Source organism: Oncorhynchus masou, chromosome 16 (genome assembly GCF_036934945.1).
Source record: "Oncorhynchus masou masou isolate Uvic2021 chromosome 16, UVic_Omas_1.1, whole genome shotgun sequence".
Classification (NCBI taxonomy): Eukaryota; Metazoa; Chordata; class Actinopteri; order Salmoniformes; family Salmonidae; genus Oncorhynchus; species Oncorhynchus masou.
The window spans coordinates 3,083,665-3,227,843 of record NC_088227.1 but is presented as its reverse complement, the minus strand read 5'-3'; the positions used below and the strand labels follow the sequence as shown (position 1 = coordinate 3,227,843).

Genomic DNA, 144,179 nt, shown 5'->3' with positions numbered 1-144,179 from the left:
TGCAGTCAACATGCCAACTGCACACTCGCTGAAAACTTTACACATCTGTGGCATTGGGTTGTGTGACAAAACTGCCCATTTTAGAGTGGTCTTTTATTGTACCCAGCACAAGGTGCACCTGTGTAATGATCATGCTTAATCTGCTTCTTGTTGTGCCACACCTGTCAGGTGGATTGATTATCTTGGTAAAGGTGAAATGCTCACTAAAAGGGATATAAACAAATTTGTGAAAAAACGTTTGAGAGAAATACACTTTTTGTGCATATTGAACATTTCCAGGATGTTTTATTTCAGCTCATGAATTATGGACCCACACTTTTGTTATATATATATATATATATATATATATATATATATATAATATTTTTTACTTTCTTTGTCCTTTGCTGACTGACAAATTGGAGTAGGGTGAAGTTACCCCTAGACGCTGCTCTTGGATCAGTTTAGCATTTCCCCCAGAATGATTAGGATTGGAGGAGGGAGAGCTGATCCTAGATCTTTACCTATAGGGAAAACTTCACCGTGGAGTGTGACATGACAACATCATCCCTTCAGATGGGCAGAGACATGTAGTAAGCACAGTGATGTCACAGGAGGCAGCCAGATGAATGCCTGTAAGTAATGACCACCTTGCTATCTACAGTACGGAGCCCCGGAGCCAAACATATTCATAATAAATAAAAAAAACACAGGCCCACAATGGCACCGAGGAGCAGAGACCAATTAATTGATAAACATCAGGATGTGACGTCCCATCAGATAATGTGGATGTGCTTCTAAAGAGTGCGCTGAAGTGTGAATTAAGGCCTTTGAATTTATTAAAGGCAGAGTTAGCAAAATTCCATTAACCTAACTGAACCCTCTCCACTGATGTTCTTGACGAGGAAAGCAATATAGTCTGTTTTAAATTGCGCCAAGCCCCCCGAGATTATAACAAAGTCTGTATTCTTCTTCCTTGAAAAGTCGAAAACCAATTTCGATTGGTCCTGACAAGCTGTTCCACAAGCAAGGATAGCTTCGAACCCATAGGCCTTCATTAGATGTCATAGTTGTTTTTAGACACTGATTGAGTAGGGTATATTCACTGATTTATAATCATGCAGATATTTTAGAAAATCATACATTGTTATGGACAATTGTACTGTAAACAGGACTGAGTGCTAGAATGACTGCATGCTCGACTCATTCCCTCTCCCACTATGGCATTGATACTAGTCTCTTTCTACGGGGCACCTCAACAAGACTCAGTGGTGACCCGTCATTCAGGGCAGGTGGGGCAGATCCTGTTTTGACATCAAATCACGTTATAGCTACAGTACCTTTGATTGGACTGATCATGTCAACATCATACTTTCAAAATCTTAGCTCGCAAGCTAGCAGTTATCTTCATGATTCAAGTCGACCATGTACTGGCAAATCCTTTCATCCTTTCCTTGTCATATGAAGAGAAATAATGAAGAGAAATTATAGATAAAATGTATCGGTGCTCATCGGCCATTGGACATAAACATTACACAACAAGTTGAAATCGCTAATTCAACAATGAGTGGTTTGGAAGGAATCAGTGGCTGACTACAAGCATTGCAAAGCAATCACTAGCCTGCTATTCAGTGGAGTGGATGTGGGGTCTTTATTCCAAGAGTAAAAGGATAAAAATTCAATATTGGCCATGCTGTCAATCCAGCCTGATTTATGCCGCACTAAAAACCAACTGAAAACTCAGAACTGGGAAATCTCAGACTTCAGTGGGAACTTGGAAAACTCAACTGGGAACTCTGGGAAAAAAACGAACTCCGACTAAGAACATATGCTTTCAACGGTCATCCAACTCAGAATTGCTAGTCGGGAACTCGCGCCTCTTTCTAGAGCTCTGACCTGAAGATCTAGAGCTCTGACCTGAAGATCATGATTCAACCTTGTTTTTTCCCGAGTTTCCAGTTGTCATAAATCCAGAGAATGCCTTCCTGTTTAATTAAGTTAGCACATCACAAGCCAAGGCGAGTACAAAAATGTCTTGTATGCTGCTGCATAAATTATGTAATATGCCATGGAGATATGTATATGTGGCTAAGAAAGTAATACTAAGTGTATGTTGTGTCGAAAGCTGTTAGTAGCCCATGTGTCTCACAGTAATAATTTGGTCCCTTCCCCTCATAATTTAGCCTACTGTTCTAACTTGGTGGTGCACATGTAGCCTATAGCCTGTTTTGGAGCAATGAAATCATCGAATATTGCAAGTGATTTTGTTGTCTGCTTATATGCCTCCTTTATTTATCCTATGGTTCATACTTGGTGTACAGGGTATCAGCAATCAAGGTATGACCCAGATGCAGACTGTCGAAGTAACACTGCTTATTGTAACAACAGGGGCAGGCAAAGACAGGTCAAGGCAGGCAGGGGTCGAAAATCCAGGGTAAGGCAAAGGTACAGGATGGCAGGCAGGCTCAGGGTCAGGTAGAGAGGTCAGGCGGGCGGGTACAAGGTCAAGGACAAGCAAAGGTCAAAACCCGGGAGGACTAGCAAAGAGAGGCTCGGAAACGACAGGAAAAACGCTGCTAAGCTTGAACGAACAAGACGAACTGGCAACAAACAGACTGAGAGCCCAGGTACAAATACATAAGGGATAATAGGACGATGGGCGACACCTGGAGGGAGGTGGAGACAAGCACAAGGAAAGTTGAAACAGATCAGGGTGTGACACGGCGAATACTGTAAGAACGGCCCATGTTCTGAATTCTGTTGCTGTATTTAAAAAAAAGTGCTGAACATATACTTATATTGACTACGTGCATCCTAGCTCGCTCATTAATGGCTTAATTTAAATTACAGATTGCCTCTTATCTGCTTGTCGTCCCCTTATGCCATAGTTACAGATTACTGTCATTTCACTGGATTAATACTACAGTAAAAACAACTAGTTATATTTTCCGGCTACTCGGTTGACAATAGAATATTGTAATTTTACAATGGAATTATTACAGTAACTACAGTAAGCTACATTTGTTACATTGAGACAGTTAACATGAATGGAAAGAAAGAAAAGGTCTGCAATCAAAAAGAGAATTGAAGATGCAAAACTATTTTGCTATTTTTTATTCACATGCCGTATTTAGATTTCTATATGTATTTCTCCACTGAATCTTCTGTTCTGTGAAAATAAACATAAACCCAAACTTAACCAAACACATTTATGTACCATAATGTAAAAAATTATTTTTTTCATATGGATCTCTGAAGTAAACCTTTAGCAGACTGTAAACAATGATGCCAGTAGGGCATACACGTCCATTCAAAACAGATTGAGACAGTGCTAACCTGAAAAAGAAATAGAATACCCATTATAAACATGTAACAAAGGTGTATTAACTCGATCTGTAATTTCTGAGAATGTATGTGAGTGTATGTGCATCGAAGTACTAATGCAGATTTTTGACACACTTCAAAACATTCTGTGAACAAATTGTGTAAGAGGCCTGGGTAGGTGCAATTCATGTATGTCTGGCCTATCAGAGAGCAAGGTGGAGCTACAACCATAATTCCTAAAACACAATTAAATCAAAATCCTACATGATATATCAACACACTCTACCCAGGTTACACTGCTGCACAAATCCAGCATACTTCTGAGTACACAGTACTAAAACCCACATTCAGCAATTGAGTGAATAGGAGGCCCAGCGTGTTGCCTACAGCTCTATAAGGCGTTTACACAGGCAAACTAATTCTGATTTTTTTGGCCAATAATTCACGGAAGAGCGAATCTGATCTGACTTCCACCAAGTAGTGGAAATATATTTTGAATTGGGCTGCTTGTGTAAACTAGATGTAAATGAGTTAGGCCTCCTCCAGATACCACAGATTGAAGTTGTAGTAGGTTGCGAAGAATGCAGCCATCCCATTCACAAAATTGGTATGTGGCCCCATCACTACCTGACTTCCTTTATATTCCCATGTAAGGACTGTAACAACTGACAGAGGGGTGCTGGGTAAGGCAACCGGTCTCTGGATATCGGCAGCTGTGGCAGAAGGCTGGAAAATAATACAATAAAATATATTACAACTGAATGGTATATGTGTTGTGTGTGTGTTTGGTTTTACTATCAGAATGACAAACATGATGCACATGGTTATTGTCCTCGTTTTCTGGAAAGGCAGACAAGACTTCTTCAACCCCTGGTTTGGTTTTGTTGACTTGGGGAAGTTGGTTATGAAATCAAAGTGGGTGTACAGGACCCTCTGTGAGAACATAAATGGCCACCCTTCCTTGACATCTGATATAGGGGTTGGGGGGCTCCCATTTATTTATCTGTCATTTTACCAGGTAAGTTGACTGAGAACACGTTCTCATTTGCAGCAACGAGCTGGGGAATAGTTACAGGGGAGAGGAGGGGGATTAAATAGCCAATTGTATACTGGTGATTATTGGGTGACCGTGATGGTTTGAGGAACAGATTGGGAATTTAGCCAGGAGACCAGGGTTAACACCCCTACTCTTACGATAAGTGCCATGGGATCTTTAATGACCTCAGAGAGTCAGGACACCCATTTAACGTCCCATCCGAAAGACGGCTCCCTACACAGGGCAGTGTCCCCAATCACTGCCCAGGGGCATTGGGATATTTCTTTTAGACCAGAGGAAAGAGTGCCTCCTACTGGTCCTCCAACACCACTTCCAGCAGCATTTGGTCTCCCATCTAGGAACTGACCATGACCAACACTCCTTAGCTTCAGAAGCAAGCCAGCAGTGGAATGCAGGATGGTATGCTGCTGCAATTCAGGTTGCGCCACTGTAGTATTCGCAACAAAGCATCCTTCACTCATGCTGCCAAACATAAACTCGTAAAACTGACCATCCTACCGATCCTCGACATCGGCGATGTCATTTACAAATAGCCTCCAACACTCTACTCAACATATTGGATGCAGTCTATCACAGTGTCATACGTTTTATCACCAAAGCCCCACACACTACTGACCACTGCGACCTGTACACTCTCGTTGGCTGGCCCTCTCTTCATACTCGTTGCCAAACCCACTGGCTCCAGGTCATCTACAATTTGTTGCTAGGTAAAGCCCAGCCTTATCTCAGCTCACTGGTCACCATAGCAGCACCCACTCGTAGCACACGCTCGAGCAGGCATATCTCACTGGTCACCCCCAAAGCCAATTCCTCCTTTGGCCGCATTCCCTTCCAGTTCTCTGCTGCCAATGACTGGAACAAATTGCAAAAATCACTGAAGCTGGAGACTCATACTGTATCTCCCTCACTAGCTATAAGCACCAGCTGTCAGAGCTGCTCACATATCACTGCACCTGTACAAAGCCCATCTGTAAATAGCCCATCAAAATACCTCATCCCCAAACTGTATTAATTTATTTATCTTGCTTCTTGCTTTCACATTTATCACTGCAGTGTTTAATAGTTGTATTGTAATTACTTCATCACCATGGCCTATTTATTGCCTTACCTCCCTTATTTTACCTAATTTGCACACACTGTATATAGACTTTTTCTACTTTATTGTTGACTGTATGTTTGTTTATTCCATGTGTAACTCTTTGTTGTTGTGTTGGTGTATGTGTCGTACTGCTTTGCTATATCTTGGCCAGGTCGAAGTTGTAAATGAGAACTTGTTCTCAACTAGCCTACTTGGTTGACCAAATGGTGCGGAGGAGATGGCCGCCGTTTTACGGTCTCCTAACCAATCGTGCTATTATGTGTTTCTTTTCGCGATATTTGTAAATTATTTTGTCCATAATATTTCTGCAACTGTATCTTATGGAAGAAAAGAGCATCTGGATATCAGGAATGCAATCACTCACCTCGGATTAGACTAAGATTTCTTCAACAAAGGGGAGCACAGCCGCGAGCTGCCCAGTGACACGAGCCTGCCAGATGAGCTAAATCACTGCTATGCTCACTTCGAGGAAACCAACACTGAGGCATGCATGAGAGCATCTGCTGTTCCGGACGACTGTGTGTTTACTTTCTCCGTAGCTGACGTCAGTAAGACCTTTAAACTTACAAAAGGCTGCGGGGCCAGATGGATTACCAGGACGTGTGCTCTGTGTATGTGCTGACCAACTGGCAGGTGTCTTCACTGACATTTTCAAAATGTCCCTGATTGAGTCTGTAAAACCAACATGCTTCAAGCAGACCACCATAGTCCCTGTGCCCAAGAACACAAAGGCAACATGCCTAAATGACTACAGACCCATAGCACTCACGTCCGTAGCCATGAATTGCTTTGAAAGGCTGGTAATGGCTCACATCAACACCATTATCCCAGAAACCCTAGACACACTCCAATTTGCATACTGCCCAAACAGATCCACAGATGATGCAATCTCTATTGCACTCCACACTGCCCTTTCCTACCTGGACAAAAGGAACACCTATGTGAGAATGCTGTTCATTGACTACAGCTCAGCGTTCAACACCATAGTACCCTCAAAGCTCATCACTAAGCTAAGGAACCTGGGACTAAACACCTCCCTCTGCAACTCGATCCTGGACTTCCTGACAGGCCGCCCCCAGGTGGTGAGGGTAGGTAGCAACACATCTGCCACGCTGATCCTCAACACTGGAGATCCCAGGGGTGCGTTCTCAGTCCCCTCCTGTACTCCCTGCTCACCCACGACTGCATGGCCAGGCACGACTCCAACACCATCATTAAGTTTGCTGACGACACAACAGTGGTAGGCCTGATCAACGACAACAATGAGACAGCCTACAGGGAGGAGGTCAGAGACCTGGCTGGGGGGTGCCAGAATAACAACCTATCCCTCAACATAACCAAGACTAAGGAGATGATTGTGGACTACAGGAAAAGGAACACTGAGCACGTCCCCATTCTCATCGACAGGGAGCAGGTTGAGAGCTTCCAGTTCCTTGGTGTTCACATCAACAACAAACTAGAATGGTCCAAACACACCAAGACATTCGTGAAGAGGACACGACAAAGCCTATTCCCCCCCAGGAGACTGAAAAGATATGGCATGGGTCCTGAGATCCTCAAAAGGTTCTACAGCTGCAACATCGAGAGCATCCTGACCAGTTGCATCACTGCCTGGTACAGCAATTGCTCAGCCTCTCACCGCAAGGCACTTCAGAGGGTAGTGTGTACGGCCCAATACATCACTGGGGCAAAGCTGCTGGCCATCCAGGACCTCTACACCAGGCAGTGTCAGAGGAAGGCCCTAAAAATTGTCAAAGACCCCAGCCACCCCAGTCACAGACTGTTCTCTCTACTACTGCATGACAAGCAGTACCGGAGTGCCAAGTCGAGGACAAAAAGGTTTCTCAACAGTTTTTACCCCCAAGCCATAAGACTCCTGAACAGGTAACCAAATTGTTACCTGGACTATTTGCATTGTGTGCCCCCCAAACCCCTCTTTTAAGCTGCTGCTACTCTTGCACCATCTGTGTCTTCAGGTTATCCAAGTTCTCCTCTGTTTCCCCTGGGGTCTACTGGGGAGTGGGGATACAGGTAACATCCGTAAGTTGCTCGGAGTGCTAGGAGTGCTCAGGGTTGAGAGGGGTGAGGAAGCGCCAGGTTCTGAGTCTGATTTAAGTAGTCCATGTTCTGAAAGAACAAAACACAAAGTACAAAATAAACGCAAGGGTCCTGTGTGGCTCAGTCGGTAGAGCATGGCGCTTGCAACGCCAAGCGTCGTGGGTTCGATTCCCGCTGGGGCCACCCATATGTAAAAGTAGTGGCCCCAGCCGACTTGTAAGTCGCTTTGGACAAAAGCGTCTGCTAAATGGGATATATTATTATTATTATTATTATATTATATTTTTCTGAAAATGTAGGATCATTAGCAGTCATCATTAGTCCAACATACTGTATCTTATATGTATGTACAAAGCTCCCTATATGTACACTCCCCTCCATATGTATTAGGACGATGAAGCTTTTCTTATTTTGGGGGGGTTCTATACTCCAAATTTTTTTATTTGAGAAGACATTTTTCATATGAGGCAATAGGACAGAATGTCACCTTTTATTTGAGATTATTTTCATATATATGTCTGTTTTTACCATTTCGAAATGAAGGCACTCCATGTCAGGCAGATACACCCGTGATACAAGTCAGTATTCAACGTCCATCATTGTCTGAGGACATAGGGAGACGTGAAAACCGGCCACCCGTAAGCATCTGCCACTGGTTCCAAAGGTTGCGTGATTCAATCCATGTTGCATGTTTTTCATATTTTTGTCCCTGCTCATCTGCGTGAACGTGCCTTAGGCATGCTGCAAGGAGGAATGAGGACTGCAGATGTGGCCAGGGCAATAAATTGCCATGTCCATACTGTGAGATGCCTAAGACAGCGCTACAGGGAGGCAGGACAGACTGATGATCGTCCTCACAGTGGCAGACCGCCTGTAACAACACCTGAACAGGATCGGTACATTCGAACATCACACCTGCGGGACAGATACAGGATGCCAACAACTGCCCGAGTTACACCAGGAATGCACAATCCCTCCACCTGTCCACAATAGGCTGAGAGAGGCTGGACTGAGGGCTTGTAGGTTTGTGACAATGTCGCCTATGGGCACAAACCCACCGTTGCTACCAGACCTGACTGGCAAAAAGTGTTCTTCACTGACGAGTCGCAGTTCTGTCTCACCAGGGAAGATGGTCAGATTCGCGTTTATTGTCGAAGGAATGAGTGTCACACCAAGGCCTGTACTCTGGAGCGGGATCGTTTGGAGGTGGAGGGTTCGTCATGGTCTGGGGCGATGTGTCACATCATCATCGGACTGAGCTTGCTGTCGTTGCAGGCAATCTCAACGCTGTGCATTACAGGGAAGACATCCTCCTCCCTCATATGGTATCCTTCCTGAAGGCTCATCCTGACATGACCCTCCGGTATGACAATGCCACAAGCCTTACAGCTCGTTCTGTGCATGATTTCCTTCAAGACAGGAATGTCAGTGAGCAAGTCTGGGACATGTTGGATTGGAGGGTGACGTCTAGGGCCATTCCCCCCAGAAATGTCATGGAACTTGCAGGAGCCTTGGTGGAAGAGTGGGGAAGAATCTCACAACAATAACTGGTAAATCTGGTGCAGTCCATGAGGAGGAGATGCACTGCAGTACATAATGCAGCTTGTGGCCACACCAGATACTGACTGTTACTTTGATTTTGACCCCCCCCTTTGTTTCGGGGACACATTTTTCCATTTCTGTTAGTCACATGTCTGTGGAACTTGTTGGGTTAATGTCTCAGTTGTTGAATCTTGTTATGTTCATACAAATATTTACACATGTTAAGTTTAATGAAAATAAACGCAGTTGACAGTGAGAGGACGTTTCTTTTTTTGTCGAGTTTACATTTTTTAGCAGTCTTTTGCTTTTGTGCTGTGCTTAAAACTCCACTGTTGCATGCATTAAAGCAGGGTTTTCCAACTGGCCCATATTTTGCCCCCTAGTGGTTTCATTTGACCCTCCCAAATTTTCTTTGCAAACAATACAAAAGAAAACAAAATGTTTGTTGAATTTTCATTGTTGGACATAAAAGACTAAAAACACCAGGAAATCACCTCCGGTGATCTTAATTCAGAAAATATGTTCCCAAGTATTCCCACACATAATAGAGAGGCATGATACTATACAAACAATAATAATTAATAATAATTGATTGGATATACATAGGACTTTTCTACCAACTGAGGTACTCAAAGCACTTTACATAGTAGGGGGAAATTCACCTGATACACCATCAATGTGTTGCACCCAGTGACCCACGGCGACCATGTTTGTGCCAGAACTCTCACCACACATCAGTTATCAGTTGGAGAGGTGACGACTCATATACTGTATGCCGATTAGGAATGAGGGGGATGATTAGGTGGCCATGAAGGAATGTGGCCAGGTTGGGAATTTAGCCATGACACCGGGGTGAACACCCCTACTGTTATAATAAGCGCCATGGGATTTTGAATGACCAAAGAGAGTCAGGACACCCGTTTCAAAGTCCCATCCGAAAGACGGCACCCTATACAGGACGTTTCCAAATGTAATCAAGGTTTGAAATTATATTGTTATAGTTAAATATTATATCTGCTTAGGCTTCTTGCGGTCAATTTGCAGTCTAAAATTATTTTTTTGTTATGTTTTGACCCCCCAACTATAAAAGCTGTCCCGCGGCTGAATCTACGTAGATGATGATCTCTGCCTTAAGGAACCTATTTCTTTCTTTCATCTATAATGCCTCTGGGATTCAATTGATGCGTATCACTTCTTAAATAAATGTGTCAGGCCAATATCATGGACATTTTGAAACTCCAAGATAGTTCGAATAGTTTAGTCTACAGATAGTTTAGTCTACAAATAGAGCATCATCTAAAGCAAAAAGCCCTTCAGGCACAGGCATGCTGGTCTGATTCCAAGGTTCAGCGGCAACATGTTGGTCTAGCACCAGTGGTGTAAAGTACTTAAGTAAACTACTTCTGTAGTTTTTGGGGATGTATGTACTTTATTACTTAGATTTTTGACTACTTTTACTCCACTACATTTCTACAGAAAATAATAAATTATTTTTACTCCTTGCATTTTCCCTGACTGTAACTATCGTCTTCCTCCTCGTCTAAGGAGGAGTAGGAAATGCAGACCAATGCGCAGCGTGGTACGTGTTCATGATGTTTATTTGCCTGAACACTGAAATACAAAATAACGTGAATAAACGAAACAAACGAAACAGTCCCGTGTGGAACAAACATTGACACGGAAAAATAATCACCCACAAAACAGGTGGGAAAAGGATACCAAAGTATGATTCTCAATCAGAGACAACGAACAACAACTGCCTCTGATTGAGAACCATACCAAACACATAAACCAAACACATAACCACAATATAGAAAAAGGAACATAGACTACCCACCCCAACTTATGCCCTGACCATACTAAAACAAAGACATAACAAAAGAACTAAGGGCAGAACGTGACAGTACCTCCCCCCAAAGGTGCGGACTCCGGCCGCAAAAGCTGAACCTATAGGGGAGGGTCTGGGTGGGCATCTGTCCGCGGTGGCGGCTCTGGCGCGGGACGTGGACCCAACTCCACCATAGTCTTTGCCCGCTTCTTTACCCGCCTCCGTGGTGCCTTTAGAGCGGCGACCCTCGCCGCCGACCTCGGACTGCGGGCCCCGAATGGACGGGAGATTCCGGCAGCAACGGACAGGCGGGAGTCTCCGGCAGTGCAGGATTGAAGGGCAATTCCGGCAGCTCCGGAGTGGCGGGCGGCTCGGGCAGCTCCTGACTGACGGGGCGGATCCGGCAGCTCCTGACTGACAGGCGGCTCCGGCAGCTCAGGACAGGCGGGCGGCTCCGGCAGCTCAGGACAGACGGGCGGCTCTGGCAGCTCAGGACAGGCGGTAGGCTCCGGCAGCTCAGGACAGACGGGCGGCTCTGGCAGCTCAGGACAGGCGGGTGGCTCCGGCAGCTCAGGACAGGTGGTAGGCTCCGGCAGCTCAGGACAGACGGGCGGCTCTGGCAGCTCAGGACAGGCGGTAGGCTCCGGCAGCTCAGGACAGACGGGCGGCTCCGGCAGCTCAGGACAGACGGGTGGCTTCGGCAGCTCAGGACGAACGACACCTGCCTCTGATTGAGAACCATACCAGGCCAAACACATAACTACAACATATAAGAAGGAACATAGACTACCCACCCCAACTCACGCTCTGACCATACTAAAACAAAGACATAACAAAAGAACTAAGGTCAGAACGTGACACTGACAACCATAAGTACTTGTTACATTTTGAATGCTTAGAGGGAGAGGAAAATGGTCAAAATCACACACTAATCAAGAGAACATCACTGGTCATCCCTACTGCCTCTGATCTGGCAGACTCGCTAAATACAAATGCTTAATTTGTAAATAATGTCTGGGTGCTGGAGTGTACCCCTCGCTATCCATAAATTAAAAAACAAAGAACAATGTGCTGTTTGGTTTGCTTAATATAAGGAATTTGAAATTATTTACACTTTACTTTTGATACTTAATTAAGTATATTTAAAATCAAATACTTTTAGATTTTTACTCAAGTAGTATTTTACTGATTGACTTTTACTTGTGTAGTTTGCTATTTAGACATTTTTACTTCGACTCAAGTATGACAAAGCGAGTATTGCTTCCAATACTGGAGTTCTTTACAGTGGTGATTTTAGCATGTAGATCTTGGAGGGGCAAAAAAAGCCACTACGCAACACTAAACAATACATTAATTGCACTTTAACAGTGACAAACGGTGCACACAAACTGTTAGGGCCTACAGCAGAGTTCCAACAGCAGTCCCAACACCTTACCACTGCTACTGTTCATTCAGCCTCATTTACTGCTTTAAAAAAAACTACTGATATGGGAGACTTGCTTGAACAAATGTGGTTTCTACTGACAATTGAGATGTACAAATTATGGCATAAGGGGACGACAAGCAGATAAGAGGCAAGCGATGATGGACGTAGCCAATATAACTATTTGGTTAGCGACAGAATTCAGAACATGGGCCGTTCTTACAGTGTACTCCCTGTACTAGTCAGAACCGTAGGATAAATAAATGGGACATAGAGTGTCTTGAAAAAGTATTCATCCCCCTTGACGTTTTTTCTATTTTGTTGCATTACAACCTGGAATATACTGTAAATGGATTCCATGGAATGGACCTACACAAAATAGTCAAAATTGGTGAAGTGAAATAAAATAAGAATACTTGAAATAAAAAAATAATTAGTTAATAATTAGTGATTAGTTAAATAAAGGTTACCTGTGTGCAATTTGTGTCACTTGATCGCAGTATATATACACCTTTTCTGAAAGACCCCAGAGTCTGCAACACAACTAAGCAAGCGGCACCATGAAGACCAAGGAGCTCTCAAAACAGGTCAGGGACAAAGTTGTGAAGAAGTACAGATCAGGGTTGGGTTAAATACAGGGAAATTCTTGAGGGAAACCTGTTTTAGTCTTCCAGAGATTTGAGACTGGGACTGAGGTTCACCTTCCAGCAGGACAATGACCCTAAGCATACTGCTAAAGCAACACTTGAGTGGTTTAAGAGAAAACATTTAAATGTCTTGGAATGGCCTTGTCAAAGCCCAGACCTCAATCTAATTGAGGATCTGTGGCATGACTTAAAGATTGCTGTACACAAGCAGAACCCATCCAACTTGAACAAGCTGGAGCAGTTTTTCCTTGGAGAATGGGCAAAAATCCCAGTGGCTAGATTTACCATTCTTATTGAGGCATACCCCAAAAGACTTGTAGCTGTAATTGCTGCAAAAGGTGGATCTACAAAGTATTGACTTTGGAGGGGTGAATAGTTATGCGCGCTCAAGTTTTCTGGTTTTCTGTTTCACAATAAAAACAGATTTTGCATTTTCAAAGTGGTAGGCATGTTGTGTAAGTCAATTGATACAATTAATTCCAGGTTGTAGGCAACAAAATAGGAAAAATGCCAAGGGGGTGAGTACTTTAGCAAGCTTCTGTATACTGTAAACAGACAATGAATCTCTTACAATATTCAATGACTACATTTCTCTAAAACAGGTTAAGGCTATTTGTGCACCACCAAGTTAGATCAGTAGGCAAAATTAAATTAAGAGGTGAGAATACACCAAATTATTAGGGTGAGGCACATTGAACGCTGTTTGGGTCTTGGCGTGTCAAAAAGATACATGTCATATAACACTATTTGACGCTTTAAGTAAGCTTCTAATTTGACACCACAACTACTAACGTTATGTGTTTACAATACCGCGTTGGTGAAAATAGACTAAATTATTAGGGTGAAGCACATGAGCAACTAACAGTTTACTACACAACATACACTTAAAATTAATTTCTAATCTACAGTATACATTTCTCCTTTGCATATTACATCATTTATGCAGCAGCCTATAAAACATTTTTGGACTCACCTTGTGAAGTTGGCGCAGCAGTCCTTTGTAGGCAACTTTTGTAATCAAACATTGTAATCAAAGTCTGGCATTCTCTAGATTTATGGTGGGAACTGGAAGAAAAAACACATCCACTCCATTGAATACCAGTCAACGTTACTGTTTGCTTTGCAATGCTTGCAGTTAGCCACTGATTCCTTCCAAACGACTCATTGTTGAATTTGTGATTTCCAACTTGTTGTGTAACCTTAGAATTGGGGATAACGTACTGTCCTATGAGTGACAGAAAACAGAGTTAATCATAAAAGAAAATTTAGCAAATCAGGCACAACGCTCTGTATTTTCTGCTGGCTAGCCCCACCACCACTGAAAGCACTGAGCTAGGCTGAAACACCTGCATTTTGGAGATACCTTACTCAAGAAAGCAAAAAGAGATCATGTTGTATGTGACTTTAATAACTCAATTACATTTTTTTTACCTTGTTTGCAAACTGATATGTGACACGTTTGAATGCCAAAATAACAAGCAAAAAAATTAATAAATATATATATATATATTTTACCTTAAAGTGTGGTGCTCAATATAGGTGGGGCAGAAATTGTCCTCAAGCCAAATACTTTTATCTTCATTATTATGCTATTTGTTATGTCATTTTTACACAAAGTTTATAGTAAATAGCAGTTAAATAGCAGCTAAATACTGTATATACTGTAGCTATACAATAAATAACATACTATAATGCATAATTAAACAATTCAGGGTAAGCTAGTGTTTTGAGGGTGGACTGACTATTATTTGGCATTAATAGACTGAATTTACGCCCAACTTTCTGTCCAAGCTGGGAGAGAGATCGAGGACGGCTTATATCATGCAGGTTCAGGCAGGCTGTACATATATTTTTTTTAAATATATTAGTTGCTAATTTGTATGCTAATGCGACGCTTTAGGCTATTTGAGTATCTGAACAATATTGAATGTAAAGGTCTTGTTTTGTCCACTATAGGCTTTATTAGGTAAGAAAGCTAATTACAAGGCCCTTTTTAAAGAGTGATTTGAGTGTTTCTCTTTCCTATACACTCTCTATTTCTCTCACCCTAACCCCCTCTTACTCTCTCCCCTTTCTCTCTCACCCTCTATCGCTCTTCCCCCTCCTCCCCTCTCTCGTGTTGCGTGGGGAGAGATTCCTTGGGCTTTGATTAATCTCTGCTGTCAGGGGAAGGTTCCTGTGTGTGGGTCCCAACAGGCAGGTTGCCCACTCCACATCTGGAACCTCTCCCTCTGCGGTCTCCTGCACACACACACACACACACACACACACACATACACACACACACACACACACTTCTCCAGTCCTACTGTCACTACCCTCTGCAATAAACACACCTTCCCTCCATTATTGGTTCCTATTTGTTTTTCATTGTTTCTTGGAAATGAGTTGCAGAGTTTGAAAATTCAGGTAAAGATGTCTGTTTTAACTTTGACCTCTTTTTCCCTTGTAGTTATAGAAATAACTAAAAGGGTTAACAGATTTAAACTGTGAGAGAATACCAACAGTGGAATCACTCTGGTATCTCTAAAATTAATGACGTAGAGCAGTGGTTCCCAAACTTTTTATAGTTCCATACACCTTCAAACATTTAACCTCCAGCTGCGTACCCCCTCTAGCACCAGGGTCAGCACACTCTCAAATGTTGTTTTATGCCATCATTGTAAGCCTGCCACACACACACTATATGATACATTTATTAAACATAAGAATGAGTGTGAGTTTTTGTCACAACCCAGCTCGTGGGAAGTGACAAAGAGCTCTTATAGGATCAGGGCACAAATAACAATATAATAATAGTAATCAATAATTTTGCTCTTTATTTAGCCATCTTACATATACAACCTTTATTGTTCATCAAGGGCATGCTTGAAGGATTCACATAACTTTGCAATGTTGGGTTGTATTGGAGAGACTCTCAGTCTTAAATCATTTTCCACACACAGTCTGTGCCTGTATTTAGTTTTCATGCTAGTGAGGGGCGCGAATCCACTCTCACATAGGTACGTGGTTGCAAAGAGCATCAGAGTCTTAACAGCAAGATATGCCAAGGACAAGAAACTTTGAGCACAGCCCTATCCATAAATCTGGCAGTGGCTTCTGATTATATTACATTTTCACAGAACCACTTTTTGCAATTTCGATGAGGCTCTCTTGTTCAGATATCAGTAAGTGGACTGGAGGCAGAGGAGTAGCTACATTAAATTTGCTTGAAACAGCAGAAATGCATAGCAGTACAGCACTCTGAGTATGTACACCGTGATAAACCCTCATGTAAAAGCAACACTTACCGCTTCATCAGCAATTGCGGTATAGACAATAGAGTCCCAAGTAACTTTGACATTGTAATGATTCATATTATAATGTAATGATTATGGCACAGCATGGTTTATTTGACTTTACCCCACTATATGTATAATAACATTGCTCTTTCTGACCTATCAATATCTTACTGTTATTGGTTAGTTTTGAGACCAAAATGCATCCCAAATGGAACCCTATTCTCTGTTCAAAAGTAGTGCACTTTAAGGTAATAGGGCGCCATTTGGGACTCATTCCAACTCAATGGACTATTCAGTTCATGTTCTTAATGTAAATCTCCCTCTTTGGTCTTCCCTGTACATATACATCCCAAATGTGGTTCTGGTTATAAAGAGAAACAGGGAGACAGAAAACGGGAGAGCACCCATGTAAATGTTCCTTTAAATCAACATGTTTGAGCACACTTTCGCTGAGATTTTGACATACAGAACTATAAACAGTGTAAAATAAATACCTGAAAATGATAAAGGAGCACTTTGGGCTTTATCAGTCCCATATGATATTGTGTGTGTGTACGCGAGTGCGAGTGCGAGTGCAAGACAGAATGTACATGCTGCAGGGCTAAGGAAAGTTGCTTTCTCCAGCTAAAGTATGGCATCCTTTTCAGGGCTCTTATGTGTAAATATCCATTAAACCCACAGCCAAACAGGCAGCCAGACAGCTTCACACACTGCCAGACATTCCAGCATGGACTTTTCCCCCTAGGTCCTCCATCACTACCAGTAATACTGGCTTGTTATAATAAGAAGTTGAAATACTCCAATCTCCATATTAAGATGTTGTGCTTACCTGTTTTTTTTTGTCCAAATGAGAAAAGCACAATTATTTTGATGTGAGTGTTTCTTTGGACAGGTGGTATGCTATCACATTTTGACCTTACAAGGAAAACACAAGGAAGAAGACACAGATAGAACAATAGTGTTATCATCAACAGTGCTTGAGTACGGTGTATATTTTAGGACATCCTCAGCCTCAAGCCTCACACTTTCAAACCTTGAGTCAATCGTAATAATAATTCAAATGACCACAGTAAAAAGTATCCATAAAGTTTTGCTAGTCGACATCGGCACAACAAACAAAACATAAAGTTGAATACTACCTGACAACATCGAATCCAGGTCAACACTTTTCCCTCAACAGACACTACTTTCTCCTATCACAGCCTTGTATCACAGAATACATTCGTTGTCTGACTGACACACCGTAGAGCAGTGAGGGTGGAATTAGCGTTCGGGAGCACCAACGGTTTCTAGTCACAGACCCCTGCACACGACCCACGAATTGTTGTTCCCTCTCACTTGAGGAGTAGGGGTGACAGGGGTTTCCAGGGGAGAACGACTGCCCCCTCTCATTGAAGCCACTGAAGATCAAGGCCGACCGCAGTACTGCAGGCATTGTTTGCAGAAATTAGGATCCCCATTATAGCGAATGAAAAAATGTCAGTCTCTGTGGTCAATCTTTGCATACTTTTTAATCAAAGACAATATTAGTACTAATAATTGCTTCGAACACACCAGATGTATGTCCAACAACCAATTTATTTGAAAATCGCATCCAGATGAAAAGTTAGAAAAGGATAGCACACAGATGAAAAAAAGGGAGAAAGGACTTATCTAGAAAGTCTGATTTTCTAGGAGACTTCTAAAACACATGGAATAGAGACCGCAGCAGTTCAACAACCAGGACAAAAGAAAGATGAGTGTTATAAGGATAATTCATTTGCCAATTGCAGCCTGCAATACCCCGTTCAACCTTCACAACTTGACTTACACAATGAGTGGAGGCAGCACTGAACTACTCCGCAAGTTCACTTCCTGGAGCAGCTCAAATGACGCATGTTATGTTTCCATGAGATCTTAACCAACCTAAATTTGTCTTCAATGTGCTATTGACTCTTCACATAGGAATGAATGCTGTCACGTGATCATTGGCTTTGTTACAGTTTTGACTTTATAGCAATGATCAACAACAAACTTGACAGAGCTTGAAGATTTTTTTTAAAGAATAGCATTGTACAATCCAGGTGTGCAAATCTCTTAGAGACTTAGAGACCAAAAAGACTCACAGCTCTAATCACTGCCAAACGTGTTTCTACATTGACATTAATTTAGTTTAATCCCACTTTGTAACAACAAAATGTGAAAAAAGTCAAGGGGTCTAAATACTTTCTGAAGGTCCTGAAGCCACCTGGAAGTAATGCTGCCTGGTCCCCAGTGCAGGGTTATAAGGAGACCTGTGGACAGCGGTGATCTTGTTAGTGTAGCCTGTAATTATGAGCAACACTTGACACACTGAACAGGGGAACTTGAACATCCACCTCTTCCTGTAACTGTAATACAACTCTGCATCGAGAAGGGTTTTTTGCTTTTATTTCTGTCCATGGTCGATCGAGTTTATTTTTGTGGAGATGTGTCGTTAGTGTGTAATGGGGTGAGAAGGGAAAATCATATATTTTTTTAAGGGATTTATGAGCAGTTGTGAATGTGTTTGGCACAGTATTGCAAAATAGAAACTTTACTATCCTTTAAGATTAAGGTTATGTTTATCCTGCTGTGTTTTAACAATGCCTTGCAATGTTTTACTGCAATGGATGACATTTTTGATTTGTATTTAGTATTCTATTCATTTGTGTGTGTGTGTGCATGCGCGCAGGTATATGTGCCTGTGTGTGTATACAGCATGTGTGTCTGTGTTTTTGAGCGTGTGTCTGCCCGTCTCTGTTTCTGTCTGTGTCTGTGTGTATGTTTTATATATGCAGCTCAGGTCACCACACGCTCTGAGGCGGCAGTGATAATAATCAGGAGGAGCTAATGGTGAACGCACACAAGTGAGTCCTCTCACCCCCAGTGCCTAATGATTTCCATGACTTATTCCAAGTCGAACTCATCCACACACACAGCCTGGGCTATAATACCTAGTGGGGTCTCTGGCTGGACTTCCTCAGGCTGTGCATGTGCTTGACCGCTCACCCCACTAGTTGGCAGCATGAGTGAAGGATGCTTTGTTGCGAAATAGGAAGCCAATTCTAGATTTAATTTGGAATTAGAGATGCTTAATATGAGTCTGGAAGGAGAGTTTACAGTCTAACCAGACACCTAGCTATCTGTAATTGTCCACATATTCTAAGTCAGAACTGTCCAGAGTAGTGATGCTAGGAGGAAGGGCAGGTGTGAGTAGCGATCGGTTGAAGAGCACGTATTTAGTTTTACTTGCATTTGGGAGCCGTTGGAGGCCACGGAACGAGAGTTGTTTGGCATTGAAGCTCGTCTGGAAGTTAGTTAATAATTAACACAGTCTCCAAAGAAGGGCCAGAAGTATACAGAATGGTGTTGTCTGCGTAGAGGTGGATCAGAGAATCACCAGCCGCAAGAGCGACATCATTAATGTATACAGAGAAGAGAGTCGGCCCGAGAATTTAATCTTGTGGCACACCCATAGAGACTGCCAGAGGTCCAGACAACAGGCCCTCTGATTTGACATACTGAACTCTATCGGAAAAGTAGTTGGTGAACTAGGTGAGGCAGTCATTTGAGAATCCAAAGCTGTTTAGTCTACCGATAAGAATGTGGTGATTGACGGAGTCGAAAGCTTTGGCCAGGTCGATGAATAGTTTTGCATTTTGTCGACGGCGGTTATGATATCATTTAGGACCTTGAGGGTGGCTGAGGTGCACCCGTGATCAGCTTGGAAACCAGATTGCATAGGGAGAAGGTACAGTGAGATTCAAAATGGTCAGTGTTTTGTTTGTTAGCTTGGCTTTCGAAGACCTTAGAAAGGCAGGGTAGGATAGATATAGGTCTGCAACAGTTTGGGTCTAGAGTGTCTCCCCCTTTGAAGAGGGGGATGACTGCAGCAGCTTTTCAATCTTTGGGAATCTCAGACGAGACAAAAGAGATGTTGAGCAGGCTAGTAATAGGGGTTGCAACAGTTGCGGTGGATAATATTAGAAAGAGAGGGTCCAGATTGTCTAGCCTAGCTGATTTGCAGGGGTTCAAATCAGATTTGGGACTGTACCTGGTTCTATGATAATTTGTGTGAGATAGAGGGTATCTAGTTTAGATTGTTGGTCGGCCGGGGTGTTAAGCATATACCAGTTTAGGTCACCCAACAGTACAAACTCTGAAGATAAATGGAGTGCAATTCATTCACATATGGTGTCCAGGGTGCAGATGGGGGATGAAGGGCATCTGTAACAAGCGGCAACAGTGAGAGACTTGTATCTGGAATGGTGGATTTTTCAAAGTAGAAGCTCAAACTGTTTAAGCACAGACCTGGGTAGCATGACAGAACTCTGCAGGCTGTCTCTGCAGCAGATTGCAACTCCACCCCCTTCGGCAGTTCTATCTTGGCAGAAATTTGTATAGGTGGGAATGGAAATCCTGGGATTCCTAATCCAGGATTCAGACATCAGGGTTGGCGGAGTGTGCTAAAGCAGTGGGAAAAAAACTTAGGGTGGAGGATTCTGATGTTAACATGCATGAAACCAAGGATTTTGCGGTTACAGATGTCAACAAATGATACCGCCTGTGGAATAGGAGTGGAACTGGGGTCTACAGTTGCCTGGGTTAAAACCTTTTTGGGATAGGGGGCCACATTTTCACTTTTGGATGAATAGCGTGCCCAGAGCGAACTGCCTCTGTCACAGATGCTAATATATGCATATTATTATTAGTATTGGATAGATAACACTCTGAAGTTTCTAAAGCTGTTTGAATGATGTCTGTGAGTGTAACAGAACTCATATGGCAGGCGAAAACCTGAGAAAAATCCAACCAGGAAGTGGGACATCTGAGGTTTGTAGCTTTTCAAAGCTTGGCCTACCGAATACACATTGAGATATGGATAAAGTTGTACTTCCTACGGCTTCCAATAGATGTCAACCGTCTTTAGAAACTTGAATGAGGATTCTACTATAAAGGAGGGGCTCAGGAGACCTCTTTGAGTCAGTGGTCTGGCAGAGTGCCTTGGTCTCATGACGGGTGGTCCCGACAGAGTTAGCTCTCGCTCCAGTGCTTTTCTGAAGACAAAGGAATTCTCCGGTTGGAACATTATTGATGTTTCATGTTAAAAACATCCTAAAGATTGATTGCATACATAGTTTGACATTTTTCTAAAGGACTGTAATGGAACCTTTCACGTTTTGGACGAACTGCCTGCACCTCATGAAGATGGATTACTGGGCTGAACACGCTAACAACAAGTGGCTATTTGGATATAAATGATGGACTTTATTGAACTTTATGGAACAAATCGGTAATTTATTGTCGAACTGGGATTCCTGGGAGTGCCTTCTGATGAAGATCATCAAAGGTTAGGGAATATTTATGGAGTTGTTTCAAACTTCTGTTGACTCCAAAATGGCGGATATTCCTCTGGCTGTCAAAAAGAAAGGAGGACCAAGGCACTCTTCATATAATTAATTAAATAGCCTTTATTAGTATGGCATGTTCAATAGAAACAACGTTTTCTGGCTGTTTTGGGTTCTGAGCGCCGTTCTCAGATTATGCTTTTCCCGTAAAAGTTTTTTGAAACTGACACAGCGGTTGCATAAAGGAGAAGTCTATCTTTAATTCTGTGAATAACACTTGTATATTTTATCAATGTTTATTATGAGTATTTCTGCAAAATCACTGCATGTTTTGGAACCAAAACATTACTGGACGTAAGGGGCTAATGTAAACTGAGATTTTTGGATATAAATTTGCAAATTATCGAACAAAACATACATGTATTGTGTAGATGATGTCATATGAGTGTCATCTGATGAAGATCATCAAAGGTTAGTGATTAATTGCATCTATATTTCTGCTTTTTGTGACTCCTATATTTGGCTGGAAAAATGGCTGTGTGTTTTTCTGACTTGACTATGACCTAACATAATCATATGTTGTGCTTTCTCTGTAAAGCATTTTTGAAATCGGACACGATGGGAAGATTAACAAGATGTTTATCTTTGATTTGCTGTATTGGACTTGTTAATTATGGCTGCAGTCCCAATACCGGGATCAATTTGACAACTACCAGTGAAAATAGAGGGCGCCATATTCAAACCACAGAAATCTCATAATTACAATTCCTAAAACATACATGTATCTTATATAATTTTAAAGGTAATCTTGTTGTTAATCCCACCAAAGTGTCCGATTTCAAATATGCGTGTGATGACGATGAGAGAGGTTTCGTCTCTGGAGGCATCAATTAACATATGTGATATACATATATATGATATACATATACAAAACGTGAGTTTTGTAATGCTTCTGCTTGGCTGGTTACTGTTTGTAATAATTTGTCACCTGGGCTTTGTTCTGGGCTAGGTATGTTCTGGATTAGGTATGCTTTCGCCGAAAGCATTTTATAAATCTGACACCGTGGTTGGATTAACAAGAATTTAATCTTTTAACCTATTTAAAATATGTTTTTTTTCTGAATTTGTATAATTAACATTTCTGTATTTGAATTTGGCGCTCTGCAATCTCACTGGATGTTGGCCAGATGTACGCTAGCGTCCCACATACCCTAGAGAGGATAAACATTTATTTTTTAACTAACTAAATAATAACACAGTATACCATACACACTCACATGAAATAAAAGTCACTAGTTGACTGACTTGATTTGACAGCTGGAAAGGGGGCTGGGGAAAGATTAAGAGTGGGAGAGACAAAGAGAGTCAACTTATCGTACATACATTTGGAAACTACGCTCACGGAAATACGAATACTTAGCTCCCTAAACACTGCTCATTCGGATTAGAAATGAAAAATATATTTACGCGTAGATGAGTTTCTCTTTCACCTCTCTGTTGAAACCAATCGATACGTCTATTGGTAGTGGCTCGATGTAAGGCTCTGGTTGTCCACCAGAGGTCACAATGTCCTTCTTAGTTGTAGAACTTCTCTGGTCTTGGAGTTAATCTAGATACTTCAGATGCACCAGTGATAGTCTAAGATGGGGTTTCTTCCTTCCAACCTCATGTCTTGAGTCAAAGTTCCAGGACCACTTGTGTAATTATTTAGTTAGTTAATCACTGGTGCATCTGAAATATCAGAGTGCTTAAAAGCGAGTCCTTTTACGCACTCTGGCCGAAGGAGGCCTTCCATCATGCTGGCATGAACTCTGAGCTCACTGGGGCGTGGCTACTGACTGGGCACAAGTTTAGATTTAAAAAACGATAATTGAGAAGGCTAAAATCACATTTCTATGTGAATCTAATACATAGGACACAAACGCTTTCAGAGCTACTGTTACCTTGATATACCATCCCTAATGACATCACAAAATAATAAACAATGTGACAGGATTATTCTTTAGACCCCCCCAGACCATTCGTAACATTTGGACGTCTAAAATTAACGTTCCAATGCTCAATCTTTTGATGTTAGAGTTTTTAGGCGGGCCACACTCTCTGTAGACAAAGCATTCCTTTGGTGGATACTGAAAGGCAGAGAGGGAAAGTTCCCTCCTGCTTAAATTTACAACCCAGTGTTAAGGTGTCAAGACCGGCACAGCCCACCTACCCCTCTTCTGTGGGAGATTTGTCTAGCTGATGGGGCTTTTGATCCACTGTCAGGAGAGTCATGACAGTGCACATGTTTTCTAAACCACACTCCAACATTTACTGCAGGGTGCCGTGCGTGACAGCATCATCCTGGAAAGACACCCGACCAGCTGTTGTGAGGAAGTAGTCCTTGGGGTTGTTGCACATATCTATAGCAACTCTAGTTGCTCTGTCTATTGACATGTTTATTGCATTTTAAGAAGCCGGTGTCCTCTTGCACCACCTGTTTCCAAAACGCAGGTCCTCAGTGGGTGCGGAGTAGTCAACAAATGTGGGGTGGGTGTACAATGTTGATGACTGTTGATGACTGTTGTAAGTGTCTGTGGTGCATAGGTAGTTGTCGAGGGCTACGCAGGCCTTCACAATGGTCTCAGCTGTCTCTGGGGCAATCTCAAGGGCTCGTCCCAGGATCCTCCATTGCACAGCAATGATGCCAAAGCAGTTAGTTCTCTGAAATTCTTCTGGCTCTTGAGTGACATTAGTTGTAAATCTTCTTGGCATCAAAGGCCAGAAGAAGCTTTGAAAATTAACATTTCATTAGTATTGAACAGGAACATGAAGGCTATCAAATGTGTACTGTAATAAAATGTGTAGTCTATATTTTATCCTCCTACTGGGATGCCAGAGCACTTTTTTGTGAAACATATCATTACAACTTCTATTCACATTGGTATAGTTGTCACATACGATTACAAGTCACAGTTTACAGTATCTTATGGTCGCATCATGTTGACCTTCAGAGGGAACTTGCTTCACAAGAAAATTCCCTCATCTCCGACCCTCCCAAATGCGCCCATGTCGACCATGGTCATCAAGTCATTAAATCTGCCAGCTGACATCCAAAATGATTTACAATGTATTTCATCAATGCTTTGATTAGGTTGGACAAGATACATGTATTCTCCATCATCCCATCTTGTAGTGTTAAGTAGACAAACATGCCATTTTCTCCCTCATTTGTTTTTATTTTTCACAAGTCGTAAGAGGAGTTCAAGCGCTTCCAATTTGGAGACAGACATGTTTGCTTTGGCTTCTGTAGCTAGTTAAATCCTTAAAGTAGTGTTAAAGACACAGAACACCAGAATGTAGCTAGCTAGCTAGTATTTGCAAACAGGCAAGTACAAACCGGATCCAGATGTTCAAGAGTGTCGGCCCCTCTTGTTTGGTAAGCTACTCTAGCACCCCAAGCCCCCTAGTGGATATATACACTCCACAAGGTGGACTTCCTCTCTGGGTGAAACAGAAGGAAAAGTATCCGCTGACCCAAAAACTCCACTACGAACGTCCATAAATCTATGCATACAAACAGTGCAGCGGCCTTAACCCTAATTGTAACCTTAACACTAAACCTAAAATAGCCTTTTCCCTTGTGGGAACCAACGACATGTACCCACAAATACACACAATTTACTTACAGTTAGAGTTAGGCTGAAGGGGTCCCGAGTGGCACAGCGGTCTAAGGCACTGCATCCTCAGTGCTAGAGGCATCACTACAGACCCTGGTTTGATTCCAGGCTGTATCACAAACATCTGTCTTTTTGTGTCCCATAGGGCGGTACCCAATTGGCCCAGCGTCGTCCGTATTAACACTTGGCCGGGGTAGGCTGTCATTGTAATTAATCATTTGTTTTTAACTTTTTTTTTAACTTTTTAACTCACTTGCCTAGTTAAATAAAGGTTAAATAAATGGGCAGTCCTGTAAGAGAGGGGGTGTGCGTGCATATCTGTGCCTGTGTGAGGCCCCGACTTGATCCACTCCTTATCTTTGTACTGCATCTGATCATGTGACTGTCTGGCCGAGAGCTCACTGAACTGACCTTTAGCAGCTCTCTACTATATGGTCTGGTCTCTACTATATGTCATAAACGAGGGGAATTTTCCTTTTAAATTTAATGACAGCTTATCACCAGGGGATCAGTTAAGATCAGATGCAGATGGTGGTGCTGGAGGTGGCAGGCAGGGGTATGACTGGATGGTATTGTAAGACACTTGAGATAACACCAATGTCAGGCTTAATGTGGGAGAGAGGTTAAGGGGAGAGAAAGAGAGAGGCCCTCCACATTGTTTGGTTCTTATGGTTAGTGGACTTGTGGTCGGCTGATGACAGTAGCCTGGCTTTCGCAACTACTGCAGAAATATGGAAAAAGATCTGGCCCGCTCAGAGGGGGGTCTCGGCTCCCTAGATTGCACCGTTTGCCTGGCTCTGCTAATTATGTGTGTCGTTCCTAGTTGCGGTGACCAAGGCTGGGGACCAGAAACTGTCAGGATCTTACCTAGGACGCCAGCTTTCCCTTGCCCACCAGCACTCTCCCTGGCTCGCCCCCAACCGGACCACACGGCTTGCCTGACCGCTGTTTTGACAAGTGCTTCAGACATTGCCCGAATGTCACCGAGAACCCCACCGGCCTGCCAAAAACGCTAACTAAACATAACAATAATTAAGAAGAGAATGGGGAGAAAGGAGAGGCTGAAACGCTAGCAGAAGCAGAGTTGGAGAAAGCAGTGGTGGTGGTCATTGTGGGGAGGCTTAGACGCAGGCCTGATTGACTGAGGGGAAAGTGAGACCAAGGGAGGGACAGGGCCAGATTGGAATTTCAGGGGGATGCCATGGAGCTGTGCTGGGAATGGTGAGAATGGTGGGACATTTAATGGTTTCATTGCCTGAGTCTCCAAGACATTCTGTATAATGAATAAAATTCTCTCTCTCGTTACCCACAGGTTTATTATTCCTTAAAGATAGATATTTTTTAAGTTACAACTAATGCAAATTCCTAAGCCTTGTTGAGGAACACATTTACAATTGCTCAATCAGACCCACAACTGATATATAGATTTTTTTTAAATAATCCATTGTGAAGCCAATTCTGCTAATTTAGTGCTATGCATACAAAATCAGCGCTTTGCTTCTGAAGTCCTCCAGCTGGATACATAACACAGGAGATGTCTTGGGTCATCTTTTAATTTACAACAGCCTTAATTTTCTTGGAGCTTGCTGAATTTCAAATCTGAGGAGGGAGTTATCACATTTAGATTTAGTTTGTTTTCTTATATCTAAAACATGTGGGGAGAGGAAGAGTCAACAAGGGTGTCTGGGGCCGCGTTGGAACGGTAAACATGTGCAGCCACCAGATAATGACAAGCTGATTGTGCACTTTCGCACATGAGGAATACACTACGGAGCACGACCACATATCCAAATGTCGACTGTAACATTGTGGCAATAACAAGGAAGCCAAGGTTGGCTTAAAGTATATAGATTAATTTACTGCTAACCTTCAAAGCATTGCATGGGCTTTCTTTCCGATTTGGTCTTGCCATACATACCTACACGTACGCTATGGTCACAAGATGCAGGCCTCCTTACTATCCCTAGAATTTCTAAGCAAACAGATGGAGGCTTTCTCCATTTTTATGGAATTGTCTGCCTACCCTTGTGAGAGACGCAGACTCAGTCTCAACCTTTAAGTCTTTATTGAAGACTCATTTCTTCAGTAGGTCCTATGATTGAGTGTAGTCTGGCCCAGGAGTGTGAAGGTGAATGCAAAGGCACTGGAGCAACGAACCACCCTTGCTGTTTCTGCCTGGATGGTTCTCCTCTCTCCACTGGGATTCTCTGCCTCTAACCCTATTACAGGGGCTGAGGCACTGGCTTACTCGTGCTCTTCCATGCCGTCCCTAGGAGGGGTGCGTCACTTGAGTGGGTTGAGTCACTTACGTGATCTTCCTGTCCGGGTTGGCGGCCCCCTTTGGGTTGTGCCGTGGCGGAAATCTTTGTGGGCTATACTCGGCCTTGTCTCAGGATGGTAAGTTGGTGGTTGAAGATATCCCTCTAGTGGTGTGGGGGCTGTGCTTTGGCAAAGTGGGTGGGGTTATATCCTGCCTGTTTGACCCTGTCAGGGGGTATCGTAGGATGGGGCCACAGTGTCTTCTGACCCCTCCTGTCTCAGCCTCCAGTATTTATGCTGCAGTAGTTTATGTATCGGGGGCTAGGGTCAGTCTGTTATATCTGGAGTGTTTCTCCTGTCTTATCCGGTGTCCTGTGTGAATTGAATTATGCTCCCTCTAATTCTCTATCTCTCTTTCTCTCTCTTTCTTTCTTTCTTTCTTTTTTTCTTTCTCTCTCGGTGGACCTGAGCCCTAGGACCATGCCTCAGGACTACCTGGCCTGATGACTTCTTGCTATCCCCAGTCCACCTGGCTCTGCTGCTGCTCCAGTTTCAACTGTTCTGCCTGCGGCTATGGAACCTGTTCACCGGACATGCTACCTGTCCCAGACCTGCTGTTTTAAACTCTCTAGAGACAGCAGGAGCGGTATAGATACTCTGAATGATCAGCTATGAAAAGCCAACTGACATTTACTCCTGAGGTGCTGACCTGTTGCACCCTTGACAACCACTGTGAGTATTATTATTTGACCCTGCGGGTCATCTATGAACATTTGAACATCTTTGCCTTGTTCTGTTATAATCTCCACACGGCACAGCAAGAAGAGGACTGGCCATCTCTCATAGCCTGGTTCCTCTCTAGGTTTATTCCTAGGTTCTGGCCTTTCTAGGGAGTTTTTCCTAGCCACCATGCTTCTACACCTGCATTGCTTGCTGTTTGGGGTTTTAGGCTGGGTTTCTTTACAGCACTTTGTGACATCAGCTAATGTAGGAAGGGCTTTATAAATACATTTGATTGATTGATTGTTTGATTGATTGATTTGGGCTCCCAAGTAGTGCAGCAGTCTAAGGCACTGCCTCTCAGTGCAAGAGGTGTTACTGTGGTCCCTGGTTCAAATCCAGGCTGTATCACATCCGGCTTTGATTGGGAGTCACATAGGGCCGCGCACAATTGGCTCAGCATTGCCAGGGTCTTAACTGACTTGTTAAGTAAATAAAACAATTACTGTTATTTATTGTGTTACTTTTTTTTTTTTACTTAACTCTATATTCTTAAAACTGCATTGTTGGTTAAGGGTTTGTACGTAAGCATTTCACGATACGATTACACGTGTTGTATTTGTCGCATGTAACAAATCAAATTTGATTTGATTCAAGTAATTTAAAAAAGATCATGCAAAATGTTCTCAGAATTATTTTGTTGAAGATGTAAACATTTTTGTAAAATGATTCATGCCAAGTGTTAAGAAACTAACTGTAAGAACTGCTAGAGCTGCCTGAAAAATTGTATGGTTCAAAGAAATTATGCAAAGGAAGTGGAAAAAAGTCAGCCTGCTCAGCTGATTGGTTGACATACTGTACATTGAGAAATGCTGTGACTAAACTTAAGAAGTAAAATAAATGATATTACCAAACAAAGATAAATGACATAAAAACACAATGGAAAAATACTTGAGAACCTTAAATTATATCATGGTTAGAAAACCCAATTAATCTCCATCGTTCATTAAAGTTGAGGGATCATTTATAATATACCCTTTCAATATTGGCAATCATTTCACAAATAAAGTGGAAAAACTCATAATTGAAATGACAACGTTGAACAGTGAAGCATCATATTTCTGTATAAGGATCTGATAATGAAAGAGAAGGATTTGCTGTTTTGAATTTGGTCAAGTTAATTAATGTAGGAGAGGTGGAAAAACTCTTGTTATCCATCAGTAATGATCAGCCACCAGGTAAAGACAACCTTGGTGGGAAACAAGTGAGAATGGTAGTATTTGCTATATCTTTAACCAAAGCCGAAAGGCGTGTTTGTTTCCACCACAGGTGTGCGAGGGAGCTAATGTAATTACAAAGATATTTTTCAAAGAACAATTTAACTACTGACTTTCAGCATGTGACCCCTTTCAGGAAACTAGACGTATGTCAAGTCACTACTTCACAGGAGAGCCATTTGAACGTAGACTTTTTTGAGGTTGATCAAAATGCATTTTTGGGCAGAAAGGCCTTCTCAAACGTGAACTTTCATGTGCTTTAATAACAAACTTGTATGCCATCTGTAAATACAAAATAAATTGTTAAATTACGAGCCTAGTTGGTTTAACCAAAGAAAAAGCACTAACCTTCCCGCTAGCCGTGATTGGCTGAGATAATGAGTGGGCTGGACATGCCGAGAGATGAGTTTGGATTGATCTGTCATATAGCATGCCTCTGTCTATTTGAGCTGGTCAGTATGTCTATGTAATCCTGCCTAACGTGGCTTTTTTAAAATGTATTGTGTATTAAAACTGCATAAGTGTTGTTCTCCACTTTCTGGAGGACTGAGTTGGAAATCAGTGGAATTCAGTGCTTGCCTACGGAGCTGTGAGGGGAACGGCACCGCAGTACCTCCAGGCTCTGATCAGGCCCTACACCCAAACAAGGGCACTGCGTTCATCCACCTCTGGCCTGCTCGCCTCCCTACCACTGAGGAAGTACAGTTCCCGCTCAGCCCAGTCAAAACTGTTCGCTGCTCTGGCCCCCCAATGGTGGAACAAACTCCCTCACGACGCCAGGACAGCGGAGTCAATCACCACCTTCCGGAGACACCTGAAACCCCACCTCTTCAAGGAATACCTAGGATAGGATAAACAATCCTTCTCAACCCCCCTTAAATGATTTAGATGCACTATTGTAAAGTGGCTGTTCCACTGATGTCAGAAGGTGAATTCACCAATTTGTAAGTCGCTCTGGATAAGAGCGTCTGCTAAATGACTTAAATGTAAATGTAAATGTAATTCCAGTATGATAGCTTCCGGATAACATCTTCAAACTGAACTAGCTAGATAACATTGAACCTGGTTGGTTAGCTACCTGCAGATACAATCAGGGTAGTAAGTGGACAGCTGAGGAAACTGTGGGTTTCCACAACCAAAGAATTTCTTAACAAACTGTCCGAAACAGTTCTTCTATGTCCTGCATACTCACCAGACATGCAACCCATTGAGCATGTTTGGGATGCTCTTGATCGATGTGTACGACAGCGTGTTCCAGTTCCTGTCAATATCCAGCAACTTCACACAACCATTGAAGAGGAGTGGGACAACATTCCACAGGCCACAATCAACAGCCTGTTCAACTCTATGTGAAGGAGATGTGTCATGCTGCATGAGGCAAATGGTGGTCACACCATATACTGACTGGTTTTCTGATCCATGCCCCTAATTTGTTTAATGTATCTGTGACCAACAGATACATATCTGTATTCCACGTCATGTGAAATTAATACCATGTGTTAATGGAAAAAGGGAGACATGTATGTTGACATAATTGCAATCCCAACCTCTCATGTAAAATCAGACAAACTCACTTCCAAAACAACAATGACTGACCAAAAATATCATATTTACACTATTGTAGTCAAATTTAACAGTAGAATAAATGTTTCTGAATCATATCGATGTCACATAGGCCGTTTTCAAATAGAGAAGGTACATTTTAGATTCAGTCACCCTTTAACAGCAATCATTATGAGAGAATATATGATTGATAAAAACATCACAGTTGGAAATGGGCTGTTATCTAGGCTGAGGGGAAAAAAGAGTCTATTTTTTATTTGTCACACTTGCCAAAGATAGAGAACCTGACTGCTCAAAAGTTACCTACATTTCTTCACTCAAAGGCTGATGGGAAATCTGCAGAATTATTGAAATTACACTTGAAATAAAAATGTTTTTAATTGAAACAGAAGGGTTCAGAAAAAAAGTGTAATGTTGGCTACATCCTTGAGCAGGCTTAACTACTTGAACCATCCTTTCAAATTCAAATTTCTTATTTGAGTAAAAATGGTTTCTTTCCCTCCGCTCTCTTAATTTTTGGGACATTTCTTTTAATGGATCTCATTTGTCAAGCCAGAAGAGATACACACTTTTGGCTGTGGCCTAGAAAAATAAATAGTTTTTTTTCACTAAAAAACAACCTTCTAGATGAGTGTTATTACTCCTTTGTCTGTTCCTATTCAATGATTCCCCCTCTGTTCCAACTCCTGCAGTCCCAGTTCACTTTGGCAGGAGAGAACAGGCATCTGTCCAAAACGTCAACCCGTCCGTCTGTCCTCACCATGCCCCCACTTAATACACACACACGCAATCAACTCATACTCACATTAAGGATATTGTAATGATCTTGGCCTGACTAGTGGAAGCTGGCTTAGTGTGGAATGGCCCCATTTGATAATCTATGAACATTCCAATAAATCACAGACACCAAGGACCAAGTACTCTTGCTTACCCACATATGAAAAGCATCGCCACGTTGCTCCAGTACCTCGCCAACTCTCTCTATCTTGCTTTCTCTCTCTCTACCCTTCCTCTCTCTACCTCTACCCCCCCCCCTCTCTTTCTACCGCACCCTGCCTCCCTCTATTTTCTCTCTCTAATTGGAGACAGTGTCCGGTCTGGAGAGCTTCACTCTATTTCATCCCTTTCTCCTGTCTGACAGAAAATCTACCAACACATCTGTCTCATTCAAGAGTCCGCAACTTTAGAAGGTTCACCAGGGGGGAAATTCCAACATCAAGCTTTTTCTGATGATGTTCTTGCTTTTATTCATTTTTATTGGGTTACAAAGAAGTGTTACCTAAACAGGCCTTAAACACTCTGTGGCCTATATACCAGAAAAGGAGGTTGAAATTACTATTTCTTTCTGAAAGATCTTATCTTATCCAGGCCATATTTGAGAACAGAGTGGCTCTGCTGGCTAGTTTGAGAGGTTGGGTGATGTTAACCTGTTGCGACTCTAGGGGCAGTATTTTCATTTTTGGATAAAAAATGTTCACGTTTTAAAACAAGATCTTTTGTCACAATAAGATGCTCGACTATGCATATAATTGACAGCTGAGGAATAGCCGTAAGGGAATAGCCGTAAGGGACCACATTGAGCAAGTGGTCACATGATTTTTCCAATCGCTTCTTATGAGAAAGCAATTGTCCCGACGGATATTTTATCGAATAGATCTGTGAAAAACACCTTGAGGATTGATTCTAAACAACGTTTGCCATGTTTCTGTCGATATTATGGAGCTAATTTGGAAAAAAGTTTGGCGTTGTAGTGACTGCATTTTCCGGTCGATTTCTCAGCCAAAAGTGAAGAACAAATGGAGCTATTTCGCCTACAAAAATAATATTTTTGGAAAAAAGGAACATTTGCTATCTAACTGAGTGAAAACATCCGAAGTTCTTCAAAGGTAAATGATTTAATTTGATTGCTTTTGTTATTTTCGTGAAAATGTTGCCTGCTGGTAGCAGAGCCTAGCATAGCATTATGCCATGATAAACTTACACAAATGCTTGTCTAGCGTTGGCTGTAAAGCATATTTTGAAAATCTGAGATGACAGTGTGATTAACAATAGGCTAAGCTGTGTCTCAATATATTTAATTTGTGATTTTCATGAATAGGAATATTTTCTAGGGTTATTTATGTCCGCTGCGTTATGCTAATTAGTTTGAGGCTATGATTACGCTCCCGGATCCGGGTTTGAGAGTCGCAAGAAGTTATTAACATCCCAATCTCATTTAGTAACACAAGCAGGTGATCTGTGTGCCATGCTTAATTAATAGGCCTGTTTGTGTGGTAACAGTGAGTCGGTGGAGAAAGGAGGCCTTATTTTCCCTCACGCCACAATGAGCAGAAAACTGAGAAAATTATACTTTAAGGCTCAAGTGGATCACACCTTTACAATATGTGGTACTGAGAATTGAACTATTGACTCTTTCATGAACCCTGGCACATGTTGGTATCCATTTAGCTGAAAGGGTCAATCTTTTGAACAAAGAGCTAGTTCTAATTCTACTTAACCTCTAGCGTCGAGCAATCCCGTATCTGGGAGCGTAATCATACCCTCAAGCTCATTACCATAACGCGACGTTTCCTATTCATGAAAATCGCAAATGAAATGAAATAAATATATTCAAACACAAGCTTAGCCTTTTGTTAACAACACTGTCATCTCAGATTTTCAAAATATGCTTTTCAACCAAAGCTACACAAGCATTTGTGTAAGAGAGTATTGATAGCCTAGCATAGCATTAAGCCTAGCATTCAGCAGGCAACATTTTCACAAAAACAAGAAAGCATTCAAATAAAATCATTTACCCTTTGAAGAACTTCGGATGTTTTCAATGACGAGACTCTTAGTTAGATAGCAAATGTTAATTTTTTCCAAAAAGATTATTTGTGTAGACGAAATAGCTCCGTTTTGTTCATCAAGTTTGGCAAAGAAAAAGACCGGAAAATGCAGTCACTTAGAACGCCAAACTTTTTTCCAAATTTAGAATCAATCCTTAAGGTGTTTTACATATATCTATTCGATAATCTATCAGTGGTGGCAGTTGGCTTCTCATCAGAAGCAAACGGAAAAATACTGCAGCTGGAGATTACGCAATAATTGCGACGGAGGACACCAAGCGACCACCTGGTAGATGTGGTCTCTTATGGTCAATCTTCCAATGATATGCCTACAAATACGTCACAATGCTGCAGACACCTTGGGGAAAACGTGGAAAACGTAAGCTGACTCCTAGCTTTTTCACAGCCATATAAGGTGTCATTGGCATGAGGAAGTTTCAAAAAATGCGGCACTTCCTGATTGGATTTTATCTGGGTTTTTTCTGTAACATCAGATCTGTGGCACTCACAGACAATATCTTTGCAGTTTTGGAAACGTCAGTGTTTTCTTTCCAAAGCTGTCAATTATATGCATAGTCGAGCATCTTTTCGTGACAAAATATCTTGTTTAAAACGGGAACGTTTTTCATCCAAAAATTAAAATAGCGCCCCCCTACATCCAAGAAGTTAATAAGATAGCTCAAAGACACTGGGGTGGCAAACTTTGATCTGTGGTATCCTGGAAGGTCTACCCCGGGGGTTGGTGATAGAGGGAAGGTACGTGCCATGATGTTGGCTCCCTCTGCTGGGAGAATACGGGCTGGGCACCTCAACACAGATGCCCCAAGTAGAGGTAATGAGTGGAGAGTGCCAACCAGCAGTGCAGGCCACATAAAGTGAGCACCTCGAGGGAAGACAGAGAGACAGACATGGAGCCGAATCTGAGAAGAAGAACTGAGCTAAGTTATATTGTTGTTATGTTTATTTTGTTGGAGGTGGAGGCACCAGATGGACCAGCTGACACAGGAATCCTCAAGGGCCAGCTCGGGATGGTCCAGTTAGAAGACCCCAACCTCCAGAATGTGAGAGGCCAGGTTATCGTGGTGGACGGCACACTATTACCCGGGGTAAGTGAGTGGCGCTACCCCCTCATCGCCATCAAGCATAATTAATTGTATCAGGTAGTAAAGCACAATGGGGAGACAAAGACTTATTACTCATACCCACCCAGTATGTTAGGACTGTCTTGAAGCTCGCCCACACCCACCTGCTCGGGACACACCTGGGATGGAGAAAACCATGGAGCGGATTGGGAAACGGTTCCACTGGCCCGGAGTCAAGCGCGCCATGGAGGACTACTGTCGTACCTGCCCAGAGTGCCAGATCACAGCTCAGAGGACACATTATAGGAACCATTTGGTTCCCTTGCCGATTATAGGGGTGCCATTTGAGCGGATGGCAATGGATCTGGTGGGTCCGTTGGTGAAGACCACGAGGGGGCACCAATGCATCCTGGTAAAGCAGATGCTGAAGAAGGCCATCGGGAGAGATGGGAGGAACTGGGACCAGTTGCTGCCCCACCTGAAGTTCTCGGTGCACAAGGTACCCCAAGTGTCTACTGGGTTCTCCCCCTTTGAGCTCCTGTATTACCGTCGGCCCCACGGACTGCTGGACCTAGTCAAGGAGATCTGGAAGGAGTAACTGACCTCCCTTCGCAGCATGTTGGAACCCGTGGAGCAGATGAGGGAGATGATGACAGCTATTTGGCCAGTGGTAAGGGAGCACATGGCCCAGGTGCAAGACGCCCTGGGGCGCGTATACAACCTGTGGGCCCAACCATGAGAGTTCCACCCGGGTAAGTAGATCTTAGTGTTGATCCCCACTACAGAGAGCAAATTCCTGGCTATGTGGTATGGGCCCTACGACATTGTCGAGTGGGTACGCAATGTTAAGTATAAGGTCCGCCAACTGGGGCAGAGAAAACATCTCCAGCTTTATCATGTGACCCTACTAAAGAAGTGACACGCACGAGAGGTGCTTTGCGCAACGTGGACCTGGCCACAGCAGAACCCACCCTCTGTTGAAGTTTCTATGGGGGTACACCTCAGTGTAACCCAACGACAAGCGCTCCAAGAGTTGGCCCAGCCGAATACAGCCATGTTCTCGGGGAGCACGGATCTCATGGAACATCATATCCACAGTCGTCTGGGAGAAAAAGTGCGCAAACGGCCATACCAGATACCAGAAGCCCAGAGGGCGAAGGTCCAGAGGGAAATTATGACAATGCTAGAGATGGGGGTACTGGAGGAGTCACACAGTTAGTGGTCTAGCCCTTCTGCAACGACTTCCAGGGCCTGAATGAGGTCAGTGAATTCGATGCCTACACCATGCCCCCAGGTGGACCGCTTGGGGAAGGCAAGATACATCAGCACCCTGGACCTGGCAGGGGTACTGGCAGGTGCCGCTGGCAGGGGCCTCCTGGGAGAAGACGGCCTTCTCCACCCCAGGGGGGCTATACCACTACCGGGTTCTTCCTTTTGGGCTGCATGGGGCCCCAGCAACCTTTCAGCAACTCATGGACCGTGTCCCGTGCTCGCGCTGTGATCACGCTGCTTATTTGGATGATATAATCGTACATGGTGACAGTTGGGAGTCCCATCTCTGTAGGTTACAGGCGCTACGGGATGCGGGGCTGACCGCAAACCCCCACAAGAGCAAGCTCGGCTATACCGAGGAGGAGTACCTGGGCAATCGAATCGGGCGGGGACAATTGAAGCCCCAAGAACCAAGAGGTAGGTGAAGTTGTTCCTGGGGTTAGCAGACTACTACAGTCGATTTGTACCTAACTTTGCCGCAATAGCTTCTCCCCTCAAAGACATAATGAAGGCATGCCTACCCCAAATGGTGCAAAGGACAGAGTACACAGAGGTGGCATTCCAGGTCCTGAAGGACTCATTATGTTCGTACCCGGTACTCGTCTCCCCAGACTTCTTAAAAAACCTCCCGGTCCAGACAGACGCGTCCGACACGGGAAGCGGCCATCTTGTTCCAAGAGCAGGAAGGCGAGGAACACCCCATCATGTATGTCAGCAGGAAGCTCCTCCCGAGGGAGAAGTATCGAATTGTCGAGTTGCCTCGCCATGAATTATTACCTCCTCGGGAGGAAGTTCACCCTGATCACTGACCATGCCCCGCTTGTGTGAATGGCAAAAGGTAAGGACACAAATGACCACTGGTTCCGATTTTCTTTCTCTGACATCCACAGGTAAGGGGCCATGCACGGCAAAGCGGACGCCCTCTCCGGGAGGGATACAAACCTAGCCCTGACCGCGCCTCCCTCTCGGTTGCTTAGAAAAGTTGTGTTTTCTGACTAGAACCTCCCTGTCTCTGTGTTCATCTCTGCAACCCAACACATCTCTCAACCCAACACAGCACAGTTTACCACAGATCTTATATCACTTCAAGGTGTGTATACTTCCGTCGCTGCCCTTCCCAGCCACCTCTTTTATGGGACGGTTAATTAAGTGCATTGCTACCTGAGACCTTAAAAGTACAGCCGCCCCATTTCCAGAAGGTCAGGGGTATTGATAGTGCTTCTTGAGTACGTTGTGTTAGGGTGGGAAGGGTTGCGGCTTTGTGCTCCAATTAATGGGGAATTTACACCTGGTTACATCTGGAACATACACTTTCTTTTAGGTAACTTGCAGACACTGAAAGGTTGATAGGGCCAGAATATGTATTCCTCTGTTTGCCGTTACCTGATTAATTTAGCTGTCGTGGTCATACAATGAGATTGTGGAACATGCAGAACTGTCAAAAATGCCTCTGTCCTTGACACTCTAGTTCCCTTGAGGCTCTGTGAAACAGTGAATCCAGGGCTGTCCAATCGATTAGCGACTACTTTCTAAGCACCTTGCAGAGTTTATTAAAAGCTTGCTTCGCCTTCACCTGTTCAGAACAGATAGAGAAAGGGTGTCATGGTTCTCTAACATGCAGAGTGGAGGAGAAGGAGCTGCCTCGTTTATGTTAAATTTCAATTCATTAATGTTGTGCACAGCCCTGGCCAATGAAGTCCAGGCTCTCTGAAACCAACTGATAATAGCTAGAGGAAGATGCTAGGCTACATCAACTGCCTGCTAATGTAGGTCATCTTGTTGTTTTCGTCCTTATTAACGCCCCCCTTGAGTTGCAAAGAGCATCCTCTTGTAGAGTATATTGTTGAGTGGTGGGCAAACAGATAAACCAGTTTACGCATTTCTTTACTTAAATTTTAAACGATATAACAATTCTGTTCTGTTGGATGGTGTCAAACATTCAGTTAATTTGACTGAGTGGTATATTTTTCATCACAGACCCAGAATTTCTGCCTAAAATGACCCAAATCTAACTGCCTGGAGCTCAGGACCTGAAGCAAGGATATGCATATTCTTGATACCATTTGAAAGGAAACACTTGTGGAAATGTAAAATTGATGTAGGAGAATATAACACATTAGGTCCGGTAAAAGATCATACAAAGAAATAAACATATGTTTTCATTTACAATTTTCACCGTTGAAATGCAAGAGAAAGGCCATAGTATCAGATAGGAGTTCAGTTGTAATTTCGATTTTGGCCACCATATGGCAGCAGTGTGTGTGCAAAGTTTCAGACTGATCCAATAAACGTTACATTACTACACTATATTTTGTATCAAGTCTGCCAGGAGAATGCCCAAATGTGCCAAATTGGTCAGTTGATACGTTTTCCAGTACATAACTACAGAGAACATATACAAAAATGCTATGGTAAGAATACATTTAAGATTTAAGTTTAGTTACATCCAGGAATTTCGTACATGATAGATAGTACCTTCCCTGCAGAAAAACACACTAACACACATCTAGATGGCTGGGCAGGGTGAGTGTGGGGCCAGAGACATCAGGGGTTCAAACTGTAGAACACAGTTCCTACATTTGAATATAAAAATGTTTTTTATCAAACAAAACTATGCTGCATTTTATCTCTGGGACCATCAGGATGACAAATCAGAGCAAGGTTACTGAATGTAAGTACATTATTTACCTTATGCAAATGTAAGCTTTCTGCCCATTTAACACATGTCTATGTCCTGGAAAGTTGGCTGTTACTTACAACATCGTCTAATCGTATTAGCGCACGTTAGCATCCACCATCCCGGTTTAGGGACACTGATCCTTTAGAGGATAAACACAAAGAAAAATAAATAATGAAAATAATGTTTTCAACAAGCCTAAATGAAGATAGTGGTTCTCTGGTATTATAAAAACAATGGAGGTTTTTTATAGTTTCTGAAATCTCAGCTTCACTTGTAGATTAGCTCAAGTACTTGGAAATGATCATGTCCATGTAAATTAAATTATACAACTTTAGTCATCTGGAAAGAATGAGTAACAATACCTGCCCATTAAGCCAAGTCAGTCAACATTTACTGCTGCCATACTTCAAGGCTGTAAATTCTCAAATAAGGGTACATAGAGATTTTGTCTTCAGTGCATGAATCTAATGTCTAGGCTGTATTCTTTTTAAACAGGTTGAACATCGGTAGGTACACCATTTTGACATGTCAAGGGGTTTAATGGCCAATGATAAGTGGGATGGTGTATTAACTACTTTGAGTGTTTCCATTTCCATTTCAAGCATAATTTGGGGGATAATGGGAATTACAGTAGATCTAAAGTAGTAGGGTAGAAGGACTTTCAGTGAGGGACACAGATCCAAAAAATGTGCAAGTTTAGCTGAGCAAGACTATCAATAGCAAAACAGACGGCATACAAACATGCTCACAGACAGACACTCAAACATCTGCATATTCACACACACACAAACACACACTATAACAGCTTTTCTATATTTTATTTTCTGAATGATCCAATGTTGACCTAAATGACTAATGATGATAAATACAATCCACCTGTGTGTAATCAAGTCTCCGTATAAATGCACCTGCACTGTGATAGTCTCAGAGGTCCATTAAAAGCGCAGAGAGCATCATGAAGAACAAGGAACACACCAGGCAGGTCCGAGATACTGTTGTGAAGAAGTTTAAAGCCGGATTTGGATACAAAAAGATTTCCCAAGCTTTAAACATCCAAGGAGCACTGTGCAAGCGATAATATTGAAATGAAAGGAGTATCAGACCACTGCAAATCTACCAAGACCTGGCCGTCCCTCTAAACTTTCAGCTCATACAAGGAGAAGACTGATCAGAGATGCAGCCAAGAGGCCCATGATCACTCTGGATGAACTGCAGAGATCTACAGCTGAGGTGGGAGACTCTGTCCATAGGACAACAATCAGTCGTATATTGCACAAATCTGGCCTTTATGGAAGAGTGGCAAGAAGAAAGCCATTTCTTAAAGATATCCATAAAAAGTGTTGTTTAAAGTTTGCCACAAGCCACCTGGGAGACACACCAAACATGTGGAAGAAGGTGTTCTGGTCAGATGAAACCAAAATTGAACTTTTTGGCAACAATGCAAAACGTTATGTTTGGCGTAAAAGCAACACAGCGCATCACCCTGAACACACCATACCCACTGTCAAACATGGTGGTGGCAGCATCATGGTTTGGGCCTGCTTTTCTTCAGCAGGGACAGGGAAGATGGTTAACATTGATGGGAAGATGGATGGAGCCAAATACAGGACCATTCTGGAAGAAAACCTGATGGAGTCTGCAAAAGACCTGAGACTGGGACGGAGATTTGTCTTCCAACAAGACAATGATCCAAAACATAAAGCAAAATCTACAATGGAATGGTTCAAAAATAAACATATCCAGGTGTTAGAATGGCCAAGTCAAAGTCCAGACCTGAATCCAATCGAGAATCTGTGGAAAGAACTGAAAACTGCTGTTCACAAATGCTCTCCATCCAACCTCACTGAGCTCGAGCTGTTTTGCAAAGAGGAATGGGAAAAACTGTCAGTCTCTCGATGTGCAAAACTGATAGAGACATACCCCAAGCGACTTACAGCTGTAATCGCAGCAAAAGGTGGCGCTACAAAGTATTAACTTAAGGGGCTGAATAATTTTGCACGCCCAATTTTTCAGTTTTTGATTTGTTTAAAAAGTTTGAAATATCCAATAAATGTCGTTCCACTTCATGATTGTGTCCCACTTGTTGTTGATTCTTCACAAAAAAATACAGTTTGATATCTTTATGTTTGAAGCCTGAAATGTGGCAAAAGTTCGCAAAGTTCAAGGGGGCCGAATACTTTCGCAAGGCACTGTATGTGCATGTATGTGTTGCAATGTTAGCATAAGCCAAGGCAGGGCCCTCTGAAGTTCAGTGGTTTGGGGTGTTAATTATCTGATCAGCTTTTTTCTGATAATGTAAGTCAAAAAGGCAGAGCCAACTCAGGATGCAAAACCCAGGTTCAAAGAAAAACCATTGACCATACGTATCAAACCTCTCAGAGTATGGGTGCTGCTCTAAGATCAGGTCTTGCCCGTCTATGTAGTCTTACTAATTACAATATAAAATGCAGAACTGATGCAAAATCAGCCCTCCTACTCTGAGACTTTTGATAGATATGGTTCCAGATCTTTTCACACGAGTGCATTTCTAACCTTGAGAGTAGACACACTTCTCAGAACCGTTCCCTTGTGAAGAATGCATACAGAAATGTCCAAATATAAAAGCCCAATTCGATGAACTGTCTTCATTCAGCTCGTTCGCCAGGTTTAACATTCTCCTAAATAGGCAGCCAGGAGAGCAAGACTTCAGGAAAGCACAAGGCATCCTCTTTCCAGTAGTCGGCAATATCGACTAACAGATACTGTATCACGCCTTGTCGAGCCAGTGTCCAACCAGGAAATGGGAATTACAGAGTAGCATGGCCTTGAAAGCATGCTATGCAGAGCCCTTCACAAGCATGCATTTTGATCCTGAGCCCTACCCATGCCCACTACATTCAGGCACTACCATACCCAGGCTCGATTGCTTCTGTCAAATTTAAAGCCTGGCCTTGCAGGGAATGACCTCAGCTTCAATATGTTTGTGATCAATTTCGTGATGCCCGAGCTCTAACCATACCCTAGTTATTCATGACAAAACAGGCCCTAACCGGTCCTAACCCGATGTATAATGTCGGGGCCTGTTGGGCTCGGGTCAGGTAGCAGAGCATTTAAGAGTGCCTTCTTTCCCCCACCTGTGTGAGTTCAAATAAATCCTGGAGGCTCTTGTAGTTACGCAAATGAAAATGCATCAATTTATACTGTAACTATATCAGCGAAAGACAATTGTCCAGAAAGTGATGCAGAGCTGGGCCTGGGCATGCTGATTGGGGCTTGGCCTGGGTCATTTTAATGGAGCAAGAGGGACATCTAATGGTTGGATTTAGACAGCGTGCTCTTTTTCCACATTGTGTTCTCACTAGTATCTCAAGTGTCCCTTTGTCTATGGCTGTGAGTGTAATTTGAGCCCATGTGCTACATTATAGTTATTCATATGCATCTTAAATGGCACCCTATCCCCTATGTAGTGCACTACTTTTGATCAGGGCCCACAAGGGTAGTATGTGAAGTTGTGCACTACATAGGGAATAAGCTGCCATTTGGGATTCAAACATGGTTATATGCTTAGGCTTAACTATATGTTTAGTGTAATGGTTTTGACTTGACTTGAGGTGATTGTTTGTAAGGGGTGCAAGGTAGGTCATCCCTACCAGAGAAACATTGGATTTCTCCTTTGTCTCATCTGTCAGTCATGTCTACACCAATACAAAGGATTCATGTAAAAGTCAGTATTGTGAAATACACTTTGTATAAACCCTTAAAACATTGGAAGCAGTAAGTAACTTCAAAACAAAGGTGTTAATTTCCTTTTCTTATATTATTCAAATTAAAATATCCCACAAACATAACAGAGTCTCAAAATAATAATAATAATTAGGTTCCTTAGGAAAGGCACATTCCTCCGGCCTAAATGGTGTCTGGCTCAGTAAATGACTACAGTGAACCTATTTGACCTGTCTAGCAATGTTTATCAATACATAAGGGAGGTTTCTGAGTCACAAGGTGAACAAGGTGATGAGCTCACGAAAGAACTCTTAAGCCAAATTTGTGTTTGGGCTGGACTCTACAAAGAGTCACTCAATAGCCCCATTACTAAGGTCACCAACACATTCATTGGTGGCGTTACCAATGGTCTGGAATAATGCAGATCTTTGTGAGGAACTACAGGACCATTAGTATACTACCTGTGGTGTTGAAGGTTGCTGAAAAGTGTGTAGCAGAGCAACTGATTGCCCACTTCAACAACAGCCACTTCACAGAAACTGCCAAATGCTTTCTTTGGAAAATGTGAAGTCCAAGATGGACAAAGGGGGCATTGTTGGGGATGTGTTTCTAGACCTAAGGAAAGTCTGTCATACCGTTAACCATGAGGTTCTCATCACAAAACTGTCCAAATCAAACTTTCCCCCCAATGACTTAAGATGGATGAAACCTTGAAAGCAGAACCCAGTGTCAGAGTGAACAATGAGATGTTGCCCACTCTCAGCTTTGATGTAGGCATGCCCCAAGTGTCAATCCTGGGGCCACTGCTGTTCAGCCTGTACATTAATGATCTGCCTGTCTGTTTGCACTGGGTCTGAAGTTCAAATGTATGCAGATGATACAGTGATTTATGTGCATGCAAAGAGCAAGCAACAAGTTGCACAATAAGTCACTACTACAATGGTCCATGTTACCAAGTGGCTGTGTGAAAAACTGTCTGCATGTTAGTCACAAATAGGGCAACTTATGCTACTAAGCCAGATGTGTCAGGGGAGAAGATCCAGTTGGTATCAAATTTAAGTACCTTGGCATCATACTTGATTCCAACGTCTCTTATAAAAAGAAAGTGAAAAAGGTATCTCAAATAACCAAAATCAACCTGGCTAACATACAAAATTGTTTGACTACATAGGCAGCAAAACTGTACTTCAATGCTATGATACTCCCCTGATTGGAACAGCCATAGCACTCAAAGAGAAATGCGCCACAACAAAATTGCATTCTCTTGCGACACCGACTATTTTCCCTCCCAGCTATTTATGATTATTCAAGATCCTATTATGCTGCTGTGCCTGTTTCCCTGTCTGATGCTGTTTATCCTCTCATTGCAGTTTTACCGCTCTGTCTCTGGCGCTTGTCTCCGGTTCCACAACACCCTACCACTGTCACGGTTTTCTGTAAGTGAAAGAGAGTCGGACCAAAATGCGGCGAGGAGGAAGGCTCTGGCTGCGCTAAACAGGCGGAGACTCCGGCAGCGCAGGAGACGAGGAGGGCTCTGGCAGCGCTGGAGAGGCGAGGCGCACTGTAGGCCTGATGCGTGGTGCTGGCACTGGTGGTACTGGGCCGAGGACACGCACAGGAAGCCTGGTGCGGGGAGCTGCCACCGGAGGGCTGGTGCGTAGAGGTGGTACTGGGTAGACCGGACCGTGCAGGCGCACTGGAGCTCTTGAGCACCGAGCCTGTCCAGCCTTACCTGGTTGAATACTCACGGTGGCTCTTCCAGTGCGGCGAGGTGGAATTGCCCGCACTGGGCTATGCGGGCGAACCGGGGACACCGTGTGCAAGGCTGGTGCCATGTAAACCGGCCCAAGGAGACGCACTTGGGACCAGATGCGTAGAGCCGGCTTCATGGCATTTGGTTTGACGCTCACTCTAGCCCGGCCGATACGCAGAGCTGGAATATACCGCACCGGGCTATGCACCCGCACTGGGGACACCGTGCGCACCACAGCATAACACGGTGCCTGCCCGGTCTCTCTAGCCCCCGGTAACCACAGGAAGTTGACGCAGGCCTCCTACCTGGCTTCGCCATACTTCCTGTGAGCCCCCCCCCCCAAGACAATTTTGAGGCTGACTCTCGGGCTTCCATCCGTGTCGCCGTGCTGCCTCCTCATACCAGCGCCTCTCCGACTTTCTTCGCCTCCAGCTCTTCTTTGGGGCGGCGATATTCTCCTGGCTGTGCCCAGGGTCCTTTACCGTCCAGTTCGTCCTCCCAAGTCCATTCCTCTTTGAGCTGCACCTTGGGGCGGCTACTCCCCTGGTTTAGCCCAGGGTCCTCTCCCGTCGAAGATTTCTTCCCAAGTCCAGAAGTCCTTATTACGCTGCTCCTGCTGCTGCCCGTTACCACGCCGCTTGGTCCTGTTGTGGTGGGTGATTCTGTCACGGTTTTCTGTAGGTGAAAGAGAGTCGGACCAAAATGCGGCGTGTCTATTGCGATCCATGTTTAATAAAACTGAAGAAACACAAATCAATACAATACTAATACTGGTGCAAACTAACACACGACAGACCTAAGGACAAAAGGACAATCACCCACAAAACCCAACACCAAACAGGCTACCTAAATATGGTTCCCAATCAGAGACAATGACTAACACCTGCCTCTGATTGAGAACCATATCAGGCCAAACACAGAAACAGACAAACCAGACACACAACATATAATGCCCACTCAGATCACACCCTGACCAAACAAAACATAATAAACATACAAAGCAAACTATGGTCAGGGTGTGACAACTACCCTGTTCTGGATTTAGCTCACCACCACTACTTTGGATTCCCCTCCGGACCTGTTTACCCGGTTCTACCCAGCTCACTCCAACCCTGTGTTACAATAAATATCTTGGTTCATTCATCCCTGTTTCCTCATCTGAGTCTGCTCTTGGATCCCCCTGTGCCGCTCCGCCTAACAGATTACAATTGTGAGTCTTTCTGGGTAAGTCTCTAAAAGCTTTGCACACCTGCATTGTACAATATTTGCACAATATTGTTTTTGAAATTCTTAAATCTCAAGTTGGTCGGTCATTTTCAAGTCTTGCCATAGATTTAAGCCAATTTAAGTCAAAACTGTAACGAGGCCACTCAGGAACATTCAAAGTCATCTTGGTATGCAACTCGAGTGTATTTAGCCTTGTTTTAGATTATTGTCCTGCTGAAAGGTGACTTCATCTCCCAGTGTCTGATAGAAAGCCGACAACCAGGTTCTTCACTAGGATTTTTCCCATGCTTAGCCCCATTCCATTTATTGTTATCCTGGAAAAACTCCCCAGTCCTTAACAACCTCTTTCAGCTAGCGGGCAGTATTTTCACATCCGGATGATGCTCGCGGGCCCAAAGTAAACTGCTAGCTACTCAGGCCCAGAAGCTAACACTAAAGTCTCTAAACTGTTTGAATAATGTCTGAGTATAACATAACTGATATGGCAGCTGAAAACCTGAGAAAAATCCATCCAGGCAAAAAAATTGAGGTCACTCTCTTTTCAATTAGATTTCTATGGGAATCTAGATTTCTGTGAGACTTGCTTGAAGTTCCTATCACTTCCACTGGATGTCAACAGTCTTTAGAAATTGGTTGATGTTTTTCCTTTGAGAAATGAAGAAGTAGGGAAGTTCAGAATGAAGGTCGAGTGAAGTTGTAATGGTTTTCGTCATCGGATGAGGAAGAGAAGTCGGACCAAAGTGCAGCGTGGTATGTGTTCATGTTTTTTTTATTGAACTGAACACTAATACAAAATAACAAGAGAATAAATGAAATCGAAACAGTCCAGTAAGGTGCAAACACTAAACAGAAAATAAACACCCACAAAACCCCTGTGGGAAAAAGCTACCTAAGTATGTCTACAGCTGTCCCTGATTGAGAACCTTACCCGGCCAAAACAAAGAAATACAAAACATAGAAAAGGGACATAGAATGCCCACCCAAATCACACCCTGACCAAACCAAAATAGTGACATAAAAGGTGCGGACTCCGGCCGCAAAACCTGAACCTATAGGGGAGGGTCTGGGTGGGCATTTCTCCGCGGTGGCGGCTCTGGTGAGGGACGTAGACCCCGCTCCACCTCTGGCTCGGCCCACTTAGGTGGCGCCTCTTGAGCGTGGACTCTCATAGAGATCCCCGGACTGGAGGACGCAGCTGGAAGCTCCGGACCAAAGGGCACCTCTGGACTGAAGGGCGCCTCTGGACTGAAGGGCGCCTCTGCACGCTCCAGACTTAAGGGCACCTCTGGACACTCCGGACTGAAGGGCGCCTCTGGACGCTCCGGACTGACGGACGACACTGGCGTCTCCGGACTGAAGGGCGACTCTGGAGGGAGGAGACGCAGAGACAGCCTGGTGTGTGGGGCTGCCACAGGCCACCGGATGAACCGGGCTGTGGGGGAGCACTGGAGCTCTGGTGCACAGCCTTGGCACCACTCCTCCAGGCTGAATGCCCACTTTAGCCCGGCCCCTCCAAAGTGCAGGCACAGGTCGAACCAGGCTGTGGGGGAGCACTGGAGATCTGGTACTTACCACTCGCACCTCTCCATTTGGTTCAATGCCCACTTTCACCCGACACGGGCTAAGCACAGGCACAGGGCGAACTGAACACTCCCAGCGCCCCGGAGACACAGTATGCAGAGCCGGCGCAGGATACCCTGGGCTGAAACGGTGCACCGGAGACCAAACGCGCTGAGCTAGCACAATCTGCCCTGTCTGGATGGCCACTCTCACATGGCACTTACGGGGGACTGGCATGTAGCGCTCCGGGCTATGAGCGCGCACTTGAGACACCGTGCGCTTTACTGCATAACACGGTGCCTGACCAGTACCACGCTGCTTCCGGAAAGCACGGGGATTTGGCTCAGGTCTCTCGCCTGACTCCGCCAATATCCCCGTGTTCTCCCCCCAAAACATTTTTTGGGGCTGCCTCTCATGCCTGCTGCGCTGCCTTTCCTCATATCGCCTCATACCGCCTGTCAGCTTTAACTGCCTCCAGTTCTTCTTGCGGCGGTGATATTCCCCAGCCTGTCTCCAGGGTCCCTGTCCGTCCAATATCTCCTTCCATGTCCAGTAGTCATGAACCCTCTGCTCCCTGTTACCACGCTGCTTTGTCCGTTTGTGGTGGGTGGTTCTGTAGCGGTTTTCGTCGTTGGATGAGGAAGAGTAGTTGGACCAAAGCGCAGCGTCGTAAGTGTTCATGTTTTTTTATTTTATCTGAACACTAATACAAAATAACAAGAGAATACATGAAACCGAAACAGTCCTGAAAGGTGCAAACACTAAACAGAAAATAACTACCCACAAAACCACTGTGAGTAAAAGCTACCTAAGTATGGTTCCCAATCAGAGACAACGACAGACAGCTGTCCCTGATTGAGAACCATACCCGGCCAAAACAAAGAAATACAAAACATAGAAAAAGGACATAGAATGCCCATACAAATCACACCCTACCAAACCAAAATAGAGACATGAAAAGCTCTCTACGGTCAGTGAGTGACAAAAGTGTACTGTTTGTTCGAGGCGCGTGACCTGAAAGCTCGCTCCACTTTGTTTTTATCCACTATTGAACGCAGTTTATCCTGTCTTAAATTTTTATGATTATTTACGTAAAAAATAACCTAAAATTGTTTGGACAAAGATTACAGGTAATTTATTGCATATTTTCTAGTCATGTTGCGTGAGTTAGAACCACTGTTTTTCTGGGTCAAACGTGCCAAATAAATGGACATTTTGGAGATATAACGGTGGAATTAATCGAACAAAAGGACCATTTGTGATGTGTATGGGACATATTGGAGTGCCAACAAAAGAAGATCTTCAAAGGTAAGGCATGAATTATATCATTATGTCTGCGTTTTGTGTTGCGCCCGGTGGATTAAAATATGAATGTCATGTGTTTGTTTGGTGGGGTGCTATCCTCTGCTAATCGCATGGTTTGCTTTCGTCGTGAAGCCCTTTTGAAATCTGACACATTCGCTGGATTAACAACAAGTGTAGCTTTAATTTGGTGTACTGCATGTGTGATTTCATGAAAGTTCAACATTTATAGTAATTTGAATTTGGCGCTCTGTCATTTCACCGGATGTTGTCGAGGGGTTAAGCTAGCGGAACGTCTAGTCGTAACAAGTTAACAATTACAAGCATACCCATAACATGATGCAGCCACCGTTATACTTGGAAATATGGAGATTGGTACTCAGTAATGTATTGGATTTGCCCCAAACATAACAATTTGTATTCAGGACAAAGTATATTGCTTTGCCACATTTGTTGCAGTATTACTTTAGTGCCTTGTTGCAACCAGGATGCAAGTTTGAAATATTTTTTCTTCTATACAGTTTTCCCATATCACAGCCATTAAACATTAAATCCCTGAGCAATTTCCTTAATAAAATATGCCTGTATCTTTGTAGTGACTGGGTGTATTATTACACTATCTGTCACACCCTAATCTGTTTCACCTGTTCCTGTGATTGTCTCCACCCCCTCTAGGTGTCGCTTATTTTCCCCAGTGTCTTTCTCCCTGTGTTTCCTGTCTCTCTGTGCCAGTTTGTCTTGTATGTCAAGTCAACCAGCTTGCTTTTCCCTTACCCCTTTTGCTATTCTACTTTTTGTAGTCCTCCTGGTTTTTACCCTTGTCTCTTTCTGGACTCTGTACCTACCTGCCTGTCTGCCACTCTGTGCTTCCTTGCCTCTGATTTGGTTTTCACCTTTTTGCCTGTCCACAACCATTCTCTTGCCTACCCCTTTGTATTATTAAACATTGTAAGACTCCAACCTTCTGCCTCCTGTGTCTGCATCTGGGTCTCACCTTGTGACTTGATACCATCCAAAGTGTAATTAATAACTTCACCATGCTGAAATGGATATTCAATGACATCTACCAATAAATGCCCTTTGTGAGGCATTAGAAAACCTCCCTGGTCTTCGTGGTTGAATCTGTTTTAAATTCACTGCCCCACTGAGGGACCTTACAGGTAATTAATGTTCGTGGTAGTCATTAAAAAAACATGTTAAAGACTATTATTCCACAGAGTGACTCCATGCAACTTATTATGTTTCTTGTTTGGCACATTTTTACTCCTGAACATATTTTGGCTTACCATGAGAAAGGGATTGACTACATTTCAGCTTTTCATTTTTAGTTCATTCATACAAATGTCTAATATAATTCAATTTTGACATGATGGGGTATTGCGTGTTGGCTATTGACACAATCTAAATTTAATCAATTTTAAATTCAGGCTGTAACACTACAATATGGAAACAGTCAAGTTGTTGTGAATACTTTCTGAAAGCTTTGTACATATTCACATGTCTAGGCCTACATCATTGGTTTTGACTAATATAAAGCTGTGGCTTCTCATATGTTGGGAATATTTGTTTCTAAATTTCTCTGTGCTTAATGTTTGCAGATGCTAGAAAAGTCATCAGAAGAGCAAAATACTTAATCCAGTTCAGCGCAGTATGTTGCAACTTTTGGGTTCCCTGTACAAGAGACTGAGCCAATGTAGCTAGCACAGTGTAGCTAGCACTAGACAGTGATTTTGTCATTGTAAGCAGAGCAAAATATAATTAATTTGTCTATCGGCACGGGATGAGAGGAAATCCATGTGTTTTGAGATATTAGACAGAGCAAATAATCAAATCTAACTTTATTTGTCACACGGGCTGAATACAAGTGTAGAATTTACCGTGAAATGCTTAATTACAAGCCCATAACTAACAGTGCAGTTCAAGAAGAGTTTATTTATTTATTTGATTTATTTCACCTTTATTTAACCTCTTGAAACTCCCCATCCCGGATCCGGGATTGTGACTAAGCCTCAGGCTCATTAGCATAACGCAACGTTAACGATTTCTGAAAATCGCAAATAAAATTAAAATAATGCGTTTGCTCTCAAGCTTAGCCTTTTCTTAACAACACTGTCATCTCAGATTTTCAAAATATGCTTTTGAACCATAGAAATTGACTAATTTGTGTAAGAGTATGCAAAGCTAGCATAGCATTTTGTGTAGCATGTAGCACGCAACATTTTCACAAAAGCCAGATAACCAAATAAATAAAATCATTTACCTTTGAAGAGCTTCTGATGTTTTCAATGAGGAGACTCCCAGCCACATACCAAATGCGCAGTGTTTCCTGAAAGCGTCTGTGTGTAGGAGAAATCGTTCCGTTTTCTACATTGCGCCTGGCTACCGAAACGAACCGAAAATGCAGTCACCTACAACGTGAAACTTTTCCGGATTAACTACATAATATCGACCGAAACATGGCAAACGTTGTTTGGAATCAATCCTCAAGGTGTTTTTTCACATATCTCTTCATTGACATGCAGTTCGTGGAAGCTTGCTTCTCTCTCTGTGCCCCATGGAAAAATACTGGCAGGTGACTTTTGCGCACCAATTTCGGCGCAGGACACCGGGCGGACACGTGGTAAATGTGGTCTCTTATGGTCAATCTTCCAACGATCTGCCTACAAATACGTCACAATGCTGCAGACACCTTGGGGAAACGACAGAAAGGGCAGACTCATTCCTCTTGCGTTCACAGCCATATAAGGAGATCATGAAAGACAGAGCCTCAAAAATCCTTGTCATTTCCTGGATGCCAAGTCATCTTGGTTTTGCCTGAAGCTCACGTTAAAGGGCACGCACAGAGAAGATATTTGTATTTCTGGACACGTCAGAGTGTTTTCTTTCGAACAGTAGCAATTATATGCATAGTCGAGCATCTTTTTGTGACAAAATATCTTGTTTAAAACGGGAACGTTTTTCTTCCAAAAATGAAATAGCGCCACCATAAGTGTAAGAGGTTAATCAGGTAGGCAAGTTGAGAACAAGTTCTCATTTACAATTGCGACCTGGCCAAGATAAAGCAAAGCAGTTCAACACACACAACAACACAGAGTTACACATGGAGTAAAACAAACATACAGTCAATAATACAGTAGAAAAATAAGTCAATATACAATGTGAGCAAGTGAGTTGAGATAAGGGAGGTAAAGGCAAAAAAGGTCATGGTGGAGAAGTAAATACAATATAGCAAGTAAAACACTGGAATGGTTGATTTGCAGTGGAAGAATGTGCAAAGTAGAGATAGAAATAATGGGGTGCAAAGGAGCTAAATAAATAAATAAATACAGTAGGGAAAGAGGTAGTAGTTTGGGCTAAATTATAGATAAGATAAATTATAGATAATTATAGTTAAGAAAATATTTACCAAGTAAAGTAATTATAAAAGTAATGCAATTAGAATAACATTAATGAGGTTATATACAGGGGGCACCGGTACCGAGTCAATGTGCGGGTGTACAGGTTATTTGAGATAATTTGTACATGTAGGTGGGTGTGACTATGCATAGATAATAAACAGCGAGTAGCAGCAATGCACAACAGAGGGGGGGTCAATGTAAATTGTCCGGTGGCGATTATGTACATTTTTCAGCAGTCTTATGGCTTGGGGGTAGAAACTGTTGAGAAGCCTCTTGGTCCTAGACTTGGAGCTCTGGTACATCTTGCCATGTGGTAGTAGAGAAAACGGTCTATAACTTGGGTTACTGGAGTCTCTGACAATTTAATGGGCTTTCCTCTGATACAGCCTATTATATAGATCCTGGATGGCAGGAAGCTTGGCACCAGTGATGTACTGGGCCATTCGCACTACCCTCTGTAGCGCCTTATGGTCAGATGCCGAGCAGTTGCCATACCAGGCGGTGATGCAACCGGTCAGGATGTTCTCTGGTGCAGTTGTAGAACCTTTTGAGGATCTGGGGGCCCACGACAAATCTTTTTAGTCTCCTTAGGGGGAAAAGGTTTTGTTGTGCCCTCTTCATGACTGTCTTGGTTTGTTTGGACCATGACAGTTCGTTGGTGATGTGGACACCAAGGAACTTAACACTCGACCCGCTCCACTACAGCCCCGTCAATGTTAATGGGGGCCTGTTCGGCCCGCCTTTTCCTGTAGTCCATGATCAGCTCCTTAGTCTTGCTCACATTGAGGAAGAGGTAGTTGTCCTGGCACCACACTGCCAGTTCTCTGACCTCCTCCCTATAGGCCGTCTCATCATTGTCGGTGATCAGGCCTACCACTGTCTAGCCAGCAAGCTTAATGATGGTGTTGGAGTCGTGTTTGGCCAGGCAGTCGTGGGTGAACACGGCATACAGGAGTGGACTAGGTACACACCCCTGAGGGGCCCCAGTGTTAAGGCTCAGCGTGGCAGACGTGTTGCCTACTCTTACCACCTGGGGGCGGCCGTCAGGAAGTCCAGGATCGTGTTACATTCAACATCCTAATGTAACAAATCATCTCAATTATTTCTACTGCTGAAAGGAAATCATTATTTGACATTAAAATATTTTATTATTCTTCGTGTTACATTCAAAATCATGATTTATTTCATGATTGGCTGTTAAAGCTTATCAACTCTCTTTGTCCTGTATTTCGAACATTTGCGGATAAATGTGCCACCAATCAAGTGTTTTTTTAAACTTAACTTTATTTAACCCTTTACCGTGTATCTATGTTTTTCCTCTGCATGCCTTTGTTTGTTTGGTGAAATCCATACTTTTTTATAAAATGTTAATCAAATACAACTACCGACTGTTTCCTTGTTGAGATTGAATTGGCACATGACCATTCGCTGATTTGCCAATCTTACAACACCAATGAGTCAGTCATTGGTATGTGATTAACTCCAGTCTGCGCTCAACTCTGTGGAGGAGTTGAGGTACTTGGCAAATCACAGTACAATACACTGCAGTATCAACAAGCTGAATTCAACTTTGGATTGGAGATCTGATGCCTGTGTGTAGTCCACCAGCAGCGATTCATGTGAGTGACACACATTGTAACTTCTATTATGCTGCTCTGTGATATGACAATTAACAAATCAATCATATCTTATCATTATGGAATTGTTAGTCCTGTACCATGACGGGAGTGAGTCAGTTGGGCCGCTTGGGTGAGTAGTTTCTACAAGAAGTTGTCAAATATTATTTTTGAACTTTTAATACGAGTTGAGACATTCAGGAACTCTCAAAATCAATAAGCCTAACATGATGTCGGTAGAAAATTTCATTCAACTTAAGTGCAGTGAATGTATGTCTTAGCTGTAAAATCAAACTGTACAACTACAAAACAATATGCTGAAATGACTTACAAAACACCTCACGTTGTCACAACGAAAGCTTCATACTAATCAACACTAGTGCAAATATTTTCAGTGCAGTGAGTTAACCTTGGACTTTTCCCCACATGAATGCAGTCACTGGTCAGTACAAGGAGTGTTCAGTACAGGGAGTGCTACATGTAGTACATTTATTTGTGCATTTATGGAAGGAGTCTGGTGGAAAATAGCCTTTTTTCTAAACTGACTGAAATTGCCTATTCAAACTGTTACTTCTCTTTCAATTTGAACTCCTGTGTCCTTCCCCTTTTCAAATGGGACAACACGGCTATTGGGAAACACTTAAAGGAACTTGTCAAAAGAGATTATATGTTTTTTCTTGTATTCCTGTAAGTAATTTTATTGGCCAAAAGATGTCATATTGCTCAATCATATTAATTTGAGTTCAAGTTGTTAGTTTTTACCTCAAGTTGTTCCCAATCATTTTAGTTGCTATAATAATATTTAATACCTATTTAGCCTAATAAAAATGAGTATTGGGTTGTTTCTTTTAGTTCCACAATGAGCCAAGGCATAATCAAGGAGGAAATTCTTCGAGATGATCTAAAATACTACTTCATGAGCCCTTGTGAGAAATACAGGGCCAGACGCCAGTTGCCATGGAAACTGGGGGTGCAGATCCTGAAAATAATCATGATCACATCACAGGTATAGTCTGAGAAGTGTATCATGAGAACTGTTTCTCTCTTTTTAGGAATTATCGAAGGTAATTGCTTAGAATGGCTATTCTGTTTCTGCTCGTTGTCTTGGCAACTCCTTATGGATTTGGTGTGCCATGGCATAAGGAGTTGGCGGTAGAGCATAAAATAACAGACTGGCACCAAGGCTTAAGAATGCTATCAACCCTTATGGATTTTTTTTACTCTCACAAATCATTAGGTGAATTTACACTGATTTGGTGACATAACAATAATATGGTTGTGATATGAAAGGCAAATGCCCAAATTAGGCTGTTTTAGTATTTTGTTCATCATTTCATTGTTGATACGATTCCCAAAAATTGTGCATGTCAACAATCAAGTTTTCATGATGAAGCACTTTTCAGTACAGAGCAAGAAACGGATGTGTTTTGCATCATACTATCCCATTAAATTGTGTATTTCTTCTCCTCCAAGCTTATCTTGTTTGGACTGAACAACCAGCTTGTGGTTTCCTACAAGGAGGAGAATGCTATGACCTTCAAGAACCTGTTCCTCAAGGACTATAGTGGAGTTGATGAGGACGATTACAGTGTAGCTCTTTACTCCCAACAAGCCGTCTATGACAGTCTGTTCTATGTGCTGGATCAGGCAAGTCTCCAGGGCCCATATTCATAATAAAGCATCTCAGAGTAGGAGTACAGATCTAGTATCTAAACAAGTCTCCTGGCTGTCCTTCTCTTTTACTCAAACCCAAATCTCTTTCTTACTGCCGCTTTCTCCCTTGCCTATCATCGGTTTCATAATCATAGTAAATTGGTCTCTGCCACTCATCAGGCAATTTTCCCCTGGGTTATCAATATTGCAGAGTCATGGTTATAGCCTAATGCTGCACACATAAGCATTTCACTCTTAAAACAAATATTTTATTTTAGAGATATAGGGTGACAGTGGGGAAAAACAGAGGTTGTGTCAAAGGGCAGCAGCTCAGATTTTCCCTTCGCCGATACCGTAGACGTGTGCTGCAGGCTGCGACATTACTGCTAGACCAGCCAGGCCACCTTTTACTGTTTTATGAATCTGATTGTCCTTTTTTGTTTAAGGTGTTGGTGCAACATTTCATTAGTAGTTATGACTCATACACATAGCATTACACACAGTAGCTGGTAATGAGCAGAATGCACTTGTGTTTGAATGGTGTTCTGTTCCCTGCAGTACCGCCAGTTGGGGCGCCTCTCTGTGGGGCCTATCAGTTACGCTGAGGAGGATGGGAAACTGTTACCTCTGGTCATCTGTAAGGAGTACTACAAGAGAGGCAATGTGGAACCCTCGGATGATGCCTACGACATTGATGCTCAGTTAGAAAAAGGTCAGTGGACTCCAAGGGCGAAATTGTGGCATAGATATTTGGGAGGATGAACAGGAGACAGGGAGGGTGCACTGACAATTTCATTGACATTTTAAAGGTTATTTCCTGTAATTCTACATAGTTTGACATGACTTATTATATCTATTTTCAGGGGTATATGGAGGGGTATTTTGAACAAACATAAAACGGGTAACTTCTTGCATTTTGCCATGGGGAAGAGAAACATTTTCAGTTTAAAATGCTATTCTATGAGATAATATGTTGCTGTTTTTAAAGCTAATTTTCTGCTACTCTACAACTTTTGCCATGAGGCTGAGAGAAAATGTTGCAGTTTTAAAGTAACTGTCCAGTGAAATCTTACTTTTGAAACTTAATATTCTGTTAACTCATACCTAAATAATGTTGTTGACTCAGCCTATACTCGTATAAATTGGAGAAAAGGCACTTCAAACCTGCACCTCAAACATCAAACAGACTGTTTAAATATGCTTGCTATTTCCTCATAGAGGATGATGTCATCCTCCATAGGATGATGTCATCCTTCAGAGAAGGAACACCTTCATTTGGCCTACATATGGTTTAACTAGTTCTTCCAATCTTTTCATCTTTTGCAGTTTGTATGACACATGATCCAACAAACGTGAGCCAGTGGAAAGCAGAAAATGTGTCTTTTTTCAATCTGGAATTTTACAGGTACAGTTACTGAGCCAGGTGGCAACTGGGTCAGACAACTAGGTTGTGTTCATTAGGCCATGCAACACAAAAAAAACATGTTTCTTATTGGACATGTGAGTGTTTCTTAAGCCTAATGAACACAACCCTGATCATTGGAAAAGCTCCTCGCCTCGGCACACGGAACCGGTTGGGGTCGGCCCGCCCTCCATTTGTTTTCATTTGCGGAGGCTTTCCTAACTGTTCATACCTCAGTGTTCCAGATAGACAGGAAATGGGCAGAGCGGGGCTCATATAGCTCAGTGGGTTCACGTAGGCAAGTTCAGTACAAAAAACATTTCGTAATGTTGCAAATAGGAAGGCCATGAATAGACATGACTCCTTAGAATAGCAGCAGTCATCAAAATTGTTAAGGCTTTATATATATACAGTGAAGGAAAAAAGTATTTGATTCCCTGCTGATTTTGTACGTTTGCCCACTGAAAAAGAAATGATCAGTCTATAATTTTAATGGTAGGTTTATTTGAACAGTGAGAGACAGAATAACACACAAAAAAATCCAGAAGAGCGCATGTCAAAAATATTATAAATTGATTTGCATTTTAATGAGGGAAATAAGGATTTGACCCCTTCTTAATCAGTAAGATTTCTGGCTCCCAGTGGTGTCTTTTATACAGGTAATGAGCTGAGATTAGGAGCACACTCTTAAAGGGAGTGCTCGTAATCTCAGTGTGTTACCTGTATAAAAGACATCTGTCCACAGAAGCAATCAATCAATCAGATTCCAAACTCTCCACCATGGCCAAGACCAAAGAGCTCTCCCAGGATGTCAGGGATAAGATTATAGACCTACACAAGGCTGGAATGGGCTACAAGACCATCGCCAAGCAGCTTGGTGAGAAGGTGACAACAGTTGGTGTGATTATTCGCAAATGGAAGAAATACAAAAGAACTGTCAATCTCCCTCAGCCTGGGGATCCATGCAAGATCTCACGTCGTGGAGTTGCAATGATCATGAGAACGATGAGGAATCAGTCCAGAACTAAACAGGAGGATCTTGTCAATGATCTCAAGGCAGCTGGGACCATAGTCACCAAGAAAACAATTGATAACACACTACGCCGTGAAGGACTGAAATCCTGCAGCGCACGCAAGGTCCCCCTGCTCAAGAAAGCACATATGCATGCCCGTCTGAAGTTTGCCTATGAACATCTGAATGATTCAGAGGACAACTGGGCGAAAGTGTTGTGGTCAGATGAGATCAAAATGGAGCTCTTTGGCATCAACTCAACTCACCGTGTTTGGAAGAGAAGGAATGCAGATATTGTCTGTAAGTATAACAGAACTGATATTGCAGGCGAAAGCCTGAGAAAAATCCAATCCGGAAGTGCCTCATGTTTTGAAAGCGCTGCGTTCCAATGCGTCCCTATTGAGCAGTGAATGGGCTATCAACCAGATTACTTTTTCTCCGTATTCCCCAAGGTGTCTACAGCATTGTGACGCAGTTTTACGCATTTATGTTGAAGAATACCCGTAAGCGGCTACATTGCGCAAGTGGTCACCTGATGCTCTCAGAGTGATTCTCGTGTAAAATACAGAGGTAGCCATTATTCCAATCGGTCCTACTGAAAAAACAATTGTCCCGGTGGATGTATTATCGAATAGATATTTGAAAAACAGCTTGGGGATTGATTATAAACCACGTTTGCCATGTTTCTGTCGATATTATGGAGCTAATTTGGAATATTTTTCAGCATTATCGTGACTGCAATTTGACTCCTTGATTTGCATAGTGCTACTGATTTTGGAGCGCAAAACAACAATTATCACTGCAGAAACAATAATTAGTCGGGAGAGCACATGCGTTCTGATCCACTCTATTTTTTGCAGAGTGTTAAATATAAATGACACATTTTTTGCAGGTTATCTAATAATTTGTCCGGGTAATAATGTTTTTGAATGTGCATTTCACGATCTAACAAAATCGCAGCCTACTTTTTGCGCTTTACATTGGAGTTTGGTGTTCTAGGTCAGAGATGGGCAACCTCGATGTGGGTGGGAGCCACAAGTCTGCATACCACATTGCATTTTTAGCATCAACTGTCTTGACAGTGAAGAATATTTGTTTTTGTTTTAGAATACATTTTGTGCCCCGAAACATGGAATTTAAAAAAATTGGGGGGGGATTAGCATCATTGGATTTACACAACATGCTTACCACTTTGAAGACGCAAAATATTTTTTATTGTGAAACAAACCAGAAATCAGACTAAAAAACAGAACTTGAATGTGCATAACTATTCAAGTCAATACTTTGTAGAGCCGGCTTTTGCAGCAATTACAGCTGCAAGTCTCTTGGGGTATGTCTCTATAAACTTGGCACATCTAGCCACTGGGATTTTTGCCCATTCTTCAAGGCAAAACTGCTCCAGCTCCTTCAAGTTGCATGAGTTCCAATAGTGTAAAGCAATATTTAAGTCATACCACATTTTCTCAGTTGGATTCAATGTGGGGATGGTGTTCTTGGGGTGATGAGAGATGTTGGGTTCGCGCCAGACATAGTGTTTTCCTTGATGGCCAAAAAGCTACATTTTAGTTTCATCTGACCAGAGTACCTTCTTCTGTATGTTTGGGGAGTCTCCCACATAACTTTTGGTGAACACTAAATGTTTTTGCTTATGTCTTTCTTTAAACAATGGCTTTTTTCGGGCCACTCTTCTGTAAAAACCCAGCTCTGTGGAGTTTATGGCTTAAATTGGTCCTATGGACAGATGCTCCAATCTCCGCTGTGGCGCTTTGCAGGTCCTTTAGGGGTATCTTGGTCTCTTTGTTGCCTCTGATTAAGCCCTCCTTGCCTGGTCCGTGAGTTTTGGTGGGCGGCCCTCTCATGGCAGGTTTGTAGTAGGGCCATATTCTTTCCATTTATTAATAATGGATTTAATGGTGCTCCGTGGGATGATCAAAGTTTCAGATACATTTTTTTTAGAACCCAACCCTGATCTGTACTTCTCCACAACCTTGCTTTTGACCTGTTTTCGAGAGCTCTTTGGTCTTCATGGTGACACTTTCATTACATGAAGGCCAAATAAAAAATATATTTACATGTATTTTATTTCACCTTTATTTAACCAGGTAGGCAAGTTGAGAACAAGTTCTCATTTACAATTGCGACCTGGCCAAGATAAAGCAAAGCAGTTTGACACATACAACAACATAGCGTTACACATGGAGTAAAACAAACATATAGTCAATAATACAGTAGAAAAAATAAGTCTATATGCAATGTGAGCAAATGTGCTGAGATAAGGGAGGTAAAGGCAAAAAAATGTCATGTTGGCAAAGTAAATACAATATAGAAAGAATAACACGAATGGTAGATTTGCAGTGGAATGTGCAAGGTAGAGATAGAAATAATGGGGTGCAAAGGAGCAAAATAAATAAATACTGTAGGGGAGAGGTAGTTGTTTTGGCTAAGTTATAGATGGGCTATGTACAGGTGTAGTAATCTCTGAGCTGCTCTGACAGCTGGTGCTTAAAGCTCGTGAGGGAGATAAGTGTTTAGAGTTTCAGAGATTTTTGTAGTTCGTTCCAGTCATTGGCAGCGGAGAACTGGAAGGAGAGGCGACCAAGGAAGAATTGGTTTTGGGGGTGACCAGAGAGATATAACTGTCGAGCGCGTGCTACAGGTGGGTGCTGCTATGGTGACCTGCAAGCTTAGATAAGGGGGAACTTTTCCTAGCATGGTCTTGTAGATTACCTGGAGCCAGTGGGTTTGGCGACGAGTATGAAGAGAGGGCCAGCCAACGAGAGCGTACAGATCGCAGTGGTGAGTAGTATATGGGGCTTTGGTGACAAAACAGATGGCACTGTGATAGACCGGATCCAACTGATTAAGTAGGGTATTGGAGGCTGTTTTGTAAATGACATCGCCGAAGTCGAGGATTGGTAGGATGGTCAGTTTTACAAGGGTATGTTTGGCAGCATGAGTGAAGGATGCTTTGTTGCAAAATAGGAAGCCAATTCTAGATTTAACTTTGGATTGGAGATGTTTGATGTGAGTCTGGAAGGAGAGTTTACAGTCTAACCATACACCTAGGTATTTGTATTTGTCCACATATTCTAAGTCAGAACCGTCCAGAGTAGTGATGCTAGATGGACAGGCTGGTGCGTGCAATGATCGGTTGAAGAGCATACATTTAGTTTTACTTTCATTTAAGAGCAGTTGGAGGCCATGGAACTAGTGTTGTATGGCATTGAAGCTTGTCTGGAGGGTTGTTAACAGTGTCCAAAGAAGGGCCAGAAGTATACAGAATGGTGTCGTCTGTGTAGAGGTGGGTCAGAGACTCACCAGCAGCAAGAGCGACATCATTGATGTATACAGAGAAGAGAGTCGGTCCAAGAATTGAACCCTGTGGCACAACCATAGAGACTGCCAGAGGTCTGGAAAACAGGCCCTCCGATTTGACACACTGAACTCTATCAGAGATTTAGTTGGTGAACCAGGCGAGGCAATCATTTGAGAAACCAAGGTCAAGTCTGCTGAAGAGGATGTGGTGATTGACAGGGTTGAAAGCCTTGGCCAGGTCAATGAGTATGGCTGCACAGTATTGTTTCTTATCGATGGCAGTTAAGGTAACATTTAGGACCGTCGCTGAGGTGCACCCATGACCAGCTCTGAAACCAGATTGCATAGCGGAGAAGGTATGGTGGGATTCGAAACGGTTGGTAATCTGTTTGTTGACTTGGCTTTTGAAGACCTTAGAAAGGCAGGGTAGAATAGATATAGGTCTGTAGCAGTTTGGGTCAAGAGTGCCCCCCCCCCCTTTGAAGAGGGGGATGACCGCAGCTGCTTTCCAATATTTGGGAATCTCAGATGACACGAAAGAGGTTGAACAGGCAAGTAGTATGGGTGGCAACAATTTCGTCAGGTCATTTTTGAAAGAAAGGGTCCAGATTGTCTAGCCCGGCTGATTTGTAGGGGTTCAGATTTTGCAGCTCTTTCAGAACATCAGCTGACTGGATTTGGGAGAAGGAGAAATGGGGAAGGCTTGGGCGAGTTGCTGTGGGGGGTGCAGTGCTGTTGACCGGGGTAGGGGTAGCCAGGTGGAAAGCATGGCCAGCCATAGAAAAATGCTTATTGAAATTCTTAATTATAGTGGATTTATCGGTGGTGACAGTGTTTCCTATCTTCAGCACAGTGGACAGCAGGGAGGAGGTGTTCTTATTCTCCATGGACTTTACAGTGTCCCAGAACTTTTTTGAGTTTGTTGCAGCAAATTTCTGCTTGAAAAAGCTAGCCTTGGCTTTTCTAACTGCCTGTGTATATTGGTTTCTAGCTTCCCTGAAAACTAGTTTATTATTTTTTAAATTAGTTTGTAATGCAATAAAATAGGAAAAACCCTGAGGGGTATGAATACTTTTGCAAGGCACTGTATTTTATAACTAATTTCATGCAATTCTACTACTTTTGCCATGGGGATGAGAGGGAAATGTGCTGTTTTCCTGCTAAATTCCTGCTTTTCTACACATTTTGCTATAGGGTGGAGAGAAATGTTTGCAGTTTTTAATGATATCTGAGTGAGACTGAATAACAAAACCAATGGGGATCCCCCAGACTGGTATTTCGACTATGATTACTAAATGTAGATACAGTAGCTGTTTGCCAGACTAATTTACCAATCTGAAAAAGGTTAGCTGGTATGGAATTTTTGAGTTACTTTTTTTTCATCAATGACTGACATAATAACAGAACTGCTAATGCACAACCAAATTTCGAAATTGCAACTAATGTATTCTACTATTCTAACTTGCAACAGAAAAGGGTGACCACGAGGGTCTTTAAAAGGGGGCCTGCTAGCCATGTGTATGTGACATATTCAAATACAATTTGACTGTTCTCTCTACTACCACATGGCAAGCAGTACCGGAGTGCCAGGTCAAAAAGGATTTTAACACATTTTACCCCCAAGCCAGAAGTCTCCTGAACCTGGACTATTTGCATTGTGTGACCCCCCCCCCCCACCATATGTACCTACATGTACATACTACCTCAATAAGCCTGACTAACAGGTGTCTGTATATAGCCTTGCTACTGTTATTTTCAAATGTCTTTTTACTGTTGTTTTATGTCTTTACTTACTTACACATACACATCTTCTTTCGCACTATTGGGTAGAGACTATTAGAGCCTGTAAGTAAACATTTCACTGTAAGGTCTACACCTGTTGTATTCTGCGCAAGTGACAAATAAACTTTGATTTGATCGAGGGCAATTCTTTATTATGTGAATTTCAACTCGGACTATGTACGACTTCACAACTGGTACTTACCACATATAGTCAAAGCGGCTCATGCCTCCACACGAGGACAACAACCGCCGGTGACCATAGCAATGGCGTAAATAAAAAATTTCAACGTGTGAAAAGTGAATCGCTATAACACCATAAGCAGGCATAAAGTATTTAGAGGAAACAAACGATTAACCCAAAAATAGATTAGAAAATAATGATTTTTAGCTGATATTTGATTTATTTAAATGATTTTTAATTACAATACAATAAAAAATAAACATAGGGCATCACTACAAGTATATTTTATTCTTAAACATAATATCATTAAAGTAAACCAAATAAACCAAAATAAGATCTACAAATCACTACACATGAATTGCCAGTGACAACAGTTTTAAAAGTTAAAACCTCTTAAGACCCCTTTTTTCAATTTTTGTCTCAAATGACAAACCAAATGTAACTGCCTGTAGCTCAGGACCTGAAGCAAGGATATGCATATTCCATTTGAAAGGAAACACCGAAGTTTGTGGAATTATGAAATTAATGTAGGAGACTATAACACATTCGATCTGGTACAAACAAAAATAAGAGAAAGTCCAGCACAGCAGGGGTTCAAACTGTAGAACCCAGTTCCTACGTTTGAACATAAAAATTGAATTCATCAAAAAAATCTATGCTACATTTTATCTCTGGGACCCCCAGTATGACAAATCAGAGCAAAACCATTGAATGTAAGTACATGATTTACCTTCAGAGATGAATGTATCAAACCAGTTGCCGTTATACAAGTTTTTTGTTGTGTACGCTCCTCAAACATGGTGTTTTTTCACTGTAATAGCTACTGTAAATTGGGCAGGGCAGTTAGATGAACGATAATTTAAGCATTTTGCCCATATTTGATATGTCTAAGTCCTGGAAATTTGTGCTGTTACTTACGTCATGCTAATCACATTAGTGCACGTTAACTCAGTACCTCAAATAAAATAAACAGAAAATGGTCAGGGGTTACAATTGTATAAAGATGATACAGTTGTAAGAATACAATGTTTTTATTAAATATTTGACTTCAAGTATATATTGCAAGTATTTTGCATCTGGAAGCTTCGTTAAATAGTACCCGAAAAAACACGTCTCAACGTCGACAGTGAAGAGGCGACTCAGGGATGCTGGCCTTCTATGCAGAGTTGTAAAGAAAAATACAAATCTCAGACTGGCCAATAAAACGAAAAGACTAAGATAAGCAAAAGAACACAGACACTGGAAATAGGAACTCTGCCTAGAAGTCCTGCATCCCGGAGTTGCCTCAACTGTTGATGTTGAGACTAATTGAGGACTTATGAGGTGTCTGATTCTCAAACTAGTCACTTTAATGTACTTGTCCTCTTGCTCAGATGTGCACCGGGGCCTCCCACTCCTCTTTCTATTCTGGTTAGAGCCAGTTTGCGCTGTTATGTGAAGGTGGTAGATTATATCTTCAGTTTCTTGGCAGTTTTTCACATGGAATAGCCTTCATTTCTCAGAACAAGAATAGACTGACGAGTTTCAGAAGAAAGTGCTTTGTTTCTGGCCATTTTGTGCCTGTGATAAAACCCACAAATGCTGAGGCTCCAGATACTCAACTAGTCTAAAGGCCAGTTTCATTGCTTCTTTAATCAGGACAACAGTTTTCAGCTGAGGAAACATAATTGCAAAAGGGTTTTCTAATGATCAATTAGCATTTTAAAATTATAAATTTAGATTAGCTAACACAACGTGCCATTGGAACACAGGAGTGATAGTTGCTGATAATGGGCCTCTGTACGCCCATGTCGATATACTATTAAAAATCTGCCGTTTCCAACTACAATGTCTACACTATATTTCACTATAATAATAATAATAATAATAATAATAATAACAATTATCATAAAAAACATCATTACCATCAAACTTAACTAGGAGGCAAAAGTCATAATATAATTTGCCTAACAGCCAATGTGTATTATTGAACATTACAATTAAAGTAGTACTCGCTTATTGAAATGGGTAATTGTTAACAAGTTGCTAGCTGTCCCATAAAGCCATAACAGAAAATGACATATTTTCATCATCTGTGGTTTGGAAACTTCTTGTACTTTAACATACTCTGACTGGGTCGTCACTAGTTACCACAGCCACAAAGTTAGAAAGAACGCCTACTCAAATCAAATTTTAATTGTCACATGCGTCAAATACAACAGTGAAATGCTTACTTACAAGCCCTTAACCAAAAGTTCAAGAAAGTAAAGAAAATATTTACCAAATAAAAGAAAAGTAAAAAAAATTGCAAATGTAACAAAATAACAATGAAGCTATAGAGAGGGGATACAGGTACCGAGTCAATGTGCAGGGTTACAGGTTAGTTGAGGTAATTTGTCCATGTAAGTAGGCGTAAAGTGACTATGCATCGATAAAAAACAGCGAGTAGCAGCGGTGCACAAAATCAATGGGGGGGGGTCAATGCAAGTACTCTGGGTAGCCGTTTGATTAGCTGTTCAGGAGTCTTATGGCTTGGGGGTAGACATGGAGCTTCAGTACCACTTGATGTGTGGTAGCAGAGAGAACTTTCTATGACTAGGGTGGCTGGAGTCTGACAATATTTTGGGAATTCCTCTGACACTGCCTGGTATACAAGTCCAGATGGCAGGAAGCTTGGCCCAATTGATGTACTGGGCAGTAGTGCCTTGCGGTCAGAGGCCGAACTGTTGCCATACCAGGCAGTGATGCAGCTGTAGAACTTTTTGAGGCTCTGTGGACCCACGCAAAATCTTTTCAGTCTCCTGAGGGGGAATAGGCTTTGTCGTGCCCTCTTCACGACTGTCTTGGAGTTGAGGGAGAGGTTGTTATCCTGGCACCATACGGCTGTCTCATCGCTGTCCGTGATCAGGCTTAACACTGTTGTGTCGGCAGCAAACTCAATGATGGTGTTGGAGTTGTGACTGGCAATGCAGTCATGCGTGAACAGGGAGTACAGGAAGGGACTGAGCACACCTCTGAGGGGCCCCTGTGTGTTGTTACCTACCCTTACCACCTGGGGGTGGCCCGTCAGGAAGTCCAGGATCCAGTTGAGGAGGGAGGTGTTTAGTCCCAAGGTCTTTGGATTAGTGATGATCTTTGAGGGCACTATGGTGTTGAACGCTGAGCTGTCGTCAATGAATAGCATTCTCACATAGGTGTTATTTTTGTCCAGATGCGAAATGGCAGTGTGGAGTGCAATAGAGATCGTGTCATCTGTGGATCTGTTGGGGTGGTATGGAAATTGAAGTGGGTCTAGGGTTTCTGGGATGATGGTGTTGATGTGAACCATGATCATCATTTCAAAGTGCTTGGGGTCGGTAGTGGAATGGAACCATGACATCAGGAACCAAAACTCCTCCGTAGTGATCTGACACATGATAGCTAAATCAGCTGTTCGATTTAACTTACGGCATGTCAACTGAGCCAGGATCACAGTCAAATGGATTGCGAAGTATTTCTCAAAGTAATCTTCCAAGCGTTGGAGGTGAGCAGTCATCACTTGTAAGTAAGTAGCCTTGCACGAGCCTTGGATTGTGCGAGCCGGAACGGCTCATAGAGCAGAAGCCTATGTCCTGTTTCTGTAGCATCAGGCAGCTTGATGTACAAGTACATGCCCTGAACAGGAAACTAGTCTATCGCAGGGCCTTACCCTCAATCAATCTCAATGCTGAGTGCCAAACGGCAACGAACCAGGTCCCACTTTCGTATGACTCAGCCAGGGATTAAACCTTCCAATCTCAGGGCGGACACTCTAATGACAAGACCACTCATATGGGACACTTACTGATGCTGTTTTCTGTTAGAAACATGCACATCCAAGGGATTGCGGCATGAAATTCTTTCCTCTGAATCGGTCACTTATCTGTAGAATATTTTGTATTTCCCCTGCGTCTTACGTTTAGTTCATTCAATTTCTCAAATATGTATGGCAATGTGACAGTTTGCTTAGTTCACTGCTTGAGCACACTCCGCCAACACTGATGTCCTAGATGTCATATATTCCGGGTCTGAATCCTGGCATAGGAAGTCCACCAAAAATTGTGAAATTTCCATCCCCAATAGCATTTGTCTTGATGGGAAATGTAAAAGGGGGAGGCATTGCAATATACTGTAGAGATAGCCTGCAGAGTTCTGTCATGGGTGGAGATTATAACAGAACATGGCCAAGATGTTCAAATGTTCATAAATGACCAGCATGGTCCAATAATCATAAGGCAGAACAGTTGAAACTGGAGCAGCAGCACGGCCAGGTGGACTGGGGACAGCAAGGAGTCATCATGTCAGGTAGTCCTGAGGCATGGTCCAAGGGCTCAGGTCCACCGAGAGAGAGAAAGAAAGAGAGAATTAGAGAGAGCACACTTAAATTCACACAGGACACGGAATAGGACAGGAGAAGTACTCCAGATATAACAAACTGACCCTAGCCCCCCGACACATAAAGTACTGCAGCATAAATACTGGAGGCTGAGACAGGAGGGGTCAGGAGACACTGTGGACCCATCCGAGGACACCCCCGGACAGGGCCAAACAGGAAGGATATAACCCCACCCACTTTGCCAAAGCACAGCCCCCACACCACTAGAGGGATATCTTCAACCACCAACTTACCATCCTGAGACAAGAGTATAGCCCACAAAGATATCCGCCACGGCACATCCCAATTATGAAGGAACCTACCAGGTCCAACCCCAAATTTGGGACACTGTAAAATGCTAGTAAAATGAAATGCATGCTCTTCAACTGATCGCTGCCCGCACCCACCCGCCCGACTAGCATCACTACTCTGGATGGATCTGACTGAATATGTGGACAACTACAAATACCTAGGTGTCTGGCTAGACTGTAAACTCTCCTTCCAGACTCACATTAAGCATCTCCAATCCAATGTTAAATCTACAATCGGCTTCCTATTTCGCAATAAAGCCTCCTTTACTCATGCTGCCAAACATACCCTCGTAAAACTGACTATCCTACCGATCCTCGACTTCGGCGATGTCATTTACAAAATAGCCTCCAACACTCTACTCAGCAAATTGGATGCAGTCTATCACAGTGCCATCCGTTTTGTCACCAAAGCCCCATATATTACCCACCACTGCGACCTGTATGCTCTCGTTGGCTGGCCCTCACTAAATATTCGTTGCCAAACCCATTGGTTCCAGGTCATCTAAGTCTTTGCTAGGTAAAGCTCCGCCTTATCTCAGCTTACTGGTCGCCATAGCAACACTCACCCATAGCACAAGCTCCAGCAGGAGCTTGTGCAGCAGGAGCTATATTTCACTGGTCACCCCCAAAGCCAACACCACCTTTGGCCGCATTTCCTTCCAGTTCTCTGCTGTCAATGACTGGAACAAATTGCAAAAATCACTAAAGCTCGAGACTTATATCTCCCTCACTAACTTTTAGCGTCAGCTGTCAGAGCAGCTTAACTATAGCTGCAGCTGTACACAGCCCATCCAACCAACTACCTACCTAATCCCCATATTTGTTTTAGTTTTTCTGCTTTTATGCACACCAGTATTTCCACTTGCACATCCTTATCAGCACATATCAATTTAGCATGTAAATTGCTAAATTGTAATTACTTTGCCACGATTAGCCTATTCATTGCCTTACCTCCTACTTAATTTGCACACACTGTATACAGATGTTTCTATTGTTATTGACTGTACGTTTGTTGATGCCATGTGTTACTCTGTGTTTTTGTCGCACTGCTTTGCTTTATCTTGGCCAGGTCACAGTTGTAAATGAGAACTCTTTTTAAACTGGCCTACCTAGTTAAATAAAGTGAAATAAATAAAAATTCCAATGTTACATCCATAAATAGAACATTATCATGCTCTGATCCCATATCTCCACGTAGTTTTACAAACAGGCGTGCGCACAGTGAATGTGGTTTGATGTAGTTTACAATCGAAGTTACCTGCTGCAGTTTATCTCTGAGTTCTGTGCTTAGATCTTTTGCCACCAGTTGCTCTCGGTGTATCATACAATGCGACCTTACGGCAGAAGATGGAGCCCCATCTGTGCAAAAGCCCACCATCCGATACCTTGTAGAATCTGTTGTTCTGCACATCCCCGGTGCCGATTCATTCTCGGGAGTCGTGAGACAGAACTGTGTGGGTGTGGGGGTGTCGGTGTGTGTTGGCCCTCACAGCTAACGTCCCTTTGGAGAATATAAACTGGGGAGTTTGAGTTCAGTCAGTTTCCTCTTGATTACTAGCAATGGCATAACTTCTTGGTAACAGTGTTATCTGACAAAGATAATGATGTGAGTTTCTATGCCTCTGTCTCGCCACACATTGTTTTCACCATATCAATTGTGGCCGGTAATATCAAAGTCTGCAATAGTGTGTGGTTTTATGGCATAGTGGGCCTAGACAATCAGCATGGGAATTATTTTTCCATGATCTAAGGGCACTCTATGGTTTCTTTTATATTTTAATAATTTAGATTTTTAAAGGTAACCACATTACAATGATGGGTGGGGGGGGGGGGGTTGCTGAAGAGTATTTCTGGCTTTAATAAAGCGTGGGGAAAAACTCATTCTGATAGGCTGGGCCTAGCTCCACAGTGGGTGGGCCTGGCTCTCCAGTGGGTGGGCCTGGCTCCCCAGTGGGTGGGCCTGGCTCCCCAGTGGGTGGGCCTGGCTCCCCAGTGGGTGGGCCTAGCTCCCCAGGGGGTGGGCCTAGCTCCCCAGTGGGTGGGCCTAGCTCCCCAGTGGGTGGGCCTAGCTCCCCAGGGGGTGGGCCTAGCTCCCCAGGGGGTGGGCCTAGCTCCCCAGTGGGTGGGCCTGGCTCTCCAGTGGGTGGGCCTGGCTCTCCAGTGGGTGGGCCTGGCTCCCCAGTGGGTGGGCCTGGCTCCCCAGTGGGTGGGCCTGGCTCCCCAGTGGGTGGGCCTAGCTCCCCAGGGGGTGGGCCTAGCTCCCCAGTGGGTGGGCCTAGCTCCCCAGTGGGTGGGCCTAGCTCCCCAGGGGGTGGGCCTAGCTCCCCAGGGGGTGGGCCTAGCTCCCCAGTGGGTGGGCCTGGCTCTCCAGTGGGTGGGCCTGGCTCTCCAGTGGGTGGGCCTGGCTCCCCAGTGGGTGGGCCTGGCTCCCCAGTGGGTGGGCCTGGCTCCCCAGTGGGTGGGCCTAGCTCCCCAGGGGGTGGGCCTAGCTCCCCAGTGGGTGGGCCTGGCTCCCCAGTGGGTGGGCCTGGCTCTCCAGTGGGTGGGCCTGGCTCTCCAGTGGGTGGGCCTGGCTCCCCAGTGGGTGGGCCTAGCTCCCCAGTGGGTGGGCCTAGCTCCCCAGGGGGTGGGCCTAGCTCCCCAGTGGGTGGGCCTGGCTCCCCAGTGGGTGGGCCTGGCTCCACAGTGGGTGGGCCTAGCTCCCCAGTGGGTGGGCCTAGCTCCCCAGTGGGTGGGCCTAGCTCCCCAGTGGGTGGGCCTGGCTCCCCAGTGGGTGGGCCTGGCTTCCCAGTGGGTGGGCCTGGCTCCCCAGTGGGTGGGCTTATGGCTGCACCCATGTTTGTGAAATCCATAGATTAGGGCCTAATAAATTTATTTCAACATGATTAACTCTCCAGCAACACCATTTTCAAATTCGGCAACCCCATATGGGGTCACAATCCATAGTTTGGGAAACGCTGGCTTATGGGTAATGTGAATGAGGTTTTACATGTACCTGCTGATGTATCACCATGCAGTCTACGTTGTGTCGAGCGTGGTGGAATGAAAATGCATCTCAACCAAGGAAAATGTGTGGTGGGCTGACCCCGCCAACTTTGCCCCGTTCCTTGTGCCGCAACGAGGGGTACTTGAATCATTTGGGGATTGATTTCTTATTAACGTTGGCATGTTTTCCTTTCAGGCTTGTCGATATCAAGATCACTTTTCAACTTAAAGGAATCAACCTGCAAACAGTGCGCTCACATGAGTTACCGGACTGTTATCTATTTTTTGTTACGGTAAGGTTCCTTTGTTGTGTTTAAACATGTAACCCCATCATCATGCCCATGGACGCTGCTGGTACTGTTAGACCATATTTAATCCGTTTTCAGTTGTCTCTTTCTCCAGATCACATTTGATAACCAGTGTCACAGTGGAAAGATAAAAATCTTCCTTGACATTGATGCACTGAGCAGTGCGTGCAAAAACTGGACGATTTCAGGGACTGGTAAGTATAGTTAAGTTTGAGTTATTAAGAAACCAATTTGTTCATCAGGATTAATTGTCCAGGGTAATTAAACACAGTATGTTCAAATACTTGAGGTGCCGTTAAGTAGGTGTGCATGCAAAGCAATGCACATCTCCAGATTTCTTACTCATATTATAATAATTATTTGATTTATTCCACTCGTTCCAGCATTTAAATTACTTAAGCTATTAACATGAAACCAACTTCCAAATGTGCAGACCGACCCAACTTATTTTTGATATTGTATACTTTTGTACTACAGTAATATTCAAATGAAGTCACAATACATTTCAATGGAAATAAAAGTGCCATAGACTTACACCATATATACAAAAGTAAGTGGACACCCCTTCAAATGAGTAGATTTGTATATTTCAGCCACACTCGTTGCTCGCAGGTGTATAAAATCAAGCACCCAGCCATGCAATCTCCATACACAAACATTGGCAATACAATGGCCTTATTGAAGACCTGAGTGACTTTCTGCCCTGCTAGAGCTGCCCCGGTCAACTGTAAGTGCTGTTATTGTGAAGTGGAAACATCTAGGAGCAACAACAGCTCAGCCGCGAAGTGGTAGGCCACACAAGCTCACAGTTTTGGACAGCCGAATCCTGAATACGTAGTGCAGAAAAAACATCTGTCCTCGGTTTCAACACTCAGAACCTCTGGAAGCAATGTCAGCAAAATAAATGTTAATCGGGAGCTTCATTAAATGGGTTTCCAAGATCATCATACGCAATGCCGACAAGCGTCGGCTGGAGATGTGTAAAGCCCCCATTGGACTGTGGACAGTTGAAACTGGAGCAGCAGCACGGCCAGGTGGACTCGGGACAGCTGAGAATACTTGCCCATATTCATAGTGCCAACAGTAAAGTTTGGTGGAGGAGGAATAATGGTCTGGGTGTGGTTTTTCATGGCTCGGGCTGGGCCCCTTAGTTCCAGTGAAGGGACATCATGCTACAGCATACAATTGCATTCTAGACGATTCTGCGCTTCCAACTTTGTGGAAACAGTTTTACGAAGGCCCTTTCCTGTTTCAGCATGACAATGCCCCCGTGCACAAAGCGAGGACCATACAGAAATGGTTTGCTGAGATCGGGGTGTAAGAACTTGACTGGCCTGCACAGAGCCCTGACCGTAACCCCAGTGAACGCCTTTGGGATGAATTGAAACACCAACTTCCGAGCCAGGCCTAATCACCAGTGCCCGACCTCACTAATGCTCTTGTGACTGAATGGAAGAAAGTCCTCTCAGCAAGGTTCCTTCAGTTAGTGGAAAGCCTTCCCAGAAGAGTGGAGGCTGCTATAACTACACTGAACAAAAAATGTAAAGCAACATTTAAAGTGTTGGTCCCATGTTTCATGAGCTGAAATAAAAAATCCCCGAAATGTTCCATACGAACAAAAAGCTTATTTCTCTCAAATAATCTGAACAAATTTGTTTAGTGAGCATTTCTTCTTAGCCAAGATGATTGAATTGGACTATTTCTGTCTATAATAAAGCCCCTTTTCTGTGGGAAAAAATCATTCTGATTGGCTGTGCCTATGCCTCCCATGGCCCATCCATGGCTGCACTCCTGCCCAGTCAAATGATAAATCATAGATTAGGGCATAATGGGTTAATTAAAATCCACTGATTTCCTTATATGAACTGTAACTCAGTAAAATCTTAGAAATTTTTGAATGTTGCGTTTATATTTTTTGTGAGTATACATATGTTGGCATAACATAACTCGCTAACAGTAACTATTGAACCGTTTAGCTAGATACACCAAACCAACTCTCATTTTCAGGCTATCCTAATTTCAAGTTGTTTAACTTTTATCAACTATAATTATACACATTTTCTTAAAATACACCAACCGTAAATCTTAAATTCAAGCTAGAGATATTAAACCAACTTCCTCATGTTCAGGGACTATCCTGACATCGAATTCTTAAACTTTTATCAACTATAACTATATGAAATTGCATGAATTTGCATAAAGAAACTACAAACAATAATTATTGAAAAGTTCAAGCTACAGTATAGGCACAAAACAAAATTCCACATGTTCAGGCTATCCTAACTTCAAATACTTAAATGTTTACAGCAACAAAAAACACAAATGTACATGCATTTGCATAAATAACTCATCAATAGGAACTCTTGAACTGTTTAAGCTACTGTAGAGCCAAAAACCCAACCGTCACATATTCAGGCTATCCTAAATTCAAATTCTTATATAATTTGATCAACTATAACTATGTAATTTGCGTAAATCAGCATACAATTTTTAACCAACAGTAATTGTTGAACCATTCAAGCTAGATCACATGTTCAGGCTATCCTAACTTCAAAATCGTAACTGTAACAACTATACAAATGTAACTAAATTAACATAAAATGACTCGCCAAAAGTAACTATTGATCTGTTCAAGCTAGATACACCAAAACTATTTTTACATGTTCAGGCTATCATAAATTCTAAATCTTCAAAAGATTTCAACAACTATACAAATTGTAATACTTTAGTTCATTTATTTTATGCAAGTGTAACTTGTCTTCCGTTCAAGCTAGAGACACCAAACCACCTTTCACATGTTCATTGCATAAATTAGCTTACAATTTCCCACCAACAGTAAGTATTGATCTTTTCAATCTAGAGATCCTAAACCAATTTCCTCATGTTTAGGCTATCCTAACATCCAATTCTTAGACTTTTATCTACTATAACTACATGAAATGGCGTACATTTGAATAAAAAAACTACAAATAGTCATTATTGAACCATTCAAGCTGTACGCACCAAACATACTTCCACATGTTCAGACTATCCTAACTTCAAATTTGTAAAAACTATACTATACAAATTCTCTTAAACCATTTAAGTTAGAGATACTAAACCAACTTCCTCATGTTCAGAGTATCCTAACTTCAAATTTAACCTACTTTAAATAAAAAATGTACATACATTTGCATAAATAACTTACCAACAGTAACTCCTGATCCGTTCAAGTTTTTGCCACCAAACCAACCTTTACATGTTCAGACTGTCCTAACCTCAAATTCCTACTTTGAACAACTTCACCTGTACACATTTGCATAAATTATAATAAATGTATAACCCACCAACAGTAACTCTTGACACGTTCAAGCTAGAGACATCAGCTAATCCTAACTTCAAATTCCCAAAAACGAATCAACTGTAATTATATACATTTGCATAAAATTACCAACCCACAGTAACTCTTGAACCGTTCAAGATAGAGAAACCAAACCAAATTTCTCATGTTCAAGCTATCCTAACTTTAAACTTTAAACTTTTAGCAACTATAATTGCATAAATAAATCAAATGTATACCTAAAGGTGTCCTAAAATTCTAAATCAAATAGTTAAATGATCCATCGTATGATTATCTTAAAACAATTCCATATGTTAGCTTGTTAACCCCCCACCCAACAGCTTAGACTTTTAGAGGCTAATAGCATACACTTACTCACTGACAGTAACTCTTGAACTGTTCAAGATTGAGACACCAAACCAACTTTCACAAGTTCAGGCTATCCTAACTTCACACTTTTTGTAAAACTTTTGTCAACTATAACACCAAACCAACTTCCACATTTTAAGACTATTCAATCAATCAATCCATCACAAGCTAGCATGCACACCATATTTTCTTCAGGGAATGTACTTTTCTAGTTTAGCCTGCCTTACTAGCTTTTGCTAGTAGAGGACAGTTGGTAAGTTGCTCTAGAGTGTTTGCTAAATGACTGTAAAATGTACTTTTGTGTATAATTTGACTTTTGTACTCTATTTGAACAAAGTCTTGTAGAATTCCAAATCCAACCATAATGTTTCTTCTCTATACAACCAGCACTGAAGACTCCCAATGTTCACACTGTGACACTGTCAAAAGCCTCAAAGCCTTGGAAGCATGGGGAGAGTTTTGTAACCCAATTATGTAACCCATGTGTCTTTATCTGTTTCAGCTCAGAAGAACACACACTACCTTCTGGTGTTTGATGGCTTTGTCATACTGGTTTGCCTGACCTCGGCCGTGCTATGCACACGCTCCATCGTTCTGGCAGTCAAATTACTGCAGGTCAGTTAATGATACATCATGGAAGTTTAGTTGCTAATTGTATACATCACATTTCGGCTTGAAAGGTCAATGTTGGCTGTATGGTTAATACACATGTATGATGTGAATTTCTTGTCTCATAAAACCCAACTCGTGTTTTAGCTAAAACAATATACTCTTTGCTCATGGGTGCGACGTCATTTCTGGACAATATTTATCTCCATTTAGAGGGATCCCTTTTGGCTCAAGCCAAGTTGTAGGTGTTCTGGAGCTTGACCCCTCACTGGCCAATAAGAATGTGCTCCATGGCTAAATATGTGGTTGCTTCAAGTTGAGTATTTACAGTCTTTTATGTATTGTGTTGTAATCAACTCCAATTACAATATTCCATTATGGCCTAGTTTGTTAAATAGCCTACAGAAACAAAATAACTAAATATATGTAGGCCAGTCCTATCTTCGCTTAATGTGTTGAACATGTTTGCAGTCCACATTGTAAGAAGCCTAATTGCATGGATTCAATATGAAAATATATAGCTAAACCGAGCATTCACACTGATATACTGTAGGTGCTAGGCCTACTGTAAATTGCATTATGGCTGAGCCATGGACATGCCAAACATTGTCAATAAGCAAGATTAAATTCACTATTGATAAGGCTTCAAGATTGAATGATTCTGCTCAAAATGAAACTTGTTTTAAGTGGGCTATGTCTGAATACAGTTACATGCCCCATAAACAACCTTCATTTTTATTGAATATCCCTAACTTACAATATACTTGCAACTACACCACATCAGTCATCCAACAGATTCCCATTCAGAGAAACACACAGAAGCATCCAGGGTCAATGCCCTGCTCAAGGGCACGTTGACATATCTCCCACCAGGCCAAAAAACGTGAACCCGAACCCTCTAAGATCCCCCCACAGTCTCCCTATAGCTGTTCCTCAACCATCCGAGACCACTCCTACAGTCCCCCCACCCAAACAAATAAGAAAAAAAATACAATTAATTACATTCCCCACCCCCGAGAAACCCTCAATGCACCAACAACTAAGAAAATGAACTAAAGAAAAAGAAAAAAAAGAAAAAGACAAGAAACAGCAAACAACAGCGCAAAAAAAACAAAGGACATCAAGGACAACTAAAATCATAACAGCAATGCCAACTGTATATGTTGGAGTGCATGTCTGGCACTATTACGTGTGTGTGTGTATTTGAATGAGTGTGTGTGTATATGCATGTGTACAAAGACCTGCACGGCATCAGCCTCATCTTTGACCATCATTCTATCTCCCATACAGCATTTCCACTCCCACTTATCTCCAATTACACATCCCAACCCTCAGCTTCCCTTGGCCCATTTAAATTTTTACCTTTATTTTACTAGTCCAACGCTCTAACCACTAGGCTACCCTGCCGCCCCATCCCACCCATCTCTGCTGGTCACCCTCTATGGATTTCTATGCAACAGATATCTTTCATCTATACTGTGATGTTTAACGTGCAATTCCAATCTATCTAATAGAATAGAATCCACAGATAACCACTTTTACTAAGAGTATTAGTAATTGACTGACCCGGTCTCTCCAGATCTCCTAACAGTACTATTTCTAGGGTCAATTTTAGAGGGTCAATTTTAGGGTCATTTTCAGCCATTCCAGAACCTGAGACCAGAAACAGGCTACAGGCAGGAAATCTAGAATAATTTTAGCTGAAAAGCACTTGAATCTTGCGTAGTTTTATATATCAACTCATACACCATGTACCATGGAATCGGTACATTAAAAATCTCTTCAACTATTTTGCAACCTGTATGGCACAGTTGTCAACATGCTGGTCCTCAAATGAAACTGGTATACTTTCCTATTTATGCCATTTTTGATCCTGTTTTGATCCTTTATATTGGGCAGACAGACGAGTTCCCTACCTCTTCCAATTTGCAATATAATTTAAGAACAAAATACCCTTTTCAAACATCTTTCCCATAAATACAGGTATTTTATCAACCAGCACATTTGAGTTTAGCCGTAATATTTGTTCTATCTTTTCAGGGGGATGAAATTGAAATTGTAGCCAGCTCTGCAAAGCTTGTTTGAAAAAGAGATACTTTGAAAACGTATCATTTTCAATTAATATAAAATGAGACATGGCAATCTGCACTAAAGCAAAAAGACCATTTTTAAAACTATGGATGTAGTAATCTACTTGAGAACTATTTAGGGTTCAAGTAAAACTTTTGAATATATTACGCTTTTAGAGGATTGGTGGTTCATGTCTAATAATCTCAACCCACCCAATTCATTTTATTTGTATTGATTGTCTGGTTTAGCGTCCCAGATAAAGCTAAATTTGTTTTGCTCATACGATTTAAAAAATGAATCCGGGATAGGCAGCACCATAAGTAAATGAGTAAACTGAGATATGACTAAGGAGTTAATCAGGGCAATATTCCATAAATAGACAGGCATTTTTTTTTATTTTACCAGGCAAGTCAGTTAAGAACAAATTCTTATTGTCAATGATGTCCTAGGAACAGTGGGGTAACTGCCTGTTCAGGGGCAGAACAACATATTTGTACCTTGTCAGCTCGGGGGTTTGAACTTGCAGCCTTCCGGTTACTCGTCCAACGCTCTAACCACTAGGCTAACCTAGTTTTACCTCCATGGTTGCAGGATCTTGTCAATTTTTACAAGATTTCTATTGAAATTCATTGTGGAGAGCTTATTTATATATTTTGAGATATGAATACCAAGTAGGTCACCATCAGCACTTTTTATAGGTAAACTGCAGGGTAATGTAAAAGTTTTATTTTTTATAGATCCAATACGTAACATTGTACACTAATCATAATTAGGTTTTAGACCAGATAGTACAAAAAAGTAATCTAGATCTTCAATGAGACGTTGCAGGGATCTAGCTTGCGGACTTAATATAAAACTTGAGTCATCGGCATACATGGACACCTTTGTTTTTAAGCATTGGAATTTTAATCCTCTGATGTTGTTATTGGATCTGATTTTAATAGCTAGCATTTCGATGGCCATAGTGAAAAGATATGGTGACAGTGGACACCATTGTTTAACTCCTCTTGACAATTCAAACTCTGAGAAGTAGCCGTTATTTACTATTTTACACCTGGGGTTGATATACATTATTTTAACTCATTTTATAAGAGAATCACGGAAATTTAAAAAAATCCAGGCATTTATAAATAAAATCCAGTCTTAACCAAAAGCCTGCTATAATCTGCTATAAATGCCTGGCACTTTTAGATGTTTCATGATGTTCTATTATTTCTATTAGTTGTCATATATTAACTCCAATGTATTGTCCATGTAAAAAACCTGTCTGATCAGGATGAACAATACCTGGTAAAACCCTTTTAATTCTGAGTGCTATGCATTTCACTAGTATTTCTGCATCACAACATTGAAGTGTAAAGGGCCTCCAGTTTTTTAGATAGACTAGAACTTTATATTTGCCATCTGGGTCTTGTTTTAATAATGGAGAAATCAGAACTTCCTGCTGAGTACCTTACAGACTACCATTTCTATAGGAGTAGTTAAAACAATCTAACAATGGAGCTTGAAGTATATTAATAAAGACTTGATATACCTCTACCGGTATGCCATCAAGCCCTAGGGATTTTCCAGACTGAAAGGATTTAATAGCCTCAAAGTTCTTCCTCTGTAATATGTCTTTGCAGTGATCTTTGTGTACATCGGTTAACTTCTTAAGGTATGGGGGCAGCATTTTCACTTTTGGATAAATAGCATGCCCAATTTCAACTTCCTGCTACTCATGCCAAGAATATAAGATATGCATATTATTAGTAGATTTGGATAGAAACCACTCTGAAGTTTCTAAAACTGTTTGAATCATGTCTTTGAGTATAACAGAACTTATGTAGCAGGCAAAACCCTGAGGACTAACCGTTCAAAAAATACTTTTTTAAGGTCTCGGTCTGTTCAGTGAGTTCTCATTGGGAAACGATATTTCTTAGGACTTGTTTGCAGTTCCTACCGCTTCCACTGGATGTCACCAGTCTTTGGAATTTGGTTGAGATAATTCCTTTGTGCAATGAAGAAGTACGGCCATCTAGGAAATGGGTGAAACTGTTGAGAGCGGTTTGTTGTCTTCCTGTATTGAACAGAGATAGACCTGTCTTCAATTTGATCGATTATTAACGTTTAAAAATACCTAAAGTTGTATTACAAAGTAGTAGTAGGTCAGCGTTATGTCGGACCAAAACTTTAAAGGTTATATTACAGGTTAAAGAAACATTTCAAACTAAGTACAGAATCAATCATTACGATGTTTTTAACATATAGATCCAATAAAGTTCCAACTGGAGTATTCCTTTGTGTCTTGGTGAACCATGAAACGCAAGTGGATACCATGAGGAATGCACATGATCAGAAAATGGCTGACTGCCAGTCACCTGATAGATTCTGCTCTCATTCAGTCCCACAACACAGTAGACGTCTCATTCAAAATTCTATAGACTGTTGACATCTAGTGGAAGCCCTAGTAAGTGCAACATCATTAATATCTCAAGGGAATTTCAATGGGAACCTTGGTGAATACATACCAAGCTCAGATTTCTCACTTCCTGTTTTGATTTCTCCTCAGGATTTTGCCTGCCATATGAGTTCTGTTATACTCACAGACATCATTCAAACAGTTTTAGAAACTTTAGTGTTTTCTCTCCAATACTAATAAAATATGCATATATAATAATTGAGACTGAGGAGCAGGTGGTTTACTTTTGGTGACTTATTCATCCAAGCTACTCAATACTATTATTGAATACTATTATTTATATTATTTGGAAAGAATTCCGAGATTCTGCAAATTATTTTTGTTAGCGTTCCTGTATTGGAGATTCAGGAAGAATTTTGTACATTTTTCTCCATATTCCATTCAGTTTGCTTTATTTTTGTAATAGATTACATTAGATCATTCTTGAATAAGTTCCTCAAGTTCTATTTGATTTTCCTCTAACTTATTTTTCATCTCTGTAGTATAATTTTTATTACTATCTACCTTTACTATTTGTTCATGTATTTCCCTTGATAGTCTTGTCTCTTGAGCCAGAAACTGCTTTTTTATTATTGATCAATATTGAATTAAATGAACTCTGAAGGTACATTTAAAGGTATCCCGAACAACAAGGGTATTTGCTGAACCTATATTATACTGGAATAATTCAGTTAAATTATTTTGTCATAGTTAAAAATAAGTTGTCCTCCTGTAAACTTTGATTACATTTCCAATGTCCATGTGGAAATTCTAAGAGTTATGTGAAGGCCAAATAGATGATGATCCGATCCCATTCTGTCTCATTTTAAAACTTAACATTTTTTGATGAAAGAGACAAAGTAGTCAAGATGACTAGCTTGATTAAGTCTACTCCATGTGTATCTCACTAGGTCGGGGGGTTTTTAGTCTCCAAATATCCACTATTTCTAACATGTCTATAAAATTTGTGAATTCCTTAAGGGCACAGTGATAGTTTGTAGAGTGACTTCCTTTAATGTCGTTTAATAGACAAAACTCCATAATCAAAAATACAAGAAAAAAAATAAAAGTGGGTTTAAGAACCTGTTGCGCGCCAATACATAATATACAAATATACAAACAAACAGTCTCTGACAAGGACATGAGGGGAAACAGAGGGTTAAATACCTGGAACCAGGTATGTAGGAAGACAAGAAAAAACCAATGGAAAATTAAAAATGGATCAATGATGGCTAGAAGACCGGTGACGTTGACCGCAGAGAACCGCCCAAACAAGGAGAGGCATTGACTTCGGCAGAAGTTGTGACAGACCACCCCCCAACACGCGGCTCCAGCAGCGCGTCGACACCGGCCTGGGGGAAATCCCGGAGGACGATGCGCAGGGCGGTCCTCAGGACTTTAAATGGCCCCACAAACCGCGGACCCATCGGAGCCTCACTGCGGTGACGGTCTGCACCAACTCTCTGGCGCAGTATGGCGCGCTGATGCAGGGATTCGGAGACATATGTCTCCATAGCCATCGTCTCCGCTGGCGACAGGGAATACACGTAAGTACTGGGAAGTGCAGCGTCTACCAGGAGATGTATCTCACAATCCCCCCGTCGATGGGGTGTTAATTGAGTCGCCTTCTTTTTACAGAAGGCGAGTGCCAAATCGACATTTTCTGGGGGAATGCGCACGGTGAAGACCTGGTCTGGACTCTCCACCATACTAGCACCAATGGAAACCTCTAAACACCTACCTGAGCACTCTCGCTACCACCCCGTGAGAGCCTGTGGCAAAGAAAATGTAGGGTTATGACAAACTAACCAGGGGAAACCCAGCACCATGGGAAACGCAAGAGAGTCAACAAGGAAAAGACACAAATTTTCCATGTGACCCCTCTGCGTCACCATGCCCAAAGGATCGGTGGCCACCCTGATAACTTCTTACGGCTGAGATCCCGTTAAAGGGATCGATATGACAACAGCCAGTGGAAGTGCAGGGTGCCAAATTCAAACAACAAAAAACTCATAATTAAAATTTCTCAAATATTCAAGTATTTTACACCATTTTAAAGATACAGTTGTTGTTAATCCCACCACAGTGTCTGATTTCAAAAGGGCTTCAAAAGCACACTATCTGATTTATGTTAGGTCAGTAACTAGTCACAGAAAAACACAGCCATTTTTCCAGCCAAAGAGAGGAGTCACAAAAAGCGGAAATATAGATAAAAATGAATCCCTAGCCTTTGATGATCTTCATCAGATGACACTCATAGGACTTCATGTGACACAGTACATGTATGTTTTGTTCGATAAAGTTCAGATTTATATCCAAAAATATCAGTTTACATTGGCGTGTTATGTTCAGTAATGTTTTGCTTCTAAAACATCCAGTGATTTTGCAGAGAGCCACATCAATTTACAGAAATACTCATCGTAAATGTTGATTAAAATACAAGTGTTATGCATGGAACTTTAGATAAACTTCTCCTTTAATGCATCCGCTGTGTCAGATTTCAAAAAAGCTTTACCGAAAAAGCACATCATGCTATAATCTGAGTAAAGCGCTCAGGGACCAAAACAAGCCATACAGATATCCGCCATGTTGTGGAGTCAACAGATGTCAGAAATAGCATTAAAATGTTCACTTACCTTTGATCTTCATCAGAATGCACTCCCAGGAATCTCAGTTCCACAATAAATGTTTGTTTTGTTCGACAAATCCATAATTTATGTCCAAATACCTCCTTATTGTTCGCGTCTTTAGTTCACAAAAGCAAATTCACTACGCGCAGGCCAGACAAAGTCAAGAAATTCCATTACAGTTCATAGAAACATGTCAAACGATGTATAGAATCAATCTTTAGGATGTTTTAAACTGTCTAGGACTGGAACCCCGTTCCCCTAGCGGAATCCCCCCCCTCCCCCCCCCCACAACAGCCAGTGAAAGTGCAGGGCGCCAAATTCAAAACCACAAAAATCTCATAATTTAAATTCCTCAAGCATACAAGTATTTTACACCATTTAAAATATAAGATTCTCGGTAATCCAGCCACAGTGTCTGATTTCAAAAAGGATTTACAGCGAAAGCACCACAAACGATTATGTTAGGTCACTAAGCCACAGAATAAAACAGCCATTTTTTCAGCCAAAGAGAGGAGTCACAAAAAGCAGAACTAGAGATAAAATTAATCACTAACCTTTGATGATCTTCATCAGATGACACTCATAGGACTTCATGTTACACAATACATGTATGTTTTGTTTGATAAAGTTCATATAAAAAAATCTGAGTTTACTTTGGCGCGTTACGTTCAGTAGTTCTACAACATGCAGTGATTGTGCAGAGAGCCACATCAATTACCAGAAATACTCATAATAAACATTGATAAAGATATGATTATTATACATGGAACTTTAGATAAACTTCTCCTTAATGCAACCGCAGTGTCAGATTTCAAAAGAACTTTACGGAGAAAGCAAACCATGCAATAATCTGAGTACAGCCTTCAGACAACAAAGCAGCCAAAAAGATTACCGCCATATTGGGTAGTAAACATTACTTAGTAATAGCATTTTAAATATTCACTTACCTTTGATCTTCATCAGACTGCACTCCCAGGAATCCCAGTTCCACCATAAATGTTTGATTTGTTCGATAATGTCCATCAGTTATGTCCAAATATCTTCTTTTGTTAAGGCGTTTGGTAAACAAATCCAAAAGCCCATTCAGGTCGCGCCAAACATTGGACGAAAAGTTCAAAAAGTTCCGTTACAGCCCGTAGAAACATGCCAAACTAAGTATGGAATCAATCTTTAGGATGTTTTTAACATAAAATGAATTAACATTAATTAATTAATGTCCCAAAAGGACAATTCCATTGTCTGTTCAAATGAAGTGGAACCTTTCACGTGAGCGCGCCAGACCGAGGCTGTGGCACTCTGCCAGACCACTCAAAACAAAAGCCCCTCCTTTATAGTAGAATCCTCAAAACAGGTTCTAAATACTGTTGACATCTAGTGGACGGCTTGGGAAGTGAAACATAACTAATATGACTCTGTATCTTCAATGGGGGCTGAGTTGAAAAACTACAAATCTCAGATTTCCCACTTCCTGTTGTATTTTTTCTCAGGTTTTTGCCTGCCATATGAGTTATGTTATACTCACAGACATCATTCAAATAGTTTTAGAAACATCAGAGTGTTTTCTATCCAATAATAATAATATGTGTATATTAGCATCTGGGACAGAGCAGGAGGCAGTTCACTCTGGGCATGCTATTCATCCAAAAGTGAAAATGCTGCCCCCTATCCCAAAAAGGTTAACATAAATCTTCAATAATGTTTCAACCGGAATATTCCTTTGTCTGTTGAAATGCAATGGAACACAGCTACCTCTCATGGGAGAGAGAATGAGCTCATGGCCTTCTGGCAGACCTCTTACTCAATCAGCTCTCATTCTCTCCTCCTTCACAGTAGAATCCTCTAACAATGTTCTAAACATCTAGTGGAAGCCTTAGGAAGTGCAATCGGACCAAATGTACACTCGCTTGGATAGGCAAAGAGTTGAAAAAGATGAAAAAGATGAAACCAAGATTGAACTCTTTTTAGCCTGAATGTCAAGCATCACGTTTGAAGGAAACCTGGCACCATCTCTACGGAAAAGCATGATGGTGGCAGCATCATGCTGTGGGGATGTTTTTTAGCGGCAGGGACTGGGAGACTAGTCAGGATCGAGGGAAAGATGAACGGCACAAAGGACAGAGACCCTTGATGAAAACCTGCTCAGGATCTCAGACTGGGTTGAAGGTTCACCTCCAACAGGACAATGACCCTAAGCCCACAGCCAAGACAATGCAGAAGTGGCTTCAGGACAAGCCTCTGAATGTCCTTGAGTGGCCCAGCCAGAGCCCGGACTTGAACCCGATTGAACATCACTGCACAGACCTGAAAGGATCTGTGCAGTGATGCTCGCCATCCAACCTGACAGAGCTTGAGAGGATCTGCAGAGAAGAATGGTGTGGCACAAACACTGACACAGGAAACAATCACCCACAAAATACCCAAAGAATATGGCTGCCTAAATATGGTTCCCAATCAGAGACAACGATAAACACCTGCCTCTGATTAAGAACCACTCTAGGCAACCATAGACTTACCTGGACAACTAAACTGAACACAACCCCATGAATCTAATAAAACCCCTAGACAAGACAAAACACAATAAATCACCCATATCACACCCTGGCCTCACCAAAATAACAAAGAAAACAAAGATAACTAAGGCCAGGGCGTGACAACAGTTGTAGACTTTACTGTAAAATGCTTCCTTACAAGCCCGTAACCAACAATGCAGTTCAAGAAATAGAGTTAAGAAAATATTTACTAAATAAACTAAAGTAAAAAAATTCAATAAAAAGTAACACAAAATAACAAGGTTATATACAGGGGGTACCAGTACAGAGTTAATGTGCGAGATTAGAGGTTAGTCGAGGTAATTTGTACATGTAGATGGGTGTAAAGTAACTACGCATAGATAATAAACAGTGAGTAGCAGCAGTGTACTCAGTACTTTGTTGAAGCACCTTTGGCAGCAGTTACAACCTTGAGTCTACTTAGCCTCCGTATTTGTTATCTGCCCTCTTGGTCCTGGTGTCATCTCTAGCCTATCTTTTAGCTAAATCCAACTCTTTGATTTGAATCCTCTTCGCTATATTCTGGATGAAACATCCACGGTTGAATGTCACCATGTAGTTAAAAAAATGCTCCATTGTCAAATTCATGTTGATGACTGGAATCCCTTGAAGCCATTATGGTCTGGTCAGTTCTTTCAATTTTGCCCAAAGGATTGTGTTAGTGTCCGCTTCCCTTTTAAAAAAAGTCCGTCTTGGGGAAGGAGAGGGCCAGAGCATGAGGCTCCACTCCCCAGAGGTTAAAATGTGTCAGCTTGTATATTTAGCAATGAATCTGCTGATAGGAACATCACTGAAAGATGTTTAATGGCTCTATCAAACGAGGACAGCCATATACATGCCCAAAAACGTATAGTGCGATAAGTATCACATTGAGCCTTCATGAAATACCACAAAGCAGGACTACATTTATTTTCAGATCTCCCCCATCAATACACCAGAAGCCGTCATAGGGTGTATCATGGCTTTTATAACCATGTGTGTGGTTTATTACAGTTTATTACAACGATCTTTCAATTCCTGGCCTCATGAATTTATCCCCTTTATTCCAGAGATTTTCCAGGTTCTTCCGTGAGAATTATAATCACAAGGTGTGTGAGACTGACAAAAAGGAGTTTTTAAATGGCTGGTATGTTTTGGTGATCGTCAGTGACGCTATGGCCATAGTAGGATCCATATTGAAGATGGAAATACAAGCAAAGGTAATTCTCAACTCAAATGTTCAAACTCCTTGAAAGCTGACATACATTTACCAGACATCTCTTTATTTCCTAAATTTAATAGGAACATGATAATTGAACAAACACTTATGTTTTACAAAATGTATGGTTTTGGAAATGTATTTGAATTATCCTGCTTACTGCAAGATTTTACATGTTTAATAATGGCAATAAATGATTGATGTCTAAATCATAGGGTGATTATCTATCATATTCGTTTTGAACATGTGGAAGAAGTGGGAGTTTCCATTTATAGCTAATCAATTACTATTTTATAATACAGAAATGAAGAAATAAAAAAAATCTAGAAGAGAGGTTGAGAAATTAAAAAAACTCCCCTTTGCCTGGGCACAGAATCACTGGGCTTGGACTTTGTAACAAGATGGTTGAATCAAGACATTGTAAAACTCCCAAGGACTATTTACTCTAACCTGAGTGACTTTCGAGTCAGATTTTTATGTCATGTTAACCATTTACCCCCAGTTGGCATAAGGGAAATGAACTCCTCTCTCCCTTCTAGAGTCTTACCAGCTACGATGTGTGCAGCATCTTTCTGGGAACTTCTACGCTGATGGTGTGGGTGGGAGTGATCAGGTACCTGGGCTACTTCCAAAAGTACAATGTAAGTTTGATCAAAGACATATTTATTTAGTGTATTCAAAGATAATTATCCAGTAGGAATATACTAGTCCTGTTTGGCCACATGCAAACTCAGACTTACATAAATAATACATTGGAAAATACAATTTGAAAATCTATACATAATGAAAGTGGTTAAAAACAAGGATGTTGCAATAAGAATTATTCATCAACTCAAGGAACACTATCTTAAACACTGATTCAACACAGGGTTTACAGTGTGTGTGTGTGTGTGTACATGCCTGTACACATGTGTGTGTGTTCCAGGTGCTCATCCTGACTATGAAGACTGCCTTCCCCAAGGTGATCCGCTTCTGTTGCTGTGCTGGCATGATCTACTTGGGGTACACATTCTGTGGCTGGATTGTACTTGGCCCTTACCATGAAAAGGTACTGACTGGGAATGGCAGTGCCGACACTCATTTTAATTCTACAGAATAGGGACTCCCGAGTGGCGCAGCGGTCTAAGGCACTGCATCGCAGTAGAGCAGAGCTGCAGAGCTGTCACTACAGACCCTGGTTCGAGCCTGGGCAGTATCACGACCGGCCATGATCGGGAGTCCCATAGGGCAGAGTACAATCGGCTCAGCGTCGTCTGGGTTAGGTGAAGGTTTGGCTGGTTGTAAATAAGAATGTGTTCTTAACTGACTTGCCTAAATAAAAATACAAGGCTTCATATTTCAGAACCATTTCCTTAACTGTACCCAGCTTAAAGTGAAAGTCCTCTGTGCGTACCGGCCCAATTCAAGCACTGGCGATATAAATAGGCTTCACGTGGCCTGGTGTGGTTTTGCAATAGCCTGAAACTGAACTTGTTTGCACTGTTGCCTAACAATTTGATGTATTGTTATCCATTTACAACCACAAGATGGCAGTATGTATACATATTGCTGCTTGTTGTTGCTTGTCTCGTCAGTGTTGCACCATTATGAGGCACACACATATGCCTCAATCATTAATGCTAGCAACGAAGGGCACAAGTGTCTTAAGTGATCGTTGGGTTATAAGAAAAATAATTTACGGAAGTTGAGAAACATTACAGTTGTAAACAAGAGCTCACATGGTGGACTGCGGAATCCTCAAGCTAACTTTAACCTGTGTCAAACTACACAGCCCCACTTTATTTGGATTGTCTCTTACAGTTGGTCTACAAATGTTCAAACTATCAACAAACTATCAAAAGCAATTTACATGCAACACTTTGCTGGGATTAGGGTTAGGTTCAGGGGATTAGGTTTAGGTTTAGGGTTGGGGTAAATTGACACAGTAGTTAGTATAGTGAACAAAAATATAAATGCAACAGAACCATACATTTATATATATGTATGTTTTTATCTATTACATTTTTCCCCCCTTTTTCTCCCCAATTTCGTGATACCCAATTTGTAGTTACAGTCTTGTCCCATCGCTGCAACTCCCATACGGACTCGGGAGAGGCGAAGGTCGAGAGCCATGCGTGTTCCGAAACACGACCCTGCCAAACCCCGCTGCTTCTTGACACACTGCTTGCTTAACCAGAAAGCCAGCCGCACTACTGTGTTGAAGGAAACACTGTACAACTGGCGACCATGTCAGTGTGCATGTGCCCGTTCCGCCTCATGAGTTGCTAGAGTACGACGGGACAAGAACATCCTGGCTGGCCTGACCCTCCCCTAACCCGGAGGACGCTGGGCCAATTGTGTGCCGCATCATGGGTCTCCTGGTCGCGGCCGGCTGCAACACACCCGGGATCGAACCGACATGCAACAATTGCAACAATTTTACTGACCTACAGACCTTACAAGGTTATCAGTCAATTGAAATAAATATATTAGACCCAAATCTATGGATTTCACAAGAATTGGCAAGGGTGCAGCCATGAGTGGGGCTGGGAGGCCTACCCACTTGGGGGCCAGGCTCATCCACTGGGGAGTCAGGCCCAGCCATTCAGAATGAGTTTCTCAGTTCCCGAATACTCCTCAGTTTCATCAGCTGTCCGGGAGGCTAATCTCAGACAATCCCACATGTGAAGAAAGCGGATGTGGAGGTCCTGGGCTGCCGTGGTTACATGTGGTCTGCGGTTAGGAGGCTGGTTGGACCTACTGCCAAATTGTCTAAAACGATATTGGAGGTGGCTTATGGATGAGAAATTAACATAAAATTCTCTGGCAACAGCTCTGGTGGACATTCCTGCAGTCAGCATGCCAATTGCACGCTCCCTCAACTTGAGACATCTGTGGCATTGTGTTGTGTGACAAAATTGCACATTTTAGAGTGGCCTTTTATTGTCCCCCAGCACAAGGTGCACCTCTGTAATGACCACACTGTTTAATCAGCTTTTTTTATATGCCAACCTGTCAGATGGATGGATTATCTTGGCCAATGATAAATGCTCACTAATAAGGATGTAAACACATTTGTACTCAAAATTTCAGATAAATAAGCTTGGACAATTTCTGGGATCTTTTATTTCAGCTTATGAAAACATGGGATCAACTCTTTACATGTTTATATTTCTGTTTAGTATAGTTTGTGGACTATCCAAATAGGTTTACTATCTTAATTTGATCACTTTGTTGTCGCAGAGAATTTTCCTGCAAAGCAGGAAATGCAAATTGTAGTATTTAAAAAGGCTTCGAACGTTTGTAATTTCCACTTTAAAATGACAGACTTGATTTATCCTATCAAAAAATGTATCAAACCGCTACAAAAATGTTCATTTAATTATAATCCACATAATAGTCCACATTAAATGTTGCTGCAGATCTAGAAAATGGTCAAATTAAGAGAACATCTGTGTACTTGTACGCAGTCCAACTAAGGTGTGACCCTATTTTGTCTTCATTAGTTTGACATTTTCCTCTCATGCTCTAAGAGTTTTCTGAATGATGGCATGAGTGAAATTATAATATTTATTGTAACTTTTCTGTAAGGAGGAAGTTTGTTTTAAACAGAGCTTTAGCATACACGTTGTACACGCAATGCAATCAAGAGCTGCAGTATCAGATCTCCCATTATTTAAAATGGGGTGGTGCGTTTACTTATAGTGTGTTTGTGTTTGCAAGAGGAAAATGTTGCCCAATATGTGTAAAAATGGCACCAAACTGCACAGGTACATTGCAGAGAGGCTGTTCAGACCACATAGATAGATATCGTTAATAGATATTGTTTTATCTCTATGATTCAGACTATCCATGACCACCTCAGCATTCAACTCTGGTGTCTGTTGCAACAAGATGTTCACTCATACTTACAACATGGTATGTGTCCCAAATGGCATCCTATTCCCTATATAGTGCACTCCTTTTGATGGGTCCTGGTCAAAAGTAGTGCATTATGTAGGAAATGGGGTGCCTTTCGGGATGCAACCATACACTGCGGCCAGGGAAGTTACCATAACATCAACTAATTTAGACATTGTTTACCATCTGCAATAAACAAGGGTTGTGACAGAGCTGCCCTCCCACATGTCCCTTACCCTACCGAGGATCTATACCGTCTGTCTGAGTGGGCTAGTTTAGATGTTTAGATGCTATCGCTCTTTGTTTGTGGTAATGTCTCCCCCTGAATCTGACTTGGGATCTGTGCACTCTTTCCTCTCTCTCCCTCGCTCACTCTTTCTCTCTCTCTCCTCTCTCTTTTTGCAATCGCTCTCCCATGTTTCTCTCTGTCCATCTCTCTGCTCCTCTCTCTCATTGTCTATGCCTGTCTCTCTCCCCTCTCTCACTCTGTACTCGGTCCCCTTCCCTCTCTCATCTCTTGCTTTCTTTCTCCTCCCCCTTCACTCTTCTCTTTTTCTCACTCCATCTCAGTTTGAGGGCCTGAGTCGGGTGGCCGAGAGCCTGTTCTCGCTGGTCAACGGCGACGACATGTACACCACCTTTGCACAGCTGAAGGACAAAAACAGCCTGGTGTGGCTGTTCAGCCGCGTCTACCTCTACTCCTTCATCTCCCTCTTCATCTATATGGTGCTCTCGCTCTTCATCGCCCTCATCACAGACGCCTACGACACCATCAAGGTACTCACTCATACCTTTGCTGGTTTGTGTTCAGTTGGCACAAAACGTAAGAAAATTATCTGAAATGGAGTGAAATGGGGAGGTACTATATGAACTTGCCCAATTAGGAACGCTCACTTTGTTATCCGTTGCAAAACATTCTGAAACATTTTTCTAAGGTGTGGCCTGATGATCATGACCCACTGACCCAGGTATCAGGTCTAAATACCAGACCATACTACCCCAAATCCGTAACTATTGTCCAAAAACAGCTTATTGAGATTTGGGGTGGGTTACATATGTAAACGGTCCGTATCAGATATGTTTTAATGTCTTGTGAAAAGATATTGAATGCTTCTACACCTGCATTGCTTGCTGTTTGGGGTTTTAGGCTGGGTTTCTGTACAGCACTTTGAGATATCAGCTGATGTACGAAGGGCTATATAAATAAATACATTTGATTTGAATTTAGCCATCAGTGCCCCTTCAAAACAAAATAGTACATGAACAAACATTATACATTATGTGTGTTGAGAGAAACAACAATATACGTTGAAAGATTAATCAACTGAGGACCCTTTCATGTGTTAATGAGCAATGGAATCGGAATTGGAATTAGAGATTTTGTCCAGTATGGCATTATTTATTATTCATCCTTTAATGTTTTTTCTATGGGCCCAATTCAGACGTAGTAAATGTACGCCTTTCCTACGCACGTCTTTACTATGCACTTTGCAGTAGTTGATATTCAGACTTACCTTATGCATATGCATAACGGGCTTCACAGGCGTGCTTCCCTTATTAAACAGCTGAAAACCCTCCCACTTGCTGGCCAACAGATTTTCTTGTGAGGTTTTCATTCAATAGGCATTTCCGTACATTCATCTAAACCACCCCTTTAAATTTTGCAATTTTGTCCATACTCACTAGAATATGCGAAGAGAATGATTCAGAATATTAGGGAACAATGAAAGATAGCCATGTAAATAGACACATATTTGTCTCCTTTCCAGCAATAATTTGTAGATTTAAAAAAAATAATACTCTAATCTTGTATATTATTTAGGGTTAGGAAAGTATTTCTGAAAAAAATAAAAGGGTTTGGAGAACATTTATGTTCAAAATATATTGATGAATCAAAAATGGTGGTTTGATTCATCCTGAAAGTTACCATATCATTGACATATTGGAAGGTGAGAAGTGTACAATATGGGTTGAACAGTAGTCCTATAAATCTACCCTAATAATCCTCACTAATCATGGAAGTGTGAAAACGGCCCAGTCGTCGTGAACCGTGCGCCAGCATCCAGATTTAAACTGCTACGTACACTGTGTATGAAAAATTAGGAACACCTTCTTAATAGCGACACCAATTTTTCTAAATGCAGTGAAAAGTCTGGGCATATAACTGAAAGATTCTAGCTATCATAAATCGACTCGGTAGGTTTGACTGTCATTTGCACATAGGGTACAGACGCCTATAGTTTGGGTCTCCAAATTTCAGGGCCAGCATTTCATAAACTTGGTGATATGTTGACAGGCTTCAGTTCGCTGCCATATGACTGGTTTTACATTTGTCTTTGGCGATCTTAATGTAAAATAGATCTAAACAATTGTCATTTATATTTACAATCCCCTCATCCAAATGACTTACTCATTTACGTAGCTCTTATTGAGTTGTAAATTGCAGTGTTGTAAATCGCAGGGGGAAAATAAAGTAGATGTAGTTCCATTGGAACCACAGGTTGCTCGATCTTATCGTTTCATTGTGCATGAAGGTGGTCGAATTATGAGGGAATGAAGTCAAGGTCCGAATACAACGTATCTGTTGACACACCTACGCAACACCTTCATTTCTTTGATCTTCACCCCAAACGAATAGAGGGTGAATAGCATGCTTGCTTTAAGTTCAAGGTCAGAATACACGTAAACTGAAAAGTTTAGTAAGAGTAATTAGTGCCTTCAGAAAGTATTCACACCTTGATTTTTTCCACATTTTGTGTTACAAAGTGGGATTCAAGTGGATTTAAGTGTCATTCTTCTCAACGATCTACAAACAACATTCTAATGTCAAAGTGGAAGAAAAAATGTGAATTTTTTTTAAAAAATCCTTCAAGCTCTCCCAAGTTGGTTTTAATTATTGCTAGACAGCCATTTTCATGGCTTAATATAGATTTTCAAGACAATTTCAGTCAAAACTAGGCCACTCAGGAAATTTCAATGTTGTCTTGGTAAGCAACTCCAGTGTATATTTGGCCTTGTGTTTTAGGTTATTGTCCTGCTGAAAGGTGAATTAATCTCACACTGTCTTGTGGAAAGCAGACTGAACCAGGTTTCACTCTAGGATTTTGCTTGTGCTTAGCTCCATTCTATTTCTTTTTATCCTGAAAAACGACAGTCATTAACGATGACAAAAATACCTATAACATGATGCAGCCACCACTATGCTTGCAAATATGGAGAGTAGTACTCAGTATTGTGTTGTTTTGGATTTGCCCCAAACATAAGAATTTGTATGCTGGTTATAAAGTTAATTTCTTTGGCAAATTTTAGGCAGTTTTACTTTAGTGCCTTGTTGCAAACAGGATGCATGTTTTGGAATAATTTTGGAATAATTTTCACTGTCAATTTGGTTAGTATTGTGGGTTAGCTACAATGTTATCGATCCATCCTCAGTTTTCTGTTATCACAGCCATTAAAGTCTGTAACTGTTTTAAAATCGCCATTGGCCTCATGGCGAAATCCCTGAGCGGTTTCCTCCTTCTGCGGAAACTGAGTTAGGATGGATGCCTCTCTTTGTAGTGGCTGGGTGTGTTGATGCACCATCCTAAGTATAATAGATAACTTCACCATGCTCAAAGGGATATTTAAAGTCAGCTTTTTTTACCCGTCTACCAATAGGTGCCCTTATTTGTGAAGCATTGGAAAACCTCTGGTCTTTGTGGTTGAATCTGTTTGAAAATTCACTGCTCGACCGAGAGACCATACAGATAATTAATAGTGTGGGGTACAGAAATAAGGTAGTCATAAAAAAAGAATGTTAAACACTATTATTGCACACAGAGTGAGTCCATGCAACTAATTATGTGCCTTGTTTACCTTGCCATTACATAGGGGTTGAATACTTACTGACTCAAGACATTTCAGCTTTTCAGTTTGAATTAACTTGTAAACATTAAAAAAATATATAATTCTACTTTGACATTATGGGGCATTATGTGTAAGCCAGTAATACAAAAAAAATCAGAATTGAATCCATTTTAAATTCAGGCTGTAACACAACAAAATGTGGAAAAAGTCGGGGGTGTGAATACCTTCTGAAGGCTCTTTCCATTTATGTTTAATTTGGGTTGGAATTCCCAGTTGTCTCATAGTACTTTTATTCTACCGACAGAACTACCAGAAGAATGGTTTCCCCATGACAGACCTGCAGAGGTTCCTGAGAGAGCAGAAGGATTTCCCCCCTAGTGAGGAGGGCAGCGAGATGGACACAGAGACTGGAATGGGACACCCAGCACTGTGCTGTTGCAGCCGGTACAGTAACTTTAAAATTCCTATTTTATGATGATGGTAGTATAGTGTGTTAAGGTATATGGCACATTATTATGACATGTCATATAGTATGGCTATGTAATATTTGTATTTAGTCGATGTTCGCGCCCCCTCAGAAATCTAATTAGAATAATAAAAACATCCCCATCAAAATGTGTCAGTTTTATCTACAGATATAAGTTTCCACATCAGAGAGACATTCATCTGTGCTGAAAGGTGGCAGAGCTCGAGCAGTGAGTGTCAGACCATGAGACATCCCGAAAACTTCTGTTGTCCGAATGGTTTAGCTTACAAAATATTATGACCCCTCTATGGAAAGATGAGATTCTCACAAATATGAAAAAAATAAAGAATATGGCAATTTTATAAATGGTAAAATTGCGTGACACGATTGCATTTTAGAACCCCACTACTCCCATTTTAGGCAAATTCGTTCTGCATAGCCCAGGTTTGCTCATTTTCAACCAATCCATTGATCCTAATGATGAAATCTCCACCCACTCGGGGCAGGTTTTGCTGATATTTCCCTGCTACACGTGGAAATCACCACAACGTTCCCACCTCCAAATAAGTATTAGCAGCCTGCGTCAGTCTTTGAGGTGGAACCTAAATGCTCTAGGATGGGAATTACTCAACATAGGTGCGGCAACTTCCTCTGAGTTGGACCTTTAACCATTTAGCCAGTTAGTCAAAAAAATAAAAATAATAATAACCTGGTTGGGATTGGGAAGACTAAATTCTACACATTTTTCAGTGTTAGTGTTCCATCCAAATGCAACAACTTCAATCACCATTGTCTCTCCACATAACTGCTCTTACGTGAAAATCATGTGTAATTTCCCTTCAAAACAGTTTCTATCAATCTCTGTCATCTAGGGCAGAGCACAGCCGAGTGGAGTTTCCTCCTCACTGAAGTTTAGCCTAGCCCTTTGTGGCCTGAGAAATGAAATTAGTGGTGGGAGAAATGTGGACACACCCAGCGATGTGCTGATTACAGAGGAACCAAGGGTTATATGCTGGGAAGAGACTTCACCCTTTGGCTGCTCTGTGCACTGAGATAAACAACAGCATTGAGTTTGAGTCCCAAATGGCACCCTTTTCCATATATAGTGCACTACTTTTGACCAGGGCCCATAGGGCTCTGGTCAAAACTAGTGTACTATGTAGGGAATAGGTCAAATTAACCAGTGCCATACTGGCTATGTGTTAGCCTGGTCCCAGATCTGTGTGTGCGGTCTTGCCAAACACTGGCGTGACAATGACCTTAGGAATTTTCTAAACACAGATCAGGGACCAGGCTAGATATGTGTGCCACTATATGATTAACTGATGACGTCTGGAAAGCAACAGCTCGTGCTGGTCAACAAATCATGACCATTTCAATGTCTCTATGTCTTCTGTTTATTTGCAGTATAGCATGTGTTTGAATCTGTGGACAGTATGTGCGTTTGAAGGAGTGGCCTTCTCGAAATAAATTAATTTAAAAGTGTATTTATTCTAAATATTTACAGAGCAAGTTGTGTTCGTATTTCCTTATTTTATTTAATAATTTACCAAACATTCCAGCTTCTAGATACTGTATTTCCCATCATTTTAAACCAATTGCAGTCATGTGTTCATTATTAAGTGTTACTTGATTCCTATTGGTCCAGTTGATGGAAGTGGTTAATTGACACAGGTGTTTCAGCTCAGTAATTGGGTCACTTGCCATGTTAAAAATAGGTGTGTCTTGAACATTGGATTCCATAAAAATGTGATGCCTAGTGTTGGGATGAGTAACTACTAGAAGTGTTGTTGAATCCAATGGCTTGCTTTAACATTAGCTAGCCTGCTGATGAAAAAGGCAGTTTAATTAAAAACTAGCATGATTTCAATCTTCTCTATGTATTATTTTCATAATGGGATAATTAGGTGTACAGTGCCCTCTCCCATCCCTGGATTGAGCTATGTTTTCTGAGCCATATCACTCAGATCGCTCGCAGGCTAAATGGCATCCTGATCATGGCAGCCTGCCGTTAAGACTTTACAGGGAAGATGAAATTACAGTGACCGTAAGGTCTAAATCTTTAGGCTACTGCCATGTTAAATAGATGTGCTAGAATGTTTGAGTGTTGAATGTCTTAAATAGAGTGAGACGCATCTGTTTTTAGCTGTCAGTTTTGTTTTAACTTACTGCAGTTCAATAAATGTGATACACTTAAAGGACAGATTAAAAAAAGGTAACGGCCAGCCCTTGCACATTAGCTATGTTTCCTTTAAGTTGTCCAGTGATTTTATTTATTTTTTTGTTGACATTTAGAAGTTCATATAGATGCGACAATTGCCTGCTAGGGTGTGTTTTCATTTAACTCGTATTTGTAAAAGCAGCTGGGTGTAATGATATGTTTTTTTCATAATGCCATGGTGGAACTTGCACTCATGTAGTTGTGAAACTGCCAGCCAACCAAAACTAAGGCTCAGGACTTCTTGAAGGTCAGGACAATCCTTGTTCTGCAAAGAAACATTATCTTCAAAAGTATTCGGCAAAAATAAAAGTTTCCAATTGTCACAAAGGAAGTTAGACACTTGTCGAACGGCTACAATTACACGCCTCTTTTGTTTTTACATCGCTTTTGTTGAATAAACCTGTGTCAATGGAAACCTTAATGTGACACTCCAGCAGCAACTCTGTGACTCTTGGAATGGAACAGCTAGTTTTGGTCAACAAATGGCCATTTCAAGTTCTCTGTTTTGATTAATTTGCAGTATAGCATGTTTGACTCTTTGGGAGGCTTGTATCTGCCACTCTCAGCACTTGATTCACTGTTGATGCTTGGAAACCAACAGTTAGTGCTGGTTAACAGGTGGCCAGTTAAAGGTCTGTGTTGCATATAGATGGGTTAGCTGAGAACATCATGAATGATGTGCGTTATGATTCTAGATGGTCAGATAGCTAGCAACAATGACAAGAAGCTTCCATGTGGGGAATCATAGGTGGCTCATTTTTAGCTCATGTCTTGTTATTGATACTATGTGGGGCCTCGTTAGTATTGTGGCAAGGAAACGAACTGCCTTAATGTTAGAAACTAACAATGCTGTCATCCAGCGTCACATTTATTTTCCAAGCTATAGCGCACAATATTTTACATGCAGCAGGTTAAGGATGAAAGAGTTTGGTCTGATTCGTGTTGTCATTTTTGCCATGGAAAAAAATATCCCGATGCAGCGATCATCCCGGCCTTAAATACCGTGTCTTGTTTTGACAAGTGCTTATTATGTATGTTTTCAATGAAGGTTTTGAGGAAATATAGTTGCCATGCCAACAATCCTTTGAAATTGGGAAGGATTACAAGCTCTTTGATGAGGAGAGAGTTATGTTGGTTCTCTTATGCATTGACAGTTTATTCTCCCACCTGAATGACTGTGGATTTAGGTTTTTGTTATTTCTCAATTGCTCTGAGATTTACCAAGTGTTTGTTTTTTTACAGATGCTTTTTAAATCTTGTTTGCTCCCTTTTTAAACACTTGTTTATTCATGTGAGCACTTTATTGTGCTGAAGTCTTTTTAAACAACACTATAACCGCGTGGCCTTTCAGCCTATAAATACCTGCTACACAATGTTGTCGAGCATTCACTTTAGCATATGCATATCAACCCGCAAACATAAGCAACAACGCTTGATAAATGGTGCATAAAGGATTAATTAAGAAATATTGTGGAACTGTATCATGAAGTCACATGCACCATTATCCAGTTATATTGCACATTCATCCACTGATGACAGAATAGCATATTTTAATTGTATGATACTAGTTTATGCTTTGATTTCGATATACCTTATCAAACAACTCCGAGTAGGAGTGCTGATTTAGGATCAATTTTGCCTTTTAGATCGTTGATCAGCACTCTGAAAAGCTTGATACATACAGCCACTTGTGTAAATCCACTGAGCTGTGTGTCACATGAACAACAAGCATTATCAGTGAAATATGGACTGTGGGAGCTTACGCTGTATCCTCATGTCATGCCAACTGTTATTAGTGGACTTATAAGTGTCACAACTTCGGCTGAGGTCGGCTCCTCTCCTTGTTCTGGCGGCGTTCGGAGGTCGAAGTCACTGGCTTTCTAGTCATCACTGATCCATGTTTCCTTTTTCCTTTTGTTTTGTCTTAATTACGCACACCTGATTGCTATTCCCTTATTATGTTCCTTATTTAACCTCTCTGTTTTGTCCATGATTATTTTGTGTTACCGTGTGTGTTGGAGGGTTTTCTCATTATGTGATGTTTCCTTGTTGGAGATATTCCGTTTTTTTGTATCAATATTTTGAGTAAAGACTTTTGTGTTTTTCCTCAAACCTGTGTCCTGCGCCTCGCTCAGACAACGAACCCAGAATATTGTTACAGAATCACAGACCATATTCATGGAGTCAGCAGGCGCAGCCAGTCCTCCTCTCCCGGTAGAGGAGGACCATGCTACAAAGTCTAGGGACAGCCATGGATCGCGTGCTGCAGACTATGGACAGATGGGAGAGAGGAGGATTTCCAATGAATCAAGCCACACCATCTCCATCACACCAGCACCTCAGCCTGCACTGATGCCCACCCATCCGTCATCAGGGTCCAGTGGGATTCGGCTCTCGCTCCCCCCGTGTGCGTATGACGGAACAGCTCCCGGGTGCCAGGGGATCTTACTCCAGCTTGAGCTCTACCTGGCAGCTGTTCAGCCGGCCCCTTCAGGATGCGAGAGAGTGAGCGCCCTCATCTCCTGCCTAACGGGTAAAGCCCTGGAGTGGGCCAACGCCATCTGGGGAAGGGAGGGCCCGACCCTGGACAATTATGAGGACTTCAGTTTTTGACCATCCACCAGAGGGGAGAACGGCGGGAGAACATCTGTTCCATTTAAGGCAGGGGATGAGGAGCGCGCAGGAGTTTGCGCTGGACTTTAGAACTCTGGCGGCGGGCGCTGGATGGAATGAGCGGGCCCAGAACGATCACTACAGGTGTAGTTTGCGAGAGGATGTTCGTAGGGAGCTAGCCTGCAGGGACACCACTCTCAACCTGGACCAGCTGGTGGACTTATCTATCCGGCTGGATAACCTGTTGGCCTCCCACGGACGTCCAGATCGGGGTCCGTTTGTTCCATCTCCCAGCTCCATTGACCCAACACCTATGGAGTTGGGAGGGGCTGCGATGAGGGGGGCTTTAGGGGGGACCATTCCATGTACGAGTTGTGGCCGCAGAAGGCACACTGCTGGTCGGTGCTGGGGAGGTCCTCCGGGAGGTCGAGGTAGCAGGCGGACACTGGTGGTTCATCCCAGGTGAGTAGGCACACAACTCACCCAGAGCCCCCTGTTGCTCACATGTGGTTACCTATTGAATTTCCTGGATTTTCCACTCTTTCCCAGCATCAGGTGCTAGTAGATTCAGGCACAGCTGGGAACTTTATTGACAGGTCCTTGGCACTTAGATTAGGGATTCCTACTTTCCTGTTGATGTTCCCTTCCCTGTACATGCCCTAGATAGTCGTCCTTTGGGGTCGGGTCTAATTAGGGAGGTCACAGCTACCATTGCTATGACAATCCAGGGGGGTCATAAGGAGAGAATTAATCTCTTTCTTATCGACTCTCCTGCGTTTCCCGTTGTATTGGGTCTTCCCTGGTTGGCCTCCCATGATCCTACTATTTCGTGGCAACAGAGGGCTCTCAAGGGATGGTCCAGTCAGTGTTCAGGGAGGTGTGTAGGTGTTTCCTTAGGTGCCACTATGGTGGAAAGTCCAAACCAGGTTTCCCCAATGCACATTTCTCCCGAATATGCCGATTTGGCACTCGCCTTTGTAAAAAAGAATGGTGACTCAATTACCACCCCATCGACCGGGGGGTTGTGCGATAAATCTCCTGGTCGGCGCTGCACTCCCCTGGAGTCACGTATGTCACAGGAGGAGACGGCGGTTATGGAGACCGAATCTCTGGGACAGGGATACATTCGGCATTCCATTTCGCCTGTCTCCTCGAGTTTCTTTTTTGTGAAGAAGGAGGGAGGTTTTTGCCCGTGTATAGACTATCGAGGTTTGAACCAGATTACGGTAAAATATAGTTACCTGCTGCCTCTCATCGCCAGTATGACAGAGTCAGTACACGGAGCGCGCTTCTTCACAAAATTGGACCTCAGGAGCGCTTACAAACCTGGTGCGTATCCGGGGAGGGGATGAGTGAAAGATGGCATTTAGCACCACTTCTGGACACTATGAGTACCTCGTCATGCCATACGGCTTAATGAATGCTCCATCAGTCTTCCAATCCTTTGTTGATGAGATTTTCAGGGACCTGCACAGGCAGGGGGTAGTGGTGTATATAGATTACATTCTAATATACTCCGCTACCTGCGCCGACCATTTGTCCCTTGTGAGCAGGATGCTTGGTCGACTGTTGGAGCATGACCTATAGGTCAAGGCGGAGAAATGTCTGTTCTTCCAACAGTCTGTCTCCTTCTTAGGTTACCGCTTTTCCACGTCAGGGGTGGAGATGGAGAATGACCGTGCGTAATTGGCCGACTCCAACCACGGTAAAGGAGTTGCAGTGGTTTTTAGGGTTTGCCAACTACTACCGGAGGTTTATCCGGGGTTTTGGGCAGGTAGCGGCTCCCATTACCTCCTTGCTGAAGGGGGGACCGGCGCGACTGCAGTGGTCAGCAGAGCTGAGGCGGACAGGGTTTTTGGTCACCTGAAGGCTCTGTTTACTACGGCTCCTGTGCTGGCGCATCCGGATCCCTCCTTAGCATTCATAGTTGAGGTGGACGCGTCCGAGGCTGGAATAGGAGCTGTGCTATTTCAGCGCTCGGGTACGCCACTAAAACTCCGCCCCTGTGCTATCTTTTCGAAGATGCTCAGCCCGGCGGAGGGAAACTATGACGTGGGAGATAGGGAGTTGTTGGCTGTTGTCGGAGCCCTGAAGGCGTGGAGGCATTGGCTTGAGGGGGGCTAGACACCCTTTCCTCATTTAGACTGACCACCGAAATCTGGAGTACATTCGGGCAGCAAGGAGACTTAAAACCTCTTAGAGATCCGGCTACTTTTTCAACATTCTGTTAAAAATCGCGCAACATTTCAACGTCCTGCTACTCATGCCAGGAATATAGTATATGCATATGATTAGTATGTGTGCATAGAAAACACTCTGAAGTTTCTAGAACTGGTTCAATGGTGTCTGTGACTATAACAGAACGAGTTCCGTGGTCAAAATCGCCAGGAAACCCGATCACAAAATCGACAGAGAAAAAATCAATCCGCCAGTCTATGTATTGTCTATTGGAAGGAAAAATACTTAAGGGTGGGATTACAGTTCCTACAGCTTCCACACAATGTCGCCAGTGTTGTGATTTCGATTAAACTAAATCCTTGGTCATCTGAGTAATAGCCACATCCGGTTCTCAGGTCCACAGCTGTGAAAAATGGAACCGGAAAAGCTGGCTATGTTTCCCAAACTTGTGCCTATTGAATACAGATCGCTACGTGATCAATTTGATCGTTTATTATCGTTTACTAATACCTAAAGTTGGATTACAGAAGTAGTTTGAAGTGTTTTGTCAAAGTTTATAGGCAACTTTTTTAATTTAAATAAATAACGTTGCATTTAAAAAAAGTGTTTTTCCTGGATCTGACGGTCTTCATAAATGGACATTTTGGGTATACAAGGACCGATTTAATCCAAAAAAAAAACCCAATTGTGATGTTTATGGGACATATAGGAGAGCCAACAAAGAAGCTCGTCAAAGGTAATGAATGTTTTATATTTTATTTCTGCGTTTTGTGTAGCGCCGGCTACGCTAATTCCTTTGTTTACGTCCCCTTCTGGCATTTCGGGGTGTTGCATGCTATCAGATAATATCTTCTCATGCTTTCACCGAAAAGCATTTTACAAATCTGACTCGTCGGCTAGATTCACAACGAGTGTAGCTTGAATTGAGTACCAGGAATGTGAGTTTTAATGAACGTTTGAGTTTTAACGAGTGCTATTAGCATTTGGCGTAGCGCATTTGCATTTATTGTTGGCAAGGTGGGACGCGAGCGTGTCGGGTGGGCCAGAGAGGTTAACCCTCACCCGGCAAGGTGGGCCATGTTTTTTACCTGCTTTGTTTTTCACCCTGTCCTACAAACCAGGTTCCCAGAACGTTAAGGCGGACGCACTGTCCCGACTGTATGATACAGAGGAGCGGTCCATAATTCCAGCTCCTTACCTGGGGACACCGGTGGTATGGGAGGTGGATGCTGACATCGGGTGGGTGTCACGTGCAGAGCCTACCCCCCCCCCCCCCAGTGTCCAGTTGGGCGTTTGTACGTTCCGTTTGATGTTCGCGATCGTTTGATCTGTTGGGCCCATACTTCACCCTCCTCACCCTTGTCATTCACCCTGGTCATTCTGGCATCGGTCGGACAGTGCGTTGTCTTGCTGGAAAGTACTGGTGGCCCACGTTAGCTAAGGACGTGAGGGTTTATGTCTCCTCCTGTTCGGTATGCGCACAGTGCAAGGCACCTAGTCATCTGCCCAGAGGGAAATTACAACCCCTTCCCGTTCCTCAACAACCGTGGTCACACCTATCGGTGGATTTCGTGATGGATCTTCCCCCGTCGCAGGGTAACAACACAATCCTGGTCATTGTGGAACGGTTTTCTAAGTCCTGCCATCTTCTTCCTTTGCCCGGTCTCCCTACGGCTCTACAGACTGTGGAGGCCCTGTTCACCCATGTATTCTGGCACTACGGGGTGCCTGAGGATATAGTTTCTGATCGGGGTCCCCAATTTACGTCAAGAGTCTGGAGTGCGTTTATGGAATGTCTGGGGGTCTCGGTCAGTCTTACCTCAGGTTTCCCTCCCGAGAATAACGGGAAGGTGGAAAGAGTCAACCATGATGTGGGTAGGTTTCTGCGGTCCTGTTGCCAGGACCAGCCGGGAGAGTGGCCGGTGTTCATCCCCTGTGCGGAGATGGCCCAAAACTCCCTCCGCCACTCGCCCACCGTCCACCGTCCACCAACCAATCTCCTTTTCACTGTGTGCTGGGTTACCAGCCGGTCCTGGCACCATGGCATCAGAGCCAGATCGAGGCTCCTGCGGTGGATGAATGGTTTCGGCACTCGGAAGAGACATGGAATGCTGCCCATGTGCGACTACAAAGGGCCATCAGGCGGCAAAAGGCGAGTGCCGACAGCCACCGCAGTGAGGCCCCGGTGTATGTACCGGGGTATCTGGTCTGGCTCTCGACCCGAAACCTACCCCTTCACCTGCCCTGCCAGAAACTGGGTCCGTGGATTGTGGGGCCATTTAAAGTCCTAAGGAGACTGAACGAGGTTTGTTATAGGTTACAACTCCCCCTGATTACCATATTAAACCCTAGTTCCATGTGTCTCTCCTCAGGCCGGTGGTGGCTGGTCCTCTCCAGCACTCTGAGGTGTGGGAGGTTCCTCCACCACCACTCAAAGAGTCGGGCGAGGGGCCTTCAGTACCTCGTGGAGTGGGAGGGGTACGGCCCGGAGGAGCGATGCTGTGTACCGGCGGAGGACATCCTAGACCCATCTTTAATAAAGGAGTTTCACCGTCTCCGTCCGGATCGCCCTGCGTCCCGTCCTCCGGGTTGTCCCGATGTGTCGGCGCGCTGCTGGAGCCGCACGTCAAGGGGGGGGTACTGTCACGACTTCGGCTAAGGTCGGCTCCTCTCCTTGTTCGGGTGGCGTTCGGTGGTTGACGTCACCGGCTTTCTAGTCATCACCAATCCATTTTTCCTTTTGTTTTGTCTTGATTACGCACACCCTTATTATGTTCCTTATTTAACCTCTCGTCTACCTTTCTGTTTTGTCCGTGATTGTTTTGTGTTACCGTGTGTGTTGGAGGGTTTTGTCATTAAGGCTAAGATCTATGTGTTATTTCTTACGTTGTTACCCCAGAAAATATTAGGTTATATTACATAGTCGGGAGGAACTATTGGAGATAAGAGCAACGTCAACTCACCAACATTACGACCAGGAATACGACTTTCACGAAGCTGATCCTCTGTTTGGCTCACCACCCAGGGCAATGGATCGGATCCCAGCCGGCGACCCAAAACAACGGCGCCGCAGAAGGGGCAGACGGCGCAGTCTTCTGGTCAGGCTCCGTATACAGGTGCACCTCTCCCAAGTATACTACTCGTCAATGTCCAGTCTCTTGACAACAAGGTAGACGAAATCCGAGCAAGGGCTGCCTTCCAGAGAGACATCAGAGATTGTAACATTCTCTGTTAAAACAGGAACATGGCTCGCTCGGGATACGTCAGAGTCGGTACAGCCACATGGCTTCTTCACGCATCGCGCCGACAGAAACAAACATCTCTCTGGTAAGAAGAATTGCGGGGGTGTATGCCTTATGATTAATGAGACGTGGTGTGATCATAACATACAGGAACTCAAGTCCTTTTGTTCACCTGACCTAGAATTCCTTACAATCAAATGCTGACCGCATTATCTACCAAGAGAATTCTCTTCGATCATAATCAGAGTCGTGTATATCCCCCCCAAGCAGACAAATTGATGGCCCTGAAAGAACTTCGTTTGACACTATGTAAACTGAAAACCACATATCCTGAGGCTGCATTTATTGTAGCAGGGGATTTTAACAAGGCTAATCTGAAAACAAGGCTCCCTAAATTTTATCAGCATATCGAATGTGCGACCCGGGCTGGCAAAACCCTGGATCATTGTTATTCTAACTTCCACGACGCATGCAAAGCCCTCCAATGCCCTCCTTTTGAAAACCTGACCACGACTCCATTTTGTTGCTCCCAGCCTATAGATGGAAACTAAAACACGAAGCACCCGTGCTCAGGTCTGTTCAACGCTGGTCCAACCAATCGGATTCCATGCTTCAAGATTGCTTCGATCACGTGGACTGGGATATGTTCCTCATAGTGTCAGACAATAACATTAATGAATACGCTGATTCGGTGACCGAGTTTATTAGCAAGTGCATCGGTTATTTTGTACCCACAGCGTCTATTAAAACATTTCCCAACCAGAAACTGTGGATTGATGGCAGCATTCGCGCAAAACTGAAAGCACAAAACACTGCTTTTAATCAGGGCAAGATGACCGGAAACATGACCAAATACAAACAGTGTAGCTATTCCCTCCGCAAAGCAATCAAACAAGCTAAGCGTCAGTATAGAGACAAAGTAGAGTCACAATTCAACGGCTCAGACACGAGAGGTATGTGGCAGGGTCTACAGTCAATCACGGACTTATAAAAGCAAAACCAGCCGTGTCGCAGACCACGATGTCTTGCTCCTAGACAAACTAAACAGCGTTGCTCACTTTGAGGACAATACAGTGCCACTGACACCGCTACCAAAACCTGCCGGCTCTCCTTCACTGCAGCCAACGTGAGTGAAATGTTTAAACGTGTTAACCCTCGCAAGGCTGCTGGCCCGGACGGCATCCCCAGCCGCGTCCTCAGAGCATGCGCAGACCAGCTGGCTGGTGTGTTTATGGACATATTTAATCAAACCTTATCTGTTGGCTGTTCGCACATGCTTCAAGAGAGCCACCATTGTTCCTGTTCCCAAGAAAGTGAAAGTAACTGAGCTAAACGACTACCGCCCCGTAGCACTCACTTCCGTCATCATGAAGTGCTTTGAGAGACTAGTCAAGGACCATATCACCTCCACCCTACCTGACACCCTAGACCCACTCCAATTTTCTTACCGCCCCAATAGGTCCACAGACGACCTAATCGCAATCACACTGCACACTTCCCTAACCCATCTGGACAAGAGGAATACAGCTCAGCATTTAACATCATGGTACCCTCCAAACTCATCATTAAGCCCGCTCTGTGCAACTGGGTCCTGGACTTCCTGAAGGGCTGCCCGCAGGTGGTGAGGGTAGGTATCATCTCCACCCCACTGATTCTCAACACTGTACTCCCTGTTCACCCATGACTGCGTGGCGATGCACGCCTCCAACTCAATCATCAAGTGTGCAGACGACACTACAGTGGTAGGCTTGATTACCAACAACGACGAGACGGACTACAGGAAGGAGGTGAGGGCCCTCGGAGTGTGGTGTCACGAAAATAACCTCACACTCAACGTCAACAAAACAAAGGAGATGATCGTGGACTTCAGGAAACAGAGGGAGCAGCCCCCTATCCACATCGACGGGACAGTAGTTGTGAAGGTGGAAAGTTTTAAGATCCTCGGCAGCGCCTCTTCAACCTCAAGAGGTTGGAGAAATTCAGCTTGTCACCAAAACCACTAAACTTTTACAGATGCACAATCGAGAGCATCCTGTCGGGATGTATCACCACCTAGTACGGCAACTGCTCCACCCACAACTGTAAGATTCTCCAGAGGATAGTGAGGTCTGCACAACGCATCACCGGGGGCAGACTACCTGCCCTCCAGGACACCTACACCACCCGACGTCACAGGAAGGCCAAAAAGATACGGACAACAACCACCCGGGCCACTGCCAGAAGGCGAGGTCAGTACAAGTGCATCAAAGTGGGGACCGAGAGACTGAAAAACAGCTTCTATCTCAAGGCCATCAGACTGTTAAACAGACATCACTAACATTGAGTGGCTGCCGCCAACATACTGACTCATCTCTAGCCACTTTAATAATGAAAAACTGGATGTAATAAATATATCACTAGCCACTTTAAACAATGCCACTATATATAATGTTTACATGCCCTACATTACTCTTCTCATATGTATATACTGTACTCTATACCGTCTACTGCATCTTGCCTATGCCGTTCGGCCATCGCTCATATATTCTCATATATTTTTATGTACATATTCTTATTCATTCCTTTACGTGTGTGTATAAGGTAGTTGTTGTGAAATTGTTACGTCAGATTAATTGTTAGATATTATTGCATGTTCGGAACTAGAAGCACAAGCATTTCGCTACACTCGCATTAACATCTGCTAACCATGTGTATGTGACAAATAACATTTGATTTGAGCCCACTAATTCGCCTGACGTTATTGACCCATTAATTGTTGTAGTCTTCATGCAGCTAATGGACAACTTTCAACTTACAACCGTGATGTGCTCATTAGGCACCAAATGGAAGAACAGACTACCTGAATTTGTCCAATACGGAATGTTTGCTTTTATTTATATACAGTACCAGTCAAAAGTTACTAATTCCAGAGTTTTTCTTAATTTTTACTGTTTTTTACATTGTAGAATAATAGGGAAGACAAACTATGAAATAACATGGAATCTAATAGTAACCAAAAAACGTAGCCAACCTTTGCCATGACAGTGTGCACTCTTGGCATTTTCTCAACCAGTGTCATGCATAGGTGTAATAGGTGGCAGGGAAGTCAGGCGCAGGAGAGTCAAATGGAGTGTAAAATGGAGTCTTTTAATAAAGTCCACGGAGTATGCTCCATAACACTAAATGTACATAACAAACAAACATGGGTACAAGGACCCGACGCGCACCTATACAACAAACACACTACACTGACAATAAAACAATCTCTGACAAAGACATGAGAGGAAACAGAGGGTTATATACACAACAGGTAATGAATGGGATTGAAAACAGGTGTGTGGGAAGACAAGACAAAACCAATGGAAAATGAAAAAAGGATCAATGATGGCTAGAAGACCGGTGACGTCGAACGCCGAGTACCGCCCGAACAAGGAGAGGCAACGACTTCGGCAGAAGTCGTGACAACCAGCTTCACTTGGGATACTTTTCCAACAGTCATGAAGGAGTTCTCACACATGCTGAGCACTTGTTGGCTGCTTTTCCTTCACGCTGCGGTCCAACTCATCCCAAACAATCTTAATTGGGTTGAGGTCGGGTGGTCGCGGAGGCCAGGTCATCTAATGCAGCTCTCCTTCTTGGTCAAATAGCCCTTACTTAGCCTGGAGGTGTGTTGGGTCATTGTCCTGTTGAAAACAAATAACAGTCCCACTAAGAGCAAACCAGATGGGATGGTGTATTGCTGCAGAATGCTGTGGTAGCCATGCTGGTTAAGTGTGCCTTGAATTCTAATTAAAACAGTCACCTACAAAGCACCATCACACCTTAATACTTCACAGTGGGAACCACACAGAGACCTACTCTGCGTCTCACAAAGACACCATGATTGGAATCAAAAATCTCAAATTTGAACTCATTACACCAAAGGACAGCTTTCCACCCATCTAATGTCAATTGCTTGTGTTTCTTGGCCAATGCAAGTCTTCTTATTGCTGTACTTCAGTGGTGGTTTCTTTGCAGCAATTTGACAATGAAGTCCTGACTCATGCAGTCTCCTCTGAACAGTTGATGTTGAGATGTCCGTTACTTGAACTCTGATGCGTTTATTTGGGCTGCAATTCCTGAGGCCTGTCACTCTGGTTCTTCCTTTCCTGTGGCGGTCCTCATGAGAGCTAGGTTCTTCATCAGCGCTTGGTTTTTGTGACCGCACTTGAAGAAACTTTCAAAATTCTTAATATTCAGTATTGACTGACTTTCATCTCTTAAAGTAATGCTGGACTGACGTTTTCTCTTTGCTTATTGGGAGCTGTTGACATAATATGCATAATATTAATATTTACCAAATAGCGCTATCTTCTGTATACCACCCCTACCTGATTGGCTCAAATGCATTCAGAATAAAGACATTACACAATGAATACCTGTTAATTAAAAAGCATTCCAGCATTCCACTCATGAAGCTGGTTGAGAGAATGCCAAGAGTGTCCAAAGCTGTCATCAAGGAAAAGAGTGGCTACTTTTGAAGAATCTCAAATATAAAATACATTTGGATTTGTAGTAAGCAAAAGTGTTAGTTTTGATGTCTTCACTTTTATATTGTAATAACTTTTGTAGAAAAAAGTAAAAATCCAGAAACCCTGACATGAGTAGGTGTCATCTGTCGTGGTAATTTCCTGTATTACTAAGTGAAAGGAGAGTTTACAAACCACACATAAGTCAGAGATATACTTTAAACATCATATTTTAATAATATGAGCTTCACCATAGCCCGTTGACTCTCAGATCAATTCAGTGTCTATACATGAATTCTGAGAGTGCTTACAAAAGAATACTTCATCTTTTATAGCCAAGATACACCCCTCTCAACTCACAATGACGAACCACAGATCTTAGGAACTTTACAAAGGGCCTTTTACTTGAAAGAGGAGTATCCCATAGCCAGATAGCATTAGCTATAAATTATCGTTCAGTTTGCTCTCTAAGGTTCTACTTCTCGTTCTTGGTACTTCCTATTACCAAAACAATACATCATCCAATGGCATATGTCAATTCTAGATCTCCCATCTCAAATACAATCCCTCCTGGACAAGCTCACAGAGAGGAGTGAGCCTCTAGGTCATATACAAGATCAAGATAAGGGCAACATCAGAGGGGACATACACTGGTTCCAGACACTGCCATACTCCTCCCCCCAATGGGAAAAGTAGGGAGTGACTGGTGTACAGACATTGTGGAGCCCTTCACATGGTTTAACAGATACCCTCACATATTAAGACAATCCTGACCTCTCCCCTCTCTGGGCCCCAAGTGACCTTTTCCACATTAGCATATTTATGAAAGTAGATAAAACATCTTATTTATCAATGTTACCTAACTAATTCTGATTCTGCTACGGCACATCCTTTGACTGTTACTGTGTATTTAATTTTGGTAGTGTGCCCTAACTAATTTGTCTCTAATAGGTTCGTGTTTTTTTTCTGTTTATACTCCATGTTCCTGAATGACATTTGCGACCTCAACTGAGAACCACATTCCCTAAATGTTCACCAGATGGCGCCGCGATTGGTTTGCTCGTTTTCTTGTAAAGAGGGATCTGAAATATTAGCATTATCTAATAGTCACTATTTTAAATTCCACAAAGTAATTTCCTTTTTTGAAAATGTGAAAGGTATTGCTTTAGCAGAGAATGTGGGGTTGTTTGGGGTTGTTCTCATTTTTGTTATATGAGAAACAGAAAGAGACTCAATTAAGATTACAGATCATGGTCTCATTCAAAGGGAGAAATGCCGCATGTCCCCATTGGGGGAATGATCTGGTCTATGTTCCTGAGCTGTTATGCAAAACTCTAACCTAGCCACTCTTATCTTAGCAGCAGCTGGCTATACAAGTGTTTAGCTAGCTAATGTTATATCCCGACAACATTGAAGCTCAACATATTTTTGTTCTAAGCCTTATTCAAAATTGAAATTGTATCTGTCTTAAATTCAATGTAGGCGATCTGTTTTGATGTTCCAAAATGAGTTAGCCAGGTTCACGTCTTTTCCGAGTAGCCCAAACTATAGCTAGCCAGCTACCAAACTAAAGCTAACTCGTACCTTAAACATTGACCCTCACCATAATACTTTTGTTAAATTCTGTGCTGTGGCGCGGTGGTCTAAGGCACTGCATCGCAGTGCTACCTGTGCCAATAGAGATCCTGGTTCGAATAAGTCTGTCGCAGCTGGCAATTACCGGGAGACCCATGGGGTGGGGCACTATTGGCCCAGCGTGGTCAGGGCAGGGTTTGATTGGCAGGGATGTTCCTGTCCCGTCGCGCAGTTGACTCTTGCGGCTGGATGGGCGCAATGCACTTTGATACGGTCACCAGGTGTACAGTGTTTCTTTCGACACATTGGTGCAGCTGGCTTCTGGGTTAAGCGGGCATTGTGTCAAGAAGTGTGGCTTGGCTGAGTTGTATTTTGGAGGACACATAGCTCTTCATACAGGAGTTGCAGCGATGGGACAAGACCGTAACTACAAATTGGGTACCTTATTTTATAAATTACTTCAGTGCCATTGACTGTTTTGCGGCAACTATTTAATTTAAGCTGCCAGTTTAGGACTTGTGGCGTCTTTCTCAAATTAAACTATTGTACTTGTCCTCTTTCTCAGTTGTGCGCCGGGGCCTCCCACTCTCTCTATTATTTTCATAAAGAAAGATTGAGGGGACAACAATTTGACTATGGTCGCTTATTAAGATGCTATGGTATTTTGAACTAAGCACATTAGTTTGGAAACTATTAGGAAGTAGTCGATTTTCGAATAAGACTTAAGACCTTTGATCTTCATCAGATGGCACTCATAGGACTTCAGGTTACACAATACATGTATGTTTTGTTCGGTAAAGTTCATATTTATATCCAAAAATCTCCGTTGACATTGGCGCTTTATGGATCTAATGTTGTGCCTCAAACATCCGGCGAATTTTCAGAGCGCCACATCAATTTACAGAAATACTCATAATAAACTTTGATAAAAAATACAAGTGTTATGCACAGAATTATAGATATACTTCTCCTTAATGCAACCGCTGTGTCAGATTTCAAAAAAGCTTTACGGAAAAAGCAAACCATGCAATAATCTGAGTACGGCGCTTAGACACGAAAACAAGCCATACAGATACACGCCATGTTGTGGAGTCAGTAAAAGTCAGAAATAACGTTATAAAAATTCACTTACCTTTGATCTTCATCAGAATGCACTCCCAGGAATCCCAGTTCCACAATAAATGTTTGTTTTGTTCGATAAAGTCCATCATTTATGTCCAAATCGCCTTTTGTCCAGGCGAATGTTCAGACAAAGTGATCAGCTTAGCGTGATCTGCTCATGCCACTCTGCCAGACCTCTGGTTGAATCAGCTCTCATTCACCCCCACTTCACAGTAGAAGCTTCAAACAAGGTTCTAAAGACTGTTGACATCTAGTCGAAGCCTTAGGAAGTGACATATGACCCCATAGACACTGTATATTTGATAGGCAATGAGTTGAAAAACTACAAACCTCAGATTTCACACTTCCTGGTTGGATTTTTTCTCAGGTTTTCGCCTGCCATATGAGTTCTGTTATATTCAAACATCATTCAAACAGTTTCGGAAACTTCAGAGTGTTTTCTATCCAATACTACTAATAATATGCATATTATCTTCTGGGCCTGAGTAGCAGGAAGTTTACTCTGGGCAAACTTTTCATCCGAACGTGAAAATACTGCCCCTATCTCAAACAGGTTTTAACATCTGACTGATTCCTGAGATCGTTTCCTGACATGTATATCGAAGATGATTTCTAATAAAACATCTTAATTATGTGCAAATTAAAATAAAACTTCTGGCTGCAGAAAACAACCAAACACCGTAACAGACACCAGAGAAATCTACCCCTCGCCACTGCTTCCCCAAATTAAGCACTGTTCTCCATCTCTCGTAAATGAGGACCACCAGGCATGATGGCTAGAATAGACAAATTAATACGTTACTGCTTATGAATCAATATAAAATCAACTGTTTGCTCAGTCAACATCCCAGTAATTTGTTGCGAGTGATTTCAGCTTTGCAGAGGGTTTTCTGTAGTTTTGATAAGGTTGCAGCCTCTTCGGGCTTGGTGAAAACTCTTGTCATGCCGTTGTGATGAATATGCAGCTTTGCTGGGAAACGCAGTGTCACAGGCGTAGTAAGAAGTGGACCAAAGTGCAGCAGTGGTGAGCGTATATTCCTTTTATTTATAGAAAATGTAGCCAACAAAACAAGGAAATGACCGTGAGGCTTAACTTTGGCTATAATGCCTCGAACAAAGTCAACTTCCCACAAATAGCAAAGGGGAAAAGGCTGCCTTAGTATGATTCCCAATCAGAGACAACGATAGACAGCTGTCCCTGATTGAGAACCGTAACCGGCCAAAACATAGAACTAAAGAACATAGAATACCCACCCAAATCACACCCTGATCAAACCAAAATAGAGACACGAAGGCTGTATTTCACCTCCGCCTCTCTCATGGTCTGCATGACATCTTGGATTGCGTGCCGTTGTGCCTTCAACTCCATGGTGTAGTCGGAGAAAATGAGAACCATTTGACCTTTGTTTTCCATAGCTCGCTGATGAGCTCCTTTTCCTGAAATTGATTTACCCTTGCTATTATGGTGCACGGCTTGGCACCTAGTGAGGGCTTCACCTGCAGAGAGTGGTGTGCACGGTCAATGAAGTGCTTTGGGATGTTGACATTGCCCAGCAGCTTGGGAATGAGCTTGGACACGAACTCTGTGGGTTAACTTGTTCTTCGTCCTCCCAAATCCAAACAAGTTTACTGTTCAGCCTGCATCTCCTGCCTTCAAAGTCGAGAACCTTTTTTTTTAAAGCTGCTAGCAGGTGGTTTCCAGGCCTCCGATCCGGGTGTCATTGTCAGACTGCCTCATCGGCTGTGTCAGGACCCTGTTCAGGACCCTGTCTTTCAAAGATAAATTAAATGTTTTACTAATTAACTTCACAGCTCTTCATTGTAACTGGTTTAAACACTGTTTCCCATGCTTGTTCAATGAACCATAAACAATTAACGACCGTTCCACAGGTGCATGTTCATTAAGACACTAACAGCTTACAGACAGTAGGCAATTAAGGTCAGTTATGAACACTTAGGACACTAAAGAGGCCTTTCTACTGAAACACACCAAAAGAAAGATGCCCAGGGTCCCTCCTCATCTGTGTAATGTGGCCAGGGCAATAAATTGCAATGTCCGTACTGTGAGACGCCTAAGACAGTGCTACAGGGAGAGAGGACGGACAGCTGATCATCCTCGCATTGGCAGACAACATGTAACAACACCTGCACAGGATCGGTACATACGAACGTCACACCTGTGGGACAGGAACAGGATGGCAACAACAACTTCCCGAGTTACACCAGGAACGCACAATCCCTCCATCAGTGCTCAGACTGTCCACAATAGGCTGAGTGAGGCTGGACTGAGGGCTTGCAGGCCTGTTGTAAGGCGGGTCCTCAACAGACAACACCGGCAACCATGTCGCCTATGAGGGTTGTTGCCGGTGATGTCTGGTGAGCACCTGCCTTACAACAGGCCTACAAGCCCTCAGTCCAGCCTCTCTCAGCCAACTGAGGACAGTCTGATCACTGATGGAGGGATTGTGTATTCCTGGTGTAACTCGGGAAGTTGTGGCAACTCAAATCGGAAAGCAAATGGCTCCTGATGGAAAAAAGACATCCCTCTGTAGGCTACCAAAATATTGTAAACTTCTCAATGGGCCTATTTTATTTTTTATTTAAACTATATTTAAAACAGGGAGTCACAGATTAAAAATATTTTACAAGAGCCATGTATGCATTACAATAACAGAATAATAAAACATATATGTGTTTTTTAAAACAATATACTGTAATTCAGCACACAAGAACAAAGTAAACACATTTAATAAAAGCAATCACATTCAACTACAGAGGTCCTCAATCAATTTCAACAGCCCGAGTGACACCAGCACATGTAACTGCTGTGAACTCTGTTCTACACATTCGGGGCATAAAAACAAAACGCAAATTTTTCCAAATCTGTGGAGACCGAAGGGATCTCTATTGTTATCCATTCCTGAGAACGGGTTTGGTAACTTATGATTCTTAACTTAATTAAGGAACATTTAACACATTACATTTAAGTCATGTGGCAGACGCTCTTATCCAGAGCGACTTACAAATTGGTGAATTCACCTTATGACATCCAGTGGAACAGCCACTTTACAATAGTGCATCTAAATCATTTAAGGGGGGGGTGAGAAGGATTACTTTATCCTATCCTAGGTATTCCTTAAAGAGGTGGGGTTTCAGGTGTCTCCGGAAGGTGGTGATTGACTCCGCTGTCCTGGCGTCGTGAGGGAGTTTGTTCCACCATTGGGGGGCCAGAGCAGCGAACAGTTTTGACTGGGCTGAGCGGGAACTGTACTTCCTCAGTGGTAGGGAGGCGAGCAGGCCAGAGGTGGATGAACGCAGTGCCCTTGTTTGGGTGTAGGGCCTGATCAGAGCCTGGAGGTACTGTGGTGCCGTTCCCCTCACAGCTCCGTAGGCAAGCACCATGGTCTTGTAGCGGATGCGAGCTTCAACTGGAAGCCAGTGGAGAGAGCGGAGGAGTGGGGTGACGTGAGAGAACTTGGGAAGGTTGAACACCAGACGGGCTGCGGCGTTCTGGATGAGTTGTAGGGGTTTAATGGCACAGGCAGGGAGCCCAGCCAACAGCGAGTTGCAGTAATCCAGACGGGAGATGACAAGTGCCTGGATTAGGACCTGCGCCGCTTCCTGTGTGAGGCAGGGTCGTACTCTGCGGATGTTGTAGAGCATGAACCTACAGGAACGGACCACCGCCTTGATGTTAGTTGAGAACGACAGGGTGTTGTCCAGGATCACGCCAAGGTTCTTAGCGCTCTGGGAGGAGGACACAATGGAGTTGTCAACCGTGATGGCGAGATCATGGAACGGGCAGTCCTTCCCCGGGAGGAAGAGCAGCTCCGTCTTGCCGAGGTTCAGCTTGAGGTGGTGATCCGTCATCCACACTGATATGTCTGCCAGACATGCAGAGATGCAATTCGCCACCTGGTCATCAGAAGGGGGAAAGGAGAAGATTAATTGTGTGTCGTCTGCATAGCAATGATAGGAGAGACCATGTGAGGTTATGACAGAGCCAAGCGTGGGCCGCGCCGGAGATGCCCAACTCGGAGAGGGTGGAGAGGAGGATCTGATGGTTCACAGTATCGAAGGCAGCCGATAGGTCTAGAAGGATGAGAGCAGAGGAGAGAGAGTTAGCTTTAGCAGTGCGGAGCGCCTCCGTGATACAGAGAAGAGCAGTCTCAGTTGAAAGACTAGTCTTGAAACCTGACTGATTTGGATCAAGAAGGTCATTCTGAGAGAGATAGCGGGAGAGCTGGCCAAGGACGGCACGTTCAAGAGTTTTGGAGAGAAAAGAAAGAAGGGATACTGGTCTGTAGTTGTTGACATCGGAGGGATCGAGTGTAGGTTTTTTCAGAAGGGTGCAACTCTCGCTCTCTTGAAGACGGAAGGGAAGTAGCCAGCGGTCAGGGATGAGTTGATGAGCGAGGTGAGGTAAGGGAGAAGGTCTCCGGAAATGGTCTGGAGAAGAGAGGAGGGGATAGGGTCAAGCGGGCAGGTTGTTGGGCGGCTGGCCGTCACAAGAAGCGAGATTTCATCTGGAGAGAGAGGGGAGAAAGAGGTCAGAGCACAGGGTAAGGCAGTGTGAGCAGAACCAGCGGTGTCGTTTGACTTAGCAAATGAGGATCGGATGTCGTCGACCTTCTTTTCAAAATGGTTGACGAAGTCATCTGCAGAGAGGGAGGAGGGGGGAGGGGGAGGAGGATTCAGGAGGGAGGAGAAGGTGGCAAAGAGCTTCCTAGGGTTAGAGGCAGATGCTTGGAATTTAGAGTGGTAGAAAGTGGCTTTAGCAGCAGAGACAGAGGAGGATGTAGAGAGGAGGGAGTGAAAGGATGCCAGGTCCGCAGGGAGGCGAGTTTTCTTCCATTTCCGCTCGGCTGCCCGGAGCCCTGTTCTGTGAGCTCGCAATGAGTCGTCGAGCCACGGAGCGGGAGGGGAGGACCGAGCCGGCCTGGAGGATAGGGGACATAGAGAGTCAAAGGATGCAGAAAGGGAAGAGAGGAGGGTTGAGGAGGCAGAATCAGGAGATAGGTTGGAGAAGGTTTGAGCAGAGGGAAGAGATGATAGGATGGAAGAGGAGAGAGTAGCGGGGAGAGAGAGCGAAGGTTGGGACGGCGCGATACCATCCAAGTAGGGGCAGTGTGGGAAGTGTTGGATGAGAGCGAGAGGGAAAAGGATACAAGGTAGTGGTCGGAGACTTGGAGGGGAGTTGCAATGAGGTTAGTGGAAGAACAGCATCTAGTAAAGATGAGGTCGAGCGTATTGCCTGCCTTGTGAGTAGGGGGAAGGTGAGAGGGTGAGGTCAAAAGAGGAGAGGAGTGGAAAGAAGGAGGCAGAGAGGAATGAGTCAAAGGTAGACGTGGGGAGGTTAAAGTCGCCCAGAACTGTGAGAGGTGAGCCGTCCTCAGGAAAGGAGCTTATCAAGGCATCAAGCTCATTGATGAACTCTCCGAGGGAACCTGGAGGGCGATAAATGATAAGGATGTTAAGCTTGAAAGGGCTGGTAACTGTGACAGCATGGAATTCAAAGGAGGCGATAGACAGATGGGTAAGGGGAGAAAGAGAGAATGACCACTTGGGAGAGATGAGGATCCCGGTGCCACCACCCCGCTGACCAGAAGCTCTCGGGGTGTGCGAGAACACGTGGGCGGACGAAGAGAGAGCAGTAGGAGTAGCAGTGTTATCTGTGGTGATCCATGTTTCCGTCAGTGCCAAGAAGTCGAAGGACTGGAGGGAGACATAAGCTGAGATGAACTCTGCCTTGTTGGCCGCAGATCGGCAGTTCCAGAGGCTACCGGAGACCTGGAACTCCACGTGGGTCGTGCGCGCTGGGACCACCAGATTAGGGTGGCCGCGGCCACGCGGTGTGGAGCGTTTGTATGGTCTGTGCAGAGAGGAGAGAACAGGGATAGATAGGCACATAGTTGACAGGCTACAGAAGAGGCTACGCTAATGCAAAGGAGATTGGAATGACAAGTGGACTACACGTCTCGAATGTTCAGAAAGTTAAGCTTACGTAGCAAGAATCTTATTGAATAAAATGATTGAAATGATACAGTACTGCTGGAGTAGGCTAGCTGGCAGTGGCTGCGTTGTTGACTTTGTAGGCTAGCTGGCAGTGGCTGCGTTGTTGACACTACACTAATCAAGTCGTTCCGTTGCGTGAATAGTTTCTACAGTGCTGCTATTCGGGGGCTAGCTGGCTAGCTAGCAGTGTTGATTACGTTACGTTAAAAGAACGACAATAGCTGGCTAGCTAACCTAGAAAATCGCTCTAGACTACACAATTGTCTATGATACAAAGACGGCTATGTAGCTAGCTAGCTACGATCAAACAAATCAAACCGTTGTACTGTAATGAAGTGAAATGAAAATGTGATACTACCTGTGGAGCGAAGCGGAATATAGACCGGGTTGTTGAAGTTCTATTCGGTAGACGTTGGCTAGCTGTTGGCTAGCTAGCTAGCAGTATCTCCTACGTTAAGGACAACAAATAGCTGGCTAGCTAACCTCGGTAAATTAAGATAATCACTCTAAGTCTACACACTCTAAACTACACAATTATCTTGGATACGAAGACAGCAAAGACAACTATGTAGCTAGGTAAGACTACACTAATCAAGTCGTTCAGTTGAGTATAATAGTTTCTACAGTGCTGGTAGACGGTGGACGTTAGCTAGCTGCTGGGCAGATAGCAGTGTAGACTACGTTAGGACGACGAAATACGATAATTACGCAATTATCTTTGATACAAAGACGGCTATGTAGCTAGCTAAGGAGAGATTGCTAAGATTAGACAAATCAAACCGTTGTACCGTTGTACTATAATGAAATGTAATGAAAAGTTATACTACCTGCGGACCGAAGTGTAGATGCGACCGCTCGCTCCAACCCGGACATGCACAAGGAAGTTACATATAGTGGCAGTTTTTATAAGATTGCTTTGTAAATAAGAGAATGCAGCTCTATAACAGACGGTGGTCCATCCTACATTTTTATACAGACTACAATGATGAGTCCTAAAATTGTCACCTGTGATAAAACGTATTGCGGAATGGTAGACTGCGTCCAAGGGTTTGAAAAGAGCCTGTTTCATGCATGTAAACAATATCACCAAAATCCAATAGAGGGAGAAGCATTGTTTCAATCTTTCTCCTACTTTTAATACTAAGGCATGATTTATTTTGATATGTAAAAAAAAACTGTAATCAGATGGGGTGATTTTCGATCAGTACAAAAATCCTTTAAACAGTCAGCATCCTGCGTTCCCCATGCAAGATTAAAATCTCAGGCGATCAACACCTCTGGGGTAGTAAAAATGGTAATTAAATCAATGAGTTCGTTTAGTACACACTTCTTGGTGGAGGGTGGACGGTCACTTCATATAACTTTTATTTTTGAGTTTGGACCCAACCATTAACATTTAGGACTGAAGGTAGCCTTTAACAGAGACACAGAAATAATATTAGTTGTGTAAATAGCAACACCACCTATTGAGCAATCAATCGGCCATCACTGGTGAGTGAGCTGTGCATCATTGGATATGTCAGTAAAATTGGAAAGTTTTCTTTGTATTTTTTAAAGAATTTCCTCATTGTACAATGTCTCCACACGTTTAATCTACTGGTGGAGTCAAGTCGTTTTTATTATCAGATTGTTTGTCAGTTTCAAAGTATCCTATCATTTGTGCAGTCTAAAAAAGATTCAGCCATGTAAAATGATGTATAATTGCATGAAATACATTTTATTTTTATCCTGGACCCTAGTCTACAAAGAAATTCAATGTGCAACTTCTTCACGCACCTCTACTCAACTGCTCTATGCAAAAGCGATATTGCATGCAGTGCGTAATAAAAAAATACAAATAAAATATATACGTATATATATATTTATTTTTTTGGTATCATGGGGGGCGACCTGGAAGGCTCTATCGCACTCACTTTTTGATCGCACTTCCCGATTTTACAAATTTGAGGACTGATTTACTCCACAATTCTAACCTAATTGACGGAGTGAAAAGGAAGATTGTACATAATAAAAACTTGCAACACGGCAGTAAAGTAATACTGCAAGAAATGTGCCAAAGAAATATCCTTTGTTCTGAATACAAAGTTTTCTGTTTGATGCAAATACAAAACATGTACCACTCTCTCCAGATTTTAAAGCATGGTGGTGGCTGCATAATGTTAAATCATAGCAGAAGACCTGCCTCGGTCTGCTTTCCACCAGACATTGGGAGATGAATACACCTTTTCAGCAGGACAACCTGAAACACAAGGCCACATCTACACTGGAGTTGCTTATCAAGTAGATGGCGACTGTTCCTGCGTAGCTGAGTTCCAGTTTGACTTTTACATCTACTTGAAAATCTATGGCAATACATAAATGGTTGTCTAGCAGTGGTGATTTTAGCATGTAAATCTTGGTGGGGCAAACAGATTTTTTAGATGCATGCCAGCAAAGCCACTACACCACACGAAACAATACATTAATTGCACTACAACTGTTAGGGCCTATAAAAAGCTGTCCCGACAGCAGAGCTTTCTTTTTAGCACCATGAAGTGAATTCATAGCCAGGTGTAGCGGCGGTGTCAGCGGAAACTTTTCTGGCAGCAAAACTGTACATTCAGCCTAAATTTTTACTGCCTTTTTAAAAAACATGGCTGACCTTGATAAAACAAATGTTTCTACTGACAATTTGAGATTTACAAACTATGGCAAAGGGAATGAGGAGTGGATAAGAGGCAATCCGTAATTTTGATTAAGACATTAATGAGTGAGCTAGGACAGCCTTAGACAACTATTTGTTCAGCACTTGAAGTGTACAGCAACCGAATTCAGAACTGTACTCTCCCTGTACACCAAGTTAGAACCATAGGATAAATAAAGGGGACATAAGCAGAGAATGAAATCTCTCCCAATATTTGATTACATTTCTCTAAAACAGGCTACATGCTCTGACCGTAAGGCGCTGCAGAGGGTAGTGCATACGGCCCAGTACCTCACTGGGTCCAAGCTTCCTGCCATCCAGGACCTATATACTAGGCGGTGTCAGAGGAAGTCCCTAAAAAATTGTCAGACTCCAGCCACCCAAGTCATAGACTGTTCTCTCTGCTACCGCACAGAAAGCAGTACCGGAGCGCCAAGTCTAGTTTCAAAAGGTTTCTTAACTGCTTTTACCCCCAAGCCATAAGACTAGCTAATCAAATGGCCACCTGGACTATTTACATTGACACCCACCCCCTTTGATTTTTACACTGCTGTTGCTCACTGTTTATCTATGTATAGTCACTTTACCCCTACCTACATGTACAAATGTTCAAATTACCTCGACTAACCTGTACCGCCGCACATTGACTCGGTGCCGATACCCCCTGTATATAGCCTCTTTATTGTTTTGTTTTTTTACTTAACTTCTTTGGGACATGGGACAGTATTTTCACGTCCAGATGAAAAGCGTGTCCAAAGTAAATGGCCTGCTACTCTGACCCAGAAGCTAAGATATGCATACTATTAGTAGATCTGGATAGAAAACACTGAAGTTTCTAAAACTGTTTGAATCATGTCTGTGAGTATAACAGAACTTATTTGGCAGGTGAAAACCCGAGGACAAACCGTTCAGATTTGATTTATTTATTTCGAGGTCACTCTCTTTTCAATGACATTTCATTGGGAATCCAGATTTCTAATCAACTTTCCTGCCGTTCCTATCGCTTCCACTGGATGTCAACAGTCTTTAGAAATTGGTTGAGGTTTTTCCTTTGAGAAATGAAGAAGTAAAACTGTTCAGAATGAGGATTGAGTCTAGTGTACTCTTTGTTAGAGGCACGTCAAAGGTAAAGCATTAATTATTTTTATTTCTGCATTTTGTGTCGTGCCTGCAGGGTTGAAATATGCTTTCCTCTCTTTGTTTACTGGGGTGCTATCATCAGATAATAGCATCGTTGGTTTCGCCATAAAGCATTTTTGAAATCTGACACGTTGTCTGGATTCACAACAAGTGTAGCTTTAATTTGGTATATTCAATGTGTGATTTCATCCAAGTTACATTTTTATAGTCATTTATTTGAATTTGGCGCTCTGCATTTTCACTGGATTTTGGCCAGGTGGAACACTACCATCCCACATATCCCAGAGAGGTTTTAACCAATAATACGGTTCAAGAAATAGAGTTAAGGGCTTCGAAGTAAGCATTTCATGGAAAGGTTTACTTTTGTATTCAGCGCATGTAACAAATAAAAAATGTATTTTATTTTTATGTGCACCACCAAGTCAGAAAAGTAGACTAAGTTATGAAGGGGAAAGGAACCAACTTATTAGGATGAGGCACATGGGCTACTAAAAGCTTACTACACAACATACACTTAGTATTACTTTCTTAGCTACAGTATACATATCTCCCTGGCGTATTATTACATAGTTTATGCAGCAGCATACAATACATTTTTGGACCTCTATGTTCCCGACTTGGAATTCCGAGTTGGATGACCATTCAAAACTTATTTTCCAGTTGTTTTGAACAGCATGGCCAATGTATTCAACCTTTTCTGGCCCATGGTGTGTTGCGAGTGAATGTTTTATCATTTTAAGCTTATCAAAGACCATTAAACCTAGATTTGGACCACATCCTTTCTACTGAAATAAACAAACCACTAATTGTTGAATTTACACCTTGTGTAAGGTTCCTGACAGACAATCACCAATAGTTTTTACTTATTTCTCTTCAATTGAGAAGGATTTGCCAGTAGACTGACTTGATTCATGATGTCTGCTAGCTAAGATTTTGAAAGTATGATGTTCATATGATCAGTCCAATCAAAGCTATCTGTGGCCAATGACCTTGAGCCTTCTTAGATGGGCACTTCTAATGTTAGTCTATGGCAGCTAATCTAAGTCAGTTCCAATACGATATTTACAACGTGCAGAGATACTCGAGTGATTGTCGATACTGTAGGGGTAAGGGGACTAGGCAACAGGATAAAAGATAAACAGAGTAGCAGTGTGTAGCGTCATAAATGTGAGTCAGCAAACTATGGAGTGAGTGTAGGGCCCTGTGAATGTGCAAAGATTGACCTTTTATTACAAAGATACAAGGGTAACTCAGTCCGTGTAGGTATTTATCAGTCATATTGCTTGGGGACAGAAGCTGTGAAGAGCCTGTTGGTGTCGGATTTGACGCACTGGTACCTCTAGCCATGCAGCAGCAGAGAAAATAGTCTATGGATTGGAGTCTAATGACTTTTCCGGGCCTTTTTACACCGCCTGGATGGCAAGGCGCTTGGTGCCAGGGATGTACTGGGCTGTCCGCATAACCCTCTGTAGCGCCTCACGATCGAGGGCGGTGCTATTGCTATAACAAAGCATTGATTCAGCCAGTCAATATGCTCTCAATGGTACAGCTGTACAATCTTTTGAGGATTGGAGGGCCCATGCCAAACTACAACCTCCCTCAGGGGGAAGACGCACAAGCTCGCCTCCTTGACGACATTTGTCTTTAGTGATTTGGACACTGAGTAACTTGAAGCTGTCTAACTACTCCACTACCGCCCCGCCGATGTGAATGGGGGCGAGCTTGCCCCTCTCCCCACGACCCCTGTTCCTGTAGTCCCCAACCTTGGTCTTGCAGACCTTGAGAGAGAGAGGTTGTTCCTCTGGGCACCATACTGCCAGGTCACTGCCAGGTCACTGACCACCTCCCTGTAGGTATTCAGGCCTGCCACCTCTGTGTCGTCAGCCAACTTGATAATTTGTGATGGCGTCATGGGTGAATAGGCAGTGACGAAGCGCACATGCCCCTGTGTTAAGGGTCAGCATGGCTGAGGTGACGTTGACTACCCTCACCACCTGGGGTCTGCCCGTCAGGAAGTCCAGGACCCAGAGTCCTAAGCTTGATGACGAGCATGGACGGGACAATGGTGTTGAACGCTGAGCTGTAGTCAATGAACAGTATTCTCTCACAGGTATTGCTCTTATCTAAGTGGGTGAGGGCAGCGTGGAGAGCAATTGAGATTGCATTGTATATGGATCTGTTAATGCCAATTGGAGTACGTCTAGGGTGGCTGGGATGGTGGAGTTAATGTGTGGAGTAACCAGCCTCTCAAAGCACTTCATGATTACAGATGTGAGGATTAGACCGGGAACGCACCCTGGAATACAATCGGGGCCAGTAGCCTTGCCGGCGTTGACCTGATTTTAAAGACCCTTCTCTCATTGGCCTTGGCGAGCGAGATCACCCAATCCTCTGGGTTGGTGACGGCTCTCACACCCGGCTCAATGTTGTCAAAGCATGCATTAAATGAATTGAGTACGTCTGGTAGAGTCATTGTCAGGCAGATCACGGTTGGGTTTTCCTTTGTAATCCGTAATGAACCGAGTTAAATTTTCTTGGGCTCCTGAGTGGCGCAGTGGTCTAAGGCACTGCATCTCCATGCTTGAGGCGTCACTACAGACTTCCTGGTTTGATTCGACTTTATCACAATCGGCTGTGATTGGGAGTCCGATAGGGCGGCGCACAATTGGCACAGCGTTGTCCAGGTTTTGCCGGTGTAGGCTGTCATTGTAAAAAATGTGTTCTTAACTGACTTGTCTAGTTAAAGGTAAATATTAACTGATCACATGTAATCTGTTACTCCCCAACCCTGAATATGACCCAGGTCTACATGAGTCATTTGATGTATAGTATACTACAGCACTTTACATGGATTAACCCTGATCCCTTGGACATTTTCTTTGGATGATAAAGGAAAGGAGACTGTAGTTGGGGATTTGGAACATTAAAGGGAACAGCATTATGCACTTATAAGGAGAGCTCATCCTCCACTGGACAACTTTGCCAACAACTAATCATCATGTTGGGCATTGCAAATGAATGGCAACTACTTCAGTGTTTCCTTTACATTGTATTAACAAGACATATAAGCCTTTTCAAAATGTTCTACATTCTAACTTTCAGGGACTACATCCAAATGCCACACTATTCCCTACATAGCACTACACATGGAATAGTGTGGCATTTGGAATGCAAACACAAAGCTTTAAGTTTTACCAGACAACCTAGGGTCCATACTTGTGAACATTAGAATAAGTTTAACCTGGACCTACATTGTAGTTGATCTCATCCGATAACCTGCCACATGTTAGCCCTATGCTAACCTCACCAGGTGACAATGATTATTTCCTGTCAGAACAAATTCTGCATCAGCTTATCAAAGATCTAAAACTTTATATCCACCAACAAATGGCATTTCTTAAAATAGGCCCTTGGCCACCAGAGGGATATTTGACCTCAAGATTCCAGGTTGACTTTTGTTCCTCTTGGTCTGTCTCAAGTAGAGTGCCAAAATTGCATGATGATGATGATGATGATGATGATGCATCCTTGACTAGGCTACTAATGTTAGACACAATTCAAAAGGCACATTTTCTCATGTCAAAATCCTACACTTTTGCTCATCTGTCTTGCCTCACATGACAGTGCTCATTAACCATGGGTTCGAGCTCGCCTTATTATGTCAAGCAATTTTGGTAAGGGAAACACTGCTTGTCCTCTGTTCAATGAGACAGTCGATAATTATAAAACATTGAACATGTAAGGGTAGCCTGCTTTACGCGTTCACGTGTAAAATGTGTTTTTTCCCTATGGGTGATTGAAGCTAGTAAAATATTTTCTGGAATGACAGTCAACTTTTTTTTGTTTGGGATTATGACTGGATTGTTCTGTTTCAGGGCTCCAAGCAATGATGACATCATACTCATCAGCTGACAGCAGCCACACCTGGGAATGTTGGGAGCAGAGGATGATTCTGGAAATTGGGAACCCGGAACTCTGAAATACAGGAAAGAACCCTGATGGAAATACTGTTCAATAATATTTGGGATCATGCAGGTTTTAATAGGCAGAATTTGGATACTTTCCACGGAAGCAAATGTGGAATATAAGTGCCAAATAAAGTTCTTTATATTGCCTTTTAAACATTAAACTAAAAGCCATGTATGATATCTGCTGGCTCAGAGCCAGTGGCTCTTAGCAAAGAGAAGGAAAATATTGAAAGCAATAAGTATCCACTCCTCCTCTGAGGAATGGACGAACCATCATGATATCAAAATGATAGTTAACTATGTTTTGTTGCTATACAGTGTTTTACTTTGTTTACAAACATTGGCGTAAAAAAAAACTAGCTTATATTTTGGGTACTAATGGTGTACGACTGTTGAACTAAGCTCACGAGGCATTTTCACATGGACATTCTTCAGAGGTTTACAGGACCAGAAAGTAATTTCAGGCAAGCACAGGGAGAGCATGTCTGCTATGTGATTCTGATGCCCTTCGTATGTATGCAACATCAATGTGAAACACGTGTAATTTATTTTTCGGTGGTTCATAGATTTGTATGTTCAAAATAAATCTGTAAATGCACTACTAAAAATAATTTGTCTTTGTCATTTGTCAATTATTTTGTCCATACAGGTATTTTGTCCATTTTGGAAATACCATTGTGTCTAAGGCCACCATTAATTTTCAGTAAATAGAAAAGGTAATGCAGTCACTTGCAAAAGGAAGAAGGTAAATTACATAATCCACTCATGCTATGTACTTAGTAATTGAATTTAGTAATTGAACTTTGGAATAAAGAGCTCATGACACCTGTAAGCTGCAAAGTCAATATTATTGAAAGATGAACTGCCTCTACACACAGGCATGCATGTCTTCCCTGTATCGTAAAGATAATCAAATGTGAGTCTGCCTTTCCCAGGTTTAAGACGGCAGGGAAAAGACAATTTGCAGAAACTGAACCTTGAGTGTGTGACAGAATATGAGACAATGATAAAGTGGCATGTATTATTCTGTTACATGCATTATTTAGTCATTTACTTTGACAACATAGCTGTGTAATAAATCCGTTGTGGCTAAGTATTTCATGAATGTGTTGTAACGGGTCCCAACCTCATTCAGGGATAATGAAAAGGCATACAGTATTTAGTCATCTTAATAGAAGCATCATTACAATAACAGTGTAGTGTCATGGCTGTAATCAGAAGTGCTTGTGAATGGTAGCGATTAGTCACGGGACCCCCCCCCAAAAAAAAATCTCCAAGAAATTTTCCTGCAATTCTTTTATGATATATTGTTGTGACATGAAATATCAGTTAGCAAACAATAAAATTGTATCTATTTTAAATGCTTGATCTAATATAGCATACGCCGTTGTATTCCCATTTTGGTACATTTCCCTTGAGTAAGGTAGCTCCAAAATGCAGCTGTTTCAGCCTCTCCTTTCTGTGGTGGAGAGGCAGACAGAGAAATTAGTGTAGGCATTCATTAATCTTCTCTGGTTTTGCGTGTATGGCTCAGGGTGCTGTCACTCATAGGGAGACTAGGTCGCCAGCAAAAGCCCATCTTCAGTGCTCAATTGATTTACAGTAGAAGCAAACAGAGACCAGATCTTGTCGTTTCCAAGGGGAGCAAATTCATTATAGTAGGTAGAACAAGCAAGGAGGTGGGCAGAGCCAAGTATGAGCGAGTGAGATTCTATTTATTTGCACCTTTCCGTGGTGCCAAGACAACAACCTCTCCCTCAACGTGTTCAAGAGTTGATTGTGGACTACCGGAAAAGGCGAACCGAACACTCCCACATTCTCATCGACGGGGTTGTAGTGAAGCTGGTTGAGCGCTTCAAGTTCCTTGGTGTTCACATCACCAAGAAACTAACATGGTCCAAACACATCAAGACAGTCGTGACGAGGGCACGACAAAACCTATTCCCCCTCAGGAGACTGAAAAGATTTGGCATGGGTCCTCAGATCCTCAAAAGGATCAACAGCTGCACCACCGAGAGCATCCTGACTGGTTGCATCAATGCCTGGTATGGCAACTGCTCGGCCTCCGACCGCAAATTAACTAGAGAGGGTAGTGTGTCCGGCCCAGTACATCACTGGGGCCAAGGTTCCTGCCATCCAGGACCTCTATACCAGGTGGTGTCAGAGGAAGGCCCTAAAAACTGTCAAACTCCAGCCACCTGTCATGTCTTGTTATGTCTGTTCCTGTCCTTTCTCTTCATTCTCTCTCTCTGCTGGTCTTTTTAGGTTACCTTCACTGTCTCTCATTCCTCAGCTGTTCTACATCTGCCCTAACTAGCTCTTTCACTCTTCACACCTGTTCTCTCTTCCCCCTCTGATTAGGTCTCTATTTCTTTCTCTGTTCCTGCTACTTTCAGTGTCTGATTCTTGTTTGTGTTTTTTGATGCCAGAAGCTAGCTGTCGTCTCGTTTGCTTCCACCTTGTCCTGTCTTGTCGGAGTCTGCCTGCCAGGAGCATCCTGCACTATACTAACGTTCTTTTTGTTCCGCTGACAACGTTGGAAGAGGATTTATGCCATTCCTGTATTTTCATTAAAGAACTCTGTTTTCTGTCAAAACCGCTTTTGGGTCTTCACTCTAGTTCATAACAGAAGAATCAGACCAAGAATGGACCCAGCGGCTCCGGACCCTTTTCACTCCGCCGTCGAGATCCAGGGAGCGATGCTAGTCAGACACGAGGAGGAATTGTCTGCTGCTCAACATGCCGTTGAGACCCTGGCCGTCCAAGTCTCCGACCTCACAAGACAGGTTCACCAACTCCACCTCGATCCACCGCCCACTTCCAGGGTTTCCGAGTCTCCGGAGCCCAGGATCAACAACCCGCCGTGTTACTCTGGGGAGCCCACTGAGTGCCGCTCATTCCTCACTCAGTGTGATGTGGTGTTCTCTCTCCAGCCCAACACTTACTCCAGGAGCGCAGCCCGCATCGCCTACGTCATTTCTCTCCTTCGGACGGGCGCGTGAGTGGGGCACGGCAGTCTGGGAGGCGAGGGCTGAGTGTATTAACCAGTATCAGGACTTTAAGGAGGAGATGATACGGGTTTTTGACCGTTCTGTTTTTGGCGAGGAGGCTTCCAGGGCCCTGTCTTCCCTATGTCAGGGGAATAGATCCATAACGGATTATTCTATTGAGTTTCGCACTCTCGCTGCCTCTAGTGACTGGAACGAGCCGGCTTTGCTCGCTCGTTTTCTGGAGGGTCTCCACGTCGAGGTTAAGGATGAGATCCTCTCCCGGGAGGTTCCTTCCAGTCTGGACTCCTTAATATCGCTATTCGCATAGAGCGACGGTTTGATCTTCGTCGCCGAGCTCGTGGAAAGGAGCTCACGTTCTCCGTTGCTCCCTCTCCACATCACTGCCACCTGCCGCATCACTGCCACCCTCCTCCGCCGGCTCGGATGCTGAGCCTATGCAGCTGGGGGGTATTCGCATCTCGGCCAAGGAGAGGGAACGGAGAATCACCAATCGCCTCTGTCTCTACTGTGGCTCCGCTGGTCATTTTGTCACCTCATGTCCAGTAAAAGCCAGAGCTCATCAGTAAGAGGAGGGCTACTGGTGAGCGCAACTACTCAGGCCTCTCCTTCTGGATCACGCACTACCTTTCCGGTCCATCTCCGCTGGCCCGGTTCATCTGCTTCCTGCAGTGCCTTGATAGACTCTGGGGCGGAGGGCTGTTTTATGGACGAGACCTGGGCTCGGGAACATGACATTCCTCTCAGACAGTTAGGGGAGCCCAGGGCCTTGTTCGCTTTAGATGGTAGTTCTCTCCCCAAGATTCAGCGTGAGACGCTGCCTTTAACCCTCACTGTCTCTGGTAATCATAGCGAAACCATTTCTTTTTTAATTTTTCGTTCACCTTTTACACCTGTTGTTTTGGGTCATCCCTGGCTAGTGCGCCATAACCCTTCTATTAATTGGTCTAGTAATACTATCCTATCCTGGAATGTTTCTTGTCATGTAACCTGTTTAATGTCTGCTATCCCTCCTGTTTCCTCTGTCTCTTCTTCACAGGAGGAGCCTGGCGATTTGACAGGGGTGCCGGAGGAGTATCACGATCTGCGCACGGTGTTCAGTCGTTCCAAGGCCACTTCTCTCCCTCCACACCGGTCGTATGACTGTAGTATTGATCTCCTTCCGGGAACTACTCCCCCGGGGTAGATTATACTCTCTGTCGGCTCCCGAACGTAAGGCTCTCGAGGATTATTTGTCGGTTTCGCTCGACGCCGGTACCATAGTCTCCTCCTCCTCCCCCGCCGGAGCGGGGTTTTTTTTTGTTCAGAAGAAGGACGGGTCCCTGCGCCCATGCGTGGATTATCGAGGGCTGAATGACATAACAGTTAAGAATCGTTATCCGCTTCCTCTTATGTCTTCAGCCTTCGAGATCCTGCAGGGAGCCAGGTTTTTCACCAAATTGGACCTTCGTAACGCCTACCATCTCGTGCGCATCAGGGAGGGGGACGAGTGGAAGACGGCGTTTAACACTCCGTTAGGGCACTTTGAATACCGGGTTCTTCCTTTCGGCCTCGTTAACGCTCCAGCTGTCTTTCAGGCACTAGTTAACGACGTCCTGAGAGACATGCTGAACATTTTTGTTTTCGTTTACATGGACGATATCCTGATTTTTTCACCGTCTCTCTCGATTCATGTTCAGCACGTGCGACGCGTCCTCCAGCGCCTTTTGGAGAACTGTCTTTATGTGAAGGCTGAGAAGTGCACTTTTCATGCCGCCTCTGTCCCTTTTCTCGGTTCCGTTATTTCCGCTGAGGGCATTAAGATGGATCCCGCTAAGGTCCAGGCTGTCATTGATTGGCCCGTTCCTAAGTCACGCGTCGAGCTGCAGCGCTTTCTGGGCTTCGCTAATTTCTACCGTCGTTTCATCCGTAATTTCGGTCAGGTGGCAGCTCCTCTCACAGCCCTTACTTCTGTTAAGACGTGCTTTAAGTGGTCCGTTTCCGCCCAGGGAGCTTTTGATCTTCTTAAGAATCGTTTTACATCCGCACCTATTCTTGTTACACCTGACATCTCTAGACAGTTTGTTGTTGAGGTTGACGCGTCAGAGGTGGGCGTGGGAGCCATTCTTTCTCAGCGCTCTCTCTCTGACGGCAAGGTCCATCCTTGCGCGTTTTTCTCTCATCGCTTATCGCCGTCAGAACGTAACTATGATGTTGGTAATCGCGAACTGCTCGCCATCCGCTTAGCCCTAGGCGAATGGCGACAGTGGTTACCGTTCCTTTTGTCGTTTGGACTGACCATAGGAACCTTGAGTACATCCGTTCAGCCAAACGACTTAATGCGCGTCAGGCTCGTTGGGCTCTGTTTTTCGCTCGTTTCGAGTTTGTTATTTCTTATCGTCCGGGCTCAAAAAACACCAAACCTGATGCTTTATTCTCTTTAGTTCTTCTGAGGTCTCCACCGACCCCGATGGGATTCTCCCTGAGGGGCGTGTTGTCGGGTTGACTGTCTGGGGAATTGAGAGGCAGGTAAAGCAAGCACTGCTCACATCGAGCTTGTCCTAGGAACCTTCTGTTCGTTCCCGTTCCTACTAATCCGGCCGTTCTTCAGTGGGCCCACTCTGCCAAGTTAGCCGGCCACCCCGGCGTTCGGGTACGCTGATTTTCCATTCGCCAGCGTTTCTGGTGGCCCACTCGGGAACGTGACGCGTCGATTTGTCGCCGCTTGTTCGGTCTGCAGACTAAATCTGGGAACTCTCCTCCTGCCGGCCGTCTCTTCCCATTCCCTCTCGACCGTGGTCTCACATCGCTTTAGATTTTATCACCGGACTGCCTTCATCAGCGGGGAAGACAGTTATTCTTACGGTTGTCGATAGATTCTCTAAGGCGGCTCATTTCATTCCTCTGATAAGCTCCCTTCTTAAGGAGACGGCTCAGATCATTATCGAGAATGTTTTCCGAATTCATGGCCTTCCGTCTGACTCGTTTCCGACAGAGGCCCGCAGTTTCTCAATTTTGGAGGGAGTTTTGCCGTTTGATTGGGGCTTTCAGTCTTCGTCCGGCTTTCATCCCCAGTCTAATCAAGCCGAACGGGCCAATCAGACTGTTGGTCGCATTTTACGCAGTCTTTCTTTTCGTAACCCTGCGTCTTGGTCAGAACAGCTCCCCTGGGCAGAGTACGCCCACAACTCGCTTCCCTCGTCTGCTACCGGTCTATCCCCTTTTCAGTGTAGCCTCGGGTACCAGCCTCCGCTGTTCTCATCTCAGCTCGCCGAGTCCTGCGTCCCCTCCGCTCAGGCTTTTGTCCAGCAGCGCACCTGGAAGGGGGTCAGGTCGGCACTTTGCCGTAATTCTGAGGGCCGCTAATAAGCGTAGGACCAAGAGTCCTAGATATTGTTGCGGTCAGAGAGTATGGCTCTCCACTCAGAACCTTCCCCTTAAGAGCAAGTTGGCCCCGCGGTTCATTGGTCCGTTCCGTATTTCCCAGGTCATTAATCCTGTCGCAGTTTTATCTTTCGTTCACCCGGTCTTCCATGTCTCCTGTGTTAAGCCCGTTCTTCGCGCCCCCGCATTGTCCCCCCCATCCTTGTCGAGGGCGCACCCATCTACAGGGTTCGTAAGATTTTGGACATGCGCCCTCGGGGCCGTGGTCATCAGTACCTAGTGGATTGGGAGGGGTACGGTCCTGAGGAGAGGAGTTGGGTTCCCTCTCGGGACGTGCTGGACCGTTCGCTGATCGATGATTTCCTCCGTTGCCGCCAGGTTTCCTCCTCGAGTGCGCCAGGAGGCGCTCGGTGAGTGGGGGTACTGTCATGTCTTGTTATGTCTGTTCCTGTCCTTTCTCTTCATTCTCTCTCTCTGCTGGTCTTTTTAGGTTACCTTCTCTGTCTCTCATTCCTCAGCTGTTCTACATCTGCCCTAACTAGCTCTTTCACTCTTCACACCTGTTCTCTCTTCCCCCTCTGATTAGGTCTCTATTTCTTTCTCTGTTCCTGCTACTTTCAGTGTCTGATTCTTGTTTGTGTTTTTTGATGCCAGAAGCTAGCTGTCGTCTCGTTTGCTTCCACCTTGTCCTGTCCTGTCGGAGTCTGCCTGCCAGGAGCATCCTGCACTATACTAACGTTCTTTTTGTTCCGCTGACAACGTTGGAAGAGGATTTATGCCATTCCTGTATTTTCATTAAAGAACTCTGTTTTCTGTCAAAACCGCTTTTGGGTCTTCACTCTAGTTCATAACACCACCCTTGCAGGCAAGCAGTACCGGAGCACCAAGTCTAGGTCCAAGAGACCTCTAAACAGCTTCTACCCCCAAGCCATAAGACTCCTGAACATCCAAACAAATGGCTACCCAAACTATTTGCATTAACCCACCCACCCCACACATTGGCTCTGTACCGGTCCTTCTGTATATAGTCTTGGTGGTATTTTACTGCTGCTCTTTCTTAACTCTTGAAACTAGGGGGCACTATTTTCATTTTGGGAAAAATAACGTTCCCATAGTAAACAGGCTATTTTGTCAGAACAAGATGCTAGAATATGCATATAAGGATAGAAAACACTCTAAAGTTTCCTAAACTGTAAAAATATTGTCTGAGTATAACAGAACTGATATTGCAGGCGAAAGCCTGAGAAAAATCCAATCAGGAAGTGACTCATGTTTTGAAAGCTCTACGTCCCGATGTGTCCCTATTGAGCAGTGAATGGGCTATCAACCAAATTCCTTTTTCCACGTATTCCCCAAGGTGTCTACAGCATTTTGACGTAGTTTCACGCCTTTATGTTGAAGAATGAGCGTAAACGACTACATTGCGTAAGTGTCCGGCTGAGGGCTCTCAGAGTAATTCTTGCGTAATAGACAGAGGTAGCTATTTTTCCTCCCGGTCTTACTGAAAATACAGCTGTCCCGGTTTATATATTATCGAATAGATATTTGGAAAAACACCTTGAGGATTGATTATAAACAACGTTTGCCATGTTTCTGTCGATTTTATGGAGCTAATTTGGAATATTTTTCCGCGTTGTCGTGACCTCAATTTTCTGTGGAATTCTCAGCCAAACGTGAAGAACTAACGTTATTTCGGCTACAAAAATAATATTTTTGGGAAAAAGGAACATTTGCTATCTAACTGGGTAGTCTCGTGAGTGAAAACATCCAAAGCTCATCAAAGGTAAACTATTTAATTTGATTGCTTCTCTGATTTTCGTGATCAGGTTGGCTGCTGCTAGCTAAGCATAATGCTATGCTAGGCTATCGATAAACTTGCACAAATGCTTGTCTTGCTTTGGCTGTAAAGTACAATTTCAAAATCTGAGGTGACAGGGTGATTAACAAAAGGCTATGCTGTGTTTCAATATATTTCACTTGTGATTTCATGAATATGAATATTTTCTAGTAATATTTTTTGTCCGTTGCGTTATGCTAATTAGTGTCAGTTGATGACAATTCTCCCGGATCCGGAAGAGGGAGTTCCAAGAGGAACTACTTGTTACTTTTATTTCTTATTCATATTTTTTAAACTGCATTGTTTGTTAGGGCAAGTGAAGGAAAAGTAAGTATTTCACTGTAAATTGAAACCTGTTGTATATGGCGCATGTGACTAATACAATTCTGAAGTGCATGTGTACAATAATTCAATTTGCCCCTTGCACGCCTTCTAAACTGTAAAGGCCTCTCGGAGTAGTGGGTGGAGGAGTCAGAGAGCAGGGTAGTTCAAAATGCGGATCTTTATTCCAAGAACATAGTAATGGTCACGCCACACACAAGGGCGCATAAATACCCAGTCCAACAAACAGGACGAAACTGTCCGGAAAAACAGAATCCACAATAATCCACACACCATGAACAGAAAAACACCATGTCCAGAGGGGGCGAAGGGACCTCAGGAACCTCACCTTCTTGTAGGGGACCAGCTACCACAGGCCTGAGGAGACACACATGAAACGAGGGGTTAATGCGATAGTAAGAGGGGAGTTGTAATCTATAACACACCTCGTTTATCCTCCTTAGAACTTTAAATTGGGGCGGCAGTGTAGCCTAGTGGTTAGAGCATTGGACTAGTAACCGAAAGGTTGCAAGTTCAAATCCCCGAGCTGACAAGGTACAAAATCTGTCGTTCTGCCCCTGAACAGGCAGTTAACCCACTGTTCCTAGGCCGTCATTGACTTGCCTAGTAAAATTAAGGTAAAAAATAAAAAAATAAAAAAATGGCCCCACACACTGCAGCCCCAGCTTCCGGCAGGGAAGGCGGAGGGGCAGGTTTCGGGTCGAGAGCCAGACCCTGTCCCCTGATGCGAACACAGGGGCCTCACTGCAGTGGCGGTCAGTGCTCTTCTTCTGCCGTCCACCAGGCCTGCTTGAGAGAGTCCTGGACTGCCCTCCAGGTCTCCCTAGAGCGCTGTCTCCCTAGGAGCTTCGGCCTGACTCTGATGCCACGGAGCCAGGACCGGCTGGTAGCCCAGCACGCATTGGAATGGCGACATGTTCGTGGAGGAGTGACAGAGTGAGTTCTGCGCCAACTCTGCCCATGGGACGTACCTCGCCCATTCTCCTGGCCGATCCTGTCAATACGACCACAGAAACCTACCCACTTCCTGGTTCACTCTCCTGCCCATTACTCTCGGGTGTTCCATAAACGCCCTCCAAGCTCAGGACGTGAACTGGGGACCTCGATCAGATACGATGTCCTCCGGCACCCCGTAGTGCCAGAAGACGTGGGTAAATAGAGCCTCCACAGTCTGTAGGGCCGTAGGGAGACCAGGCAATGGGAGGAGACGGCAGGACTCGACCAGAATGGTACTGTTCCCCTGAGACGGGGGAAGATCAGTAAGAAAGTCCACCAAAAGAGGAGACCAGGGCCATTGTGGAACCGGGAGGGGCTGTAGTTTCCCTCTAGGCAGGTGCCTAGGAGCCTTACTCTGGGCGCACACCGAACAGGAGGAGACATAAAGCCTCACGTCCTTGGCTAAGGTGGGCCACCAGTATTTCCCCCTAAGACCCCGCACTGTCCTCACAATCCCCGGATGACCTGAAGAGAGTAGTGTGTGAGCCCACCGAATCAATTGATCACGGACACCAAGCGGCATGTACCTGAGACCGGTAGGACACTGTGAAGGCAAAGGTTCCAACCGCAATGCCTGCTCGATATCCGCGTCCACCTCCCATACCACCGGAGCCACCAGCCTAGAAGCTGGAAGGATGGGAGTATGATCGATGGACCGGTCCTCAGTATCATAGAGATGGGACAGCGCGTCGGCTTTGTGTTGAGGGAACCTGGCCTATAAGAGACCGTGAATCTGAATCGGGTAAAGAACATGGCCCACCTAGCTTGACAAGGATTCAGTCTCCTCACCGCCCAGATATATTCCAGATTGCGGTGGTCAGTCCAGATGAGGAAAGGGTGCTTAGGCCCCTCAAGCCTGTGTCTCCACACCTTCAGGGCTTTTACCATAGCTAGTAATTCCCGGTCCCCCACATCATAGTTCCGCTCCGCCGGACCCAGCTTCTTCGAAAAGAAAGCGCAGAGGCGGAGCTTCGGTGGTGTGCCCGAGCGCTGTGATAGCACGGCTACAACCCCAGCCTCGGACGCATCCAACTCCACTATGAACGCTAACGAGGGGTCCGGATGCGCCAACACGGGCGCGTCAGTAAACAGCGCCTTCAACCGGTTGAAAACTCTGTCCGCCTCGGCCGACCACCGTAAACGCACCGGCCCCCCCTTCAGCTATGAGGTAATAGGATCTGCCACTTGGCCAAAACCCCAGATAAACTTCCGGTAGTAATTGGCAAATCCTAAAAACCGCTGCACCTCCTTTACCGTGGTCGGAGTCGGCCAATTACGCACGGCGTTAACGCGGTCACACTACATCACCATTTCCGAGGTGGAAATGCGATAACCCAGGAAGGAAATGGCTCGTTTGGAGAACACACATTTCTCAGCCTTGACGTATAGGTCATGCTCCAGCAGTCGCCCAAGTACCTTGCACAGCAGGGAGACATGCGTGGCGCGTGTGGCAGAATAGATCAAGATGTCATCAATGTACACCACCACACCCTGCCGGTGCAGGAGAATCTCATCTACAAAGGATCGAAAGATGGCTGGAGCATTCTTTAACCCATACGGCATGACGAGGTACTCATAGTGGCCTGATGTGGTACTAAACGAGGTTTTCCACTCGTCTCCATCCCAAATTCGCACCAGATTATACGCGCTCCTGAGGTCCAGTTTCGTGAAAGAACTCGCTCCGTGGAATGATTCCACTGCCGTAGCGATGAGAGGTAGCGGATAACTAAACCCCACTTTGATCGAATTGAAACCTCAATAATCAATGCACGGACGCAGACCTCACTCCTTTTTTTCACAAAAAAGAAGCTCGAGGAGACTGGTGACATAGAGGGCTGAATGTACCCCTGCCTCAGAAATTCTGTGACATATGTCTCCATAGCCAACGTCTCCTCCTGTGACAATGGGTACACGTGACTTTTGGGAAGTGCAGCGTTCTCCTGGAGGTTTATCACGCAATCCCCTGTCGATGGGGAGGTAATTTGGTCGCCTTTTTTTACAAAAAGCAATAGCCAAATCGGCATATTCTGAGGGAATGCGCACAGTGGAAACCTGGTCTGGACTCTCCACCGACGTGGCACCGATGGAAACTCCTATACAGCTACCTGAACACTCCTCTGACCACCCCTGAAGAGCCCCCTGTCTCCAGGAAATGAGGGGATTGTGACTAGCCAGCCAGGGAACCCCCAGCACCACTGGAAACGCAGGTGAATCAATAAGGAAGAAACGGATCCGCTCCCTATGATCCCCCTGCTTTACCATGGCCAGCGGAACCGTGGCCTCCCTAACCAGCCCTGACCCTAACGGTCGGCTATCTAAGGAGTGCGCTATCTAAGGAGTGCACGGGGAAGGGTGGGTCTATCAGCACCAACGGAATTCCCAACCTACGGGCGAGTCAGCGATCCATAGAACTCCCAGCTGCGCCTGAATCGACTAACGCCTTATGCTGGAGAGGGGGAAAAAACACAGGGGGGAAGAAAAAAAAACGTGACCAACAGGGAGCTCTGGTTGAGTTTGGTGCTTACTCACCTGAGGTGGCCGAGAAGTGTTCCGCCTGCCATCTCGACTCACAGACGGACTCCTCCAGCACCGGTCTGAAGTGTGTCCTCTCCGCTCGCAGTAGGTGTAGGAGGAGCCTCCTCCTCCTGTCCCCCTCGATGCAGCCCCTCCCAACTCCATCGGAGTTGGAGCAGGAGGGCTGGGAGGTGGAACTGACAGGACCCCTTCTGAACGCCCGCAGGCGGCTAGCAGGTTGTCCAACCGGATCAACAAGTCTATGAGCTCGTCGAGGGTGGGGTCCCGACAAGCTAGCTTCCTGCGGACGTCCTCCCGGAGCCTGCACCGGGCCCTGTCATTCCATCCCGCACCAGCGGCCAATGTCCGGAACTCGAAGGCGAAGTCTTGCGCGTTCCTCGTCTCCTGTCTGAGGTGAAACAGTCGCTCACCCGCCACTCGGCCCTCAGGAGGGGAGCTGGGGTGGATGTCGGGAGACCACTCCTCTCCCATCGCTGCATCCTCACTCGCCGAACCGATCCGATGGAGGATGGCTGTGTGATGGAAGAATCTCTCCTCCATCGATGGAAGAGGGGTGGTTGCTGCTCTTGCTGACTCCATGGTTTCGTGCGGGCTTCTGTAAAGGTTTCTAGGAGTAGTGGGTGGAGGAGTCAGGTGCAGAGAGCAGGGTAGTTCAAAACGTGGATCTTTATTCCAAGAACAGAGTAACGGTCACGCCACACACAAGGGCACATAAATACCCAGTCCAACAAACAGGACGAAACTGTCCGGAAAAACGGAATCCACAATAATCCAAACACCATGAACAGTAAAACAAGCCCGCACAAAAGCCGGCGGGCCTACCGGGTTTAAAAAGCCCAAAACAAAACCCAAACAAGAAACAGGTGAAACTAATCAGACAAATCTAACTGAAACAGAAAAGGGGGTCGGTGTCTGCTAGTAGGCAGGCGACGACGACCGCCTGAGCGCCGCCCGAACAGGAAGAGGCACCATCTTTGGCGGGATTCGTGACATAAACAACGTAATTTTTGGAAACTTTGGCAAATACAGACCACACTGTTTTGTTACAGATTCTAGTTTTGGAAACAAAACTGTATGGCGATCAAATGTTTCATCGATGAGAAAATGAGATCGATCTTCACTGCTGACAACTGGGCTTCCTTTCATCACCATATTTGGTAGTGAGTGGAAACACTAACTGGATGCTTCACATTTATACATCCGGTAAAATATCTGGCTCATTGTTCTATCTATGGTAGAAGTGGCCTCCCAAGAAGGCTCATTGTCATTGTCCACGGATAAGTCAACCTCTTATGCCCGATAACTTTGATTGGATTGATGGGATAACTTCATAACTAGGTTTACCACGCATAGTTACCATGTCTTCAAGCTAGGTAGCTTAGCTAGATGAAACGTGTCGACGAGTTAGACTATCCACTAGCAAATCGTTTTCTAACTTAATGTTATGAAGGACATGTAGAGAGAACGTCTCGGTGCTCATTAGCCACCTAAACTTCAAATATCCATCCATTAAAATGAAGCATGCTGGGCGTGCAAAATTATTCAGCCCCCTTAAGTTAATACTTTGTAGCGCCACCTTTTGCTGCGATTACAGCTGTAAGTTGCTTGGGGTATGTCTCTATCAGTTTTGCACATCGAGAGACTGAAATTTTTTCCCATTCCTCCTTGCAAAACAGCTTGAGCTCAGTGAGGTTGGATGGAGAGCATTTGTGAACAGCAGTTTTCAGTTCTTTCCACAGATTCTCGATTGGATTCAGGTCTGGACTTTGACTTGGCCATTCTAACACCTGGATATGTTTAGTTTTGAACCATTCCATTGTAGATTTTGCTTTATGTTTTGGATCATTGTCTTGTTGGAAGACAAATCTCCGTCCCAGTCTCAGGTCTTTTGCAGACTCCATCAGGTTTTCTTCCAGAATGGTCCTGTATTTGGCTCCATCCATCTTCCCATCAATTTTAACCATCTTCCCTGTCCCTGCTGAAGAAAAGCAGGCCCAAACCATAATGCTGCCACCACCATGTTTGACAGTGTTACTGAATATGCCAAAAGGCCAAACCAAGTTTTGAAACTTATGCTGATATATAGCCTGCGCTAGCCCTATTTCCCCATTGGCCGGTATAGGCTGAAATAGATCACTTCTGAAAAACTGGGCCCAAGGTATTTTTTACAGATCAAATCGCTTTGTTGAAGATCATAACTCTTCCGTAACTCATTAACAGCTGTCAGGTTCATCTTCTCGTCATCTTCTCAGATCCGCAGGAAATAAAACAATGTAGAGGTCAAATGGGTGCAGTACTTTCAGATTTCTCACAACAAGCATATCTCTGTGAAATGTCAACAGGGCACGGAGCGTATACCAACCTTTTCATTTTCAGCCTTTTACATTTTTCTCGTGTCAACATAATTATATTGATGCGAGCTGTGAAAACAACTTTGAAGAAGGCTACCAAAAAAGGTAAAATCCTCAAGTTATTATGAGAAACCTGCACTGTTATGTCAACAGAGCTCTGTGCTTATTATTGGATGTATTAGGTTATGAAATCCAACTTTTTGATGTAATGTAGGGATGCAAATGTCTGTCAATTTTGCTGCCGACTAACCGACTCTCATTAACTGGTCACCAACTGTAAATGTTTTCCAAACAGTACAATGATGTGCATAGGAGAGAATTTCATAATTACTCATAGATCGATCCAGCTAGAGACATCATATTTTGTGACTAACAATTTATATACAGTTGAGGTCGGAAGTTTACATACTCCTTAGCCAAATACATTTAAACTCTGACATTTAATCCCAGTAAAAATTCCCTGTCCAGGGTCAGTTAGGATCACCACTTTATTTTCAGAATGTGAAATGTCAGAATAATAGTAGAGTGATTTATTTCAGCTTTCATTTCTTTCATCACATTCCCAGTGGGTCAGAGGTTTACATACACTCAGTTAGTATTTGGTAGCATTGCCTTTAAATTGTTTAACTTGGGTCAAATTGTGATGAGCTCCATCACTCCCCCTAACTGGGAGGGAGCTAGAGACAATTACTCGATGCCGAAACATCTTTCTAGCTGATTTACACGCTGAAGCTTGTTGTGGTTGGTGACCTCTGACTGTTTCATCCTAACAAAATGGAAAGAATGTTGTGATGATTCTGTCTCTTAATTTCTCTTGTTGTTAAAGTTTGGTAATGTGCAAAAAATACAATGTATACTACCGGTCAAAGGTTTTAGAACAATCATTCAATGATTTTTCTAAATGTTTTACTATTTTCTACATTGTAGAATAATAGTGAAGACATCGAAACTATGAAATAACACATATGGAATCATGTAGTAACCAAAAAATGGTTAAACAAATCAAAATATATTTTATATTTGAGATTCTTCAAATACCCCCCCTTGACTTTGATGACAGCTTTGCACACTGTTGGCATTCTCTCAACCAGCTTCATGAGGTAGTCACATATAATGCATTTCAAGTAACATGTGTGCTTCTAAAGGTAATTTGTGCTATTTCTTTCCTTAATAGGGCTAGGTGTTCCGCTAGGTGTTCCGACAACATCTGGTGAAATTGCAGTGCGCGCAATTTAAATAAATATTTGTAATATTAAACATTCATGAACATACAAGTGTCTTATATCATTTAAAAGCTTACCTTCTTGTTAATCCAACTGCATTGTCACTGTCAAACGCTCCCTGAAACACTTCAGCCAGCAGGCCTTTCTAATCGACCTGGCCCGGGTATCCTGGAAGGATATTCATCTCATCCCGTCTGTAGAGGATACCTGGTTATTTAAAAAAACATGCCTTCCTCACCATCTTAAATAAGCATGCCCCATTCAAGAAATTTAGACCCAGGAACAGGTATAGCCCTTGGTTCTCTCCAGACCTGACTGCCCTTAACCAACACAAAAACATCCTATGGCGTTCTACATTAGCATCGAACAGCCCCCGTGATATGCAACTTTTCAGGGAAGTTAGAAGCCAATATACACAGGCAGTTACAAAAGCCAAGGCTAGCTTTTTCAAGCAGAAATTTGCATCCTGCAACACAAACTCAAAACATTTCTGGGACACCATAAAGTCCATGGAGAATAAGAACACCTCCTCCCAGCTGCCCACTGCACTGAGTATTGGAAACTCTGCCACCACCAATAAATCCACTATTATTGAGAATTTCAAGAAGCATTTTTCTACAGCTGGCCATGCTTTCCACCTGGCTACCCCTACCCCGGTCAACAGCACTGCACACTCCACAGCAACTCGCCCAAGCGTTCCCCAATTCTCCTTCTCCCAAATACAGTCAGCTGATGTATTGAAAGAGCTGCAAAATCTGGAACCCTACAAATCACCCGGGCTAGACAATCTGGACCCTTTCTTTCTAAAACGATCTGACGAAATTGTTGCAAGTCCTATTACTAGCCTGTTCAACCTCTCTTTTGTGTCGTCTGCGATTCCCAAAGATTGGAAAGCAGCTGCGGTCATCCCCCTCTTCAAAGGGGGGGACACTCTTGACCCAAACTGCTACAGACCTATATCTATCCTACCCTGCCTTTCTAAGGTCTTCAAAAGCCAAGTCAACAAACAGATTACCAACCATTTCGAATCCCACCGCACCTTCTCCGCTATGCAATCTGGTTTCAGAGCTGGTCATGGGTGCACCTCAGCCACGCTCAAGGTCCTAAACAATATCTTAACCGCCATCGATAACAAACAATACTGTGCAGCCGTATTCATTGACCTGACCAAGGCTTTCGACTCTGTCAATCACCACATCCTCATCGGTAGACTCGATAGCCTCGATTTCTCATATGATTGCCTCGCCTGGTTCACCAATTATTTATCTCATAAGAGTTTAGTGTGTCAAATTGGTGGGCCTGTTGTCCGGGCCTCTGGCAGTCGCTATGGGTATGCCACAGGGTTCAATTCTTGGGCCGACTCTCTTCTCTGTATACATCAATGATGTCGCTCTTGCTGCTGGTGAGTCGCTGATCCACCTCTACGCAGATGACACCATTCTGTATACTTCTGGCCCTTCTTTGGACACTGTGTTAACTTACCTCCAGACGAGATTCAATGCCATACAACTCTCCTTCCGTGGCCTCCAACTGCTCTTAGATACAAGTAAAACCAAATGCATAGCTGCCTGCACCTGCCCGCACGTCCAGCATCACTACTCTGGATGGTTCTGACTTAGAATATGTGGACAACTACAAATACCTAGGTGTCTGGTTAGACTGTAAACTCTCCTTCCAGACTCACATCAAACAAATTATAGTCCCACTAAGCGCAAACCAGATGGGAATGTGTATCGCTGAAGAATGCTGCCCAAACTCTGTTACGCATACAAAACACTGCTGGCACCCGGCCATACAATGACACGATGTTATCTTTCTCACTCATTTTTCAAAATAAAAGCCTGAAACTATGTCTAAAGACTGTTGACACCTTGAGGAAGCGATAGGAAAAGGAATCTGGATGATATCCCTTTAAATGGAGCGAAGACAGGCTATGGAACATGGAGCTTTCAAAATAGAAGCCACTTCCTGGTTTGCTTTTTCTCAGGTTTCGCCTGCAATATCAGTTCTGTTATACTCACAATATTTTTGACAGTTTTGGAAACTTTAGAGTGTTTTCTATCCTAATATGTCAATTATAGGCATATTCTAGCATATGGGCCTGAGAAATAGGCCGTTTACATTGGGAACGTTATTTTTCCAAACCTAAAATAGTGCCCCCTAGCTGAAAGAGGTTAATGCAACCGCTGTGTCAGATTTCAAAAAGGCTTTACGGCGAAAGCACACCTTGCGATTATGTTTGGTCAGCGCCAAGTCACAGAAAAACATACAGCAAATTTTCCAAAGAAGGAGAGGTGTCACAAAACTCAGAAATAGCATTATAAATATTTACTTACCTTTGATGATCTTCATCGGAATGCACTCCCAGGAATCCCAGTTCCACAATAAATGTTTGTTTTGTTCGATAAAGTCCATCATTTATGTCCAAATACCTCCTTTTTGTTCACACGTTTAGCCCAGTAATCCAAATGCACAATGTGCGAGCAATTACTTTAGACGAAAAGTCAAAAAAGGTCTATTACAGTTCGTACAAACATGTCAAGCGATGTATAGAATCAATCTTTAGGATGTTTTTATCATACATCTTCAATAATGTTTCAAACGGACAATTCCTTTGTCTTTAGAAATTAAAAGGAACGCAGCTCGCTCTCACGGCCGCGCGCCTGACTGTCAAACAGCTCTTATTCGCTCCCCCTTCACAGTAGAAGCCTGGAACAAGGTTCTAAACACTGTTGAGTGGAAGCCTTAGAAGCCTTAGTGGAAGCCTTAGGAAGTGCAATATGACCCCATAGACACTGTATATTGGATAGGCAAAGACTTGAAAACCTACAAACCTCAGATTTCTCACTTCCTGGTGGGATTTTTTTTCTCAGGTTTTTGCCTGCCATATGAGTTCTGTTATACTCACAGATATCATTCAAACAGTTTTAGAAACGTCAGAGTGTTTTCTATCCAAATCGTCTAATTATATGCATATTCTAGCTTTTGGGCCTGAGTAGCAGGCAGTTTACTCTGGGCAGCTTATTCATCCAAGCTACTCAATACTGCCCCCCCAGTCCCAAATAAGTTATTAATGAGCTATAACATGATCCTCAACTAC

General features: G+C 43.3%; 1 protein-coding gene across 3 annotated transcripts; it reads left to right on the top strand.

Annotated features, from left to right (window-relative positions):
• Window positions 1-53,345: 53,345 nt before the first annotated feature.
• Window positions 53,346-126,529, top strand: mcoln2 (mucolipin TRP cation channel 2). 3 transcript variants are annotated; one of them, XM_064990563.1, is made up of 14 exons: window positions 53,346-53,487; window positions 54,337-54,490; window positions 54,958-55,131; window positions 55,696-55,849; window positions 56,464-56,542; window positions 70,694-70,790; window positions 70,900-70,999; window positions 74,996-75,108; window positions 85,841-85,990; window positions 86,529-86,630; window positions 86,915-87,037; window positions 90,439-90,645; window positions 94,019-94,158; window positions 125,332-126,529. In XM_064990563.1, exons 2-14 carry the CDS (start codon window positions 54,344-54,346, stop codon window positions 125,366-125,368), a joined length of 1,623 nt encoding a protein of 540 aa, XP_064846635.1. In that variant the 5' UTR covers window positions 53,346-53,487; window positions 54,337-54,343; the 3' UTR covers window positions 125,369-126,529. The 3 variants fall into 3 exon arrangements, with proteins under 3 accessions (XP_064846635.1, XP_064846634.1, XP_064846636.1); XM_064990562.1 differs by having other exon boundaries at window positions 53,478-53,617; XM_064990564.1 differs by lacking the exon at window positions 56,464-56,542 and having other exon boundaries at window positions 53,478-53,617; window positions 70,884-70,999.
• The last annotated feature ends 17,650 nt before the right edge of the window (window positions 126,530-144,179 follow it).

Excerpts from the sequence above, each read along its gene's own strand:
- mcoln2 (XM_064990562.1), top strand. The coding sequence starts at position 53,565 with ATGGAATTGTTAGTCCTGTACCATGACGGGAGTGAGTCAGTTGGGCCG. Across the intron at positions 71,000-74,995 it reads CTGGACGATTTCAGGGACTG|CTCAGAAGAACACACACTAC; the intron begins GTAAGTATAGTT and ends TATCTGTTTCAG. Across the intron at positions 86,631-86,914 it reads GCTACTTCCAAAAGTACAAT|GTGCTCATCCTGACTATGAA; the intron begins GTAAGTTTGATC and ends TGTGTGTTCCAG.